This window comes from Pteronotus mesoamericanus, unplaced genomic scaffold, assembly GCF_021234165.1.
Source record: "Pteronotus mesoamericanus isolate MK-2021 breed Mesoamerican mustached bat unplaced genomic scaffold, CSHL_Meso_final contig_94, whole genome shotgun sequence".
Classification (NCBI taxonomy): Eukaryota; Metazoa; Chordata; class Mammalia; order Chiroptera; family Mormoopidae; genus Pteronotus; species Pteronotus mesoamericanus.
Genome location: NW_026555285.1, coordinates 46,306,008 through 46,427,903, shown reverse-complemented (window position 1 = coordinate 46,427,903; position 121,896 = coordinate 46,306,008). Strand labels below are relative to the sequence as shown.

At 42.1% G+C, this 121,896-nt stretch overlaps 1 protein-coding gene and 1 long non-coding RNA gene across 3 annotated transcripts; both read left to right on the top strand.

Moving 5' to 3' along the window:
- The first annotated feature begins 309 nt into the window (after positions 1-309).
- INTS6 (integrator complex subunit 6) lies at positions 310-77,103 on the top strand. 2 transcript variants are annotated; one of them, XM_054586496.1, is made up of 19 exons: positions 310-453; positions 1,404-1,518; positions 1,909-1,986; positions 2,765-2,914; positions 19,337-19,426; positions 49,473-49,656; positions 55,653-55,778; positions 57,208-57,362; positions 61,035-61,187; positions 61,312-61,444; positions 62,034-62,128; positions 63,964-64,074; positions 65,074-65,289; positions 67,421-67,547; positions 68,612-68,754; positions 68,971-69,202; positions 73,228-73,599; positions 74,561-74,654; positions 76,391-77,103. In XM_054586496.1, the coding sequence occupies exons 2-19, from the start codon at positions 1,408-1,410 to the stop codon at positions 76,482-76,484; spliced, it is 2,664 nt and encodes an 887-aa protein (XP_054442471.1). In that variant the 5' UTR covers positions 310-453; positions 1,404-1,407; the 3' UTR covers positions 76,485-77,103. The 2 variants fall into 2 exon arrangements, with proteins under 2 accessions (XP_054442471.1, XP_054442470.1); XM_054586495.1 differs by lacking the exon at positions 310-453 and having other exon boundaries at positions 902-1,518.
- Positions 77,104-104,365: 27,262 nt separating this feature from the next.
- LOC129081124 (uncharacterized) lies at positions 104,366-107,175 on the top strand. Its single transcript, XR_008530259.1, has 4 exons — positions 104,366-104,497; positions 106,409-106,740; positions 106,838-106,897; positions 107,055-107,175. It is a non-coding gene; the product is annotated as an uncharacterized LOC129081124 (long non-coding RNA).
- Positions 107,176-121,896: the final 14,721 nt, after the last annotated feature.

Below are 121,896 nucleotides of genomic sequence, written 5' to 3'. Positions count from 1 at the left end.
CTGGTTATTTCTCCCTGAGACCAACATGGGCTACAAACTCTTCATCGAGCTTCCTCCAGGCCATTTTAGGGCCGAGTTAGAAAACAGTGGTTTGTTCCCTTTTTGGGAGGTCCTCCAACGAGAAGGTTCCCTGCCGGCTCAGGGTCCGGCCTTCACCCCCGGCCGCTCCTCGAGGCCGAGGGAGACCAGCGCAACGGCGGTCAGCACCGTCCGCACTCCCCGGCGGGAGCGGTGCAACTCACGGAGATCAGTCCCCGGTCATAAACAACCTCTCACTTCCCTTCCCCCGCCCCGGGCCCGCCTACGCGGGGGCCGGCCCTCTGCGGCCCAGGCAACTCCTCCGCCGACCGCGGGCGTGCCTCCTTCCCCTAACCGGGAGTCTGATCCTTAACTGATCGCCTCCCGACTCGCCACGCGGGGAAAGGGTTTGCTACAGCGACCTCGGAAGAGAAGGTGAGGCTAGCGTCCACTTCCCTTCCCCGACCCCTGTCACCTCCAACAGCCAAGGAGAGTCCCGCGGCACTGACGCGCAGACGCACAGCCGCTGCCGACCTGCGCGCGCCTACGCGGTTACGGCCCCCACCCCGCGATCCTTCCGCGGCCCGTCCCCGCCCCTTCCCGGAGCCCGCCTCCGCGTCTGCCGACCGCCCGGCTTAACCCTCACGCTCGCTCGCGCGCGCTCCCGACGCCCCGCCTTCACGCGTGCTCACTAACAGTTCCCGGAGCCGGCCTACAAGCTTCTCCCTCCCCTGAGCTGTTTGAATATGCTAATGAGGGGCTAGGGAATAACCAATGGAATAGTGGAGCGGTGCGTCACGTGGCGCGAGGACGTGTCAGGGGGCGGTGCCTCTGCAGCCCCTGCCCGAGTTAAAACCGGAGTGTGAGAGAGAAAAGCGCTTCAGTAGCGAGAGGGGCTGAGAAAGTGGTGACACTGCCGGGGTGCGGAGGGAGTCCCTGAAACTTCTCCCAACAGCCCCAGGGCCAATCTCCCTTCAGCCCACTCCCCTCTTCGTCAGCTCCCCGGTCCCCACTCCCTGCATCGGGGGTGGGGTGGGGAGCCAGGCCCGTCTCCCGCTGGGACACACACAGGGACCGGGAGCGGGGACGGGACCCCCGAGGCGGGGGGGACAGACCGACCGACAGACGGCCGGGCGCCCGCCCCACCGGGCAGGCAGGCAGGAGGAGGCGGAGACGGGGGTACGACGGGGAGGACTGGGTCTGGGAGTTTCCTCTCAACTATCGGGGGAGAAACTCCCCGCAGCCGGAGGAAAGACCCAGACGGTGTTTTCTACTCGGGGACCGCGCTTCCCCCGCCCCGCGTAGCGGCGGTCGCCGCCACCGGCGCCTCCACCTCTACCATCTCCTTTTTCTCTGCCACCTCGGGCCCCGGTGTCCCCGGCCAGCACTATGCCCATCTTACTGTTCCTGATAGACACGTCTGCCTCTATGAACCAGCGCAGCCATCTGGGCACCACCTACCTGGACACGGCCAAAGGCGCGGTAGAGACCTTCATGAAGGTACCGACTGACCGAGCCCGGGCGGCGACCCCGGCCCGGCGGCCCGCGGGCGGCAGGGGTGGCGGGGAGCGCGGCCGGGGGCGGCGAGGCGGAGGTGTCGGGGACCTGACTGCGGGAGCTGCTGGGCTCGGGGACCCCCTCCCCCACCGCGCGGGCGGGCGGGCGCTGAGAGCCGTGCTCGGCCCGGGCCCGGGCTTCGGCCCCAGGCGTGTGTAGGAGCCGATCTGTGTGTGGGGGGCGGCGTGGAGGGGTGGCCGCTGCGTGTGCGGTACTGTAGGGGGGGGGGCTGCGGGGCCGCTGGGCGCCCCTTCTTCGCCTCGTAACCTCGCCTCTGTGCTTCCTTTTCGCTCGCCCTGTTCTTCCTCCCGTCCCCCACCCGCTCTCCCGCAGCTCCGAGCCCGGGATCCTGCCAGCAGAGGAGACAGGTATATGCTGGTCACTTTCGAAGAGCCTCCCTATGCTATCAAGGTAACAGCCCTCGCCCTCCCCCTTCCCTTCCCTGTTCCTTCCTCGCTGCCCTCCCCGCCCCCCCCCATTCACCCTTCATTATGCTCCCCTCCCCCACCCGCTGTGCTCTAGGCGCTGAGGTCCTTTCCCCCGCGGACTCCCACCCCCTCCCCCGCCCCGGAGCGTCCCGGCGCGGCGCGGAGTCGCGGGGCCACCGCCATCCCCTCCCCAGCCCGGCCCGGCGGCGGCGGCGCTGCGATCAACATGGCCGACATTTCCCCTCCGCGGCGGGAGCGGCAGCAATGAACTGTGGGGGATATTTATTCAAGTTAGCCCGAGTGACAGCGGGCCCGGCCGCCGCGAGCCGAGCCCGGGCTGGCGTTAAAGGGGAATCGGCCCGAGGCTGGCGAGCCGGCCGGCCGGGGGCTGCGGGGCTGGGGCGTCAGATTCTCCCCGAGAGGCCGTGGCTCCATGGGGCAGTCGTCGGTTAACTTCGGAAGTCCTGCTCACGTCCGTTTTCCACGAGCACTTTGCATCCCCACCTTTTGGGTATTAGGTCAGGGAGTCAGTTTCCCAGGGAAGTTATCAAGTAGTTAGGCTGTCCAAAGCTGTCGCGCAGGCAGCTTTATTCTTGGCCACCTTTGGAGGAGTTTCTTCGGAGGGGGTAAGGTATGAACACGTTAGTCACACCGTAGTGTAGAGTGAAGCAGCTCCTTGAGGAACCGCAGATTGTAGTGGTTGTCCGTGTATACATGGCTTTAAAAGATGAGAAAAAAAAATCTTACATTTTTCTTTTTAGGCCGGATGGAAAGAAAACCATGCAACGTTTATGAATGAACTGAAAAACCTTCAGGCAGAAGGACTTACGACTCTTGGCCAATCCCTAAGGACAGCTTTTGATTTATTAAATTTAAATAGATTAGTAACTGGCATAGACAACTATGGGCAGGTAGGTTGAATATTAAGGTGGAAAACAGTTGATTTTTTTTTTTTTTTTGGTGGAGAGACAACAGTCCATACCAAAAACTATATAACATGAAGTACAAGTATAAAACACTTCAGGTTAAAGTAAGACATGCACATAAAACAAAAGTGAAACTCTGACCATACTGTCTATGGTTTTATAGCCCTTTTTTCTCCTTAAAAGATACTTGTATTCAGAATTAGGAACTGAATTCTTTGCTATAATGTTGACATGAGTTTGGTTTCAATACCTTGCACTCATCACACAAAAGGGTAAAACGTCCTGCCTCACCACGCTCAGATTTCTCCTGATTCTCTACCTACAGGCAATTCGTCTGCAGTAACATGCAGACACTAGGTAAATAGTGGTTTTCAGTTCTATATTAGTAAAAATGTTCGAGGAAATCATTATTTGTTGTATCAGGGTTTAGTTTAACCTAACCATATTGTAAGGTGAGATTTTCATGGGAGTGCAATAACTGGCTGAATACATTAAGATTTTTCAGCTTTTGGAGCTTTACAATGAGCAACTATGGAGCAAGAATTCGGAATTCACTCCTGAATTAAATGGCAGGTCCAGAGTTTGTTTTCTTTATTTTTCTTCAAAACCTTGGAAAAGAGGCTGTTCCTTACTCCCTTACCTCCCACCTTACCATCTCCTTCCTCTCCTGCACTTTCATCTATTTGAAGATGAGACAAAAGCTTTAAATCACATGATGGTTCACTATGGAATAATGGAAGGTAGTGTGTTACAACTTTCTGAGAATGCAGGCCTGGAAAATAAAACACGTATGTGTAATGTTGCACATAGAAGACTATTAAACCCAAGAAGTTTAATTTTTATGCTGTAGTGCAAAGCACTGTTATCACAATGATACATTTAGGTATACATTTTGTTCTTTTTGCAAGTTTCATGAGCCACTGTTTTAATAAGTTTCACAAAGTTCAGGGGGGGAGTAATCTCCTTACTGCAACTTGTGGTTGATTCATATAGAAAGAAACAGAATTGTTCCTTTGTTCCTTTGGTTCAGAAATGTTTGTACTTTACTTCTTAGGGGAAACGTGGCCAGATAGCATTTCAAGTAGTTGCAATTCAGAGTCACTTTGTTTCTGTTTTTATCTAATTGCACTTCCATTGTTTAAGTAAGTAAACTTAGCGCATTAATCTTTTTGTCTCCCCCTCTCTGTGTTGCTTTATTTTGCAACTCAGTAATTTAGGCAGATTTGCCATGAATTTTTCAATTTGTTTCTGTAAAATAATGGACTTCTTTCCCTTTCATATTCCTTTGTCATATGTAGCGCTATACAATCTTTCATTGATTAAGGTTTTGATCTGAATTTCTTTCAGTTCAAAAACAAATTTGAAACTTGCCATTATTTGGTTAGTTATCCTTTTTTGGTTGTCACGTTGTCAGTATATAGCAGAACTAATTGATTTCCTATTTCTCAGCCTCACATTCTGTAAGTGGGAAGGGCATATAGACACATTCACTTCCTACAAGCTAATTAAAAATATTCCTTAGGAAGACTGATTATCATGGAGAGGCTGAAGACATTTGTAATTTACACCTGTATTCTCCTTTTCCCAGTTGCTATTTTCCACTGGAAGTCACTTAAGTGCTTGTTGGTAAAACTTACAGAAAGTTTGAAGTGGAAGGTGGTCCTTTGGTGTTCTTACCACTTTGACCAAGAGAAAAGCATGAAGACTAGGATGCTTTTGCATTTTAAGTTTTATTAATTCAAGAAGGGGGAGCGGTAATATTTCTTAGTTATTTTGATGAATAAGCAAGGAGGCCAGGAATAATATTAATGCTTAAACCCTGAATTGGCACATAAAAATGACACTAGCATTAAACTAATTTAGGAAGCCACAGTTTCCAAATTAAAATGATTGAGTAAAGTGTTCAGTGAGAAGACATCATTCCAGAAGAGATTTTTCATCATAAAACTCTCTCAGTAATTTAGATAGTATACATTTACAATTCAATGAATGGAGAAATTGTGAAGAATTTTAGGTGTCTCAAATGTTTAATACTAAATTTAGGTCATAGATTTTATTGTAAAAGTACATTCTATCTGCCTTTTTCCTGTGGAGTACTTTTATTCTGTAACCTCAGTGTTTTTACATGATTTTCGTAAGTACTTTGATCATGCTCTATACTGGAATCTGTGGAGCCCACAGTACTAAATACTGGTAAATAATCACAATAATTGAAGGAAATGAGAAAAGGTGAGCTAGGTGAAAGACAACATATTGATTTTATAGAGCATCTGAAAGTCTTTTAAGTTTCTAAATAATCTTTTTAAATATCTAAATGTGAGAGAGAGAGTGTGTGTGTGTGTGTGTGTGTGTGTGGATACTGCCTCACCTGCTCCCTCCACATACAAGTACCTATGTGATTTTTCCATAACCAAAAGTGTTTTTAATATCTGCATTGCACCTGTTACCTTAGTTAGCATACTTACAAATAAAACATCTTTGAGATACTAGCTAGGATACTAACAGAATTTGCAGGGCCTCTATAAGGTTAGAGTAGCTGAGAACAAAGAATGATTCTTGGTGAATGTTTTCCTCAAGCACTTCCCCCCCGCCCCCAAGCACTTTGGATATCCTACTAAAAAATACTTTGCATCTAGAAGTCCTTATAAATACTTAATTTTGATAATCAGTATTTCTACAATCATGGAACAGTGTGTAGCTTTTAGTCAATCTTTTAATTATAGTAGCACCTTATTAAATTGCTTATTGCAGCTAAATTTGACATACATATATATATTTTTCACATGTGTTCACCATAGTTTCAAAAATAATGCTGCCTTTTGAGAGCCACTGAAAATCTGAACCAGCCTAAATATCTAAAGTTAGGGCATATCTAAAGTTTTAGAAGTCTGGTTCAAGTTTTATATGTAGATGGTGATTTTTCATATTGTTTCAAATTGTTCTGTTTTCTGTCATTGTTTTCAGCATTGTCTCCCCGCCCCCTTTTTTGAAGTTAGGTAACAGTTAGGTTTAGATGCTAAATATTATTATGGCCTGTAATTCATCATTTTTGTCACTGGACTAATTGTAGGCTCCTACTACTCAGTGTACTAGTATTGAGTACATTGTTCCAGGACTTAGAGCGGTACCTGACCGACTACACTGTGTCCTGTCTTCTCTGTGAAGATAATCCTTGACCAATACCCTAAAATGAGATACAATGTGTGTTTAATTTTTTGAGGATTTTCAATGCTGAGTATTTACTCATTGACAAATGGTGGCTTTTAAACAAGATCACATAGAATGAATTTTAGGGAGAGTAATCATGAAAAAATAGTAGCTTTTAAACAAGATCAAATAGAATGAATTTTAGGGAGAATAATTTAGCCAATTTTATTCTTTAGCATGAGGACCTTTTTGTGAACTTAGCATAAAATTCAGGTAGAGTTCTAAAAGTACTTTTTTCTTCTTCTTACCCAAGCAGCTCCCATTTAGTACTCAGTACAAAATGTAGTCTTCTCTTTTAACGTTCGTAGGTCAAAAAATGAAACCTGATTCCCATTTGGGTTTTTGTTTTCCCATAGGTTATCAATAAATACATTAACCACAGATTGATATTCATTGACCTATAGACATCTTTTCAAAAGAAAGATTATACTTGAACATTCTACTGTGCTGAATATGAACTGGAAACACAGTGGTGCATTGTATTTGGTAAATTTTTAAGCCCCTGAATATTTTCCCTAAATTTAAAATTGTGGCAAAGAACACAAAACATCAAAATTTTCAGTCTTCACCAATTTTGAGGGCATAGTTCAGTAACGTTAAGTAGATTGACATTGTTGTATAACCAGCCTCCGGAACTTTTTCATCTTGCAGAACTGAAACCCTATACCCATTAAACAGTAATTCCTCGTTTTCCCTTCTCCCAGCCTCTGGCAACTTCCATTCTCCTTTTTCTATGAATTTGACTACTCAAAAGATACCTCATATAAGTAGATTCATACGGCATAATTGACCCTTGAGCAACACTGGGTTTGGGGTCACTGACCTCTGTTTTGGATTCCCCCAAAACTTCTAAAAACCTACTGTTGACTGGAAGTGTTACTGATAACAGTCAATTAATACATGTTATGTGTGTTACACGCATTACATACTGTATTATTACAATAAGGTAAGTTAAATGAAATGTTAAAGGAAAGACTAGTACTGAAGGGTACATATTTACCAAAAACAAAACCAAAGACATGTATAATTGGACTCTGCACAGTTCAATCCCACGTTCAAGGGTCAACTGTATTTGTCTTTGTGACTGGCTTATTTAGCATGATGTCTTCAAGGTTCATACATATAGCATGATGTGTCAGTATTTCATTTCTTTTAAAGGCTGAATGTTTCATTATATGTGTGAACCACATATTGCTTACCCATTCTTCTGTTGATGGACACTTGGCTGCTTCCACCTCTTCCTTGGCTGTTGTGAATAATGCTGCTATGAACATGGTGTGCAAGTGTGAAAAATCTTGCTTTCAGTTCTTTTGGATAGGTACCTTGAAGTGCAGTTGCATCATGTATTAAGTCTTTTTAAATTTTCTAGGAACTGTGATACTGCTTCCTATAGCAGTTGCACTGTTTTATATTTCCACAGTGCACAAGAATTATGATTTCTGCACATCCTCGCTAACACTTACTATTTTCTGTTTTACTGATATTAGTCATCCTAAGGGATGTGAGGTGATTGTCTCATTGGTTTATTTGCATTTACCTAATTATTTATGTTGAGCATCTCTTCATATTCTGGTTAGACATTTCTATTTTGGCTTTGGAGAAGTGTCTATTCTAAGACCTTTGCTAACAACAAAATTTTTTTTCAAGTTGTAGGAGTTTCTTAAAAATTCTGGATATTAATTTCTTATCAGATATGGCCATTTGCAAATATTTTCTCACTTTCCAGGGGTTGCCTTTTCAGCTCTACTGATTGTGCCCTTTGGTGCACAGTTTTAGTTTTTGATGTAGTCCAGTTTGTCAATATTTTCTTTCGTTGCCTGTACTCTTGGGGTCATAGCCAAGCAATCATTACCAAACCCAATGTCTTTGAAGCTTCTCCCCTAAATCTTGTTTTAGGAGTTTCAGTTTTACATCTTAACATCGAACTTTTAAATCCATTTTGATTAAAATTCTGTGTATTTATAGGGTAAATTTCCAACTTCTTTCTTTTGCATGTGGACATTTAGTATTCCCAACACCATTTGTTGAGACTGTCCTTCCACAGTCAAAGGTCCTAGCAAAAAGTCCCTGGTCTTTTAAGCCTCCTAAAGTGATTTTCAGTGATGATTATTGGCTGATGGGGGACTCTCCAGTCAAGCCTGCTTAAATGGTATTCCTCTACCTGGATTTAATGTAAAGGAAGGGGAATGGGGTGTGAGGGTTGGAACCCCGCTCCTGACCTTAATGGTTGCATCACTTCGTATCAGTGGGCACTCACTCTACCACTCTCGCCCTCTGCTACTACTTCATAGTCCAAATTTCTGTTAGTGAAGCAGTTGTACCCTTACTAAAGAGTCAATAAGACGGTTAAATGGGGTGATGTAGTACAGTGTATATTAAAAACTATGAAGTATTTGCTATGTAAGACTCAAAGCATACTTCTTTCATCAATAGGTTATTTACCTCTAAGTTTTCATTATTTTTCAGCTTCAAATTTGAAATTACAGTTTCAAAAATCTAACGATATTTAAAGCCGACTTTTAATACATGGTTTAAAATCTATTAGTGGTATATTAAGTGTACTTTTTTCTTTGGCTTTGTATTCATTTTGGAGAAGCAGTGTGAAAAGTAAATACTATAACTTGGCTCAAGTTGTCCTAATGGCAATTGATATGCATGGGATAAAGTACAAGGGGTAGTGTTCAAAAAAAAGTTCGTGAAGTGAAAGCTGGATGTAAATAGTCCAGCAGGTAAATCAGAAAGTCATTGCTTTGCAGGAATAGAAGTTAGAAAAGGAACCCTGAGGAGACAAAAGCACATGCTTTAAGAGTCTTTCAAATAGGGAGCTCCCCCTAGTGCATTTAAGATGAGATTTACACAAGTTTGTTTTGCAAGGAAGCTTTGAGGAGCACATCTGTTGGGTAAATCGGGATATTTTAATAAGGTTTGACTGAGCTCGAAGTAGCATTAAATGAATATGATTTATTTGCCATTGAGCATTAATTTTAAAGGTGATAATTTAAAAAATTTGAAGATTCTTTAAGAAAACTAGCTCTCATTTTTCTTCATAATTTTATACTCAAGTCTGTTTTTTAAAGGATCAAAAACCACTCTATCATGATCTTTCAAAATAAAATGAAAAAGAATAAGGACATTATTACATTCTTAATTAGAAATTATTAAAAAGGAAATAAGGCAAAAATAATAGGTTCTTCAAAGAAATTTTTTTTTCATGCAAGAGGATGTCAGTAATTATGTACTTAACTGTGTGCAACTGAAAATTAAAAGGCCTGGAACAAATCTAATATTTGACTTTAAAAAAATTCACTTATTCAAATATTTTGAATTAATTTAAGGTCATTTGTGATCAGAATTAGCTAAAAGGATAGTTTATCCTTGTTCATGTCATGGATTTCTTCAAAGAGATTGAACAATATTTTATAGCTTGAGGTTTCTTTAAGTATTTAAAATTATTTTTAGCCATCATAATCGTATAATTCTTCACCTAAAATAGTTTTGATGGACTTCTTATTTATTTATTTTGGTTGATAACATAAAACAACCACTTTTTTAATTAAAAAAATTCCTTTTATGAACTTAATATTTGTTTAGCCTTATTATTCTGTTTAGCTTAAACATGGTCACCAGACTATAAATAAAATACTGAATTTTTTTATTTTTATTTTTGGTTTTGTTTTAGGTTGTATTTATTTCCAGATTTCTCTTCTTCCACCAACCTTTTCTTGAGATGCAACTTAATACACAGGTCCTAAGTGTGAAGCTTAGTGAATTTTTATATACACTCTTTTTTGTTTTAATGATATATGTAATCCAGTAGAAACAAAATTTCTCATTTCCACATGTGATCATTAGATATACACTCTTGAAAAAAATTCAACTTTTGCATCTATGGACAGAACTTTTCATTGGACTTTCTATAAGTATTTTCTTATGATTATTGTTTCATATGGCTTTAGAATTCAAAGTGATGCTAGAAGTTTACTCCCTCTTTTTCATTTTATAGATGAAGAAAGTAAGGCCTAGCCAAGCTAAATGCTTAATTTATATTTCTGAAATATTTTAAAGATTACAATTAGTTATGGAATAGTTATGTTGATTTTACTAGTAATTTACATAATATTCAAGAATAAATTTTAGTTAAAGGTATACCAGTGGATCTGAGTCCGTTTTTGGGGAGTATGTCTGTAATTCTCTAATGAACTAGGTATTCTTTAGTTTCCTCTGAAAACCAGGCATTTCATTTTGTCCGTGTGTCCTATTTGGTCTTGTAACACCCTATTAAAATAGTATTAGATTCAGTTGGGTTTTCTACCCACTTGCTTGTCTGGAAAAATGTAAGAACATAAATGTGGAGGATAATTGACAGGGTTTTTTTTTATCATCATTAGTAGGCCTAGATGCTAATACATGTATATATTTAATTGTACTTTTTGATTTTTTATTTCATAGTTTATTGCCTTTCTGATATTTAGTTAAAATGGAGCTATTAACCTAGTCAGTAAATTAAAATTAATTGACTTTTTCAGTGTAGTATGCCAGCCAATATTAGTGCTATAATTATGACTTTTTGCTTAGACAGTTTTGTAATTAGTTAACTTATATTTTCATTTCATCTAAGATAATTTTGAAAATCTCTAATCATTGTGCTTTTAAGATTCAGAAAAATCTCTTTGGCCCCGTGGACTCCCACTGCACCCAGGAGTTCCCGGCAGAGTCATGTAAGCGGTCGCCTTGGCTTCCCCATTAAGAAAATGGGAGGAAAGGTTCTATCCTGCAGGATTGTGGTCAAGGTTAGGTGATGCACAACACAATTTATTATTTTAACATGTTGCCTTTTTAAAAATTTCTTTTTATTTGAATTTTAAAAATTGGGATTATGGTTACTTAGAGTATTTTATCCAGCTTGTGTTAGAACAAGCAGCGGGACTCCGAGAGAGCTGCTTGATTGTAGCTGTGTGCGCCCAACTCTGCCACCTCCTACTTATGTGGGATTGGCATGTCCCATATCCTTACAAAATGGTGATGGTACCAATCCTGAAAATTTTTATAAGAATTAGAAATAACATATTTTTACAAAAGTTTTATTTAGACTTTTTGTTGTTGGGAATCCCAAATCTAATCTCAACTGTGTAGAAATAACATTTGTTAATTATCTAGCGAAGTGTCTGCTTGGTACATGGTGGGAACTCAGATGAGAATGATGGTAATCATCCCTCATAGCATGGGAAGCACTTAACAGGGTTCAAGCTTTCTGACTGGGGATTTTGGAGGAAAAAACCGTAAAAGGTGTTTCGTAATCCATCATAAGAAGCTAGAATTAGCTATTCAGTAGTTCAAGCTAAAGTAAAATTTCTGACCATAGGGAACACAGTGGTTTTTGGTTTTGATTTGAATCTATATAGATGGCTTGAAAAATACTTTCCTGTTGGTGTTCCAGAAGTCTTTTCCCCAAAATCTGCTTCTTGTTCAAAACAGTTTAATAATAGTGAACACGTAAAGTTTTTGATTTTCAAAGCAACATAAGATTTTAAGCTTCTTTGAGGAAATTTAAATCCAAGTCCATTTCTAGGGCTTTGTAACAGTGTATCTTAGAGTTCAAGTTGCTGATGGTGAGGATGCGGTTGAAGGGAGGAGGTTCTAGTCCAGAAGACAGGTCCAGTGTAGAAGGGCGTGATCCTTTTATTGTTTGTAATGTAGATTGATTGTTGGGGAAAACAATAGGACAAGCCTGGGGAGGATTTTTGTATGTGATGACATTCTTTTTTAGGCCTGTGTGTGATTCGAAATTTGATTATTGGTATGTTGAAAGATACTTGCACATAAACTGTATTTTAACTTGTAATGAAGAGGGTTAGTTGTATCCAAAGGACAAATTTGTATCAGCCTGGTAATGTCTTAACACTAGTCTCTATGGCTGTTTGCTTTTCTAATCTGTGTCTTAAAACGGTATGACATTTTAATACTTCTTATCCATAGTTTTGCCCAGGTGACCTAGGGGACTCGTGAAGTTCTTTGGAATGACTATTTAATTTAAAATAGTTTATCGTAGAACTAAAAACAGTTTTTAGTAGTTGAGAAAAAGTAATTATAGCATTACGTGTTAAGTAATACATTTATGACCAGGATATGACAGGATTGATACTAGCATGTTAAAATGAATACTTTCCCTTTGTCTTAAACTTGGTAAACCTAATTAGATATTAGAAAACACCAAGAAAGGCTTCCAGGTATCCTGGAGTTTAAACCTTGGAAGCATCCAAACAATTACTCGGAAAGGTTCAAAACAATAGATTATTATTTTTGACAATAGATTATTTTTAATCACTGAAATTGAAGATGATTGGGTATGCAGTGTTCTGTGAAAGGCTGGCTATTAAAAACCACAGTGGCTGATCTTACAAAGGCTAGGTCTGGAAGGAAAGGACAGGGTGTAGTACTTTGGGTTATCAGGAAGAAGCAACACAATGTTTTGGCCTCTGGTAGTGCCTTAGTTATGATGGTTCCTGAATATTTATGTACTTTGGCAGGTAATAACTAATGTAAAATTATGAATTTTTTTTTGTTGTGCAGTTTTAATTATCCCATTTCTCGAATCAGTAAGTTAGAAAGAAAAATCAAGAAATTACCTCTAGAAAATTGAGCCAAAATCAGGTGGTAGAGAGAGTGATAGTCTTTATATTTAAATTATATTGTTAACCCATAATGGATAAAGTGTTAACCCCAAACAGGATTTCTCTATTGAAGGTAAATCCTAATGTAAAAAAGTTACCGCCATATTCTTAGAGCTTCCATTTTTATGAGCGATAGCAACAATCTAAAACATAGCAGATTCCTGTTACTAAAATCTGTGGTCATCCACATATGACATCTACTTTTTCATGAGGTTTGTTTCTAAGGTAAAACCTTGATGGATTTATATGTATAGTTAGGAAGGCTTATATAAATTTTTTTAACAGTAGGTCCAAATATGTGGATAATATTTTGTTTTCCCAAAATGTAATCTATTTTGAAAATTTAAAATCTGTATGCAATGGGGAATGTATTTAGCACAAGCATCACTAAATATTTGAAATGGTACCTAGCAAGAGCCAATTTCTAGAAACTTGTTACTCAAGTATGAATGTATGTGTGTATATATAGGATTTAGAGAAATTTAAATATTTCCTAAAAAAATCTTACTGAAATTAGATTATCATCCTTTCTCCTAGAAAATGAAAACTATATTTTTTACAAAACAGGGACCCTTAACATTAATCTCACATTATGATTTATTTAATTAAATTATTTTCAGGTTGGCCTTCAGCCGTAGCATATGGGAAACAATAGATTCAGTTTTCCCAAGTGCTTATCGTGAGTTTTTTCCCTTTATTAAATTGCATGCTTTATTGCTAACTTTACTGATATGCAACACTTATTAGGCAGTTTTCTCTCATTTTCAGTTGCTCTCTTGAGGATACTTATGCAGAATGTTATGGTCGACTTCCATCTTTTTTGTAGGGCAGCTGTTGTGTGTGTGAATGATTCTTTGGAGAGCATGTTCGTGTTTGTAGTGTGGGTGTTTTTAGAAGGAAGTAACCATAGTGGTTAAAGATGTGACTTAACCCGACTTTGGCAAAGGTAATATCTGTAGATTTAGTGGTAATCAACAACCCAAGTAGATGATTAATCTCGATAGAATAGGCAGATCTGTATGATTTATTGTAGTCAGATTAATTTTCAGCTTCATGTTATATAGCTTCACTTGTTTTTAAAAGTATGTCTTCATCTTGGCTTTTATTTTTCACTTTCTTTGCCATGTTTCTAAGATGTTTGTTACTACATGCATTGCTGGAATAATATTTTCCCAAAATTATATTACCCAATACAGTTAATATAATGAATATATTACCTTTTTATCCAGAGTGTTAGTATTTCGTAAGTAAAATTATATTTTTGATAACCCTTGTTACTCTTTTTATGCCAATATAAACACTATTTGGCTGCCCAAACCAGCTGTTGTTAGAGTAATCTTATTCAAACTTTACAACCCAGTTCAAATGTAGAACTCAAATTCTGTGAAATTATTACATATTTAATATTTTAAATATATTTAATTTATATTACTCCTCTTTGATGCAGTATACTTAGTTTTAGGAGTTATGAGTTTCTTTAACATTAATTTTTTCACACAATTTTCTAGTTCTTTAGTATTTCTTGCATCATTACTATGTGGTTTATTATTTAAATTAAATTCTAGGATATTGCTCCTTCATCACTATTAAAATGAATATATGAGATTCTCTACTGATTTTGCTTGCCTTAATTTTCCATCTGTTTTTAATGCCGTTAGTTTTTTGTTTTTTAAATCCTCACCTGTGGATGTGTTTAGAGAGGAAGGGAAAGAAAGAAACATCAATGTGAGAAACATTGATGGGTTCCATCCCTTATGTGCCCTGTTGGGAGATCGAACTTGCAGCCTAGGTATATGCCCTGACCAGGAATCAAACCTGCAGTCTTTTGGTTTGTGGGAGGATGTTCCAACCAGCTGAGCCACATGGCCAGGGCAGTGCTGTTTTTTAACATAAGAAATTATATGGTTAGGCAAAGCAACTGTATTGGCATACAATTGTATAGTGGAATGCTTGAAACTGAAAGTATATTTCTTTTAATATGAAATTTTAACATTTTAAAATTAGCTATACACCTTAATATATTCTAAGATACTAGGTTTTGGTATACTAGCAGGTTTTTAAAATTTTATGCTTGGATACTAATGACCTTTCGATTTGGAAGGTTGTGTTTTAAATATGTAGTAAATGCCGCGGTTAAAGGTTTCAGGCATCATGGGAAGTTGTGCAGGCGCGCGCGTCCATCCTTCAGGCCGCTGTGATTGGCCCGGTGTGCCGTGCTCCTCGGGGGTCTTCTGTGTGTGGTCAGAGGTGTTAGGTTAAAAGCACTGATTTCTTAAGATGAGTGTGTTAGAGTTTTTATATCAAAAGACTCATTGATGCCATACCACTTGAGATCTTAGCTGAATTCTTGCTGAATTCTAAAACAAACAAAATTGGTAGTTCTAGCCTTGGAGTATTGATTTAAATGTACACCTGGCAGGTCTCCATTGACTTAAACATTGTTATATTTTGTTTGGAATGTATAATTAACCTGTTGTATATTTATCCCTCTAATATAATGAACTTCCCCATTCTTTCAAAAAGTAGCTAAATACTATTAATGACAAGGAATTATTAAATAGAAAATATAATTAGGACTATGATTTCACAGATCTTGCTACTATAGTTTTAGGCTAAAATTTAAAGAATGGAACTGATTTAAAGAAAAAATATTAAATATGTAAATATTAGTACAGGTATTAACAAGCTATTGAAAAAGATTGTGATTGTGGTATGCAAATGTCAAAAGTTAGCAATACTGAACTAAAGAATGTTCATTTATTTTAGTTCTGTTGCAAAATATGTGTTAAAAGCTTATTTTCTCAGTTATATATAGTTGTAATAATGTTTATTATTATCAGTGTTGTGACTAGTCTTTGCATGTGAATTGTATCCTAAGATACTTTTCTTTTAGAAATAAGCTTAAAGTAGAAGAATATTATGTTTAATATTAATGTCTATATTTTATATTTTCTTTATGGAATCTGAATTTTGAAAAATTATAGATGGAATTACATAAAAAGTTTCTGAAAGGAATATGAGGTGGTTTGTCATCGTTACCTCTTTTATCTATGGTAATAGAGGAAAACAAGGGTAGACAATGCAGGCATCATTTCATACTTTCACTGTTTAAGTATATTCTACAAAGAGGTAAACAAAGACAACCCGAAGAACTAATCCAGCTGCTGAGCCGCTGTGAGGTCTGTACCAGCAGCCCCGTGAGGCCTTGCTGACCCAGGCCTGCCCAGGCCTGAGCACCTGCAGTGGGACCGCGCGGGTTTCGCAAGGCAGCCCTTGTCATCTTTTGTGCTTGTTGCTTCTGTTACTTACTTGAATAGGCAGTTTTAAGTAAAAAAAGCTTGAAAAAGCTTGGGCTATTTCAGAAGTTTTTGACATTCTTGCTGTGTGATATTCTTTAGCCCAGATGTATTTTGTTGATTGCTTTTGACCACGGCTTTCCTGGCATATAGCAAAATAGCTAAATAGAAACAGGTGTGGGGTAAGTGCAGTTGCTCCCACAGGGGGGCTGGAGTGCTCAGCTTTGGTGCACGTTTCCCCAGCAGAAGCCTGAGTCACGGGCAGAGTGTAGCCCACACCAGCCCTTGGCCATCCTTATGGGATTGTTCAAAGGACTGGTCACGTGGTGGAGCATGGTGACACGGAAAGACGACTCGAGCCTTCTGTCCTGAGCCTTCTGTCCTACGGCAGAACAGCAGCGAGAGGTTTTCCGAATGCTCAGAGTTGCCTGCCTTTTGCTTCAGAAGAAATAGCTAAGACCTGTTTAAGGGTATAGTAAAATGCCCCTCTCTCCAGTATGCTGACAATTTGGGGGTGAGATTAAAAATTCTGATTCTGCGAGTCCTGGCTGGGTAGCTTGGTTGGTTGGAGCATCAGCTGTACAACAAAGGGCTGTGGGTCCGATCCCCGATCAGGGCACCTGCCTAGGTTCCATCCCCAGTTGGGGTGTGTATGGGATGCGGCCAGTTGATGTTTCTCTCTTACATTGCTGTTTTTCTCTCTCTGTTTCCCTCTCTCTAAAAATCAGTAAACATACCCTCAAGTGAGGATTAAAAAAATTCTGATTCTGCAGATCAGGCTAGTTAATATTTGGAGAGAAATTAGCCTTAGTTTTACATTTTCAAAACTTTTTTTTTGCAAAATGTTTTAACATTTCAAGATCTCTCTCTCTCTCTCTTTTTTTTTTTTTTTTACAAAATGAAATAGGTTCTAGTGGGTAAGTTCTATGTACTTTAATTATATTCTTTAAATTTTCTTACTGGTATATGCCTTAACGGAATTGTGTAACACTGTGATATTTTGGAATTATTGAGAGAACTTAAGTGAAAATTTTTACTTTTATAAAAACTTTTACCTGAGCCTTTTGACCAGTATTAAACTCAAATTTTATAAATGGCAGTATTTCCATTAGCAAATAGCTCTAAAGGTAGGATGTTATACTTTGCACTCTTTTCTCATGACATACGTAGATTTCTTTGCCAAGAACCACTGCTTTCAGAGTAAAACATCTTGAGTTTTAATTCCGCTAATGGCAAAAGTCAACTTTTAGTCCCTCTGCTGGCTGCCTTTGTTGTAGCAGAGCTTATTTAATTCTTTTTTAAGGTCCTATAACTAAGCCAAAGTTTGTTTATAATTACTTTAGGACCAAGGTGAATTTTGAGGGAAATTCTAATGAAGGTGTATGGACTATATCCCAACCAACTTCCCAAACATACTAAAAATAAAAATTTTTTAAAAGTTACAATTAAAGGTAAAGATTTGAGAATGCCTCACATAAATAGGTAGAATGAAATGGTTGTATTTTTCTTTACTTTTTTTTCCTTTGATTTTTATCTGAATTTTCCAGAATGTAAAGCCATTTAAGAACTTGATATTATTTTATGTTGTATTTATGTGTTTGAATGACAAATGTGAATGTGAATGGACAGGGACGGCTGGGCAGATAGCGGAGGGGGTGGTGCATATGGAAGCATTTGCCCTTGCTGACCGTGAATGCTGTTGAGGAGGAAGGGCAGGTAAAGTCATATTTTTTTTCAGCAAGGCTTCTGTAATGTTTGAATGCTACTGTGCATTCAAAATCTTCTTGAGGTTATAGCCAACATATTTTATTTTATTTGACCAGAGGAAGCTTTCTTCATCTGGATACCAGTTTGAAAAACGTATATGCCACTTAGAAGCTGTGTAACTTGATCAAGAAATGTAATCTACCAGGTCCTCCACCCCCAGCACTTTATGATGATTAGGTTATGATCATGATTACTATATGTGAAAAGTGTTTGTAAATTCAGCAGATACTGAGTATGTATTGAGATATGCTAGTGATGAGAGTTACGTAAATATGTAAGGGAACGGTTATAGAACCATAGAATATTGCCTGCTTGTAAAACCCTTCTATGTCCTTGCAAGTCTCTAAATATGGTCTGCGCACATTGGCATCTCCTAGATTGCAATCTTGTTAGAAATGGAAAACTTTGGTCTCCATGTGGGGCCTACTGAATTAGAACCTGCATTTTATCAAGTGTTTCACATGCACATTAAAGTTTGTCATATGCTTTTTTCCATCATATCCAATAAAACTTCATTCTGTCCTCGGACTTTGTTAGTAGTTGAGAATTTGATACCTTTGATTTCAAACACCAGGTTTACCCTCTTGAAACTTCTGCCATTTGGTTATAGTTTTATACAGAATGTGCTTAATATCTCAAATGAGAGCCCTTTATATGCCAAAGATAAGCTTACATGTAAATGAGCCTCTCAGAAGATAGGTCACTACAACTGAGTGTAGTAATCAGAGAATGACTTGACCAGAGATTTGAATGGAAGTTAGTTACTGCACCTTAGGTGTAGAGCATGAGAACTTTATGCCACAGTGTTCCATTGTCGCTACTGCTGTTGTTTTTGTACTCTTTACCGAGCAACTTAAGTAAGCTCCTTTCTCAATTTTAATTTTTCATATTAGACTCACACTGATTTTGCTAAGCCCAGAGTAGCCCTAGTGTTCCCTTGGAATCAGCTCTTAGAGCCCTTCCATCCATCTACCTAATCACTTGGTGAGACATTTGATCACGTTACAGATTAAGTTACATGGTAATGTTAACCTACTATTTTGCCTTCTTTTTAAAGAATTTACTCAAAATATCTTTCTATTCTTTAATATTAAAGAATATTCTCTATATGAATTCTCTTTATTCTCTGTATTTTGTTTTATCTAAATATGTTAAATTATTAGAAGTGAACTATTAAGCCCCTTTTAAGAAATTAAATACTTTTAATTACATAAATATAAATGCTCACTGTGAATTAACAGTGTAGGAAGAAATGAAAACCCACATAATTCCACTCCTTTAAGGTTGTCTTCTGTTTGGTTTATGTTTCCTCCTAATTTTTCTTAAATGTACTAAAGCTATATACCATATGTAAAATTGAGCAAGAAAGGGGGATTTATGCACTGCTCTGAAAATTGATTTTTTTATTCAAAAAGTTTGAGCTGATGTCTAGACCTTAATATGACTGATGTGTTTTTTGCCTATAGGGAAGAAACCCCTTTTTCTTGGAACCAGCAATAATTATTACAATTACTGACGGGAGCAAGTTGACCACTACCAGCGGAGTCCAGGATGAGGTAAGTTTGTGTTTATATCAGCATGGATTGTGTAAATGAAGTTGAAAAGTCTACTTTTCTACGCACTGCAGGATGTTGAATACCTTAAGTAGGTTCTCTTTGATGATCGGATGCAGGCGAGAGCTGTCTGCCTCTTCGCACTCATGTACCGTCTCTACTGTCTGTAGCAGGGGTCTCTCAATTTTCTTGAATAGTAATCCGTTCTGTGAAAACATTTTTAGCCCACCCCACCCCAATGATATGTGTAATCTGAGTTTGTATGAGGGTGACAGTATCAGTTCATGCAGTAAATTTAGTAAAATTCTCATTTTCAGGTTAAAAAAATGGAGACAGCATTCTAATAATTTCTTCCCATATTTCAGCGGATTGCCTCACGCGGTCCATTGTGGGCACTACTAGAGTATAGCAAAGCCATGGGGAGGTTAAGACTAGGAAAAATGAAGGTCTTCGGACATTTCTATTCCAAGTGAAATATGATGTAATAACAACCTTTTCTACTCTCTACTAGCAAACATTCTGCAGAATTGGTTGTGTGTGGTGTGATAGGGTGGATACAATAGAATTATTTTAACTTTAAGCTGTTTTTATGGTAGCATTTGAACGGTTCTTGAACACTATATTTTTTGAAGTATGTTATAAAAGGGAGATGGTTTAGACTACACTCTCTGCTGTTTGCATTCACTTTAGAATCTTAACTTTAATTCTCGTATTTACAAAGGGTTTGATTAAGTAGGAGAAGTATAGCTTTTAAGGTCAGTAATTTTTAGCAGTACCTTTTATTTGTGACACTGTAGAATGCAAATTGGACTTGGAGTCAGAGTACATGGACTTCAGCCTGCCTTTGGCTGCTTTCTAGCAACGAACTTTGTACCATCTCTAAATCCCTATTTCTTGTCCTTGAAATAAAGGTGGTCGTTCTTGCCTTACCTCATAGGATTGTGGGAAGACTAAATGAAATGATGTATGTGGAAGTGCTTAGAAGGCTGTAGAGAAAAGAACTTGTTTTACCACAAAGCATGGGAACCAGAAAAGAATTGTGGTTGTCTGGTCTTGACTGGGGGGAAGAAAGCCAGAATTGTTTTGTGTGAGCAGTTGAAGTTAAAGGGAATGTAGGCTGTAATTCGTGGAGTTAGAGCTGGAACACTGAGGTAGAATGAAATTCAAAAATTCGTAATTAAATAATTTATTGTCCATGGGTAATTAGTAGGCTTGGAATGCTCCATAATCAACTTTAATGGGCTTTGGGGTTTCTTTGAACTTAGCTGACATGTGTCATGTCCTGCCATAACAGGAACAGATAGACATGGATTATATATTTACATGGACATGCAATAGAAATGTTGTTTAACTTTAAATTTGAAACTCTCAAATTGATTTTTTCCACTTTATTTTCCTTTTGAGAAATTTTGAGAATCAGGTCAGAAATACCATTCATAGAATCCATGACAGTTAACATCTTCAATTGTATTTTGTGTGATTTAGAAGTCTTTTGATGGTTTGTCTTACTTTGTTTTTATTAATGAATTTGATTTGTCATTGTGATGACTGTAAAGGTATTTCTATTTTTTATTGTGAAAGTTCCTGAGTGTGAGGTTATTCATTCAAGGTGCTCTGTCTTACTGCCTTTGTAGATACGCCCTTTAGGGTATAATATATTTTGTTTGCATACATCTGGATCTGTCTGATTTGTAATGTTTGTTTTGTAGGACGTCCTCTAGCTCTTAAAAATACCTTAAAATATACACGGATATTAGAATTGCTCATTTTCTTCTTAGGTTCTTGGGGAGGATGTTGGAGAAATGGGACTATATTTATTTATAGTAACGTAAAACTGCCGTGTGACTAGTAGGTGGGGAAGATGTTCCTATGGGCAGCGATCTCTCACTTCTCTTACCTGTTCTACAGTATTTAGCATAATATTGAGGAAAGAGCTTACATTAAAAAAAATACTGGTTATAGACATTGTTGTATTGAGTCTGGTTGCAGGCAAGATCCAAACTGATTACTACTACTTATCTGAGGTGGGAGATTCTTCGTTTATTTTAAATAGATAAAAGGTGTGAATTTAATACATTGAATATTTCTTGATTAACCCACGCACCTCTGGTCAGCCTTTTCTGCATGTAAACTCTGCCCTCGCAGGGCACCAGATGCACACACTGTATCCAGAAGTTGGGTCTTTTTTTATTATTTGTTAAAATTTCTGTTCTGTTACAGTTCCCAATTTTCCCCCCTCTGTCCTCCTCTGCCCAGCCCACCCCCCACTCCCATAGTCAGTCCCCACCTTGTTCATGGCTCTTTGTCCGTACACGTTCTTTGATTTGTCCATTTATGTTCTTGGACTCATCCCTTCTCCTTCCTTCCATCATGATCCCCGCCCCCGCCCTGTGGTCGCTGTCAGTCTGTTTCATGTTTCCATGTCTCTGGCTCTATTTTGCCTGTTCGTTTATTTTGTTCATTAGCTTCCTCTTATAAGTGAGATCATATGGTATTTGTCTTTTACCGACTGGCTTATTTCATCCATGGTGTCTGGTGTAAAAGGTAGAAGCTCCTTCTTTCTTTCTGTTGTGTAATAGTCCATTGTGTAAATGTACAATTTTTTGATTCACTCATCTACTGATGGGCACTTAGGCTGTTTCCAGCGCTTGGCAGTTGTAAATAGCGCTGCAGTGAACATTGGGGTGCCCAGTTGGTTCTGTTGAATTAGTGATTTGGGACTCTCAGCATGTAATCCCAGCAGCAGAATCGCTGGGTCAAAAGGCAGTCCCATATTTAATTTTTGGAGGAAATTCCACACTGTTTTCTACAGTGGCTGCATCAGTCTGCATTCCCACCAACAGTGCATAAGGGTTTCCCTTTTCTCCGTATCCTCGCCAGCACTTGTTTTTTGGTTTGTTAATGATGGCCATTCTGACAGGTGTGAGGTGGTATCTCATTTTGCTTTTTAATCTACATCTCTCTGATGGCTAGTGATGTTGCGTATCTTTTCATCTGTCTATGGGCCCACCTGTATGTCCTCCTTGGAGAAGTGTCTATTCAGGTCCTTTGCCCATTTTTTAATTGGATCGTGTGTCTTTCTGGTATTGAATCATATGAATTCTTTATATATTTTGGAGATTAAACCTTTGTCTGATGATGTTTTCCCATACAATTGGTTCTCTTTTCGTTTTGATGATAGTTTCTTCAGCCATGTAGAAGCTTTTTAATTTGATGTAGTCCCATTTGTTTTTTTCCTTTATTTTCCTTGTCTTACAGTGGTGTCCAACCTGTGGCCCACGGGCCACATGCAACCCAGGATGGCTGTGAATGTGGCCCAACACAAAATTGTAAATTAAAACATTATGAGATTTTTTTGTGATTACATGTCACAGTGTATTTAATGTATAACCCAAGACAGCTCTTCTCCTTCCAGTGTGTTGTAGAGATGCTAAAAGGTTGGACACTCCTTCCTTAGAGATATATTGGCAAAAATGTTCCTATGTGGGATACCTGGAATTTATTGCCTATGTTTTCCACTGGACTTTTATGGTATCATGACTTCTGTTTAAGTATTTTATCCGTTTTGAGTTTATTCTTGTGTATGGTGTTAGTTGGTGGTCTAGTTTCATGTTTTTGCATGTACCAGTCCAGTTCTCCCCACACCATTTATTGAAGAGGGTATTTTTACTCCATCGTTTGCTCGTGCCCCCTTTGTCAAATATTAATTGACCATAGGGACCTAGGTTTATTTCTGGGCGCTCTATTCTGTTCCATTGATCTGTGTATCTGTTTTTATGCCAGTACCAGGCTGTTTTGATTACAGTTGCCTTGTGCTGTAGTTTTATATCAGGTATTGTGATCCCTCCAACTTTATTCTTCTTTCTCGAGATTGCTGAGGCTACTTGGGGTCTTTTTTGGTTCCATATAAATTTTTGGAATATTTATTCTAATTAGTGAAATATGCCTTTGGTATTTTAATAGGGGTTGTGTTGAGTCTGTAGATTGCTTTGGGTATTATGGACATTTTGGTGATGTTAATTCTTCCAATCCATGAACGTGGTATATGCTTACATTTATTGGTATCTTCCTCAGTTTCTTTCTCCAGTGTTCTGTAGTATTCTGAGTATAGGTCTTTTACCACCTTGGTTAAATTTATTCCTAGGTACTTTATTTTTCTTGTTGCTGTAGTAAATGGGATATTTTTCCTAATTTCTGCTTCTGATAGTTTATTGTTGGTGTACAAAAATGCCATCGATTTCTGAATATTAACTTGGTACCCTGCTACTTTGCCAAATCACGTACTAAGTCGAGTAGTTTTTTTGGTGGAGACTGTAGGGCTTTCTATGTACACTATCCTGTTGTCTGCAAATAATGACAGTTTTACTTCCTCCTTCCCAATTTGGATGCCTCTTAGTTCTTTTTCTTGTCTGATTGCTGTGGCTAGGACCTCCAATACTTTGTTGAATGAGAGTGGTGAAAGCAGGCACTCTTGTCTTGTTCCTGATCTCAAGGGAAAAGCTTTTAGTTTTTGCCCTTTGAATATGATGGTGGCAATAGGTTTCTCATATGTGGCCTTTATTAGGTTGAGGTATGCTCCCTCTGTTCCCACTTTGCTGAGTGTTTTTGTTATAAATGGGTCCTCATTTGTTTTAAGGAAAAGTTTTATTTAGGTTATGTAGTTGAAACATAGATCTGTGAGATGATGGTTTTTGAATTTAGGAATGTCTTTGATTCTGTGCATATTTGGTTCTCCGTGTCCCAAAAAGACTTATCTTCTGGGGCAGAGAGACAATGTACCCTTGATGTGCATATTGTTGAAGCTTAATTTTTGCTAAAATGCTATGAAGTATTGGTTTGTTCTAGCCCAAATAATTAAATTATATGATTCATTTTCAGGAGCCTTTCAATTCATAAAAAGCATAAAGATGCTTCTTGTTTTTCTTCTTTGTGTCTGTGTGTGTGCGTGGGTGTGTGCATGCATGTGTGCTACATATGATCTATAGTGTTGTAATTTCTTCTAGGGAATAGCAAACAGAATTTTGCCTTCATGTCTCTTTTTCTTCATATCTCTTAACCTCTGCCTTTGGGAGAACTTGATTCTTTTTAAGATTTATTGAATGAGTGAAAATGTCAGTAATTTTCACATTAGGTATATGTGTGTATAATTTTTGATGCCTGTGGCTGCCATTGATGTGACCTGTTACTGTTTATGTAGTTGTACCTTCTACCCATATGATGATGCATTTTGCTCCAGAGTTACATTATGTCGCATGGTATGTTACATCTGTACTTTTAGTGTTGTTTTTCAGGTATAAGTGTTCCTGCTGCTTTAAAATCAACCTTTTGTCATATAAGGAACCTTAGAGCTCCCCTAATCGTACTATTTATTTTATAAATGAGAAAATTGAGATCCAGGGAGGCAAAGTGATTTGCTAAAGGATATAACATTTGTTATTGCCAAAATATGGACTAGAATTTATCTAAATTCCAAAGACATTCCAGCCCCTTCAGAGCAGTGCTTTTTTCCTGATGTATCTCCCACCTCTCTGATTCAGTTTTTGTGTGCTCTTACCATTTACCTTCTGTTTACCTTGATTTCCTTTTCGTCTGCTTCAGATTTCTCTGCACCTGTGGCAAAGTAATATCTTCCTATTCACTCAGTGTGCTTTGAGTGACTGTGATGACCAGGGCAACGAGGACAGCCGAGATAAAGAGGGTGGACTACCAGGGCTCGCGTTCACAGTCTTGCGGGGGAGGTCGCTCATTAAGTGGCTGTGTGAACGCTGACTGGGAGACGCGTGCCGGGCGGAGGCAGGGCGAGGAGAGCGAGTGCCGCCACTGTGTGTGTGTGAGAATTTCTAAGTGATGGGAATTTTTATATTCATTTAATTTTGATTAAATTCAAGGAGCTTGTGGATGATTTGATAGAGGATGTTGATAGTTTATATGTGTGAAATTTCTAAAGAAGCCTGGTATGAAGTTGTTTTAAGCCTAGAACATAGTTAATGGAAAAACTTGGTGCCATTTTGTCTCTTGACCTGGGTAAGATTATACTGGCTGGAATAACCCGATTTTTTATAACATGTTTGTCAAAATAATAGAGATACTATTCCTCTCTGACAGCTCATCTTGTAGCAGTGTGTTATAACAGGGTTTGGAAAAGTAGCAGCTTTGGAGTGCAGACAATAATCTTCAGTTGTATATGATAATTTTACTTGAATCTATGACTTTATTATTTTTTGGGCCGCATTTATTAAAGTCCAGGCCATCGTCTGAGGTGTCATGAGTGTGTTTCTAGTGTAGTGTTTTTGAAAACTCTCTAGGACTTTTGATGACTGTGTTGGGAAACTATGTGTGTATTTTTTAAGTAACTTTTTCAGTGCAGCTATTTGATAAAATTGGTTGTTTGCAATATTTTCACTCATGAGGAGTTAGGGGGGACTTTAAATTCTGACATCAGAAAAAACTATATTGTTTACCTCCATAGTAGTAATCTTTGATGTTGTTAAACATACTTGTGGTCAAATAATCATAGTACCATTTATTGATGTGTCAGATGTTTTGGTAGAATTCACTAAATTGTAATTAGAGTTGTTGAAAAACATTTTTTTATGGTCTTTGTTTCCTGCAGTAACCCTCTCTGGTACTGTTTTGCAGTGGAAAACTATCCTTATGATTCCAGAACCACGTGGCTAACTGTATTGCTCAATAAAGTGGCTGGAAGAAATCCTGCCAGTACCTTGTTGGTGATGAATGACATTCCAGAAAGTGTAGCAATTATTTTTCTCTTCCTTGAAAGTGCTAATAGTAGTATTATCTTTCAAATATGAGATTTCTATATGCTGAAGAATCTTTCTGCATTTCTATCAATGATATGATTGCTCTGGAAGCTAACATTTTAAAGAAGATATTTGCAGTAAAAAAAAAACAACTTACTGGTTTTTGACATTAAAAGTTTTTCCTTTAATGAGCTTTCCCAGCTTTTTTAAGACAGAGTAGGATAATTACTTTTATAACTTCTTGGCTGATGTTTAGAAAGGGCATGTGTTTCTAGGAAAAAAAGTATCTGAGTAATCTCAGCTCTGTGTTCAAGTGGCTGTAAATTAGGGTCTTTCAAGCTCTCAGCTCTCAAAAGTTGGCGCAGAAGCCTCATCAGACTCTGAGATGTTGATTGGTATTAGTGATTTTCCTGGATCATGCTGGGCAACGTAAATAGTTTTACCTTTTACAAGGATGATCTGTGATTAGGACCTATAATTATAGTTTGTATTTAACTCTTCATGACCTGTACTGATTAAAAGGGCAATCCTGCATTTATTGGGATCTTTTTTTAGTGTCTGAAACAGTTCAGGTATCATATCTCTCTTACCCCCACATGTTTTTATTATTACTAAAAATATGTACCAAAAGCTGTCAAAACTGTTTAAATTGTGCCCGTAAAGACTTTGAAACATGTATTTAAAATAGTTTTTTCCCCAGTATTCCTAGAATTTTGGGGTATTTTTTCTTTCTTTGTTATTTTTTAAAAAGACCGCTAAGGAATCTTGAGGGATGTCATTGCAGTTGATGGACTGTATCCAACAGACGTGTGTGAATGTGTTTCTGTGTTTTCGTGTTTCCTCTGGCGTAGTGGCGCCTCTTCACGTTGGTGTTACCGGGGGCGGGGGTTGGGGGGGGGGGCTCGGTAGCAATTCCCAGGTTAGCTCCTGTTCTGCTGGTTTGTGATTCAAATGCTCTAACCGTATGTGCAGCGTTCCTCTCTGTTAGTCTCTGTCAACACAGCTTTTTAAGAACATTTACTAAGAATTTGTTGGGTGCAGATTATCTGCACTATTTTTACCCATATTTTTTGCCCTGTTCTGTCAAACCCTGATTTATTACTTCTGTTGTACTATAGCGAAGTATATATCTGCAATTATGAGTATATTGAAAATATGTATAATAAAAATGCATGATTAAAAGAAGTCAATGAAATATTTCAATTTAATGCCTGTAGTGGATTTTCAGCAATTCACATTTGCAATACTCTTGCTTTTTTCAAGGTCATGTGTAAGGGAATGTTCTTAAGGATTACTCATGACCAACACTACAATAGAATAATTAAAAAGAAATGCTGCTCTGATTACTCTTTAATGAAACTGTATGACTACAATAACTAATCTATTATCTAGAAATCGGTGATAAGACCTATCAAAACTGTTTTTATCCAGAGCGTGAAGCTCCTTTGTCCTGCATTCATTAGCCTGTCAGAACCAATAAGCAATGAGACACTGCACATGTAAGGGAAGTTTCTAGCAGGGGCGTTTCTCTTACCCTTCTGGTTCTAGCTCCTCCATGTATCGACTGCTGTGACGTGTGTAACAGTGGTTTTCAACTGGCTGCATCGGAGTCACCTAAGATGTTTTACAAAATACACAGGCCTCAGCTCTGATTCTAGAAATTTTGGTTCATTTGGTCTGGACAGGGACCGGGGTCTCCATTTTATGAAGTGTCCCAGTTGACTCTAATGCACAGATTTGGAAGCCATAGTTTTAGAGGACAGTATAACTACAAATAAATATTTTTTAAAAATACAAGAAAATACACGTGAAAATGAATAACAAAACAAGTTAAAACTGTTTTGACTTACAAAGGCCATCAAAATTTTTAAGATGAAAATTAATTCTTGACCTTTAGAATTGTTAAATTTGGGAAACGGGTTTCCAGTGGATATGGAATAGGCCTTCTATAAATATTTCTCACTGTGTTTGGTCTGGCTGACAATCCATTATTGGGCAGCCTTGGAATATCAGCTTCCGTGCCGACTGCAGTGTGTAGTTCCCGCTCATGGTTGGCAGTGTTGGGAACGACTCCAGGACCCTGAGCATGAGATGAGGTAGAGGAGGAGAGGAATGGAGACGGGAGTAATTCATTCATAGTGTCTGTCATGTGCTTGCTATCCCTGGTTTAGGAATTTTTATCCAAAGGAATACATAGTATTCTGTTGTCCTTATTGTGCTTTAATTCCTGGTTTGGATGCCCATACATAACATTTACAATTTACGCACACACACGCACACGACCCAGGCAAGGGCAGCTTATAAAGAATTGGCGATAGTTACACTTAACTTTCGCATTCTGGAGAGTTGCTGCTAAAATACCTTTCATAACAAATTGTTCTGATTTTTGAATTCCTAAAAGTAAATTTAGATTAACTCAGCAGTGATTTTTCTTGTGATGCATAATAACTGTTTGTGTATGAGAATTGGAGCACACCCTTTATATGTACTATCACTGTCTTCTAAATACTGGGAACACAGAGATGGGATTAAGCAAGACTCTTGCCACTGGAAGACTCTGGCACGTTGTCTGAAGATAGGCAAGGAAACAAGCATGTGTGGTATTACGCAGTGAGATGAACCACGTGGCGTAAGTAAACAGAAGTCTCGGAGAGAGCTTGGAGAGAGGAGCTTAGTTTCGAGGGGCGAGAAAGCGTTGAACCATGACGTTTCGGGAAGAGGGACAGTGCAAAAGTGCGAAGGCATGAACACAGCGTCCTGGGCAACTAAACTCTATGAGTGAAGTGTAGAAATTGTAGGTAAGGAGTGAATGCTTGATATGCAGGTAGAGGCCACGTGATAGCCCCCCAAGGAGACAATATGAATCTGTTTAACATTTACTGCGGAGGTATTGAATATGTTAAGCAGGTGGGTAACATGATCAGATTTGCATTTTAATAAGCTTATGCTGCCAGCAAGGTGAGAGTAGATTGATTGAAGAACGGTAAACGGGGAAGAATCAGCAAACTACGTGTACTGATTCAGGAAATCACACGGGGCGTGCTAACACTAAGCTAGTGCTGGAAGGGAAGGCAGAAGTTTGAGAGGTTTGATGGGTGTGCCAGTCAGGTCTTTAAGGGGGGCAGTAGGAGGAGAAAGCTCTGTTTGACAGGGGTTCTGAGCCCAGGGTCTAATCTTGGGTTTCAGAGGGTTCTGTGAATTTCCTAAAATTCTATCCAGACATGTCTGGCTGTATATATGCACATTTTTCCCACGGACAATGGCTTTTAGGTTTAATCATATTCTTAAACAAGTAAAAAGACAACAACAAAAACGACAGTCTAGTAGTATTTTGAGGTTTCCAATTTGGGAATCTATGTGGATGTTGGCAGTATTAACTGAATGGGGGATATTGGATAATAGTAGAAAGGAATGTAAAATAAATGTTTGATAAAGAATCTATCTTTAGGATACAAATGTTTTAAGGGAGTTGTGAGCCAACTTTTAAAAGAATAACTTCACAGATTTTTTTTTCCTTGCCTTTTATTTAACATTATGTCTTAAGGAAAATATTTTGTATTTACAAATAGAAATAAGTGGAATCTTCTCTGATTTCCAGAAGTTAGAATTTTTATTTTGAAGCAGATTAAATAAACCTTAAGTTATTTTATTGTTTATTTATCAGATCTTTTAAGTTTTTAAATTTAAGACCATAGTGATGTGAACGTTTAGGATTGCTCGTTTCAAACAAGTGTGAACGATGAAATTCAGAATACTAGGGTCGGAGCACTGTGTGTGGGGGCGGATACCTTGTGCTAGCGTCACGTCAGTTAAAGAGGGTACATGACTAAGCCCTTTTTTGTTTATAAGTATGTCATTTAAGGAGAGATGGGGAGAGAGAGGGGAGTGCTCCCTCCTTCTCTGGAGTCCAATCCTTCCTGTCCCGTTCTGTCCCCCGGCCGGGCGCATTACCCTTACTTTTCTCTTTTCTAAGCTCCAAAGACCCCTTCTTCTGCCTCTGTAACTTGTTTCCTGAACCCATTTCTTTTACAGCTCACTTCTTCTACCTCTGTGACTTTCTTAAAAATTAAAAAAAAAAAAAAAAAGAATAGTAGTAGATTGGCTTTAACTGTATTGGCAGTTTTCTGCCAATTAAACTCAGTTAAAATCAGCCTGTTGGGCGTATTTCGTGCCTCGCTAAATCAGATCACCATTTGGGCGTGAAGAAGTTGAGTGCTTGGTCTCCCGATGAGGCCCACTCACTGAAACCTTAGGCTGCTAGTGTTTGTAAATACCTTTGTTATACTTACTTAGCTGTATTCCATAAATAGTTATTTTATGTAATTTCTACTTCCAGTTCTTTTCAGATGTAGTACAATAGATTGTAAATTTTTTATATTTGTGTATTAGGACTAAACTGCGGTGACTAGAAGATATTTTGAAAGTATGATTTTTACATCAAGGCAAGGCTACATTTTGATCTAGACAAGGCTATTTTGGTTTATTTTTCCCCACGCTCTGTCTTTTCAGGTTGAATTACTGATTTCCCCCCTCTGTTTTGTTTGTTGTGGTTTTGATGTTTTTTTTCCTTGCAGCTAAAGGAGCAGCCCAGTGGCTTTCAAGAAGTGCCAAAGTGCACTGACTGTCCCATGATGACTGGTGCCTCAGGGAGGGTCGTGGTTCCTGGGTACAGGAGCGACCTGATCCTGGATGTCACTTCAAGCAGTCAGATCGTGGGGAAAAGCCTTGTCCAATGGCTAGCCTTCCTCAAAACTCTGATGCTAGCCATCTCGGAAGGCCTCAGAGAAAGCCTTAAAGGTGAGCAGAGTAGAGTGTAGTTCTCTCTGGGGGCTGTGACTCTTTGTCGGAGAACACGATTCAACATGGAACGACATCCCTAACCTGACAAATCCAGGTTCAGTTGGTGACTACGCTTCAATTCATGAATTTGTTGATCATGATCAGACCCATCTTTTGAGTTATTAGAAACTACCCTCCTAACTTTAAGATCTATAAAGGGAGGAATTCGGTATTTCCTGGGCCCTTCAGAACCTGAGGTTAAAAAAAAAGCCATCTGTAGAGCAGTTTGGATTTACGTAGCTCACATTTTATTGCATTCAATTTGCAGAATATTGGAACGGCCTGCATCATTTAAATAACATTTTTAGCCCGATGAAAGATTTCTTTAGAGATATTTTGAGCAATTTATTTGGTTTGGAAAAAGTTTAACCGCAGGCCTCTGTCTCTGTGCTTGAAGTGCTCACAGAACCCAGTTGCTCATATCATACGGTTCATTGCTAGAATTTCAAACTTTAAAACCTGTCCTAAGGCCTACTAGTTTTGTTTTTTAAATTGAGTCATGGATATTAGAAAAAACAGTAATATGGACATGCACCATCCTCAATGTGTATGCACATTTTTACATTTAGAAATTATATATGTCACTGCTGTATTAATATTAGAAAACTTGCAAAAAAAAGTTTTAAAAGATGAGGTGAAAAAACTTAAAGGAGATTCTGATAGTTTCTTCTTCCAAACCATGCATTGTAATGTGTATGGGGTTGGCAAACATTTTTTAAAGGGCCAGAGAGTAAATATTTTAGGCTTCCAGCCCATGTGGTCTCTGTAGGAACTGCAGAATGCCATTGTAAGGCCAAAACAGCTATAGATAATATTTTGAACTGATGAGTGTGCCTGTCTTGAATAAGATTCTGTTTGCCAGAACAAGCTGTGGGCTGGATTTGGCTGGTGGGCTGTAGTTCGCAGACCACTGAAGTGTACTGTTCTGTAGGCCACTGGCCTGGACCTTGACATTGTGGTACCACTGGTGTTAAGTCCTTTTCACCGGCAGTGTTAGAGTGCGTTTGATCTCCCTTAATGAGCTGAGTGAGCAGATGAACACTAGTAGTCAGAATGTATTCAGTTTAGCGGAATAGATTCTGAGGGAACACGAGTGATTCAGATACAAAGTTAGCTGCGGAGACCGAGAGTTGGACAGGCGGGGGGCGGTGACGGGATGGTGTGAACAGTCAGATGACGCGGCACGAGCTGCTGAGAGGGCGAGGCTGGCACTGGGAAATGGGGTCTCATCTTGGACTTTGAAAGATTAATTCAAGTTTGGGATGTAGATGAATGCAGAGGCGTACAGGTACTAAGAGACCATGGGGGAAGCGTGTCTGCCTCGGTTCTGATAGTTGGCAGAGTGTTCAAGAAAGCAGCAGCAAGAAATGAGAGCGGACAGATTGGCATGGCCCGTCGGTGGTGTATATGCTCTTCCAAAGGACTTGGACTTTCCCTTATAGGCTGATGGTAACCATGGAAGAGATGTTAGTAGAGGAGAAACGGATCAGATTTAGATTTTAGAAAGATAGTGGCAGTAGTGGGGAATGTACAGTGAGTAGACGTTTTTGGCAACTCATTTTTTTTACTTTCTTGTAAAGGAGGACACAGTTGTTTGTGAGTTTTATACCAAGCACAAAAAAAGAAGCTTGGAGTACTATTTAGCAATAAAAAGGAATGAACTACTGATACAGTACAACATGGATGAACCTCGACAACATTATGCTAGATGCAAAAGCCCACGTATCATATGATGCATATCGTATGATGCCATTTTTATGGACTCTCTGTAAAGTGAGTGAGTGGTTGCCAGGGAGTGGCTGGGGACTGGCTGCAACCGGCAGGAGGGCTCACCCTAAAACTAGATGGTGATGGTTATATAGCTCAAAATTTACTAAAAATAACTGGACACTCTTTAAATGGGTAACTTTTATGGAAGGTAATTATACCTCGATAAAGTTGTTAAAAAATTAGTAAGATCTCACCTTTAAAATTTGTTGGAGAAAAACTCAAAAGAGTTATTTCCATATTACTGATTGCCAGGCAGTTGTTCTTTCCTCCAAATAAATATTAATCTTAAACTACTAGAACCCGCAAAAAGTGTTCTTTTAAAACCTAAAGGGTAATCGCTGTAACTATAAGGGATAAGGGATTCATATTATAGGAACTACCAACTAAATGAATCCGATTGTTACTAAAGTTTATAGAATTCACTTTGACTTCAATAATTTCTTAATTTTTCTTTCCTTATTAAATATCATATGAGGAAAACTAAATGTTTATATTGGATGATAATATTAAAAAGCTAGAAATAAGCTAAGGGAAATTTACTTGACATTATTTTTCAAGAAATAATTTCTAAAGAACCTGAACTTATGATGATTTTAAACTTATAAATTTGTTTCTTTGTAATCAAAACTGGCATAGAAAATGAAAAAATAATATAAAACAATTGGAAAATGGTTGATTTCACTCAATAAATATTTATTGAGGGTCTACTATATGCGAGGTGTTGTTTCTTAGAAACAGATAGTGGTAGGTTTTTACTATGTTACTTTTTTAAATTTCTGGATGCCAGAATAATTCGTGAGTTTGAGCAAAATCATTAAGAAAATATGTATAAAACTTAATTGTGTTACTTTTTATTGTTTATAAGGTAATGTCACAACTCAATTTTCAATTCTGCAAGAGTAAGGAGAATGAATCTTTAGTATAGCTGATTCCCAAGTAAAGTAAGAGGCAGAGCTCAACCATTTTTTTCTTTTTATTTCAAGTCTGTTGCTCTTTGCACTCTAGTCTGTGATTAATAAAAGTATAGTACTGCATAAGGATAGACATAGACTCATAGATCAGTGGATAAAATTGAGACTCCGGGAAGAAATCTGTACATTTATGGTTAATTGATTTTCAGCAAGGGAGCCAAGACTTCAATGGAGAAAGAATAATGAATATCCATATACAAGTTGGATATTCATTATGAAGTTAGACTCCAGCTTGACACCGTATACCAAAATGAAATAAAAATGGTTAAGCAAACTAAATGTGAGAATTAATACTCTTGAAAGAAAAAAACAGGTGGAAACCTTCATTGCCTTGGATTAGGCAGCAGTTTCTTAGACATGACATTCAAAACACAAAGAAAAATTAGATAATTTGCTTTTATCTAAATTAAAAAACATTTGTGTTTCAAGGGATATTATCAAGAAAAGACAGTAACAATAGGAGAAAACATTTGTAGATCATATATCTGATAAGGGCCTACAGGAATACAGATTATATTAAAAAAACTATTATAATACAAAAATAAAAAGATAACCCAATTAAAAAATGGGTAAAGGATTTGAAAAGATATATCTCCAAAGAAGACAAGCAAATGGCTAAAAGGTAAAAAGCAAAAGTATAGGAAAAGAACTTCATCATCATTAGTAATTAAGGAAATGCAAATCAGTGAACACATTCACACCTGTAATGACTATAATAAAGAAGATGGATAATAACAGATGTTGAGAATGTAGAGAGACTGAAACCTCAAAGACTGCTGAGGGGCGTGTAAAGCATTCTAGCTGCTGTGGAAAAGAGTTTGGCCGTTCCTCAAGATGTGAAACAGTTAACATATGATGCAAAATTCTATCCTTGGTGTATACCCCCAAAAAATGAAAGCATGCTCCATGAAAATGTCCTATCAGTATTATTTATAGTGGCCAAAAAGTAGAAACAACCCAATGTCTATCAACTGTTGGATGAACAAAATGTGGTATACCCATACAATGGATTATTATTCAGCCTTAAAAAGGAAAGGAATTCTGACACGCACAACATGATGAACCTTGAGGACATGCTAAGTGAAAGGAGCCAGCCACAAGGGCCACTTACTGGACAATTCTGTTTATATCAAGTGTTCGGAATAGGCAATTCCATGGCAGCAGAAATAGTGGTGGTTAGCGGTTGTGGGGGTGAGTAGTGATGCGGATGGGTATGAGGTTTCTTTTCTGGGTGAAGAAAATGTTCTGGTCCTACAACTTTGCCTTCCTGGTTCACCCATTCTAAGTAAATGAATAGAAAAAGTCACATTTTTACCCCCACCTACCCTGGTTTTCTCTCTAGTGACTTGACTTTCCTTATTTCCTCTCACAGGGAATTTAGAAATTGTTTCCGATGTCCCCTCGACTTCCCTACCTCCTGTCTAACCCTTAATTGCGCCCTGGCTTCCAATTCTACCCCTGTTAATGAGGCCACTAAGGGCTCCCTCATTTTCCAAATCCAATAGTTGGTTTTAAATTTTTCTGTTTCATGATGTTCATTATTGAGCAATCTTTCTTTAAGTATCTCGTGGCTCCTGGGTTTATACTTTCCTGGCTTTCCTTTGGCTTTTTGTTCCATTTTAATTCTTGATCTTAGTTTCTTTGCCCATCACTTAATGTCGGGATTAGGCGCACCAACCCTGAACCCCACGACTCCTGCTCCCTTGTGCAGTAAAAATATGTATCCTTTAAGTTTCAGAAATGTTATTTCTTTGACAAAATTTTTCCCCTTCTGAGTCTCTGTTGTTTCTTTCTGGATATCAGACTCTGGATCTATCTATCGTCATCTTTGTTTATCTTTTATCTCCTACTTCATTTTTGTTGTCTTTTCTTGGGATTTTCCTTAACTGAATTGATAAAGGACTTGGCTTTTGTTAACGTGTGCAAATTTTATTGAGGTGAAATTCACATAACATAAAATTAATCATTTTAAAGTGGACAGTTTAGTGGCATTGAATACATACCTTCCTTTTTAATGAAACTTTCACACTAGACAGAAACGTTAAGGTCCTGTAACAGAGAGCATTGCTTTTCCTCTCATCCGAAGCAGCAAATTCTGGAATAGACAGATTTCTTTCAAGTACCTTTTCTTGACCAGATAATTTCAGTTTGAGCATCCTTGGACTTTAAATTGTTCTTTTTGGAAATAATTGGAAAATAACTGAATATTATGCTTATCGAAGGGAGAGTCAGGAATTTGAGGGGCTAAATCTTGAGTCTTAGAACTAATCTTCAGTCTATTGGGAAGGAAGAAACTGAAAGAAATCTATAAGGGCCTAATACTAGAAATACGGTTTTGTTTGTTGTTATTACTTGTTACGAGTAAGAGCGAAGGCCGGGTTATACTTGAGGAATGAGATTTAAGAAATACACACTCATTTTCACTGAAAATGTTAAAATTTCATTGCAAGCTTTTTTTCCCATCTACCTTATCCCGTCAGATCTGAGCAGTTGGGTGGGGCCTGGTCCTGGAGCTGCCAGCTCTCTGTCTTTTGAATCACAAGTGCATTTATCGGTAGTTTTATTAGAACGTGTGCTGCTCTGCCTCTTAATGCGCAAACTGAGACTCTTTGAATATGTAATTTCTGCAACAAAACAAAACAAATTCTCAGGCATCTAGTTAAGCCTTTAAGGATTCTCAAAGGCAGGAATGGTAACTTTTTAGGATATTGGTTCAGCTGCTATAGTTGGGACAAAAGCAATAGTGGCTTAAAATAGGAATCTTCTTTTTCCCTCACAGCAAAGACTGAATTTGCTTTCTAAGCTATTGCCTGGGTCCGCAGGTGCCTTCTACTTTGTTGCTCTGCCTTTGCCTTTGTAGAAACAGTTGATAGTGATTTTACAACATATCCTAGTTCACCACTATAACTGCATTTCAGCTTGTGGGAAGGAGTAAGGAATGTGGAGGACAGGCAAGTAAATCATTGTTAATAAGACTTTTAAGTATCTCCAAGTATCCTCTATAATGAAGCCACTCTGGTAGGTACTTCCATTTTGCTGTGTTGTCTTAAGTGGGAGAGAGCAGGATACATAGTTAATGATCCGGGTACGATTTAAGTCTAGTACTCTCACGAGATGTGTGTGTATGTGTGTACACATGCACAGCTTTTGTGTCTCATGGACAAGACTGAGAATGAGTATTCTCACCTGGATCTTTTCAGAGTCCCTCTTCAGAAGGACACAGAGATAATAATAGTTTAAGGCATCAGACTCCAAACTAAATGGCATGTGTATTTCAGAGTCTTTTCTCTCCTCCCTTTTTTGCCACTAAATATATGGTACTTGAAATTTGCATTAGTTTATATTTCCTTTGTTGTTACTGTTCTCTTTGTTTAGCTATAATTTATATATAATAAGATATAGCAATTTCAGGTATATAAGTTGAGTTTTGACAGATGTAAACATGTGATTAACAGCACAGTAATAATATGAAATATACCTCTCATTCCAGAAAAGTTCTCTCATGCTCCTTTGGTGTATCATTGTGCCCTGGAAATCACTTAATCTGCTATTTCTCTTTCTCCTTATATGGCTTCTATTTATGGCTTAATAAAAATTTGAAAGGATCAAATAAATAATGTTATTCTTCAATTTATATCCCAGTTTTCCTACTTGTCTCACAGTTGTTTTGTTTGGATCAGGACCCAAACATGGTTCACACTTCACATCTGATCGTTATCTATTTTTAATATGAAGTCTCAGAAGTTTAAGACAAATTTGGATCCCTAAATGTTTCTTATTAGGGAATTTATTATGTTACGTTGAATTAACATTGAAACAAAAAAAAATGTGACATTAGATCACCTAATATACAGTAGGCAATGCAAATGAAGGCAGTCGAAATTGCCAGATTTTGGAGGTGAGAGGTAAAATTTTCAGGGGTATGAGATGGTATTTTGATTGTTTTACTAATTAGGAGGAACTGCTACTGAGGAATCAAACATCTACCCAAAGCCAGCCTTTTAAAGGGAAGCATCTAGTAATTTTTTTTTAAACTCTAGTAACTTATAATTGAAATAAAATATACAAGTATTCTAAAGTTAATCAAATAGAAATGCAAATGAGATACTAGTAGCCGTTGATATACCTTGAGATTACACTATTCAAACTGAAAGTGCCAAAGAGGTCAAGATTATAAGCACAGGCTACAACATATGACTCTGATGTTCTGTTTAACCTCTCATGGCCAAAAGGGACTCAGAAGAAGCTCTAGACCCAGAGTGGAGAGGACCTAGACTCAAAGTCTGTGATACTGGAATTCTCTGGAACTATGATACAGAAAGGGCTGTACAGCTGTGTGGATAATGAAGGCGCTGTTGAAAAAAATTTTGTATACATTTAATGTTAAATTTTTGGAAAGCAAAGCAATATATTATATTGTTAGACCTTAGAATCTAAGTTACAGGTAATAGGTGTGTTGGAGGATTAAATAAGATGATTCAGTGTAGGATATCCAATGGAAACCATTAAGTTTTACGTGGTTTGGGGCAATATTTGGTGTGAACAAGACATCTTAAAGCTGTTTTCTCTTTCTGCTTCTTTAAATTATCAAGAAAAGGTTATTGTTATTTTTATGGGCTGTAATCTGTTACTAGAAGATAGGGACATACACAGGGTCCAGCAGAAATAAGGCCTGCTTGAGTGTGGCTGGTAGGGTAATAATATGGGTGTAATAATTTATAGTTTTAAAGTGAACATTTCACCTAAAATGTCATGTGGACTGCTTGAGTGTGATATTATGTTACCGAATTACATGCTTATGATTTTGTAATAAAGACTGTAATATAAAGGGGGTGCTATTTGTGCTGGACCCTGTATATTAGCACATTGTAGAAAATTTGTTGATATGTTTTTGTGCTTTAAGTGCTCTCGGTTACATAGAAAATAATGGCTCTCAAAATGATTCATGAAATAATTCAAAGCTTTTACTATATTTTTATTTTTTAAGTTTTTTATCAACATGCTTTAAATTAACTTTATGACCTAGTACTTTATAATTTATTCCCGTTTAAATGTTCTGTGTTAACTTCTGAATAACTTGGGATATTATTTAAAAATTATGTGTAATTATACATTAGAATTGATAACATTTTTATACTTCTTTTAAGAAAAAATGCTCTTCTAGTATGTGTGTATTTGGAACCTAGCTTTGTAGTTGTTTTTTTTTAAATCATGCTTCATATGTTATAGTACCTTGTTATCATTTGAACATGTTAAATCATCACTAACGTTAGCGTTTTTTCCCCCTGTAATTGTCTTTGGTATCAGTCCCTTGATTTTTCCTTTTATTAATCTGTTTCTTCCTTTTCTTCCTAGTCCTTTAGCCATCAGTTGCCCTGGTGCTTTTATAAAGCTATGACATTAGCTCCCTAGCTTGTCTTAGTTTCCCTCAGTCTGCCACACCCTGGCAATAATTACTTTAAGGCATGCTGCTTGAGTATATTTTTTCTGCTGTTCACAGTGTTTCATTGCTTTCCATGGTCCGTAGTGTCGTTTACAACTCAGCCAGTCACCTTCTTTATCCATCTTTCCGTTTAGTTCCTTAGCATATTAACCGAGTTTCTCCTACGAACCAGTCACTGTACTAAGCCCTGAGATCAAATGATGAGCGAAAACAAGCAGGAGCTCTGCCTCCATGGGTCTAGTTTTGACAAGACAAACGTTAATAAAAATATCACATATATAAAAGTGAAATTGAAATTGTTATAAACCCAAGAAAGGGGAGAATCTGTGCTATGAGGGCTTACAATAAGGGCGCACTAGATACGGTCAGGGAGATCGCGGAAAGCTAAGAGCTAAAGAGGTGAGTAGGATTTACTCCACAAAGAGCGGAAGGACGGTCATACCAGGCAGACAACGTCTGAAGGCTCTTTTCCCAAAGGCAGGTTTGAGGAGGGACTGGAAGAAGGCTAAGGTGCCTTGGCGCATAGAGAAGAGAGCTCGCTCTAAGAAGTGGGAAGGAGGGTTGGTGGGGCCTGACTCCACACAGGGGCTCTGAGGTCACGCTAAGTGATGTTACTAATATAAAAGCAAGGGTTTTAACTGGAGGTGTAGGGGCAGAGGAGAAGACAACAAGTGGATATTGTAAGACCCATTAGGCATTTTTGCATTGGCCAAGGAGGTTGGTGACAGTTGAAAAGGTAGAAAGAAGCAAGTTTCAGGGGTTACTTACAAGGTTAAATCAACCAAATTTGCTGACGTACCTTGCATCCCTTGCAGTTATAAGGACAAGGAAGATGGCTTCTTGCAAAACTGGATAACTTGGGGTGCCATTCCTTGACCTAGGAAATGCTGAAAGAGCACCATTTTTGGTGGAGGAAATTTGTGAGTTCCATTTTGGACATGTTAGAGGTACCTTAGAGCCATTCAAAAGGGAATATTATTTGACACTCGGAAGATCTAGGCCAGATGTAAAAAACTTTTAATTATCTGAGTGTAGATAGTAATTGAAGCTATGAGTAGGCAGGATGAGGGTTTAGAGTTTAGAGGGTTTATAATTGGCCAAGGCTTAAGCCTGACCCTTGAGGATCTGCTGTACTTAACAGCCAGGGCTTGTAGGCTGAGGGTGGGGGTGGAAAACCGAGAGGAATCGCCAGAGAAGAGGGGAAAAACATGACAACATGTCGGCATGAAAGCCAAAGGAAGAATGTCTTTCTAAAGAGCGGCACGTAGATTTGAATGTTCTTGGGAAACCAAATTTGAAAAACCTCTACTCATTTTTATGACTCCTTTAGTTACTGATTTCTGTATACCAAATCATCCTAAATCTCAGTGGCTTAAAACAACAACAGCTTATTATTTCTCAGGATTCTGTGGGTTGGCTTCGTTCAGCGGGGGGCTTCGCCAGCGCTGGAACATCCAAGGTGGCCTTATGTGTTTGGGCATTGCTGCTCCCTGTCGCCTGGGCACCTTGCTTCTCGCCCCTGTGGCTTCCGTCTCATGTGATCTGTCATCGGTCAGCAGCCTGGTCCAAGCTCTGTTCCACGGTGGCTGGCCCTGAAAGGGGGTGGCGGCAGGGCTGCCAGGCCTGTGTTAACACATTGACCGCACTGTCATCTACCGCAATGACCAAAAGAAGATCATTATGGCTTATAAGGGAGTTATTTTAGTAGAGTGAAAAGACTAGGCAATGGCTAGCAGGTGAAGAAATACTCATTATCATTCCTCTATCTTTTCTTTAAACTTGATTCAAAAATAGGCCACTAATTTCCTGAACGGTTCCAGTGTCTCTCCTTTCATGCTCCTCTTCCCAGAACGCTATTCCTCGGTTCCCCCCATAAGAAAAGCTTACCCCTCCTTACAGGCTTTCTTAAAACCTTCAGTTTCTCTTCTTTGTGATTTACTTCCAAGCAGTCCTGCACTTTAATTTAGTTTTTCATCGCAGTGTTGTTTTTATTATTATTTCTTTCTGATCATGATTTTCATTCTGTATATTCCCTCTAATCTGCACAAGTTTCTAGATTCTCAGTAAAGTTTTCATTCTTCAAACTTACCCAGATGCTTCTTTCTCTGTGAGTCTTCCCCAAGTCATCCCCCAGATACTCACTCATCAGTCCCTCTGCACCTTTTACTGTTGTCCACACCACATAACATATTTCAGTTATTTATATGTTCTTGAAGGTAGGAAATTACAGTGTCTAATGTGTTGCCTTTTATTAAGTGATTCCTGTGTCATAGCTTGATTTATGCTCCCTGTTCTTATTTTTTAAAAAGGCCTCACATGATAACAGTTGAAAATTGAATATTAATAATGACCTCATTACTTCTTTGATACTGTGCCAAGTTCACTAGTATTAGCCAGTGCATTGAACTGTAAAGAAAAGTGATGGCCTGATGTGTGCGGTAAAAAAATTTTTTGCCAAAAATATATGGTCATGTTCTTTTTATCTCTGAGTAAGGGAAGAAAGTATGAGGCTCTAGTCTGTGTGGGCCTCAGTGGAAGCGTGTCCCTACGTAGACTATCATCATGAGCATTGTACACGGAGTTAGATGGGGAAGTTGTTGTGGGTTCCGCCTATGGAAGGTTTTGCAGCTCATGTCTCTGTGTCCTCTGTGTGTGAGCACGCACCGGGGCCGTAATGATGAGCTGCTTACACACAGGGACAGAATGCGACTTCCAGCTCTTGGAGATGAGACTGCTCGGGGCTGTGATGTTCCAGTAGGGTTTCACCAACGTTACCATGGAATCCACATCTGCACGTGTGTTGGGATGGGGAGGGTACAGTCTTGTTGGCGGTGCACAGAGCGGTGCCTGTGCTTTGATTGTAGCCCTCACTCTGTTCCTGTTACTCTTGTACTTTCTTTAGGCTGTGGGAATAGGAGGGACCTTATTTATTCTCTCATTTGACAGATACTCAAACTTTATGGCAGGACACAGAAAAGAATCTGATTCCTCTCCTTGCCCTTGTTCAAAGTGGTCTGATAGCCAGATAACAGGTCATGAAAACAACGTGGGAAGTATGATTGCTAAAAGATGTATACTTTGGCTCTGGCCAGGTAGCTCAGTTGGTTAGAGCACTGTCCCGACAGGCCAGGTTTGCGGGCTGATCCCGTTAGGGTGCATATAACAATCAACCAATGAATGCATCAGTAAGTGGAGCTACAAATCGATGTTTCTCTCTATCCCTTTTCCCCGCCCTTTCTCTTCTCTCTCTCTAAAAGCAATAATATAAAAAAATTTTTTTAAAGGATGTACAATTTGAATTTCTTCACTAATAGAACAAGTTGGCAGAGCATCCGAGTGCAAGGGGACACCTCCTAAGTGTTGGTACAGATCAGTCAGTGCTGACTCTCGCAGTGGGTCCTGGCGTGCTTGCTGTTCAGGAGCCAGTTAGGCTGCGCGCCAGGAGAGGTCTGCTGGGTGCCTGAGCTAAGATATTTGAAAAGTACATTTCTGTAATCTGCTGTTAGCTGACTTTTATTTACTTTTTACATCCTGCAAGGTGAAAAAATAAATAACAGTGTATGAGAATGCTCATTAGCTGAGGTTTTACAATAGTTTCTCTTACAGTGGACTAGCTAAAATAATTATCTCGCATCCTGTTTGGCTAGGTATAATTCTTATTAAATCCTGAAATAATGCCATGCTTACAGTGGGCTCTCAGTGAAAAACTAAATAATTAAAATTTAAGTTGATCCTTAGTCCATTCTTAGTAAAATCACAAATAAATAGGATCTGAACTATAATTGAACATAGCACAGTCAAAGGGGAGATCACTTTCACATGTACAGCAAGTGTGAGCATAACTAATGATAGATATTCACTTACCTAATCTGCCCTTTGTTTTTTATGTCTAAGGAAAAAAAAATTATTCCTTTTTAAATAAGAAGTTCAAGGAAAACTTAAAGGTGAAAGGGAAGTAAGAGAGATCTCCAAAGGAAAGAAGGCAAAATAGGACAGTCTTCCTAAATTTAAACTGGAGTTACATTTTCTTTTCTGTTAGCTGTTAAAATAATTGCTTAGGGTACCTGGACTGGTAGTATCAATAAAATTAATCATTTAAAATAATAATATTGAAAACCCCTATTGTATTCAAATGATAATAAAAATTAGTATAAACAATAATTTGCTTATTTTAGTCCATTTAGACCGAAGCTTTGTCAAGTATAGTCATATGAAAATCCTAATGAAGACCAATCATATAATGATTATGGGAAAATTATTATATCATTGAATTGCACATGATTTATCCAATTCTTAAAATTCTCAGTCTAACTTAGATGCTCTAAACTTGATTATATAACGGGAGTTATTGAACATGTATTCTCCAAACAGATGTCTCCTGGCACACCATTCTATACTACAGATCCTCTCTAAAGCAGGGATGATAATAGTACCTGCTTCATTGGTTTGTTATAAATATTACATGAAAAGATCATAGAATGGTGCTTGGCACATGGTAAGTACTCAGCATGCTGGCTATTGCTGTTCATTTCCATTGCTGTTACTGCCCATGTACCTGCGAATGGGAAGAGACCAGCAAGAGGGAGGAAAGCGTGTTCCTGCCTCTTTTTATTGGATAAAAGAATATCTGGGGAAAAGCATAGGGCCGTGCTTTATAAAGGCAAATACGCGATCTAAAGTGTTTAAATTGTATTAAAATTACTAGATTGATTCAGAAATAAATGATTTAAAAACTTTTTCTTTAAAAGTGGTCATTTTTATAATTGAGATTTCTTTCCATTTAATAGAACTAATTTCTTTTTATATTTATATCTGAACACTCGATTTTTAAAAGTGCAGACAACGGTTTCACTGATGGTTGGGCATTGTTTGAGGACACAGCCTCAGAGGCCAGGCTCCCTGGGCTCAGTTCTGTCTCCTCACCGTTGACCGTGTACCTTCCAGCAGTCACTGAACTGTCCGCGCCTCGGCCTTGTTCATTTGTAGTAGGAATTACAGCAGTGCCCGTGCAGTAGATGAGTGGGTGTGTCTAAAGCGTTTGGAACAACATCTGCCACGTAACAGTGAGTGTGTGGTTGTTGTTAATGACTAATTTTTTAGCATCACAGGGGTGCCTCGGTCCTCGAACTTAATTCATTCCAGAAGGCTGTGGGAGAAGCGGTTTGAAAACTGGATCATTTTTTCCCATTAGAAGTCATGTAAATTGAATTAATCTGTTCCAGACCCCCCAATGAGTCCCTGTTTTAAACTTACTCATATACAGTGCATGTCTAATGTACTTTTTTAATCTGTAAATAAACACTATGAAAACAAAAGGGACTGATATGTAAATTTAACAAGAAGGAAATGAAATGTACAGTAAAAAATGAAAATTTACAGACACACTAGAACTTACCTTTGTTGAGAGCAGTTGAGGGCAGAATATGGAGAGGAGGGGTGAGGGGTACCGCTTGGAGGCGGGTTCTTTCTCTCTTGTCTTTGCTCTGTGAGCACCTGTTTCAGGCTCACTCATTCAGCCTCTGTCTCACTAAAAACCTGTCCAGGGATGTTTGTTTTCTCCTGAAGCGAAACACTGCATTGTCATGAGTGAGTTTGTTGCACGGTTTGCTACTTCTTTGTCAGGGTGATATTTCTCAACAAAACTTTGCATTTCTCCCCATTTCCCAAGCATTTCCTTGATTAGAGAGGTGGGAATATCTTCCCTTCCCTTTGCCTCTGAAGAGGATCCCTCAGTGGCCGTCTGTTGCTGGGCCACCTGATGGTCTGGGAGTCCTTGGAGCTCAGCCCAGTGCTGGGGGCCTCCCCCAGACCCTCCTCTTTCTCCTCCTCACCGTCTCCCACTGCCAAGCCCAGGCACCTGCCCAGAGATACAACATCCTGCACAACAGACACAGGCTCATCCTCAAAGTCTCCAGACTCAGGCCACGGTTCTTGCAGGCTGATTGCTTGGTCCCAGAAGCCCCACCCTCCACGCTCCGCCTGTGAGCCTCAGGCGAGTGAGGATAGTCACGTGTTCCTTCCAGAACTCCCTGAGGGCTAAATTAGTTTCAGAGGTCACCTCAAGACACCTCAGTTCTGAATGCATTTGAGATTTAAATGTAAGTGATAAAATAATAAAGCTTTTAGAAGACAGTAGAACCTTTCATGATCTTTAAGGACACAATAAGTACTAAACATGAAAAATATGGTAACAAACTCTATAAAAAAATACCACTAAAATAATGAGAGAGGTCACAAAGTGGGAGAAGGTATTTGTAATACTTATATCCAACAAAGGACTCATCTGGAATATAGTAATAATCCTTCAAGCCAATGAAAAAAGACAGATAACTCAATTTTTAAAAAAGTAGGCAGAAATTAATAGGTACTTCATGAAAAAGCACAGCAGAGTGGCCAAGAAATGTATACAAGGTGCTCAGCTTCCATAGACTTCAGAGAAATTCAAATCCCATGAAGACATGACTGCATACACCCAAATTGGCTACAGTGAAGAAGCCAAACTGGGTGCTGGTGAAGGAGATGTGGAGCAACCAGCGTTCGCATCCACTGCTGGTTGGAGTATAAATTGGTACAACCACTTTGGAAAACTGGCAGTACGTAATAAACGTCAATGTATTCAGCTGCTGTGAGCCCAGCATTAATGCTTCTAGGTGCGCATCCAACAGAAATACAGAAATGCGTACCTGTTTTCCATAAAGACATGTACTATAATTTCCTAGTTTTGTTATTCATAATGTATCTAAACTAGAAACAACCCAAATGCCTATCGACAAAAAAATGGATAAATTACAGTATTTTCTCCATTCTCCCCCCCCCGCCCCCCCGCCATGCGTGCGCACACATACACATGCTGTATGGCAACGGGATTGAATAATGTACACTCCCATGCAACAGTGGGTGAATCTCAGCCCTGTCACATTGAACAAAAGAAGTCATAAACCAAGGAGACCAAGCTCTGTAATTCCAAGTTACATAAAGTTCAAAGGCAGACGTAACTATTCAATTGGAAAAGGGTGGGGACTGGAGGGGGCATAAATCAGGAAGGTTTCTTACGTGCTAGTTCCAGAGGGCATTCAACTTGTCAGAATTCATCAAGCTACACATTCATGACTTATGTTCTTTCATGTATGCGCCCATAGATTTTTTATGTTATATTATCCAAAAAACAATTGCTTTGTGATCAATCTGTGTTGGATTTTAGAAATCTAGTTTATTCATTTTAACTCTGGTATGGACAGACCACGTTTTATTTATTGATTCCCTTTTTGGACTTTCAGTTTGTTTCCCTTTCTCCTTTATTTAAAATCATGCTGTAGACAGTGCCCTTTTCTGTGACTCCTGGTGAACACATGTGAGGGTTTCTCTCTAACGAGAGGTGGCCTTGCTGCATCCTAGGTTATGCTCATCTCTGGCTAAACAGACATCAAACTGTTCTCCAAAGTGGCCGTGTGTAGGAGTGGTGGAGAGTTTCCATTGCTGTGTATGCATACGCTTGGCATCCCTTGGTATTGTCAGACTTTTAAATTGTGCTAATGTGATGATTGTTGGTATTTTGGTTTTTTTAAAATTTGCATTATCTGATGGTAGTTTATTTGAGCATCTTTCCACATACTTACAAGCCAGATCCTTGGGTATTTTTTTGCCCATTTTTCACATTTGGGAATTATCTATGTTTAATGCACATTTTTCTAATGCTTAACTTTGTATTTTTTCTTATTACTTGCAATTTGCTTGGATTCTCAGAGTCTGTATTCAGAGAGACCTTCCTTTGTGGTTTTAAGATATTGCTAGAGTTTCAGCTGTAGCCTTTAGAGTTGAGGTAACTCAACCCTTCTAAGGATATTTTTCTTCAAGCTTTTCATTTATTTCCTGTCCCTGTTTGTCTGCCACCGCTTCTTCCTATTTTACTAGCACACTTCAGCTGTAGAGGATTTTTCCCCTTCCTCTTTGATGGTTAGAGTGGTGATGTGGGAATGGGAAATAATAAAAAACAGAAAAATGAATAAAATTTGACAAGTTGATAAAATTGATACAGCTATGTGTAAAATACACCTGTGATCCTTCTTGGTTTTTTGTTTTTTTTTTTACCTGAAATACATTCTAGCTCTTGTATTATACAGCCCAAGGCTAATTATTTTATTGTATGTTGTCTCCCTTGTAGATTTCACCATTATCTGATTAGCTTTTCATGTGTGTGAGGTTTTTATCTGATTCGCTGTTCGTGTGTGTGTGTGTGTGTGTGTGTGTGTGTGTTTATAGGATGGGTTCTGTCATTTTTCTGTCCACTGCTTTTGTATGAGGTCTCTGCCATGCTCTTACCCACTGGGCCTGGAGGGGGTCCCACGTAGTCATTACTTCTCAAAGCATTAGCAGTTGGAACCCGTTTCTGCCATTGCCACCGGTGCATTGATGCTTCTGTGATCTTAACAAGAAAACGACCAAGCACTGGTGGTTGTGCCCACCTAGTACAGAGGTGGTTAGTCGGGGATAAAAAGGCTTTCTTACTTGTCTTTGGGCAGCGCATGGTAACGGCCGTGAGAGCTTGGAGTCCCTGAGCTGTTTTGCAGGTGTCCCAGAGCCTTCGAGGTTAGAGAACCTTCCTCAGAGGACACCTTGGCCCAGGTTTCTTCCAACCTTCCTTCCTTCCTTATCGCGTCTGAATTCTGCTTGGAGGAGGGTCAGTGCTAGAGGAAGAGCTCATGACTCCCGGCCATGGTCACCAAATCTTGGCTGACCTTGAGAAAGGAGTCATGGTATCTTGGCAGGAGTCTGTCAGAGGGAGGTGCCCGTTTGCAGGGCTTTGCTTGGAGCTCTCTCTTTAGGACAGAGTCTGATTTTCTTTCAGGGGTTTGATGTAAGTCAGTGAGGAAACTTGAGTCTTAGGTTGGTGTAGAATGACTCCAGTCCATAATTTATTAAGTTCAGAAATCTTTGGGGTGAGAACTAGAAAGGCTGTAAGCAATGCAAGTATCCCTTTCTGAAGAAAGGAGCGTGAACTCTGGCAATGAATTTGGAAGTGATTGTTTCAAAGTGTGTAGTTTGAGAAAACATTCCAATATTTATGTAAGTTAGTTCCCATGTATGCTGATCCTGAGCTTTATTTTTATTTTTAAAAATTTTATAAGTGATAGGATTTTAGTTTTCCTAAGCACCATATCATCACACTTAAAATATTGTTAATAATTCCAGTAACATTTATTTCAAAATTTCCCAATTGTCTCGAAAATCTTTGCTTTTTATGGTTTTGTCTTTTACTCTTATTATAAGAGTTCCATGAGCCTTGCTCTCTCCCCGCTCTGCATTTTCATGCCATCAGTGTCTCGGAGGAACCAGCCATCTGCCCCATAGAATGCCTTGCACGCTGGGTTGCACCGATCGCTCCCCAGCGGTGGTGGTGGACGTCACCATTCTGTATCCCCAGTGGTCCCTGGACACTAACAGTTAGAACTAAAGACTTGATTAGATGCAGGCTCACACATTCCTTCCTTTTCCCTTTTGCTTTCCTTTTGATGGTATACTTCCCAATGCATTACACCCTGAGAACGCATACTGTCTGCTGTCCCTGTTTAATTATGCTCATTAGGATCACTTAAAAGCTTTTGAAGATTCCTAAGAATCTTAGATTCTGATTTAGCAGGTCTGATGGGGATGTGGAAAGACATTAACAAAAACGTGCAAAAAAACCCCCAAACCCTCTAGTTTTACTCAGATGTGGCAAGACTCATTTCCTTCAACACGTTTCATATGCAATCGGAGTGCAAAATTTACTTTTATGCAAATGCTTTGGGAACTTTTTTTTGTATAAAATAAAGCATATTTAAGTTATTAACAGTGGAGGTGTTTGAGGCTGCTGACGTGTAATAGAAAAAGTACGGACTTATACCCAGGAGGCTAAAATCGTTTATTTTCCCTGAGCCCCATTTTTTAAAAATCTAGAAAATAGGAATAATAAGTGTTGTTTTAATGATTGAGTGAAATTATTTATTTGGAAGCAGTCCAGCACCTTGTGAGTTAGTAGAATTAAAATCTGGAAAGCATTACAGTAATAGATTTTTTTTTTTCAATCGAGCTCTTCAGAGAAGAGCCTAAGAAAATTGAAGTAACTATCTCATGTGCTGTTTTAGGGATGTGTGCATACACTTTCGTTGTTGAGCTTGTTTTCTGAGTGGTAAAAGAGACTCATGATGTTGTTTTAAGGCAGGTATAATTAATGTGGCCTTTTTCGTGTGTGAAAATCTTACTGTTTCTTTCTGTCCTCCTTTCAGCTGCATTTACCTCTTAATTCTCCTTTGCCTGGAAGTGAACTGACCAAGGAACCTTTTCGCTGGGATCAGAGACTCTTCGCGCTGGTGCTGCGGTTGCCGGGCACCCTGTCGGTGGAGTCGGAGCAGCTGACGGGCGTGCCTTTAGATGACTCTGCCATCACCCCCATGTGTGAGGTGACAGGCGGTAAGTTTCTGCCGGCGGCAAGTCGGTGACTTACAGCGCTTATCTGAATGTCGCGAAGACGGGCATTTCAAAAACTCCATGTTTGCTTTTGTTTAACAAGTTACATTAATGATAATTAGTAGACATATGGTTTTCAAACTACATTGATGCAGGTCTGTGATTTGATTTGAGTAGGATGTGAATATTATTGGATCTAATAACTGCAGTTTTTTTCTGCCTACATAGAAAATGCTGGTACTTGAAGTTGTTAAGCTTATTTTCTTATCTACAGAGTTTGCTAGTGATTTATAAATGTAGAATTATTTTCTTTGGAAAATGTTTTGAGAATCACCTCAATGTCCATCATGCGTGTAGTGATTGAAGTCTGGCTAAGTGCAGTCTTCCCCAGAGGCAAAGAGGAGGCTGGATGGGTCACAGGAGGCCCAGGTCACATCCCGCTGGTCCACATAGTCACTGTGCCATGTGGACGTCAGTAACACTCTTGACACAGAATGTGTCATAGACTCAGATCCTCTTTAATGGGGAATTGGCTATCAGGTGGGTTGATTTGCATAGCTATGTATTGAGTGCCTGCTGGGTGCCAAGCATTGTCCCATGTCTTCAGCGGTGAATATGACAGACACAGTGTTCTTGCTTTCACGGAGCATTCTAGTTCTTATGAAGCATTGGACACTAAACAGCCCGGGCCTGGCATACTGCTCTTTCCCTCATGCCGGGTGCCTGCGGCTTGGTCTCCGGACACAGCTGGTGCTCTCCTGAGGTTTTGTCACAGCCAGCTGTGCAAGTTAAAGGGAAGCATAAGGTCGAAGGGGTATTGTAGGTGCTTTTCTTCTAAAATCCTATGGGTTTGGAAATCTGCAAAATTCATAGACAAAAAGGTTATGTGAAGTAGATAAGTTAGGAAGTTGTTATTCTATTTTTAAATGTTCCCATTTAATAGAAGTACTTTTCGGTGAACTCTGGTAATGCCTCCACAGTTTAATCTACAAAAGGGAAAAAAAAGATGTGTGCATAAACTTTTAAAGGGAGACCTGTCATCTGGGTTTGAAGATTCACTGCTAATGATTCTCTGTGCATGGACCGTATTTTTCAGTTGCAGAAACAATTTTCTAATTGTTTCTGCAGGTGGATGCACATTCGTATTCAGGAAATTTCTAGTTTTCAGCCTTGAACTGACCCACTTGCTAAAATGCTGATTTTCTTTCTTTTTTTAACTCTAGGGTTTTCACTTAACAGATTAAAGAAGGGCCTTGAGGCTGTAATTTAAACATCCTCATGTTGGAAATCCTTACTATAAATTAGTCAGCTTGAACTAAGAATTGTGGTCAAGTTATGGGACTGCATTTTGTCTTCTAGGATCCAGAATATTCTGAGTGTGAAGGAAGGGAGGGGCATGATCAGAGAGGGTCTGGAAAGAACCTCAGGCATCGTGTCATAGTTAATGTCCTCGCCTTGGGTGGTCGTGTGCTAAAGTCGTGTTGTTTATTCTTTGAAAGGAGCATCTCCAGAGTGAAGATTCCGAAGTCATTCTTGGTCATTTCTTTTAACAGCCCAGGTACCTTGGTTGGTTAAGAAATTAGGAAGCTGTCCCCACATGCCCACCCTGAATCCCCCCTGAGGGACTCGTCCGTTTGCCTCTCCTGCCCTTGCTGTCAGCGACGGGGAGTTGCCCGAGGGCTGTCCCTCTGTGTCGAGAATGTTTTATTTGTTGGTCACTGAAGTAAGTTTTGAGGATAAAACATCAAAAAGGTAGAAAGAACAGGAAAGCTAGTATCTATTGTTACTGTACTATGTAATATGTAATCACTGCTGCTAATTCTTGTGCATTTTTTTCTTGTGTTTTTAAAACTTAATGAAAAGAGTAGTATGTATATATTTATTTTCCCATTGTAGAGTAATTTATGTTTACTGGGGAAAAATTGGAAAGAAATTTGCCTGTATTCCCAAAATAATTGATTAATATTGTGTTATATTTTTCTGTGTATGATTTTTTAAAAAAAATGTGTAATTGTCATTGTAAGCATTTTTCTTTTACTATCGGGTAATTAATGAGCACTCTTTCAATGCCAAATGACTATTCTTGAGGCTGGGAATACAGCAGGAATAATAGCCAGCTTACATTTTGGTACTGTGTGGCATAAAAGCATCTAAAATGAATAAATACTACTTTAGGGAGGGCTACTTACTGTGAAGAAAAAAGTAGTTTAAGGATATAGAGAGTAACTTGAGGCAGACTGAGTATTCTTGGGGAGTCTTCTGAGGAGGTATCCCCCCCTTTTTTTTTACCATAAACCTAAAGGATATGCTTACCCTAGTTTGAATCAATTTGAAATATTGCTTATCCTTGGAGATTGTTATGCTTGTTGTGTAAAGAAGTAAATAAAATAACAGTTTTTCTAGATAAATTACATTTGTAAATTTCTAGCCTTGACATTAATGTCACTTGTTTGAATAGGGATTAAATGAAAGGTGTGTTTTAAAAATATTAATCCCGCTAAAATCATTGTTACTGCATGTTCATCGACCCTCTCTTTCTTTTTCCAGTTGAGGTAAAATTGACATACAACATTATATTCGTTTTGGGTGTACAACGTAAGAGGTTCGCTATTTGTATTTATTGCGAAGCGATAACCACAGTAGGTCAATCACATGGGCAGAGACTGAACAGTGGCGTAACCACACGAAGACCTAGGCAGAGGAGTAGTAAGGAGAGGCGCGTGCTCCGTCCTTCGGGGAGCAGCAAGAAGGCCGATACGGCTGTCACTGACGTGGAAGGAGTGTCCGGGGACGGGTGGGGGGTAGGCGAGGGCCAAGTACTGAAGAGCCTTTTAGGTCATAAGAAATATTTTCTATTTTCCTAGTGTGATGAGAAGCCACTGGAGGCTTTTTATAGGAGGTGACATCTGATTTCTATTTCTGAGAGATCACTCAGCTGCTAGTTGAAAATATACTGTAAAGTGGCAAGAATGGAAGCAGAGACTAGCAGGAGATGACAGTACTTGGGTCTGAAGCGCTAGGTTTGGAGGGGGCGAGATCTGATGCGAAGGAGAACCAGGGATGAGGGCGGGGAGGGAAGGAGGAATCTGGGATGGCGCCTAGATTGCCCAGCTGGCCTGGGCAAGGGGCCGTGAATGGCTGTGGGGGCGGAGGGGTAGCGGGCGGCGGGGTGGGGGGGGGGCGGCGTCAAATGAAAAAATGCCCAATAGACATGGTGGTGGAAGTATTGAGGGTCAGAGCCATTTCATAAAAATAGTAAGACCGTTTTCTAGATTAAATCAACTTCCTTAGCCTCTGCAAGGACTATGGCTCAACTTAAAAATGTTCTTTTTGTCTCTTCTCTGTTACAAGAAAATGCTAATATAGTAGACTTCTGTGGGGACCTTGGGGTTTTTGTCCCACTTTACTGCCTTCGGACTCACTATATTTAGTTTGATTTTTTGTTGTGTGGACTCTATATAACCACAAGTGAGCCAGCTTCTTCACTTGAAGGTATGTGCCTTTTGCGCAAATATAAGTAACGCTCCTAGAAGCTTTATGCTTCAAACAAAAGATCACACATTCCAAGAGATGCGTTTTGACAGAGAATAAGAGAAACATTATATAGGATATGACTCTGTAAAGATGGCAAAATTTGCTATTTCTCTTTTATTTTCAAAAGAACTAATGGATTTTTATTATTTACCAGGTGACTCAAGTTTATTCACACTCAAGTTTATTCCCTTTTTCTCACATTTTTCTTAAGCATCTTTATTAGTAGTTTTATTTTATACTAACATCATAATTCATTTACTTACATTTTTCTAACTGATTAACTGATGACAACACTGGATAGGGGAGTAGAGAGAATTGCCACAATTTTACACCTAAAAACTTTTGTTTTTTAATGGCATCTTGAGAATATACTTAAGTTTCATGAAACAAGGTATGCAGCCGTTATGTAGTATGTAGTTCTTTACATGCTTCATGTGTTCCAATGGCCCACCTTTTCATGTATTGTTTTATGTACATGTTTAAGCTGACTGAGAAGGAATGTTGTGATTTACTAATTCTATGAAATAAGTGTGACTCCATATAGATGTTCTGTTTTAAATGTTGATTTCAAATTAATCCCGTGTTTTCCAGGGAACAAAGCACACCCAGATTAAAGTTTCTAATATGCCAAGGGTTTGAATCTTGCTATACTACTCTACTAACTTGGTTAAATTATTTAACTTCTACGTGCTTTAGTTTTCTTATTTGTAAAATGGAGAAAGTAACTCATACATTATTGCTGGATTAAATAAGTAAATATGATAAAGCAATAAGAATAGTGCCAGGCACATAGCCACTTGGTAATTGGTGGGTATTTTTATGATTACTATCATTATCTTACGCAGGTAAGTTGTTTGTTATATGATACTTGTTTTTCTAAGTAAAGCTGACTCTGAAGATTCGAATCACATTACTGTCTAATGTTCTCTTTTCTGAGTAGCCTTTAGCAAATCACATGTTAACTATAAATTGGTATGAGTAATTTGGTACGTCAAAGGTAATGATGCAGCCGTGTTTGGTTAAATTGCTGAATTTGTAAAATTCCACATTGAGCTCATTGCAAAATATGTTGTAAGATGTTTGATTAAAGATTGTTTCAGTTGTTAAGGTTTTCAGTAGTTAAGGTTTTCAGTATTGGTCTATATCAGCACACATAATAGAAATATGATACAAGTTAAATGTGTAATAAATTTTATAGTAGTCACATTAAAAAGAAACAAGTGAAATCATTATTTTTTTAGAGGAATATATATTTTTAGGATTTTATTTATTTATTTCTAGAGAGAGGGGAAAGGAGGGAGAAAGAGAGGGAGAGAAGAAACAGTGTGTGGTTGTCTCTTTCATGCCCCTTACTCAGGACCGGGCCTGCAACCCAGGCATTTGCCCTGACTGGAAACCGAACCGGTGATCCTTTTGTTCACTGGCCGGCACTCAATCCACTGAGCTACATCAGCCAGGGCATTTTTAATAATATCTTAATTCAATATGTATAAAATATTTCCACATGAAATCTATACTTAAAAAAATTGTTGACATTTTGAATCACGTCCATATTAAGTCTACAAAGTCAGGCGTATATTTTAGATTTACTATACACCTCAACTTGGACTAGCTGTATTTCAAGTTTTCAGTAGCCATATGTGGCCACTGACCACAGTAAGGGACCACACAGGTCCAGATATATTGAAATTCCCTGTTTAAGAGATCTTTTCATTAGTAGTATTTTTTTAATCACTAGCATTTTAATGAACTAAATGAACTTCTGAACTAAAAATCCTATAGATTATAAAATATTCAAAAGGGAAATTTACTTAAGATAGGTAATTCTCAGGTACGGAAGCCAGATGAAATTCAGAAAAAGCACATGCCACCACCTGTATATTAAAATGCAAATATTTAAAATAAGCAGTAACTGTCAGCAGACAAATTAAATAATTAAGTGTCTACTTATGTGCTTAGCATTAACCTTCCCGATAATGTGCTTTTGCTAAGCACGAGTAAGGTTTGGGGGGGGTTAGATATTAGATGTCGTGTATATATAGTATAACAGTTGGAGATAGTTTTTCATGTATATATTTTTGAAATCACATTTTATATAGTATATGATATACATATATAATGTATATTATATATAAATCACATTTTATATATAATATACATATATAAGTAAAAGATCTTTTTTATAGTGATTTGTTCAGATCAAGATTTCTATTTCCGTATACCGATAATTGGAAAGAGAAAATTTATACATTTCCATAAAGTGGAATTTTTGGTTTATTGAAAATAACTGTTTTGTTCATTCTCCCTTAAGATAATGAAATAAGTTGAACTTTACCATTGAACTTTTGTTAGTCATTACTGTTAGAAACTCCACTATTCTTTTTTGCTAAAGCTTGGAATTTCTGCAACAGACTAGTTTATTTTACTTTTTTTCTTTCTTCTTCTTTTTTTTTTTTTTATCTCAGGTCGCTCATACTCTGTATGTTCTCCAAGAATGCTTAATCAGTGTCTGGAGTCCTTGGTGCAGAAAGTGCAGAGCGGGGTGGTAATAAACTTTGAAAAAGCAGGACCAGACCCTTCCCCTGTAGAAGGTACTGTGGCACTTTCATTGTAGACATTCTAAATTTGCTGTGTCAATTATGCAGCTGGAATTGAAAAGAAAACTGTGATTTGGCCTTAAGATTGACAAGGCCAAGTTATTAAGATGACAAAACAGCTATTGGTAAAGAGGGAAGGTTAATTAGGAAAGTCAAGGTAAACTGCTAGTGGTTCAGTAGTATCACTTTTTTATATTGATTGTTCATAGCCTGAAATTTTATAAGCGCCAAAAAACTTTTTAAGTATTTACAGATGAGCAACTTCATATTTCCCTTTTAGTGTTAGAATGTTGTCTCTTTCCTGTATATATGCTTCTCCCATTTGTCTGTCTTCCCAAGAGTTTGTTTATTTCATTCCTTAGCTGTATTTTTTTCTAAGGACTAAACTAGTCAGAACCAAATGGTTTATGTGGTTCCAAAAATGAAGACCCAGCCTTTGCTGTTAAGCTTGGTTATTTAACGCTAGCTAAGCCCTGGCTAGCTTTATTCTAGTATTGTGTGGTCAAGAGCTATTCATGTTAGAGGGAATAAGGAGTTACATTAGAACCACCGGACAGCTCTTACATCTGGACCTCCTGCATGGTACATGGAGGGGGTAACGAGATGAGAAAGTGGTTACTGACACTTGGGAGAGGTGATCCACTAGAGTGGGAGGGAGAAGGGTCGTAGAGACAAACATTGGGTACCCTCAGGGTGGGGGGGGTTATAGGAAGGAGCAGAAGATGGTAGGATTGTATAAATTGTCTTGCTGTTCCTATTTTTTTGTTTAAACCACCTTTTTCTTTTAATTGAGTTGTTAGGCAGGGAATGTATTTATTTTTAGGTCATTTTATTGCTTGGCTTATAGTGTTAGGCACCAAATAAATGTTTAGTTGAAGAGAGTTGCTATTTTGCTAGAGTTATTTCATATTAAAACGAGGTACTTCAAATTTGGATTTGCTTATTATTATTATTATTATTTTAGTTATTAGGCTTTAGTTGAAATGATTACTGATTTAGCAGTACTGACCTAGTATTCACTAAGCCAAGCAGGGTGGTGAAGAAATTGAGTGTTTGCCCTTACCATCTGGTGGGGAAGCATATTATTCATCAGACAGCTATTTACCATAAAATATGTTTTACATATTCTGATTGGGCAAGCAAAGGATACTGTGGGACCTCTTTTCAGCTGTTGAACCTCATAGCTGGCATTTGCAGACTTCGCTCTCTAGTGAATTTTAATCTAGTCTAGATGTTAAGCAGTTATGATAGTAATCTACCCCGTAAGAAAAATAGGAAAATTCAGAATTAAACAAGTATTAGGACATTTTTATTAAGTTAAGTACTAACAGATATAATTGAACTCTTGATGCTTTTTCCCTGTAATCATACACACTTTCTGATTGTTCGTTTGTTCTTTGGTCTTACTTTTTCTTTGCCGTAGATGGGCAGCCAGACATATCCAGGCCTTTCGGGTCGCAGCCGTGGCATAGCTGTCACAAACTCATCTACGTCAGACCAAACCCTAAGACGGGGGTTCCTATCGGCCATTGGCCGGTTCCAGAATCTTTTTGGCCAGATCAGAATTCTCCAACACTAGTAAGTACCAGAGAGACTGTGCTTTGTAATAGTGACCATTTAGCTGCTTTTTATGCTGGTTTCACTACTTTCAGTTAAACATGCGGCTGGTATCCAGGAATTAGATGTTCAGAGCGCTGTGGTAAGCTAGCAGTTGCCTTAGGATGTGGTGTTGTTCATGCTGTAGTAATGAAACAAAGGCACCTGGTTGCTCTGGAATCTAAGACTGTGCTTACGTGGGTTTTTTGGCATCTGGGTACAGATCATTGGTGTGTCAGGAGTTCTCCATGGATTCTAAGGGTAATGTAACATGAAGTGTAGTCCTGGGGACCCAATTTAGAATATAAATAAAGGCTTACACAATAATTTTGATCATTTACTTGCAATCTTTTAGGACTTAGCCTTACCAATTTATGTTGACTTGCATGGTTTTAACAGTGTTGAGGTTTAAGATAGAAATGCTTTTCTGGTCTTGTTTATGAATTATTTTTTGGAAACGTGAATTATGGTGAAAGATTATGGTGAATTACCAGTATTCACTGTATGGTTTTCCTAATACTAATATAAAATTATACAAAATATCTATTTAATCTTGTTAATACGTTTTCTTTCACATTAGTATTTTTTCTAGTATTTGAGGACATCATGGGCTGTTTTATGGGAGACTATGGCATGCTCCTCTTAGAAGATAAGACTTGTACTTCAGATATCATTCAGCAGCCTTACATGTTTCAGATAGCTATAAATTACAAATTAAACTTAATCCTGTTTGACATCTTTTATACTCTAAACTTATAGCAGCTCTTCAGGATAATATTTACTTTTAATCTACACAACAATTATAAAGTGGTATTTCCTTTATTCATTCAGAATTTAATAAAATTAAGATTTAATAAATTTCAGTGAGGTATCTTCTTTATTCCTTTTCTTTTTTGTTCTGATTGAGCCATCATGGTTTTTTAGTCTGGCCTCATAGAGAAAATCAGTTTCTCTGTTCATTTTACTTTCTCTCCTGGAGCTCTTTTAACTCTTAAAGAACAGATACCATATTTATGAAATATTGTTTTGTTGGTATTCATTTGATTATCTTTATTTACCAGTACTACCCTCAGCAATATATATGGTACTTTATTGAATCCTAATAGAAATTCAAAATCAATATCACAGGTATTCTCTATTAATATTACTCTGGTTGTCTAGTGCAGATTGTTAGAAGCCGTAGAGGATTTTGAAGCGTGGGTAGGATTTCTGTGGGAAGAGGAAAGAGTATGAGAAAAAAAATGTGGAAGTAAAAAAGAACAAGGTGTATTTAGAAGAATGACAAGTAGCTGAGTAAAGGTGGGTCATGACACCTATGTAGAATATTGAGAGTACTATTATATGGACCAAAATTGTTCGTGACTTTAAATGGAAGGTTAAGGAATTTAAGCATTTTTGCAGTGGGGCTCAAAGAATAACAGACATTTTTACAGAATGCCGCTTTAGGAAAATTTCTTGCATTTCAGTTGCATTTTTACCTTTCTTGAAATAGTAAAGCATAATATGCCAAAATTGTTGCATATTTTCTTCCATCTTCAACATTAAAATGGCTATACAAAAATTCACCAATTTTGATACGTTTTTTGAAATGTACACTGATATGACAGCTGTCAAAATACAGTCTGACAAAAATGTTTCACATGAAGTTAAAGACAGCTAAGCACTACCAGAGTCATCTTATGGAAAAAACCAAATGAACTTTTATATTAAATTTTATGGCTATGGGATCAGAGGGGGGCTAATTAATTAGGGAGGTTAGTAAAAAAAAAATCAGCAGTTACACTAGTCTAAGAAATGAAGGCAAACATTAGAGCGATAAGAATTAGAAGACAAATTTCTAGAGAGGTGAAAATTCAGGACGCACAGGGCAGTAACTAAACCCTGAGCACCTGCCACGTTGATGAGTGCCGCTAAGTGGCTTAGGGTTTGTGGGGACAGTTTACCTAGGTCTTTGTGACCGTTGGCTACGGAGGCTGAGAGGAGGATATTACGGGTGGCATGTGGGCTTTCGGAACAGGCTTTGCGGTGTGGGGGAGAAATAGCAGCCTGGGCACTAGTGTGCCTGAGGGACCTGTGGGAGACGCAGGCTGTGCTCAGCACGCAGTTGTGTACGTGAGAGATGAGAGGCGCCTGGTCCCCACGCAGACCAGACCCAGGAGCCACCAGTATGGAGGCAGCAACCGAGGCTCTGAGAGTCCTTTATAGCTATGAAATTTCAAATCATTTCCTGATAGCTCATGTTTTCTTCACCAGTCTTTGACTGGTGAGATTTTGTTGATTTATTTTCCACTTGCAAACCAGTATTAGCAGAGTTAAGTCATAATTCAGGATCTCAGGCTGCGGATCCCCACGTTCCCAGGGCTCCCCTCACCGCCCTGGCAGGAGGACAGAGGGCCGAGGAGAGGAGGCTGGAGCCAAGTGCTGATGGTCCCAGGAAACATGGCGTCTGCCTGTGCTTGCCCCAGGCTGGCCCCCAGGACACGGGCCAGCACGAGTGCTGTTCGCACACAAAGACGTCGCCCCCGTTTGTCGTCCTTGCCTTCTCACCGCTGCAAGTCCAGGTGGCTGGCAGCTCCTGGTCCGGTTCTGGTTGAGGAAGTGGCTGTCAGAGAGGCTGGCAGATCTTGATTTTGACCCTTGATGTCTTCTGCCATGTTGCTGACTCCTAAAAGTGCCCCTAAAGCCAGCTGAGCCTCGCTGTGACCCTCAAAGACTAGTGAGGTTTTTAGGAAGGAGATTATTAAGGCGGATATAGAGTAGCATGCCCCCACCTTTTTTTCCTTTGAAGTACTGTCTGGGTGTTTTTTTTGTGTGGTTTTTTTTGTTTTTTGTTTTTGTTATCTTTAGAAGTAGGGTGTGTAAACTGCAAAGATGACCAAAACAGTCTGCCAAAATGGGGAAAGAATACATGGGAACTTCTGTTCCTGTTTATTTTATTCTTCTGTTTTTAATTTTTTTTTAATTGAGAGAGAGAAACATCAGTTTATTTTTCAGTTTATTTATGCATTCATTGGTTGGTTCTTGAATGTGCCCTGACCAGGGATCGAACCTGCAACCTTGGCGTATTGGAGCAATGCTCTAACCAACTGAGCTTCCTGGCCAAGGCATCTTCTACTGTTAATATTACTATGGTATATATTTTAATATCATATTATATGTGTATATATAATGTGTGTATAATATATTATACATATATCATGTACATATACTTAATAATTTATAAATAATTCTTAAATATATAATGTCCTAACTTGTATATTCAAGAACTTTGCTGATCAAAGTGTGTGATCAGTTTGGAAGCCACTACTCTATACAAGTAATTAAATCGCTACAAGTGAGGACTTAAAATGGAAGGTTTCTATATGTTCCTTAGATATAAATATTAATGAGTACTTAATTTCAACAATTTATATTTTAAACCTAAAAAGATTTTCCTTTTGTATAGATTTTAAAGTGTTTTGTCTTTTCCTGCTGAATAGTAAATAATTTAAGCTTTGCATTTTCAAGATTCTTTCAGCTAATGGTGCTTTGACTAGTAAATTGAATTCTCACTAGCAAAACTGAGGAACTGAGTCAGTTTTGGTAGTGAGGGATACTGAAAATGAGTTTGTTTCTGGTATTTTGCATAAATAGTAATGAGACTCTCCCCTCTAGCCACCTCGTACGTCTCATCCTGTAGTGAAGTTTTCCTGTACAGACTGTGAACCAATGGTTATTGACAAATTGCCTTTTGACAAATATGAGTTGGAACCTTCACCACTGACTCAGTTTATCCTGGAAAGGAAATCTCCCCAAACATGTTGGCAGGTGAGCTGATCACTTAATTTAGATGTTTCTTAAAACATTAAATTGGATCAGGGGTTTGTACAATATTCTGTAAAGGTTTTAACCTTCATAAAAATCAGAAGTTTTAACCACTCCTTTTTGACAGGTATATGTGAGCAATAGTGCAAAATATAGTGAGCTTGGTCATCCGTTCGGTTACTTGAAAGCCAGTACAGCACTGAACTGTGTCAACCTATTTGTGATGCCTTACAATTACCCAGTCCTCCTTCCCCTTTTAGGTGAGTTATTCCTGCCGTGTTCTCCGCGGCTCAGCGCAACTTTCTGCTTGTCGAATATTTTTTTAAATGAATTTGTCCCAAAATAATATGATACCTTAAAGTTAGTTTCTGGGCACCATCTGCTGTAATTTTCGAGTACTGTTGGAAAAGACTAATTTTCCTTTATGGATCACCTCATATTTAAAAGTTGTAGTGACAGTATTAATAGGTATATAGAAAACACTGTACATGCTTTGTTTATATCCTCAAATTTGTTTCATGTTTAGTTAGGGTATAGTTTTTCTTTGTATTTTTTATCATTAAGGGTAATACAATGATAAAAGTATCAATCAAAAAGTAACATGTAATGATACTTTTATCATTCATGTAATTCTAGAACATAATTGGCACCTTTTTATTTCTGAAATGGTATTACCAACTGAAAATTCCAGAAACCGAAATTTTACCACTTTTATTTTGTTAAAAGCTTATATCGCATGTTACTGTTCCTCTTACAAATGAGAAAGCACTTTAAAAGTTAAACTTACCTGACTTGATTTTCATCTGTGAAAATGAGTGATGATAGTTTGTTTACATTATACATTTATAGATGACTTGTTTAAAGTTCATAAAGCAAAACCAACATTGAAATGGAGACAGTCGTTTGAAAGTTATTTGAAGACAATGCCTCCCTACTATCTTGGGGTAAGAATATTATTGTTAAAAATAGAACTTGTTATAAAGGTATATTATGCTTGTAGTTTATTTTAAGTATTCCTATTTATTGCTGTTATAGATTAAATATCATGAAGATTGTGTGTACACATGACCAATATAGATGTAATTGATTCAGTTGGTTCAATGATTTGTAAAATAATGATGATGATAAGGTTGATGATTATGAATATATACAATACTCCTATGCCTATATTTCTGTTACCCTATGCCTGCTACTGTCCTCTGCATGCTACATGTTTTGACCCCATTTAATTTACATATTGATCCTAGAAGGTAGAAATGATCTTTGCCCCTATTTCCTAGATGAGGAAACTAAGGCACTAAAAGATTAATAAGTTGTCTAAGGCTACATTGCTAATATATGGGGGACGGGAATTCAGTCCCAGGCAGTCTAGCCTTAGAGTTTAGGCTTTTAATCTGCATCGTTGCTCTATCTTTTTAAATTGCAGTTTCAGAATTATTTCTCTCTAAGGTTCAAAGTTATTTTTTGTTGCATTATTTTCTAAATCTTCAGAAATATGTTTTTGGGTAAAGTGTATATTCTTATAGAACCATATATTTTTAAAACTATGAATTTTTTGATTACTTAAAATCTAGTTTATCATAATAGATAAGGCCAATACTGTATATATTATTATGTGCACTATTTTATGAAAAGTAATTTAACAGAAAGATCCACACTAAAAGCACTTTCAGATAAAAGCACTTTCTGCTTTTAATTCAAGAATATTATAGCATTTGACTGTAACTGATCTTTGTAAATGGTCCTTCGTAAGAACATTAATTTTTTAAGCTTTAAAAATCATATTTTACAGTTTTAAGAGATAAGTTGTATGAGCGTCTAGCACATAATGCCTGCCATGTAAGAGGGAAAGGAAGAAACACTTGGAATATGAAATGTTACATATGTTGACTCATTTACATTTCATAGGAGCCTGGAGGACTTAGCCAAAGCTGCATGGATATCAACTATCAGAGCTGGGATTTGATTCTAGTTTCACACAAGCGCTTATACACTTTCTAATATGTCAATCAGTTACTATCCTTTTTCTGCCTCTGTCCCTTTCACGTATGATAGACACTCCTGCTAGTGATAGTTTTCATTGTACAAAGTGGTTCTCTTGGTCTCTCCTTACAATTAAATATTATTTCATTATATCACATCCATAGTAAATATTAGACTTTTTCTCCTCCTTATAGTTCCCTCTGTTGTTTTGGCTCAGCTAATGGTAAGAGTAATGATTAACACCCACTGAATGCTCATTGCCTGCCAAATGCTTTTTAAGTGCCTTCCATGTATCAGTTTGTTAAATCTCATGACAACCCTGTGAGGTGGATACTGTTATTACTATTTTGCAAATGAGAAACCGAGGCCCAGGGAGGCTGCAGAACCTGAGGTGTCAGGAAGCACGTGCACGGCTGAGCCACAGCCCACGCCGTTGCCCAAAGCGGGGACCTTCTCTTCCCTTGGACTCCGTTTCGCTTACTCCCCTGATCCTACCAAACCTGCCCCCGCAGCGCGCCTCCTGCCCTTCCTTCCCAGCTCGCTGTCTTCGAGGAAACTAAGGAGGTCTGGGTTGTTCACCTTTCTTGGCTGAGCGTTGTTACTATAGCCTCTAATCCCTTTTTAACTCTTTCAAACTGCCTTCCATACCACTGACAAACATGTGACTGAAACACAAATATATCACTACTCTTACTGCGGAAAAGGAGAAATTTGGAGGGGGGAGAAATTTTCCAAACTGACATAATACATCGAACCTGACATTTTTGACAAGCGGTGTTTCCTTTCTTGCCCGTAGCCTTTGAAGAAAGCTGTTCGAATGATGGGAGCACCCAACCTCATAGCAGACAGTATGGAGTACGGGCTCAGTTACAGCGTCATTTCATACCTCAAAAAACTGAGTCAGCAGGTAATGTGGGCAAACAGAGGGCGCCTGTATGTATGTGGGATGGTTTTGGCTAAGATGTTAACAGGCGAGATGTCAGTTCTTGATAGCTCTAATAGAATTCCATTAAATTAGTATATTGCGTTTTAAAACCACATCTCTCGTATGTTAACACAATTCTGTCTCAAGTACATGGTATGCTATGTTTTGAAATGTTAATTTCGAATTATAATTCCTAGTTTATGAAATGGCTTCCTAGACTTCCCGTATGTGAACATTCTTTGTTTTCTTTTGAGAAATTTCTTAGAAAGTGTTTTTTTTAAGAAAAAATGCCAGTTTCTTTTGCTTTATCTTTTAAATCATGTGGTTTTTTTCTTTCAAAGGGGAGTTTCATTTGAAATATTTGTAAGAGACATTGAATTTGTCATTTTGGGCATAAATCACCTTAACAGACACTATGGTAGTTAAGCAGTATACAGTTTAACTGACTGCCAAGTTATTAATGTTGTGTAATATGCATCATTTTCCCAGTACTTCTGCCATATTTACTTTAATTGCTAATTGAAATGCAGGTGTAAAGAGTCAAAATATTTGCTGTCTGCTTTCCAGTGAAAAACTGCATCATTATTTGCCATATCTGTGAACATTTAGTTATACACTAACGTCTTTAAGTAAATATTGATGCGATGATTTTTCTAATTTTATGTCAGCTCTGAATTAGAAATGCATATTTTCATTTAGGGTGTCTTTACATTACATGGTTTAAGTGTGGTGGGTATCTACAATTAGAGTTGTGTTTGTTTGCCCTGCTCTAAAAGGTTAGAATTGTAATGATTTAAAATCATAAGGCATTGTTTAAGCTATGTTTAATTTACCAACTATTTGACATAAAGTATGTCACTTGAAATTTTAATTTCTTACGGACTTTTTAAATACGTAACTACTTATAGAAGACCAAAACTATAGTATTTAATTCACCAATTTAGATTATATCAAGACAATTCTCGTTTATTTTTACTTTAGGCCAAAATAGAGTCTGATCGAGTCATTGGATCTGTAGGCAAGAAAGTAGTACAGGAAACTGGAATTAAAGTCCGAAGCCGATCACATGGTTTATCAATGGCCTACAGGAAAGATTTTCAGCAGCTGCTGCAGGGAATTTCAGAGGATGTTCCTCACAGACTGCTGGACCTGAATATGAAAGAATACACTGGGTTCCAAGTTGCTTTGCTTAATAAGGTAAGAGTTACATGAACTTAGTTCTGCTCTAATTATATTCTGTTACATTGTTGAATAGAGATAAAATTTTCTATGAACTGAAACTCAGTTTGTCTAAACTCTCAGAGGAACTTTTATACCTCTACAGAATAATGATCATTATATTGTACTGTCATTGAATCATTGAATTTTAAAATTAAAACATTGTCCATGGTGACTGAGTGAATGGATGTATTGCTAATGAGTAAACCAACCCATTTATTTTATAAGTGAAGAAACAGAGGCTTAGAGATTGCTTAAAGTTATACAGCAAATGGTAGCGTCACTGCAATTTGATACTTAGGACCTTGGGTGTACAGTATGACCCTACAATACTTTATGAATACTCATTAAAAAGATCTTTATCCTAGCAGCTTTTTTTGTAAAAACAGACACACTGATTCTAATATCTGTATGGAAGTATAAAGGTACTAGAATAGCTAGAACAATTTTGGAAAAGAATGAAGTTGGACAGTTTGCACTATCTAATGTTGAAAGTTACTGTTAAAGCTGTAATGATCAGCACTTCATGTTGTTGGCATAAGGACAAACATATAGATCAATGGAACAGAATATAGTCTAGAAGTAGACCCTCACACAAGTAATCAATTAATTTTTAATACAGATGCCAAAATAATTCAGAGGCTCTGAATACAGTGTTTTCAACAAGTAGTACTGGAGCAATTGGATATCCATATCGAAAATAATGATCATGACCCTTAACCTAACATTACTTGAAGTGATCATGGTCTTAAATGTAAGAACTAAAACTATAAACTAAAGAAAACTGGAAAAAAATCATCATGACCTTGGGTCATGGATCATTGAAGAGTTCTAAAATACAAAACAGAGAGCACTTGATAAATGGAACTTCATTAAAATTAAAATTTCTTAATTCAAAAGAAACTTTAAAAATCGAATAGGAAGTCATAAGCCTGGGAGAAAAGCATATACTGAATAAAGAAATTAATATCGAAATACGTAAAGAACTTAATACAGCTCCATAACAAAGAGACAAACACCCCCATTTAAAAATGGGCAAATATTTGAACAGCTACTTCACCAAATAAGATACACAAACTTGAACAGGCACATGAAAAGATGGTCAGCCTAACTGGCCATTAAGGAAATGGAAATTAAAACTGTAACGAGATCCCACTCTACACCACTGGAATGGCTAAAATTTAAAAGACTGAAATTCACATCAGGTGTTGGTGAGGCTGGAAAGCAGGTGGGGCTCGCGCACACTGCTGATGGGAGAGAGTGGGCGGTTTCTTAAGAAGGTAAATATATACTTGCTATATAACCAGCAATTATATGCATCTACCCAAGAGAAACCGAAATATATGGAATAGCAGCATTATTCACAATACCCCAAAACTGAAAACAAACCAGTGTTTATCAACTGGTAAATGGAGAAAAGATAGGGTATATCCACGTAATAGAATACTACTTTACTACAATAAAAAGGAATAGACTACTGATCCATGAACAACATAGATGAATCTCAGAAATGTCATGCTAAGTGAAGGAAGCCAGGTAGACAATATCAGATGTTGAAAGATTTCATGCATAAAATGGGACGTACAGAGACAGAAAGCAGGTGAGTCGCTGCCTGGGGCTAGTAGTAAGGACCTACTACATTGGGCACAAGAAAGTTTGCGGGATGCTGGAAGCCTTCTAAAACTGCATTGTGGTGATTGTTTCACAGCTAAAAATTTACTAACACCCTTTAAACTGCATGGTTAACTAGGTGGTTTTATATGGCAGGCCTTGAAACAAAATAGGCAGTTCCGTTTCAAGGCTTGACGTGTAATTTACATACCATACCAAAAAAAGCCTTGAAAGTCTTTAAAATTTGGATATTTACTTCTTTTAGCCAGGATATATATATAATAAAACCTTGAATTAGATGCGAACTTAAGATTGTTCGGTTGAGCTCGCTACCAGTTTTTTATCTTTTGGTTCCCAAAATAGCACATTAAGATGACCTCATAACTCTGTTCTGTTTTTAAGCTAAATTAGTTAACTTGTATATCTTTTTTTCAAACCTATGCTGCAGACTAGAGATTTTAGTTTCTTACTTCTGTTCGTCTTTGAATGTTTTCAATAGGATTTAAAGCCACAGACATTCAGAAATGCGTATGACATACCAAGACGGAATCTTTTGGATCACTTAACAAGAATGAGATTCAATCTTATGAAGAGCACCCGCAGATTTCTTAAAGGGCAGGATGAAGGTTAGATCACAGTTTTCATTTTGGTGTTTCTTTTGTAATTTTTTTCTTTATATTGAAAAAACAATAGTAATACTGTAACTCTTGAAGATTTATTACAGTATTGTATTCTCATTGTAGATTCAGACAAATGAAGTAAAAAGTCACCCCTGGTTCTCTACATTTCTTTCTGCCATCACTGTTGCTCCAGATTCTGCTGCCCAGAGTAACAGCCTTTGCTAACAGCTCAGTGTCCTTTCTTGGTTTTTTATCCGTTCACACACCCAGACACACCCGGCTGTTTTCTTACGATATGCTGATATCTGATGGTTTAGCTCTGGGTGGCCAAGAACTGTCCTACCCTGATATTTCTTTTAGCCGTATCCATGGCACCTACTACAAATCAAGTCAGATGAGAATTTAACCCTTTGCCTTCTGATGTAAGCATTCCAACTATAGTGATATATAAAAAGGGTTATGTGTATGATTTCTCTTTTCTATAAATTCTGCTGTCATTAAATTTTATATATTTGGAATAAAGTAGAAACGTTCCTTTACATGGTAAGATTACACATATTGCTGATTCTGTGCACTGCAATTAGCTGCAATATTTTTGTTTAGAAGAGAAAATCAGTGATTGTAAATTTTATTTTAGAAATTCCAAAGATTCTTATATCACAATATTTATAATGGCAACAAATTAATTTAGAGTATGTGGTAAGGGAGGACTGCCTAGAATAACACCAGGTAGCATTCATATTATAGGAAGATACGTGATGCCCTGGCTGGTGTGGCTCAGTGGAGTGAGCGCCGTCCTGCGAACCAAAAGGTCGCTGGTTGGATTCCCTGTCAGGGCGCCTGCCTGGGTTGCGGGCCACATCCCCAGTTGCAGGTGTGCGAGAAGCAACTGATTGATTCATCTTTCGCACATCGATATTTCTCTCCCTTTGTATCTCCCTCCCTTCCCCCTCTCTAAAAGTAAAAGAAATAAAATATTTTTTTAAAAATCATAAAAAAGAAGATATGTGATAACCAGAACATGTGTTAGCGAGGTTAACCTTTGTTGTTGCTCTGTTTTGTTCGAAAAGATCAAGTGCACAGTGTTCCTATAGCACAAATGGGGAATTACCAGGAATACCTCAAGCAAGTACCTTCTCCACTAAGAGAACTTGATCCTGATCAGCCTCGAAGGTTGCATACATTTGGCAACCCCTTTAAGCTGGATAAAAAGGTAAATTTGAAATGTTCTGTTAAAAATTTGTTTGTGCTAGGTACTGTTGGATTTAAAAGTTTCTAACTTAATTAAAGTCAGCTAAAGCTGTTTTCCTGGTAGAGTATCTAATAAATGTCAACATGGTTAAATATAGTTGCTTCAATGAGAATTGGAATTAATTGTGCCATTTAAAAACTGTATGTAAATCCAGAGAAATTACATATTTTGTTACAGGGTATGATGATAGATGAAGCAGATGAATTTGTGGCTGGACCTCAAAATAAACATAAACGACCTGGAGAACCAAATATGCAAGGGATCCCTAAAAGACGTCGCTGCATGTCTCCCCTGCTGAGAGGCAGGCAGCAGAACCCAGTCGTGAACAATCACATTGGAGGAAAAGGACCACCTGTACCTATGACCCAAGCACAGCCGGACCTTATTAAACCCCTTCCTCTTCATAAAAGTAAGAGGTTTTTTTTTTTGAAGTCTAAGAGCAGCAGGAGAATATATGTTTATTCTAAATTTGGCATGTAATTATGTTTGTGTGTCTTTTTAATGAATGTTTGTTGAACATTTCATATGTTCATTATGCTTTATTATTAGCAGTCATCTAAAATATTTGCAAGTCTTAAGTATTTAAAGGGTATTGTCACATTCATACCAGTTTAGTGCAACAGCTAATTATTAAATGCCTGTGCTAGTTACGGTACTGGGCATTGAGGTATAGCTGTGAGCAAGACGGTGACTTTTGCTTCCGTTTATAATGTGTAAGGAAAGACAGCCATTGAACATTTCATTAGAAGTGTGGTGAATTGTACAAAAGGGAAGTCGAGTATGTTGTGGATGTGTTTGGTGTGAGGCTTCAACTTGGCCTCGGGGTCAAGGCACTTTCCTAGGAAGTTGGTTAAAGCAACCCCTGAAGGATGAATGGTAATTAGCCAACACTGTGCATTTGCCTGAGCTGGGGAGGTAGCCCAAGAAGAGCGTGTGAAGGTCTTCAGTAGGAGAAGGGCCCCGAGGGAGCCGAGAATTCTAGCAGCAAGGGTTCGGGAAGGAGGTGAGGGGAAAGCTGAAAGGCAGAAGCCGGGTCATGGAGGGCCCTGGGACGCCATTGTGAAGATTCTAGACTTTATTCTAAGGACAGTGAGAATTCACTGAACGGTTTAAGAGGTGATGGTGACCCGAGATGATTAGCCTTTTATAAAGACTATAAAGTGTGTGGAATGTTATCAGGGAAGAATAAGAATGGCTGTAGGGAGCCCTTATTGAATTGATGGATTCCTTAGTTATAGGTAGTGGTTATTCAAGGCTTATCGCATCCTTCCGGGAGGAAGAAACCAAACTGCGCACGCCTCCCGAGGGGGTGACGCGGCGCTACGGCCGGGGGGAGCCCTGCGGCCCCGCCCGGCGGGTTTTGAATGTCAGCCTGACCGTGCCTCTGGGTCTGACTACCAAGTTACAGGAAGCGTGGGGGGCAGAGCATGTAGATGACGGAACAGGGGCACAACTAGCAAAGTCCAGATCATAGGAAACTGTGGGAAAAGCAGTCTAGAGTGTGCGTGTACGTGTGTTTCCAGAAAAGTGCACAGAGAAAAGAGGTACAGAAGGACTTTATAGATTCAAAGGTAGTTAGGAAACCTTTAAACCATTTGTAATTTTGGGCCTGATTTGAACCCTGAGTTAAACAAAATTAAACTTTTCCACACACAGAAAATATATAAGGTAATTATGACTGTGGACACCGACGTTGTATTTGATGTGGGTAAGTAAGTATTTTGGGTGTACAGAACCCAGTTAGGAAGCCCAGGGAAGCGCTAATGGAGTTGCAGGAAGGGTACGTATTTGGGAAGTAGTTGGGCAAACAGCCCAGGACGTGGTGATGACGGAGAGGACACTGGAGCCAGGGGGCCGGGGGAGAGCCGAGCTTCTGTCCTGAGAGACGCTGGGTAGGTGACGGTGTCGGGGTGCAGTGGAACGGTGCCTTCAGTTTAGAAGTGGACGTTAGGTAGCCGAGGGGCACCTGAAGTTAGAGGATGGTGGTTTGAGTTTGGAACTGGGGAGAAGAGGATGGGGCTGGAGAGGTTAGCTGTGGGAGGCAGCGTACCCCCCATTGGAGCGGGTAAAATCTCACTCAAGCAAACAGTGAGAAAAGAGAGAGCGCCAAGCACAGGGCCTTGAAAATGCCAAAGCCGATAGCAGCTGTGAGGGTCAGAAAAGGGGATTGAGAAAGAATCCAAGAAAGAGGACAAACAGGGAAGGATGGAGTGTCATGGAAGCTAAAGGAGAGGAAAACTGAGTGGTTGATGGTCTGAAATGCTTCTTAAATTGATCAGTCAAGAGGAGGGTCAGAAAGATTCTGTTAGTCTTTGCTTATCTCAGCGAGAGCAATTTTGATGGAACAAGGGGGACAGAAGACTACAGAAGTCGGTGGAGGAGCGAGAGATGAGGAAATGGAGGCAGTGAGTGTGCACCGCCAGCTGGAGAGGTCCAGCTGTGACGGGTAGGTGGGGAAAGAGTGGTAGCTGGAAGAGGTCAAGGGGTTAAAAATGGTGGTTTTGCTTTGGTTCTAAGATGGTAGAGAGCTGAGCACGTTTCAGTGCAGGAGTGACAGAACCGGTAAAAAGGGCGCAGTTAAAAATGAAGGTGAGAGGAAGCGTCGCCATCAGCACCGAACCGCGGGCGCGGCTGAGGGGGACGGTCCGCACCCCAGATGACAGCGCGCTGCTTCCGCCGAGGCCTGAGGGCTGTGGGGACAAGCCTAACGGTGGGAAGCAGGGTGCGTTCCCGCAGCTTCGCTTTCCGTCCCTCTGTGAAGCCAGAGGAGCCGGGTGCTGCTGAGAGGGACGGAGAGAGCAGGACAATGGGAGAGGTGCAGAGGGTGGACGTGCGAATGACCGCTCGTGGGCGAAGGAGCCGAGGTTGCCCTGCAGCTGGGCCCGCTCCCCCAGCACGCTCGGCGTGGGGTTCTGCCTGGCGAGTGACGTGGCAGAACAGGGGAAGGAGAGCGTTTAGCACAAGCTAAAAAGTGGTGCCTTATGGGCTCTCAGCAGGCATTTGGACGTGGTCTGGGTAACAGGAGGGAGAGAGCGGAGAGGTCGCTGGGGCGTGAGCCTGGCCGAGCAAAGAGCGAGTCGCAGGCGGACTGCAAAGATAAGGGTGCTCTTCATCCGGGAACTTGTGTTTGACTCGAGAGGCGAATGAATAGGTAGGGAAGTTCTTTGGGGACAAGCTACGGAGAACTCGGGAGGCCAGGCTCTTGGCAGGTTATCTGCTTAGACGTCGAAGTCCGCACTGCAGCCCTTCTCATACTCGAACGTGTGTGAAGCCCCCGAGGCCTCGTTAAACGGCAGGCTCTCTTGGGTGGGTGGAGGCGGAGCTTTGGGTGAGCATGTCTCGCAAGCTGTCTGATGGTGCTAATGCTTCCGGTCCGCAGGCCACACACTCTGAGCAGCAAGGACCTAGAATGACGTCCTGAGGGACGTGGGTGTGGGAGGAAGTCTGCGAACTAGATCTCGGAGACATCGAGGCCACAGAGGTGTGCCCGGAGACCCATAACAATAGTGGTGAGGAGAGGGGGTGAGTGAGGAGACTCAGATGGGCCTGCAAAGAGGGAGAGTTTGCCCAAGAAAGTGTGGAAGCAGGATCTTGAGGTGGCGCTGAAGGCAAAGGAGTCAGTGAGCCCGCATCCATGGAGAGCGTTTGAGAGAGGAGTTTCTCTGTCAGGTCTGAAGAGGAGAGCAGTGTCTTTGCAGGAAGGTTGGTTTCAGTTTAAAAAAAGGAGTTGTACAAGATGCTAAAGCTTGCATATCATGGACTAGACCTGAGGAGGGAGTGAGAAGGTTGAGGACTTTTGTGAGGGTGAGTCCCTTTGGGGGACAGGAAGTGGGGAAAGTGGAGATGTGTGCAGCTATTGTCCTAGACGAGTGGCGAGCGGCCTTAAGACTCAGCTGCGCCCTGTGGGGAGCAGGGCTGCTAACCTCAGGTGAAGCGGCCGGTGGCAGCTTTTACGTCCAGTGGCCTCCCAGAAGGGTATGGAGCATTTTAAACGTTCTGCATTTACTTCTGCCTTTAAGTGACAACAGAGGTATAAGGCCACGGAAGTTTGGGATGAGCCAGGGCTGAAGAAAGGGTAACCAGGAAAATCTAGGTCATATGTATTTCCCTAAATCATTAAAACCCCCCTTGTTCAATAAAATTGCCGTAGAATAAAACAGAAGTAAAAGTTGAAGTCGACTGTTTTTTTTTTTTCCTCTTAAGGGCAGAAAAAAATAAAAATGTACAGATTTTGTAAATACTGTGATTGTTTCACATTGAATCCACCATATCTTTATGTTTAAAGCTTAAGCTTAAGAATCATCACATTATTTGTTAATTTGCATCCGTCAAGGAGATCATTTGTGGTTTTCTGTACTGATACTTCTTTGACGTTTTCATTACTCTGTGCTTTAGAATTGTCTCATAATTTTTTCCCCTTATCTCTGTTTTTAGTTCCAGAAGCTAGTAATGATTCGATAATAGATGATGTGGTTGAAAATCATGTTGCTGACCAACTTTCATCAGATATCACACCAAATGCTATGGATACTGAATTTGCAACATCTTCTCCAGCCAATTTACTGGAACGACCAACCAATCATACGGAGGCTCTTGGTCATGACCATTTAGGAACTAATGACCTCGCTGTTGGTGGATTTTTAGAAAACCATGAGGAACCAAGAAATAAAGTACAGTGTCCTGAAGAGAATATACCAGCATCTTCACTCAACAAAGGAAAGAAACTGATGCATTGCAGAAGCCATGAAGAAGTCAACACTGAACTAAAAGCACAAATAATGAAAGAGATTCGAAAGCCAGGAAGAAGTATGTATAATTAGACACAAGCCTCAGATTTGATTTCTCTGTGTGCTCAAAAAAAAAAGTCAAATTAACTAAAAACATGATTCTAGATCAGTCTTGAACAATATGTAAGCTATGTGAGATCTGATTCTTTATTCAGCTAACAAAAGCTGGCAAATACCTGCTATGTCCGAAGTACTGTGCTGGGGTGGTGAGCAGGAGGGCCTGAGTGCGCAGGAAGAACACACAGCCCCTGCCGCAACAGGAACCCCTAGCCTTGCGTGTTCTTCTAGCCAACAGCTGGAGTTTTAAGGTGGCAGCCTAGCACTCTGTATAAGATTCAAACTGCGGCAGTGACCAGGGATGTGTTTAGGTCAGAAAACTGAAGTTACGGAAGCTCTCTGTGATGTGAGCGCACTCAACTCTGTGGGATGAAGTTCCAGCGTTGCTGGCGTGTGTTCGGGAGGGGTGGGCAGACAGACCCCTGCTCCGAGGGCCCGGAAGTGGCTCCGACTCGGTCCTGGCCAGCTGGCCTCTTACAGCACATGGCAGACGTTTGTGTGAAAACTGGAAACCGAAATAGCACTCCTAATCCGCTTTTTTACTTTTCTTCCATATATCCCCACCCCCTGTTCTCCGCCATGGTAGCTGTAGTTTAGAATTTAAATTATAAGGATGGATTTTAGTAAAGGCCACTTGCTTCTTGCTTTTTAGTGGCACTACCAAAAAGCTACTTAGTCACCCTTCTAAGCTTTGATACCTTAATGGGAATTTTCACCAAAAAAGCAGTGCTTGACAAGTTATTTTTATCTTTTTGGTGTTTGATGAAATGTATGTATTAGAAAGTCTTCAGTAAGCAGTGAAAACTTTATGTAGAATGTTTTCGTTTTTTCTTAGTATATCTTGTAAACTGCAGTAGGAAAATATTGAATAAGAATGCAAAGGAAAGCCACTTAATTTTTCTTTTTGCTTCTCTTGTTTTAAGAATATGAAAGAATCTTCACTTTACTGAAGCATGTGCAAGGCAGTTTACAGACAAGACTAATATTTTTACAAAACGTCATTAAAGAAGCATCAAGGTAAATAACCTTCGAACGTTGTCTTCAGTATTTAAGAGCGCCTCTTGTGTTATACAGATGTATGGCATATGTGGCACTTCTCTCCGCTTTAAGTTATTGAAAGAAATTCTTTAGAAATCAGACCTTTTCTTCCTGCACATTACACATACTTGCATAATTCCCTTTTTTCCTACTCTGTGGCTTTTGTTGTCTTTATATTTTATAGCCTTTACTTTTTCTCCTATTTATATTTGGACTACTGTTAATATTAATGAGTGATTAGAAATAACCTTGAAAGGCAGTACTTTAGTGCAGCTCCTTTGTTTGTGGGAAAACATGGAACGAAGGGGCCAGCGTGGGGCTGGCGGCCTTGCCCTGACTGCGCTCCAGAGCGAGGGGCGTGGGCCGAGCTTGTACGAGACGACTCCATAGTGCCGCTCACTGGGACTCGTAGCTTTATGAGTTTAGTGAATATAAACATTGTTCTTCATTTTTCCTTTAAGACTTGTAGTGTTTTAAGAAAACTTAGGGTTAACTTATCTGACCTTCCAAATACACCCACTCCGTAGCCCCAGGTTCTCCTGTGCTGCCCTTCAAGTCTGTTTTAGGTTGAGCGGTTCATTCCATGGGGAGTGGCGGGGAGAGAGGCTCTAGGTTTAGGCCACTTGAAGGTGCAAGAAGATGAGGTGATAACTTTTCATATTATGTGTTTTGTACATTTAACATATTTTGCTTTTCGTGTAACACTCAGTCAGCTCGAACGCCCTCACAGACTTAGCTACCTCCCTGGCGCCTGCCTGCGGCCTACTTCTGTCACCTTTGAAAGCAGCGATTTTCGACGAGTGCGCCGCACGAATTTGTAAAATGTGCACTGCCTGACTGTTTAGTCAGGGACGCTGGCATCTCTTCCCTTAGATTGTCAGATTAAAAAAAAATGACAATAGCCAATATAGCAGTCCAGCGTGAATGAATCAAAATCATAACTCCTTTTTTTTTTTTTTTTTTTTTTTTTTGTCAGATGGCCAAAACTTTTTTTGTGTGTGCCGCAGGACTTTAACATTAATTAATTTATGTGTAAGGTGAGGTTACAAAGGTTAAAAATTACTGTTTTGGAGAGTTGTATGATGTGGTGGTTACAGGTAGAGAGGAAGTGGGCATAAAGTAGGCAGTATTTGGGGATATTTTAAAAAGCATCGGCAGTGTTAGTACTTTATGTAGATGAGTGCAGATTTAATGTACTGTATTTGTTAACGGAAAAAAAATTTTAACTTGCACCTTGAACTTGAGCCATTGGCCATATTTTGTACTAAAGCTGTCTCATTATCCTTGATTTGCTAGCTTTCAGATTGCAGCCGTCGAATACTGTGGTTTTTAAGTGCTACTGCCCAGCCTTCACGTCACCTGACATTTAGTGGGGGATTGGATTCACACCTTGTTCATGTTCCTTTTTACGTTCAGCTTTCAAAGAGCGCAAGAAGAAGCTATTGGAGTCATTGCTTTGGGAGCCCTAATTTTGCTGGAATATTAGTGATCCTTGTATATGTTAGGTTGTTTTTCCTTTTTCTTCTTGATTGTGGAAGGAATAACCTCTTTCTTCCAGCAGCTTTTACATATCGTATAATTGTTCATTTTTAATTTTCATTTCACTTTGAAAAATCCTCCCCAGGCCATTTCTCTCTTTTAAGAAAAACAATATACTGATACATAACTTCATCTGTTAACAAGAAATTGAGAGTGCTATTATTTTTTTTATACAGGTTTAAAAAAAGAATGCTAATAGAACAACTGGAGAACTTCTTGGATGAAATTCATCGAAGAGCCAATCAGATCAACCATATTAATAGCAATTAAAAGAAAACAGAATGTGGCCACTTATTTCACTATATCTTCTCCAAATACAAAGTAAATACAAGACTGTTGTGATTTTGCATTCACTTTTTGACATGCATTGTTGGCTATTTGAGATACTAAGAGCAAGTCTACAGATCCTTTTCTCATCATTTTACAGTGACCTTTTCTTCATTTTTGTTTATTTTTGTAATGTGAAAAGTATCACTCTAAAAAACATTTTTATTTAACAAACTAAAAATATTCCTCCAAATCTCTTGCTTGTCATTGACTATTGCGTGTCAATTTCCCTCAGGTTCTATTTTCTTAAACCAACCTTTAAAATTGTCACCTCTGTTAAGGTTGAACTTTGCCAAAAAAAAATAATAAAAAAGAAGTTACTTTGTAATTTTTGGGGAAAAAAAGCACATACATTAAAACTAGGTAATGTTTTGTATATACAGTTATTTTGGATATATTATTGTAAGTTGTACAAATGTATTTTGAAGAATATTTAAGAAAAGCACTTTTGTTATCCATCAATAAATGCTCTATTTTACTCTTGTGTGGTTTAGGAAATAGTCACATTTAAAGTAATCATTTAAAAACCATCTTAAGATAATGGAATTTTAAAAGCTTTGCTTTTTAGCATTGGAAAAAATACACCATTTGAAGTTCATATTTGTTAAACCTAACTGTAATTACGTGGTACATACTCTGCATTGTTTTCTTACTATATGTTCTTAGTTTTGGTTGGTCACACCAACATGCTCCCATTTCTGCCTAGATAAAGGAAACGGTCTCTGTAGCAGATAGGCAGATACTTTAGAAGCTGTTCACAAAGCAGACACCTTTGGACATTATTGGTTTCCTTACTTTTCTTCCACCCCGTTCCTGTCTCACTAGGGTTGTGGACGGCCCTGAGTTAGGGGGTCGTGAGCTTGGGGCACGTCGCACGGCCTACTCTGAAATACCGAGCCTTCAGTAAGTGTGATGTCATGCTTACCGAAGTCCCGTAACAGAGCCGGGACCCGGGGGTCTCTCTCCTGCTCTGCTGTTCTCACACTTAAGCTCTCCATTTGATTCAGAAGCTAAATGGAAAGGAAACACATTTAAGATGACTTTGCTCATTTTGCATTGCCCCCAATTTCCTGGGACCAGGAAAAGGCAACGCTGTCCCCGTCCCTCAGTAAAATGGCTTCATGTGTCCTTCCTGGGGACGAGACCCCGCACCTGACTCACTCACCGTTTGTCGTGCCACTGCTGTGCCTTGTAGTGCTTGGGGCAACCGGCAGGAAGAGGAGGTTGAAATGGGTTTAGGTTAAGTGGGCGAAATAAATTTATAAAATTATAGTAAAACTGAAGTATTTTTAGGTTCATAACATTTGAAAATGACATACCCTTATCTTTTTACACTTTAGCAGAACACTTCATATTTCAAGGGTGTAGCAAAATGAAATTGTAGCTCTTACGAAGAAAAGCACAGGTGCAAGCGGAGAATGTGCTTGTGCTCTGTCCTTTTTAGTCTAGGGGGTTCGAAACTCCCAGCACTGCAGACAAGCCCTGTCAGGAGAGAGGAGGGTATGTGTTACAGAGTATTTTCATATGCAGTTCTTTAAACCTTTTTTATCTTTACCAAATACCTTTAAGTAAAGCAGGATATCATTTAATAGATGGAAATGTTAAGGTAATTATCTACAGTCATATTGCTAAATTCAGCAAGAGCTACACAAAATCCAGAATATATTGTCTAGTCTTAAATTATATGTTTAGATTCTGAGATTAATGGAAGGGATTACATACAAGTCATTCAGATAAAAGTTCATGGTTAAGAATATTTAGGAAAGGGATTTGGTCTATTCTGATATTTAGTGGCCTTCCTTACCAAACAATTCTTACTTCCATTTCAAAGGTTCCCGAGAGGTAATAATAATCCTTTAGACCCTTGACCTTTAATCCATTTTTGGGGATGACCCCTAGACGGAGTTGGGAAGAAGCAGTTTGTTCAGTCTTTTCTGTTTGTCCTTACTCTCTCTGCCACCATACTCTACGCCCTCATCCTAAAACCTAGTCATGAGGTCTGAACCCCCATGGAAACTCAAGCCTAATATTCCATCTCTATTTTAAGAAACTGGGCATATTAGTTCACTTAGTGAAATAGTGTAGAATTCCTGTAAGCAAAGGGAATGGGGGGTATATTCGAGGGCAATACCATGTCTTTCAGGCCCTTCAGGTCACTGGATGACTAGGCTGGACAGATGATACTCTTCAGCAGTTAAATCTTGAGAGTGAGATAGTTTTTCTTAATGGTTTCACGTGTCCCAGTTGTCAATTGATTGAGCCATTATTTGCCCTTGATTAGTAAGATGGATCAATTTGGTGTACTGAAGGTTGAGACTCATTTTTAATCTCTTCAATACCCCTATCACCAAAAGAGTGTCCACTTTGTGTAACGTGGGCAAGTCCTTCCTGGAAAGGTAAATTAACTCACAGGGATTGTGTTTAGATGCGCGGCAGAAGGTGGCCCTGGTTTTGGATTAGTCTTTCATTTTCCTTCTCTGTTCACTAATGCAGTTCTGCGAACACCTGTCATTGAAATAGTGGTGTGTCCTTTACTACTTCAAAGATTTTATGGTCCTTTTTATGCAGTCGAATTCCAAAAAGGAAATTGTTCTCTTAACTACCATCAACCTTTATTGGCTATCAGCTTTTGACAGTGACCTTTCTGTTCGAACTGAGTACTGTCTCCTTCTGCAGGGAGTAGAACCTGTCATTTTGTCATCTTTCATTTTTAACATGTATTCTTTCTAAGGGCTCCTTGTGGCCTGTTCTGAGTGATGTGTGACATTTTCATCTAATATATATGGGGTTGAGATGATTTCTAGCAGGACATATTCTGTTGATGGACCTTTTCCCCCCAGATAATCCCAAAATAGATTATTTCCTAGTGAATGATCATTTTCATCCTTTTTGTCACAAAAGTGTTCCTTTGATTTCTAGCGCAAGTTACAGCAGTATGCAAATGATTCTCAGATAAAATGATGTTGACAGTATTTCCTTAAAAATTTGTGTAAAGCCTATGCGTAATTTTCATTATTCTAACTTTTGACTTTTTTTCTCTCCATAAATAAAAATAATGCCTGATGTTTAGTTAAAGTAGATCCACTTTTGCTTGATTTTATTAATCTTGTTCCATCCTATTTCTTTTTTAACACATTGTTTAAACTTGCCAACAACTCTTTACTGAGAATCTCTTTTCCTTCCTGGGTTGATAAATAATTGTCAGAGGGGGAGGGGCAACATTAAGAGGAATAATTTGAATATTTCGTTCAATGTTGTTGACACGAAAGGACTTCTGCTTCTCCTTCTGATGTGCTAAGGGTTTGCCAGTATCATACCATTTTTTTTTGGATTAAGATGAGGTCGTATAGTGGAAATTTAAATTAACAAGGGTGAACATTTGATTTTTGTGTAATTTCAGCCAAGCTTGAGAAAGATCAACAAAAAGACTGTAGAAATCCAGGTGCATTTACCAGACTGTTAGGCTTGCTGAGAGTCGGAGGACTTCTTGGACACGCTAGTGGCCCGAAGGAACTCTCTTAGCCTACCATGGCAACAAAGCTTGGCAACTGGAAAAAGTCCAGATTTACCATTTATTTTACTTGTTGTGACTTTTCTGAGTTTCCCCAGAAGTAGAAACCCGGATTTTAAACATCTACATCAACTACAAATGAGAGAGCAGGGGAGAACCTACAGAGCCTATTAGTTTCATTTTAGTTATCAAATGTCCCTCTTTCCCGGGATATACAACCCAAGACCTGGGAGGCTTCTGATGCCGCGTAGAAACTGTCCAGAAGCAGTGCTGGTCTTGGGCTGCGCGGCAGATAAGCCCTTGTTGCTAGAGAGATGCTGAGAAAGACTTAATCTATGTGAATTCTACCAAAAACCACGGATACCTGTGTTGTGTTCTCTCAGGAAAAAGGAATGGTCCATCTGCTTTAAAAATAGGAATCTGAGGCCTTTTTAGTAACAGTAGAGCTGCAGGAAAGACAAAGAAGAATCTCATTGCAGTTTCTATTCATTTGGAGAAATTCACTCTTAAAATTGGACATGAAGTCAGTTGTATCCCTTGACTTTTGACAAAGCATCCTAATATTTCACATAGTTATGATGAAGTGAAATGGGGAAATTAAAAAGATATCACTTAGTGAAACCTGCGTCTTATTTTTTAAATATTCCATGGAATATTTTACTGGAGGAAATTGTCCGTATGACCCTATTCCTTGCTTATGGGGACGATGGTACAAGTCTTTTTCAAAACGTGTATCTCTCTTCTCCCGTCATTTTTCTGAAACAGTGTTCTCTATTAACATTCTTTTGTAACTGCCAAACCAAACCTGGACTTGGGGTTTTCGGTGGAAGTTTGAGAAGTGGAAAGATTGAACTGGCTAAATGTCACACAGGTAGATACGGGCAGCGGTGGGACCACATGGGCCGCGGGGTTCCCCTGAGACCACACCTGTGGCTGCAGATGCCCCCGAGCCCCACTGACACCTGGGTCTTGGCTTTGAGGATCGCTTCAGTCACATAGCCGCCATCTTGGCCTAACCCCAGGAAATAAAAATGTGAATCGCTTATTGCATTTTTGATGCATTTGGTTTAGGGATTTGAGTACATTTGTAAAGAACACACTGTACTTCATTAAATTCTTACGTTGCTTGCTATATAGCTAGGAAGAGCTTATCGGGAAATTCTGAAGCACTATCAGGCAATTTTCCAAACCTCAAATTTAATAAATTATCTAAAAATCCCAAATTCACATTCAGAGCTGTGCCCCATTTTTCAAGACACTTTCAAAAATAATTTCTAGCTCATATTTGCATCTTTCTATCAGCCAACCTTTCTAAAACTTCGGTGGTGTAAGAATGGGTTAAAGTGCAGATTCTGGAGCCCAGGAGTGTGCATTTTCAGCAAGCTTCTCAGATGCTTTCCCTTGAGTGCCGGATTGGACTGCAGTTTAAGAGCCACTTTTAAAGGACTGCGTGGCAGGTTGGCACTTGTAGGCTTTCCAAGGCGGAGCTCAGTGTATTGAAAATGCACCCGACACTTGCAGAGCTCCATTCTGTATCCCAGGGTGTGTCCAGCTGTGCAAGCAACTGGCTTCACGGGCTAGGAATGTGCAAAGAGAACGAGAGGTCAGGGTGGGAACAGTTGTGTGCTGACAGTTTCGAAGATAAGCCTAGCAGATAGGAATGTGGTAAGTGAGGGGAATCAACAGATTTTTGTAATTTTACCATGGATCATTTTGAAACAACTCCGCAATGAAATATTACTTCACACAACAAAGTGAAAGTCAAGAATCTTTAGAACTAGAGGACCCTTTAGAAATGATTCCGTCCAGCTCTTTCGTTTGCAAGTGAGCCATTGTCACCTGCAGTCACACACTTGTCAGAGTGGGGCACTTGAGTCCCTTCACACAAACACGATCATCTTTCAGGAAGTATCCTAGTCAGCGCGAGCACGCGGCTGGAAAGGCATATCCGTGCTGAGTCTTCATCGTTCTGAGGTCCATGTATTTTGAAGAAATTTCTTTGTTTCTGTTTAGACGAAGATTTAAATTGTTTTGCATTTTTACGCACATACCAGGAGATGGCATGTGAATGTCACGAGAGAGTAAAACGAGCCCACAGTATAGAATCTGCAGCCTTCCATCCATCTTGTAAATTAGGTATACACAGGAAATTATGAGCTGGTTGAATTCTCTGTAAGGAACAGTTACTACCCATCATCGTGAAGGGGACCAGACAGGGCCAGAGAAAGGAAAAATCAATGGAAACATTCACCTGACATCACTTGTCCTAAAATCAGTGAAGAATCTGGTCATGCAAGCAGTTGGTCTCTTTCTGCAGGATCTTTTAGGAAAGAAATTTCCTATAATAATTTTGGATTTTAAAAAATGGTTCTTTGGTGGTCATGAGGTTTTACTCATCTGTGGCTTCGTTGCTATCTAGTATGGTATCTGAACATTTTAAACGAATGTTAACGAGCAGATAAAGGGTTTCATAATAAAGTTAACATAGCAAATAATTGAGTAAATAAGAAGATACAGTAAGTGTGTTTGTGTTAGAAACCAGGCGCTGTGGCACAATGTGAGATGTGAGACCACCTGGTATGAATGCGTCTTCGATTAGAAGGGCTTAGCTGTTTCCGTTTCTTGAGGCTGCCCCTGAAGAGTTTCATTTTAGTAGCTGTTCACCACCACGCTGCAGGAATGGCCCAATTGCTGACATTTCATACTTGCACAGCCGTAAGCCAAGGCTCCTAGCTCGCAGGCTCCAGCATCTGTGCCTCTTTAAGCTTTATCTCTGGTAACAGTTAACATTTCGGAGCAACAACATTTATGACCAAAGTGAGAATTCAGGCGCCATCCGTAGGTTCATGTTTTCCTTCTTCCCCGATCTTGTGTTGCAGATACCTACATGCTTTTGTTAAGTAGGTATTGAAATGGTTTGGAGCTAATGAAACTAAATGGAAGCCAAACGAAAAGGGACCCTCCCGGCTTTGGGCTCGTCCTCTCCTGCAGCGTGAGCAGCTTCTTGGTACCATTGAGGTCATACAACCTACTTTCCCAGAATTTGTTCCCAAGGTTTTTTATAGGTGCTACTCTGTGAAAGGGTTCCCTGGTTTATTAAAAAAGGGAAGTGCCGGTTGAGTCGTTTTGTGCTTTTGCTTTTAGTAGTGGACTTCTTAGGGCTGCTCACTTGCTTCTGTTCCTAGTGACTCACAACAGGAGGCCTACAATATGTAGTGTTTAACCGTGGAACCATCCACAGCATCTCCCTTCTCCAAATTCTCCAGATTGGTACTCTGGGGAACGTATTTTGGGAAACCGTAGCTCACCATAAATCCGTTGGCGCCTATATTATATTTCATTAACCAAAGCAAAGGGGTAAGACTCTTCCTTGCTCTCCCTCCTGGTATAATCTCCACTCTTCTTCCATAACATCTTCTAACATGTTTACGTGACAACCTTACTTTTCAGATTGTTAGCTCTTAGGAGACAGAAGCTGAGTACTTCCAGATACTTTGTACTTTGCTCAACTGGGGTAATGCTGCTTGTATAGAGTGAAGGTTGGATGAATGAATATTAGACACTTCACATGGCACCTTTGTTTCCTTACCCTGTAAAAGCAGCTGCCTTCCTGATCTTTAATCTGATTTCCCTCATAAGGAAATGTTGGCTGCGTCTGCAGACTCATGGGGGTCAGGACAAGAAGAGCCTTGGCTAAGTCTGATCCCAATGATTGTTCCAGCGGCCCTTCTCCTTTGTTAGTAGAGACCACCATTCTCTGTGTGTGGTTGGTCGTACTCCCAAAAGGTTGAACAGTCTTGCCCTCCCGTGTGGCTCAGTGGGTTGGGCGTCAACTCACAAGCCGGAAGGTCGCTGGTTTGGTTTCCCGTCAGGGCCCAGGCCTGGGTTGCCAGCCAGGACCTGGGTTGGGGGCCTGTGAGAGGCAGCCAATCAATGTTTCTCTCCCTCTCTCTAAAAATAAATAAATAAAATCTTTTAAAAAATTTTTATAAAAGGGTTTGAGAGTCTTTATAACATGCTGTTACAGAAACACAAGATTGCGCAGCGTACATCATCGCCTCTGCATTTGATCCACAGCTGCTCCTAAAGGAGGGTAAGCGCATCCTGCACTGTGTCATTTGTGTTTAAGTTATTATTACTCCCTATTGGCAAAGTTAGTGGCTTCTTAGAAAGTTATTGCCAGAACTTGCTTCTACTTTATTTTGCTCATCTTTTTAATTGTAAAACATTGTGAAAAGGTGGAAAGCGTGTGTCACACAGCACCCGGCCCAGGATATACGGAGTGTGGGAAAGAAGCCGAAATGGCCTCGGAATCTAGGCTGTGGTGAGCTGCTCCCTCCGTTCTTCTCTGCTCCACTCCTCACACCTTACTCTTCCCCCAGCTTTACTGAGATATAATTGACATAGAACTTGGTGTAAGTTTATGTACAATATAGAGATTTGATATATGTATATCCTGGGAAACGATCATCCCAGTAAGATGAGTTAAGACATCCATCACCTCACATAGTTAAAATTTTCTTGTGTATTAACTTTCTTTTATTATCACCCGAGGACATTTTTTTTATTGCTTTTAGAGAGAAAGGAAGGGAAAGAAAGAGAGAGACAGACACTTCGATGTGAGAGAGAAACACTGATTGGTTGTCTCCCAGGTCAGCCCCCACCGGGGGTCAGAACCACACCCTTTGGGAGGATGGACAATGCCCCAGCCAAAGGCCACCGAGCCACTCCGGCCACGGCTCTTGTGTGTGGACTTTTAAGATCTACTCTTTTAGCAACTTTCAAATATACAGTATATAGTCACCATGCTCTACAGTACATCCTCAACTTCTAACGGGAAATGTGGACCCTTCGAGCACACTCGTCCACTTCCGACCCCCTTCTCCTGCCCCTGGCAAATACCAATCCACGTTCCGTTTCTTTGAGTTTCGTTTTTCTTTTTCTTTTTAGATTCTACATGTAAGTGACATACGGTATTTGTCTTTTTCTTTCTTTCTGACTTATTTCACTCAGTTTTTTCATGTTGTAAATGGCAGGGTTTTCCTCTTTCTTATGGCCATTCATCTGCCGATGGACACTTACTGTATTTTGCCACATATACTGCGCGCTTTTTTTTTGCTCAGAATTTTGAGGGAAAAACAAGGATGTGCATTATACAGGGGTATAATGATTACATACTATGGGTATAATAATCCCCTGTGTAATATGCACAAAGCGTGGGTGCGCATTATACATGGCAAAATACAGTAGGTCTTTTTCCATGTCTTGGCTATTATAAATAACATTATTATGAAGATGGGGTTGCAATATGTTGAGGTAGTGATTTCATTTCCTTTGGGTGTATACCCAGAAGAGGAATTGCAGAATCACATGGTAGTTGTATTTTTAATTTTTAAGAAACCCCCCTCACTGTTTCCTATAGTGGCTGTACCCATGTCCACTCTCGTCAGCAGGGTACAAGTGTTGCCTCTTCTCCGCATCCTGGCCGGCATTTGTTATCTCTTGTCTTTTTGATAATAGACATCCTAACAGGTGCGGGGGGTGGGGGTGTTTCATTGTGGTTTTGATTTGCATTTCACTGATGATTAATGACGTCGAGCACCTTTTCATATACCTGTTGGCCATTTGAAGAGCTACTTTGGGAAAAATGTCTATTCTAATCCATTGCTCATCTTTAATTGGATGGTGGTTGTTAGTTGCTATTGAGTTGTATAAGCTTTTCATATATTTTGGATATTAGCCCCTTAACAGATATGAGGCTTGCAAATACTTTCTCCCATTTCATAGGTTGCCTTTTCATTTTATCAATTTTTTTTTTTTTTTTTTTGCTGTGAAGAAAATTTTAGTTTGATGTAGTCCCACTTGTTTATTTCTGTATTTGTTGCTTATGCTTTTGGTATTATATTAAAAAAATCATTGCCAAGAATAATTTCAAGGAAATTTTTCCCAATATTTTCTTCTAGGAGTTCAATGATTTCAGACATTTACATCTTTAATGCATTTTGAGCTCATTTTTATGAGTAGTGTAGGAAAGCGGTCCAGTTTCCTTTTGTATGTGTGTGAATATCTAGCTTTCCTGGCACCATTTATTGGAGACTACCTTTCCCCCTTGAGGAGTCTTGGTTCTCTTGTCAAATATTCATTGATTGTGCATGGATTTATTACAGGGGTCTTGGTTCTGTTCCATTAATCTATATGTCTGGTTTTATAATAGTACCATACTGTTTTGATTACCATAGCTTTGTAATATAGTTTGAAATCAACGCGTGTATTGCCTCCATCTTTGTTCTTTCTTAGGATTGCTTTGCTTATTCAGGGCCTTTTGTTGTTTCATACAAATTTTAGGATTAAAAAATTTCTATGAAAAGTGCTGTTGGAATTTTGATAGGAATTGTTTTAAATCTGAGGATTGATTTGGTATAGACAGTTAATAATCTTAATTCTTCCAGTTCATGAACAGGATATCCTTCCATTTATTTGTATCTTCTTTAATTTCTTTTATCAATGAATTGTAGTTTTCAGTATAGAAATCTTTCACCTTCTTGGTTAAATTTATTCCTCAGAGTTGTTTTTGATGTAATTGTAAATGGGATTTTTTAAAAAAATTTTTTTCAGATAGTTCATTGTTAGTGTATAGAAACACAACTGATATATGTATGTTGATTTTGTATCCTGCAACTTTACTGAATTTGTTGATTAGTTCTAATGATGCACACACCATTACAGTATTAGAGAATTATATTTTGACTATACATATTTACCATTAACAGTGATTTTTTTTAACACATTCATGTTTTTATAATGTTAATTAACATTTTAAAACTTCAGCTTGAAGAATGTACTTTAGCATATTTTGTAAGGCATTTCTACTGGTGATGAAATACCATAGCTCTTATTTACAAATATCTTTACTCCCTTTTTCATTTGTGACAGACAGCTTTGCTGGCTATAGTATTATTGGTAGACATTTTTTTCCTTTAAAATTTTGAATATAACACCTCACTCCCCTATTCTGTTGAAAAATTCACCAATCTTATGCGGGTTATCTTGATGTAATTTGTTTCTTCTCTTTTGCTGCTTTCAAAGTTCTTTCTTTGTCTTTGACTTTTGACAGTTTCGTTATAATGTGTCTTGGTGTGGCCCTTTTATTGGTTCAACCTATTTGGGCCTCAAGCATCTGGAAACCCATTTTCCATCCCAAATTTGAGAGGTTTTCAGCCATTATTGCTTTAAATAGACTTTCATTCTCTTTCCCTTTCTCTTCTCCTTCTGGGATTCCCATATGCATATATTGTTTCTTTTTATGGATGTCCCCAACTGCCATAGAATTTCTTCACTCTCATGTTCTTTTTGCTCCTCTGGGTAAAATAATTTCAAATGACTTCTCTTCTACTCTATTGCTTTTCTCTTCTGCTTTGTTGACTCCGCTGTTTAAACTCTCTTTTGAGGTTTTCAGTATAGGTATTGTATTCTTTAGTTTTAGAATTTCTATTCTTTTTAAAAATCTTTTTAATCCTCACCTGAGGACATTTTTTCGTTGCTTTTAGGGAGAGAGAGAAACATCGATGCAAGAGACAAGCATCGATTGATTGCCTCCCACACACACCCGGACTGGGGATGATATGCGCCCGGACTGGGGGATCGAACCCGCAACCTAGGTATGTGCCCTGACTGGGAATCAAACCGGCAGCCTTTAGGTTACGGGATGGCGTTCCAACCAACTGAGCCACACTGGCCAGGGCTGTTTTTCTTTTATATGATGGTTTCTTTTTCTTTTGTTGACTCACCTTCTTATTTTATTTATGCATTATTTTCCTAGTTTTGCTTAGTTTCTTTGTGTATTCTTGTTGTTTACTAAACTACTTTAAGAGAATTATCCCGAATTCTTTGTTAGTTCACAGATCTCTATTTCTTTAGGGGAGTTATTGGAGCTTTATTTGTTTCTTTTGGTGGTGTCGTTTTTCTGATTCCTCATGATTCTTGGATTCCTTACATTGGTATCCGTGCATTTAAGTAAGCAGTTCGCCAGGATTATTGGTCAGGGTCCCTGGTTATGCAAGGCCAGGTGCTGTGCTCAGTGGACTGGCAGGGCTGCTGGCTTGACTCTCTGCCCACATGGGGCTGGAGGATGGGCTTCTTGGCTCCCTGGGTTCCCTGGCCGAGCTTCCTGGCTGGGTGGGACGTGAGGCTACGCTCAATGGTTTGTTGCGGCCGTGAATTTGCTTCCCTGCCTCAGTGGGGTAGTAGTACGGCTCACTGACTGCGGATCCAAATCAGGCAGAACTGCCAACCGGCCTCTCTGGCCAGACTGGGCCCCTGACTCCTCTCTGCAGATGAGCACGGCTGCCGGCTGGAGTCCTTGCGGAGGTTCCCCGCCCGCAGGAACGCGCTCTGCTAAGATTCGAAGGCTGCTTACTGTAGGCCTTGCCTCCCGCCCACCCCGCCACTGCCAATCTCTATCTGGTCCCCAGCGGTCGCTGTGAGGCGAGACCCGAGTGGGCTTGTCAGGAAGCATCCTGCAACTTCAGGGGAGCTGGCTGTCAACCTTGGGCTCTCTTTCCCCCCGGAGAGGCTGTAGGCCCTGGGGGCACTGTGGATACAGTGCTGCGTCAGCCTGAAGGAGGGCGACGCAGTCAGAGGTGGTCGTTCCTTTCACCCTTCTAATGAAGTCCCCAGCCTCTGTGTTTCAGAGAGGCGCTCGGCCGCGCCCTGGGTTCTGGGATTTCTGCAGTGGGGATTTGTCTGTGGGTAGCTGCTAGCTGATTTTCTCAGGATGAGGACCGACATCGGAAAGGACCTCTGTCAGCATCCTGATGACCCGTCGCAGCTCGAGCATTCATCAGGTGTGACGGAACTTCAGTGCGCAGCCGAGCCGCTGTGGGCGGCAGGCTGCTCGCTGAAGCCACAGGAACAGGAAGCGTGTACTTCCAGCTGAGCAGCGATTGGAAACTAATGACTCCCTAATAAAAGTCACTAGTAAAGTAGTCTTTTAAGTTTCAAGTTTGTACACAAAGAGTATTTCTTGGATTAAGAAGCATGGGTTTGTATCAAGCCTGTGGATCCTATAGGAAGTGGAATTGCTCAAAAAGGAGATCTCTAGATGGTATCCCTAGTGTAAGTAAAACTGGAATTACTCTTAAAAGTCCATGGCATGTAGTGTCAAGGATGTTTGGGAAGAAAAATTACACTCTGGGCTCAGGTGGGCTTTGAAATGATATCGAGCAAGTTCTTCGGGCAGCAACAAAAGGAATCAATGACATGAAGGAAGACAAGTGACTTTTAAATGGGGAAGGAGAACGTGAATAAAATGATTTTGGGCTTTGGAACCAAACAGGAAGAAAAAGACAAATGTTCCCCTGCGGCTGGTGAGCTTCCATCAAGAGTACAACACTCTGTGGTAACCTCTCGTTTGCTGTGGAAAGGGAGGCCGGCATTTTCTGAGCACTTACTCTCTGGCAAGCTGTCTGCTGATCTCTGCCGATGTTTTGCTCTGTGGGGCAGAGTTCCATTTGCACGAGTATGCGGTGAGCCAGGTGGTAGCCACCCCGTTGTAGGAATGACGGAAGTTTTTATTCGAGAGATTTGGTGGCCGCGTCTCCAGAATTAAGTCGATAGTCCACTTGGGCACGGAAATGACTAGTCTCTTGATTATGGTTAAAGAAGGGCCATTGGGAAGCAATATTTTAGTTGGCAAACTTTACCTATAAAGGGCCAGATGTTAAATATTTTAGCCACTGCAGGCCGTATGGTGTCTGTGGCAACTGCTTGATTCTGTCCCTGTAGCAGGAAGGCCACCATAGAGGATTTGTAAAGAAATGGGAGTGACTGTGTTTCAGTAAAACATTATTTATAACAGGGGTTGGGCTGTCATTTGGTGACCCTACATGAGAGGAAGAAAGCTTAATGAGAGAAGGTGATAAGGTTGGTGTGTGGTATGAGCAAGAAACGTGAATGCAAACTTCACACTTGGCATGTGGTAGCTGCTCAAAAGTTATTTAACAAACCAGGTCCATGAGCCAGTATTTCTGCTGATTTAAACTAACACTGGTAGTCTTTATCTGCATCGTAACATAAGAGGTTAGGTATAAAAAAAAAAAAGTTCTTTTTAAACTAGGTTGTTTATTAGCTGCTGTCAGAGGAGCTTAAAGGCTTTGGAAGTCTCTATCCACAGGGGAGCTGCATGCTATGAGCTCAGCTCAGTCCAGTTTGAGGGCACAGGATTGATGGCATTTTAAGATGTACTTCTAGGACATGAAGACAGGGAGATGTTTAAGAATTACAAAGGAACAATCAGTAAGTCGTAGTGATTAACTGCGCGTAGTGGTGTGGAAGGAAAGGTCAAGAATGGCCCCAAAGATTTGAACCACAATAATCTTTAGTAAAGTGAGATTGCCATCAACAACAGGGTTGCCGTGGCTGAGCACCAGGGTTGCAAGGGGACACTGTGATTGGACTTCGCACGATATTGAAGATTGTGTGCACTCAAGTTCTTCAGGCCTCCCTCTTTCCTTGCCCTCTAGTCTTCTTCTACAATGTCAGATTATACCTGTGTCACCAGGGAGAGCTTCGGGCTTGGTCATTCAACCAAATCTGTATTTCTCGGGCATCCGCTGTGTGCCAGGCATTGTGAGGGGCCCTGCGTCCCTGCACGTGACTGTGGTTTGCTGATCTCTGTGCGTGTTTAGGAAAGGAATACGGAGTTGGTGGATGTTACACACTCTGGAATAGATTCTTCCTCCTGTGTTATATTTGGTAAGTAAATCGGCTGGTTAGTCTGCCTAGTCACATCTAGAGCCCAAGAGTTCTCTTGTAGATCAAACTCCCATATTTTCTGTGATTGCTGAAGAAGGAAGATTCTGAGCAAAGAATTAGAAAACTTCTCTGTGCCATGACGTTCTAGCATTCAAAAGAGAGATGCTCAATCTCAGCGGGAGAGGAGAATGTCAAGGCCAATGCAAATGCCTGCTGCAGAGTCATTTTTGTACAGAGAATTTACTACTATCTAGAGGAGAAATGAACCGGAGCCTTTGGCATGGGCAATAGTTTAGCTAATGATCTCCTGAGAAGATTCTGGAACATAAGGCTCTGGCATTCCACTGTCTTTTAGGGCTTGATGTAAGTCGCCTGTCAGATCATAGGCAAACACAGCCCCTCTTGCTCCGGTAGTAGTGTGTGTACTATGGGGGAAGGAATTTAACACAGACTCTGAGAAGGAGAAAACTTTAGGGCGAGATCGCAGGTATGTGTGTAATTTGACGACAGGAGGCTGATGGATGAGGGAAAGCTTCAAGGTGAGTTCATCAGAAGCGGGCGGAACAGGTGCAGGGAGGGCGGGAGAAACAAAGGGTGGCTGTGAAGCCGGCAGGCCTGCGGAGGCCACGGTGAAGAGCTGTGTCGGGGCGCCGCCGTCCCTGGCCCGCTCCTGGCCGGCACGGGCAGGGGGCGGGTGCGCCCCGCGGTTCTGTGGTCGCTGACCTTGCTCCGAACATGGTCTCTGACAACAGCACTCAGAGGTCTCAAGAAATGCCCCTCCTCCACAACGCCTAACCCAACTCTGACTGTTATAAGGCGCACGCCATCTTAGGGAATGCAGAGCACTTTCTTGATGCCTCTAAGTGACATTAACTCTGGCCGATCACCCCTGCAGGCTCTGCAGGAACAATGAGAATCCTGTAATCAAAATATGATAAAGCTTCCTACAAACACAATGCCAAAAATCGTGAACGAGCTGTTGTTCCCCGAAACTCCTTTCAAGTTAGCTTTGAGTGGATCAAAAAGATCGGTGACTCCCCAAGAATTTAAAATGTTTTTTAAGTTGAGATGATTTTGGATCCTAAAGCCAAGAAACAAAAACAAACCATCAGCTTTCCTGTAAAAGTCTCACTCGGTATACTTTTTAATGCACTACGTAACGTTCGAACTCCAGCTGGGATGGTGGGGTCCTCCAGGCTCACCTCCGGGGTCTCCCTCACAGCTCCGCCCCGCCCCCTGCTCGCTGACGCCCCAGCCCCCGGACTCCTGCCTTGGCCCCTTTGCCTCGGCTCTTCTTTCCAGGTGTCCTCCAGCTGCCTTGATTGCTTGTGAATGACTCTCCTTCCCTCTGTCAGGGGGGGTCCAACCTTGTGGCGTCTCTGGGCCACACTGGAGGAAGGAGCGCTGTCTTGGGCCACACATTGAATACACTGCAACACATAATCACACACACACCAAATCTCATAACGTTTTAAGTAAATTGACGATTTTGTGTTGGGCCGCATTCAGGGCCATCCCGGGCTGCATGCCGACCGCAGGGCGCGGGTTGGACGCCCCTGCGGTTGTCGTCTCCTCTCCAGCTGTTTCGTGACCTTTGGTTATTAAAATCCCATTCACACTTTGCTTGTTCTACCCTTCTGATGTACAGAGCACTTTGCTTCTTATTACTGTTACTGACGATATCATAAACTACTTGAGAAGGGAGGCTGTCGCTCTCAATTTTTTACTTCCCAGTAATTCATGTTACCGAGTGCTTACCACGTGCTAGGCACTGGGAGAAGTATTTTATGTGGATTATTTAATTCCATATTCACACAACTATGTTGTTATTATCCTCACTTTACAGATGAGAGAGCTGAGGCTTAAAGAGTGAAAGCGACTGGCCAGAGATGACAATGAAGCTGTGGCGGAGCTCAACTCCCTTCGCGGCTGTCTGAGAGCAGTGCTTGCCAGCCGCACGGCTACCGCCCGCCCCGTGGGGTGTCTCGTGCATAGTAGGTGCAGAAAAGTTGTTGGCTGACGATTAACAGACTGTCTCACTCAGTCTAAAAATATAAATATGTTTATAATAGATAAGACATTTTTTATGTTGGCTGTGTGCACTGTGTGCCTTCAATACACAGCAGGGGAGGAGGGTAGGTTAAAGCTTTGCTTTTCCTAGTATGTCCAGAGAGCAGGAAGAATCGGCACACCGACTTTGCAATATTTCTGCAAATGCAAGGTATTTAAAATTTTACTGTTAAAGCATCTTTAGAAGGACCACTAACGTTACTTTTGTTTGAAAATAAAAGTGTTCAAAATGGAATTACATGGTCTTTTTCTATAAACCATGCAGGACTTAGAGTAAAATTACTGGGCAAGAGGGTTTACTGTCAAAGGTCTTCATCGCCATGCAAGGCAGTGTGACCGATATTTCAAACAGAGGCATCCGATTTTGTTATAAATGGATGCTTTGGGTCTTCAGAAGAGTTTCCAAAACAGGCACATGCTTTCTCCAAGTCAATGCTGACATGTCTATAAACAAACAAACAAACAAATAAATAAATGTTTAGATCACCCCTTCTGAAATTTCTTAAATAATTAAAATGTCCTTTGAAGACCTTTAATGCTAAAAAATAGTGGTTAGGAGCATGAACTCGGGAACCCAAGGCTGGAATTTGAATCCTGGCTCAGTCTCTTACTAGTTGAGTGACCTGGGACAAGTTATTTTAGCTCTTTTGGGCTCAGTTTCCTCATTTGTGAAACAAGCATAACAGTAGTGCTTTGCTCTTAGTTTTCTGAAGATAAAGTGAAATAATGCTTGTGAAGTGCTCAGAACAACACCTGGCATAGCTCATGAACTTTATTGTTACCACTTTTATTGTCTCTCAATGATATTGAGAAAGAGCCAAGGGATGTTTGAAACCAAGTACAGTGATTATGATAGATGATAAAAGTGTGCAATCATTTTCAGTAACCTAAGATAACAGTAAAAGTGGGAAGCAAGTATGAAAGATGTATGATTTTTTTTCCTTGTATGGCTATGAAGCCCAGTCCAGAAGAAATACTACTAAAGTATCTTGAGTTTAAAAAAACCAACAACACCCTTTACCAAAACCAGTCAAGGATATCACAAGAAAACTACAGACCAATATCCCTTATGAATAGATATAAAAGCCCTCAATGATACTAGTAAATTAAATCCAGCAACATATAAATCATACCACGACCAACTGGGATTTATCCAAGGAATGCAAAGTGCATTTAATGTGTGAAAATCCATCAGTGAAAAACACTGTATTAATAGAACAAAGGACAAAGATCACATCATCATCTCAATAGATACATAAAAAGCAATGGACAAAATCTAACATCCTTTCATAAACACAGAAACAAAACACATTCAACAAATTTGGAAGAGAAGGGAACTTTTTCAACATGAAAAGGAGCATTTACCAAAAATTCACAGCTGGCATAATACTTAATGGTAAAGAACTGAATGATTTCCCGCTATGATCAGGAAGAAGACAAGAATGTTCACCACTCCTATTTTACCTTGTACTGGAGGGTATACAGGGAAATTATGAAAGAAAAAAAATAAAATGCATCCAGATTAGAAAGGAAGAAGTAAATCTATCTATCAAAGATGACTTGTTTTTGTACATAGAAAATCCTAAGGAATCCATACACACTCAGAAAAAACTAGTAGATCAAATAAGTGAGTTCATCAAGGTGACAATATAAGGTCAAGATACAAAAATCAACTCTGTGTCTTTACACTAGTAATAAACAATCTGAAATCCCATAATATAATAACATCAAAAGGAGTAATATACTTAGAAATAAATTTAGCAAAAGCAATACAAAACTTGTTCAATGAAAACTAAAAAAAATCATTGAAAAACACCAAAGAAAATGAAAGATCATGTGTTCAAGGACTGTGTTAGAAAGCAACATTCTACAAATTGATCTAAAGATTCTATAAAATCCTTACCAAAATCCCAGCTCCTCTTGGCAGAAACTACCAGTAAATTAATCCTAAAATTTATATGGAAATGCAGGGGACCCAGGATAGCCAAAATGATCTTGAAATAGAGCAAAGTTGAAGGACTCACACTTTCTGATTTCTAAACATGCTAAAAAGGCACAGTAATCAAGACTGTGTGGTACTGGCAAAAGTATAAATATTTATGCCTATAGAATAGAATTTAGAGTCCAGAAATAGACCCATAAATTTATGGTCAGTTGATTTTGCCAAGAGTACAAAAAATTCAGTGGGATCTATAGATAAATGGCACTGAGCCAAATGGATAACCGCATGTGAAGAATGAAGCTGGGCCTTTGCCTCATACCATATACAAACATTAATTCAAAATGGATCAAAGACCTAATAATAAGAGCTAAAACTTTTAGAAAAAACATAGATCTTGGTTAAGCAATGGTTTCTTAAATATTACGTTAAAAAACACACACACAAAAGAAAAAATAGATTAATCAAACTTCATCAAAATTAAAAACTGTTGTGCTTCAAAAGACACCATCAGGCCCTGGTTGGTGTGGTTCGATTTGTTGGAGCATTGCCCCATGAACTGAGGGACTGTGGGTTTGATTCCCAGTCAGGGCACATGCCTAGGCTGTCAGTTCAGTCCCTGGCTGGGATGTGTTCAAGAGACAACCGATCCATGTTTGTCTCTCACATCAATGTTTCTCGCCCTCTCTTTCTCTCTCCCTTCTCCTCTCTCTAAGGTCAGTAAGCATGCTCTTGGGTGAGGATTAAAAAAAAAAAAAGACACCCTCAAGAAAGTGAAAAGACAGCCTACAAAATGGGAGAAAATATTTACAAGTTACATATCTGATAAGGGACTAGTTATCCAGAATATATTAAGAACTATTACAACTCAACAATAAAAAGACAAACAACCAATTTAAAAACGGACAAAGGGTTGAAATAGATGCTTCTCCAAAAAAGGGTATAGAACTGCCCCCCAAGTGCATGAACAGATCCTTGACATTGGCAGTCATTAGGAAAATGCGAATGAAAGCCACCGTGAGATACCGTTCCACACCAACCAGGGTGGCTGCAGTGAAAAGAGAAGGGGCTTCCGCTTCCCCAGCGGTTGTCACGCAGCCATGAGGGCCGTGGGCTACAGTTGTCCTGCCTCCCGCCTGGAGAGGAAGCCCTCGCACAGAGGAACAATATAGTGCCCGAGGGTGAGCCTTATGATTTCCCTACTTCATATTTCTATTCATAATTTGGGAAGATAGTCTTTGTCTTCCCCCATCTCCCTTCTCTCTGTGAAGGATTTTTAAAAATTGTAGTAAAATATACACAACGTAAGTCATACCATTTTGACCATTTCAAGCGTGTGACTCGGCGGCATTAAGTGCGCTCCCCTTCTCATCCGGCTGTCACCGCCGTCCCGTTCGGCACTTTTTATCACGGCAGACGGGCACTCCACCATTAAGCCTGGAGAGGGACTTTTAAAAAAGACAGTAACAAGTGTTGGCATGGATATGGAAAAACGGGAACCCTCATACATTGTTGGTAGAAATGTAAAATAGCTCCTTAGAGAACGGCCTCGGCATTTTCAAAATGACAAGTGTAGAGCTGACACTTGACCCTGTAATTCCATTCCTAGGTGACTGGAAATATACATCCACAAAAAAAAAGTGCACGTGAATGGGTGTCGAAGCCAGAAAGGAGAAACAAGCCGAATGTGTCTTGGCACCTAAATGTCTAGACACTGATGGCGGGATAAACAAAATGTAGTATAGCCACACGATGGAATGCTATGTAAAAAGAACGAAGTGCTGATATACGCTACAGCAATGATGAACCTGGAAAACACTGTTAAGTGAAAGAAGCCAGGCACAAAAGGCCACGTACTGTGTGAGTCCATATATGGCATGTCCAGAACTGACAAATCCATAAAGACAGAAAGCCGAGGAGTTGTTGCCCAGGGCAGGGGGGACAGGGAGATGGGAGGGACTGCTACGGGGTGCGGAGGTCCCTTCTGAGCTGATGAACATTTGCCGGAATTAGGTCGCACAACTTTGACAATACGCTGAAAACCTCTGAACTGTACATTTTAAAAGAATACATTTTATGGTATGTGAGTTAGATCTCACTTTAAAAAAAAAAAAAACCTTCCTCAGTGAAGCACAAACCATGATGATCAGCAGCAGCTTGAAGAAAAGGTGAAACTCACTCTGGATCTGAGATCTGGTGGATTTTAAAACTACAGATATCACTTCTAATATTAGGAAAAATGCCCGTGCTTAGCTTCCTCCCATGTTGAACAAATAACTAAGTGCTTTAATCATGAAACAATGATATATTTGACATTATTAGTCTTTGTTATAGGGTATTACTTCATTATGGATATAAATGACCCTTGTTAACACTATTGTTGATTTTCTTGATTATTCTTTTAGTATGCTGATGTCTCTAATGAAGACTGACAGGTCTCAATATATTTCATTTTATTTTTTGAATAAATAAAAGATTACTTTGGAAGCGAAACATCGTAATTCATTGAACATTTCCCTCACCTTGCTTGGTGATGTTTAACCCAAAGTGACACCTCATGGCCACACAATTTTTGCGTTGCTGCCCACCGTGTGCAGAAGTTTTTGCTTTTGCTACATGAAAAATACAGGCCAACTATAGATTTTAGGGCAGGTCATACTAAATGGTGAATGAATGATTTGTGCAACGAGAGGTGAATTCTTGTCCCGAAACTGACTTGTGTCTACCATGGTCCAAAGGTGTGTATCCAAATCGAGACCTAAAATACTTTTAATTCTTTCTCTACTTATTTCCTAAAGGATTTAAAGCTAGTCCTTCCCTCTCTCCCTTCCTTCCCTCCTTCCCTCCTTCCTTCCTTCCTTCCTTCCTTCCTTCCTTCCTTCCTTCCCTCCTTCCCTCCTTCCTTCCTTCCCTCCATCCTTCCTCCCCTCCTTTCTTCCTTCCTTACTTCCTTCCCTCCTTCCCTCCTTCCTTCCTTCCCTCCGTCCTTCCTCCCCTCCTTCCTTCCTTCCTTCCTTCCTTCCTTCCGTCCTTCCTTCCTCCCCTCCTGCCTTCTTTTTTCTAACTTGGTAAGTTTTGCCCATGAACTAACCTCATTTTTCTAAAAACCTCTATCCATCTTGGGCAGCAGCCTTGATAATCTCAGGGAAATGAAAAAAAAAAGTTACCAGAATGAGGCCAAGCGCTAACTAGTTCCGGCATTACTTTGACCTCTGCTGCCCCACCCTTCCCGGTGTCCTCCGGTGCCTTTCAGCCTCCCCGCTGCAGGCTGGCTGACTGCGACCGTGGTGCGTTCTTGGCGGAGCTGGGCATTTCGGGGGGGCCCATTCAGCTGCTCCAGGAGCAGGTCAGCTAACAGTCTCCTCAGTCCAAAAAGACTGAGGCAAATCTCTGCACCAGGTTGCATTTTCTCTCTACTTTTTTTTTTTTTTTTTACTTCCAATGTAAGTTCTTTATTTTATTTTATCTTTTTGTGTAGCCATTTTATTTTTTTAGATTTAATCTTTATTGTATTTTTTCCCATTACCATTTAGTCCCCGTATACGCCCCCGGCAATCACCGCACTGGTATCTGGGTCCATGAGCCCTTTTTCCCTTTTGCTCCATCCCTCCCCACCCTCACTCCCCACCGCCCCACTGGCTGTCATCTGCTTTCCACCTGAGTCTGCCTCTGTTTTCCGCTCTACTTTTAACATTGAGAGCCTCTCTTCCTCCATCGAGCTCTCCTCAAACAGGACCGAAGAATGACCGTCACATCGCCTGTGTGCCCGAGAGATCGGATGAAATGTCCATCATCGTGTTTTCATTTGGGGTCCAAATATTTGGTTTGGAGAGACAGGCTGTAGCTTCGAGTGAAGTTCACCTTCTGCCTCGGCTATGCCGGGCGCTACTTTAGACCTTGACCCTTCATGTCCTGGGTCTCTCTAGGGCGTTTTTATCCCCGTGCCTGGGCTTATTGTGACCTCCTCCAGGGACCACTGCCGAGGCCTTGGTCTTGGAGGAGAGGTGAGAACGCCTCCCCTCCCCCGCTCCCCAAAACCCAGCCAACTCCTGTGTCCTCCCCGTCCACCCGTCCACGGGAGCCCGCAGGAAGGTTGAGGAAATATCACACACCTGAGAGAGCGGAGAGTTTCCACCTTCTTGGAGGGCGCTGGGTTTCTATTCATGTACCGCTTTGACAGGAGATGGCTTCTCATCCGTCGCGGACTCCTCCTTCACTCCCTCACACACGATGCGGTTTCTCTCCTCCCCGGGGCCTCGCCTGCTGCTGAGCCCGAGCTCAGCCGAGTAGCCCGCGGGGCCTGCTCCTGACCCCTGCAGCCGGCCTTTCCCAGCAGGCAGGCATCCTTCCCGGGCAGCCGGCTTGGGAACGTGGCCCTTTCCTGCCCCCCTCACCTCCCTGCCTCGCAGGCCTGTGGCTGCCCACAAACCTCCCCTGGGAGGACGGGGTCTGTGCCCTCGTCGTGCACCAGCCTGCGCGGCCGGTTCTCTCCGGACCCCTGTGGGAGTGGGTCTCTGACTTGCCTTGGGAACCCATCCCCTCCAGCTCCCCTCCTGTCACAGAGGCGGCAGCAGACTCCCAACTTGCTGGCCGAAGTCCTCTGGAGGGACGCGGGCACCCCGGACAGCCCCTGCCAGGGTCCGCGCCACCGGGCACGGAACAAGCTGCGGCCGGACTTCAGTCGTCTGTACAATTTTACTACCAAAGCGGCTCCTTAGACTCTACAACTGTAAAACAACAGACTCGATATACTGTATTTTGCTGTGTATAATGCACACTTTTTTGCACCAAATTTTTGAGGGAAAAATAAGGATGAGCATTATACGTGAGTAGTACTAATTCCGTATCTATGTAAGTGTTTTTAATTCTTTTGTGTTTATGCATTAAAAGTGTACCTCTAGAAAGCAAAAAACGATATCCATGTGCAAAATAATACCCTGAATACAACAATCGGTTTTGTTTCTAAATATAAGTAAATAAAAATTGAATTAAAAAACTCAAATAAAAGTTTGTTTTTTTCACTGAAAGTTTGGGCCACAAACGTGGGTGTACATTATATATGGCAAAACCAGTATACGATGTAATGAATTATGGCCTAACTCCAGTGCTTGCCTTTTATTTTAGTGAGAGAAGAAATGAATGTAAAAAGAGTCATCATTTGTCCTCCTGTTTCTGTGAAAGGTCGGCCATTTGCGGGGTGAATCGAGTCATTTCATTGGCTCATGCTGTAGTGCGACCTTAGGGATGGGCCAGGGGACCAGTTTTTTTGTTTTGTTTTTTTCAGCTGGACACACTAAAGCAGCAGAATAAGTTAGCTCGAGACATTTATCTCTACCTGAACCTCGTCTGTCCCTGCCCATCTGCACACAGGAAGAGTTTTCCCAGGCGCGGCGGAAACGCAGTCGCTAAAATAATAGTCATGATGGCTGAGTGTTCCCAGACTCTGGCACACGCTCTGCGTCCCTGGTCCTGTTTAATCCTGTCAACGCCCCTGGGAATTGAGCGCTGTAATGACTCCCACTTACCGATGCGGGAGCCGGGCTCAGGCAAGTCGTTGAGCTTGCTCAGGGTCACTGGGCTGAAGGAGGGGACACTTCATTGCCCTCCCGCCCTCTGGTGAAGGACAGGTGAGCCCAGAGCGCTCCGCTCCTCAGCCCGGGAGGGACTTTTCCTCTGGGAATGAACGTGGGCACAAAGCCCCGTGGAGCACGAAGCCTCCAGGGTCGTCTTATTGCCATGCATTTCCTAGGCCGCTGCCGGTGATGAGGCAGAAAGGACCAATGTGAACGATGGCCAAGTGCTCCTCTCCAACCACCCTGGAAGGAGGCCCCCGTCCCCGCTGGCTTCGCTGCTCTGGCCTCCCCTCCTAGAAAGCCATCTTTCTTGCTGGCAGGGATGAGATGGCACTACTACGACACTGAGCAGGAGGAGCCAGAGACAGGAACACTACAGGCTGCAGTAGATCAGGAATGTCCCAAAACAGGTGTGGGAGAGTTTGAGGGGAGGGTCCCGGGGTGGGAGCGGAGCAAGAGGAAAGTGATAGAGGAAGACATGGTGTTTTCGTGGGTATTGCTGCAGACCAGCCTCGGAACTTGTTTGCAAGGCAGCATGGAGAGAGCCTTCCTTCTCAGCGCATTTGCTGAACTGAGCTTCCCGAGTGTAACACTGCATCCGACAGGCCCTGACTTGGTGAGGCCAAGGTGCGCGCAATTCTCAGGCTACAAAAGCCATCTTTGATGTTTTCATTGCCTGCCAATTAAAAGAGCGTTAAGTCTAGGATGACATCCAAAGGGCTTGGTGGGCCTGAGGAGGGAAGAGGACACCTCTGGGGAAAACCAGAGAAGGCAAGGTGCTTACGGACTTAGGCAGTGGCTCATCACGGAGCTAAGGGACTGTGGAAAGAAAACAGGCGTTGGAGTCAGAGAATCTGAAACTCGCCCCACCCCCTTGCCCATTGGGTGAGCCAAGTCTTGCCAAATCACGAACCTCTTGTCTCTTTTGTAAAATGGGGATTATTAATGGGGGCCTAATGATTGCATGTGGTTTCTGTGAGGATCAAATGACGTAATGGCTGTGAAAGCGAAATCTACACACATCGTCCAACATAGAAGTCCCTCAAGGGGACCAGGTCTCCTCAGGCTCCGGGGCCTCGGTTCCTAGCCGCAGTCTCATGCTCACGAGGAAGCTGGAGTGCTTTCTTTATTAGCCTGCCTGGAAAAGCCTGGAAATCTCTAGACATCAGAGCACGGGAGAATCATGAGCTTCGTGTGGTGAAAACAAAGACTCGCTTTGGGGACATATCCCTGGCGTCTGTTCTGCGTCTCAGGTGGTGCCGGTCTGACCAGCAGGTGGGAATCCTGGCGAAGTTCCTGGTTGTCACACATTGGCTGGGTGCACAGCGAGGAGACAGTGCACATGCGCACATGTCCCGTTGCAAACTTGCATAGATCTTCCTGTTGGCTACACAAGAACAATGCCCCAAGGGGCTGGAACGTGAGTTAGTGGTGCTATTTACATGTGTCCTCTTGGTCCGTATTGACTTTGGAAAGAAAGACGGGGCCAGGGCCAGTGGCGGGCATAGGTGGGCGGTTTTAAGGGGCACGCACATGACTCCCTGAGCTACCGTGGGGCAAACCAGCTGCTCGGGAATTCTATTAATTAGAACTCTGTACGTGGAACATTCCTGTTCATAATAATTAACCGTGGCCCCATGAGATAATGCAGCAGTTTATGACCAAGAGAAAAACAAGCGGGGTTATGTTCCACAGAGTCTATTCAAATGCGTTCTTGACAGTGGTAGTTCTTGAATGGGCTCAATGGAAACCCTGCTAATGATCGTATTGGTTAACCAGGTACTACGATTGTGCCCGAACACAGAGAGCCGACGATGACGGGTCCCCTTTCTCTGCAGGATAGTTACCCTTGGGTTTCTCACTTTTCTCTTAATCCCGACTTCTCAGAGACTGTTCGAAGTTAGGCCGAAACGCCTGCTCCCCTTCCCTGTTTCTGTTTGGTCTTCATAACCCCATGCAGATATCGTCTCCTGGGAGCCTTCCTGATCTGCCAGCGGAATGAACTGTCCTCCCCTCACCCCCCAGCACTAACTGGTTTCAGATAAACACACCGCATTAGAGTGTATTTCCAGGCGCGTCGGTCCTGGGAGACCAGGCGGCCTGTGCGCAGTTCTCCTCGCAGATCCGGGTACTGAGTTCCTGGCACAGCGCCGGCCGTGCTGCAAAGCGCCCGGAGCACTTGACCAACCGCATCGCCCCGCATCTACGGTGGCGGGAGAGTAACTCCATGGGGCGTCCTCTTCCATGATAAGCTTGCTGAGGAAAAGTAAGCCCTCAGTACCTTGCGTTTGTTTTCGGTGACCCCCAGAGAGGAAACACATTGACCCAGCAGGATGCTGGGGACTGTTCCCGCGGTAGACGGGGCACAGGCGAGGGAAGCACAGCGGGTACCCCTGGCCTTGGCATCTTGCGCCCTGACCTACGCGCGCCCCCCTCAAGATTCTGGCTCAAAGGAGTTTCTCACCAAGACTGTGTGGCATTGGTTCTTGTACTTCCCCCCGAATATTAACTTACGCAGCTGTAACGCCCATCATTTTTTATTGACAATGCATTCTAAGATAGAGAAGCGAAAACGATGTGGATGAGTGTCTGCCTTCGCAAGGAGTTGGGGGTTAAACACCGAGGCCGGGCATGAAGCCAGAGGCGCTGAGAGGGGCGAGCGGGCGCGTGGGTCGGACCTGGCGCTGCCGGTGGAGCTGTTGTAAAGGGCAAAGTCACGGGCACCTGTGGGGGGAGAGGGCGCTGGCCGGAAGCGGCAGGTTCGTGAGGACAGCCGGGTCCTGAGCGTGGGCCGCGGGGGCAGGCGGCCCGGGCTTGAGCCCCCACCCGCCACTCCGCTCGCTCACGAGCTGCGTGACCTGGGGCGAGCGGCTGAAACTTTCTGCGCCTGCTTGCTCGTCTCTAAACTAGGGACGAGGAGTTAGTGACCTGCCTCGACAGGGCTGTTGTGACCATGAGCTAAGCTAGTATTTGGCAGGCGCTTCGAAAGGGCTTGTGCAATGAGGCTGGAACATGACCGTGGGACCCGAGGTTCAAAGGGAACTTAAAAATCACCACGGGCAAGTAAGCACGACGGCGAAGCAGAAATGCCTCGCGGGGCACGCCTGCCAAGGGGCCGCCCTCCTCTCGGAGCCCACCGCTGGGGGCTGGGGCTCCCCGTCCCCGGCAGCCTGAGGACGACGGCAGGAGGACAGGGGCCCGGGCCGCGGTGTCACCCAGGGCCTCCGCCAGCCGCCGCGCGGTGCCGCCGGGGCCTCCAAACTGCAGCATCTCCAGAGGGACGGACAAGCCGGCGGGAGGAACGACCACGTCGGGCGGCGGCCACGTCGGGCGGCGGCCGCGCTCTGGAAGAGGCAGAACGCAAACTCAGTTCTCTCCAAGGTCCCGTGCGCTCCCAGGCCGCTGCGCCCCGCGCGGAGGCGGGCGCGCACGGGCGGGGCCGCGCGGAGGCCAGGAGGGCTCCGCAGCCCGGGGGCAGAGAGGCAGGGGGAGGCCGGAGCCAGCCTCGTCCTACCCGGGACGGGGTCGTCCCGGCGCGGGGCTCGGGGCTGAGGACGGCTGGCGGGAGGGGTCCCTTGAGCGGCCTCGGATGCCCCCTCCCAGCCAGCCCCCGCCGCCACCGCTGCGGGGTCGCCTTCTGCTGGGTCTGCATTGGGAGCCTCGCTGTGACGCGCCGCTGCGGGTTGCAAGGCCTGGATTTCAGGCCCGCCTCTGTCCCTTCCTAGAGGTGTGACCGTGCGCCACGCCCGGGTCCGAGCAGAAGCAAAGCACGAGGTTGAAAAAGGCAAATGTCTCGTCCTCATTTCCGTGGTCCTTAGCCAGCTAGCTAATCGCGGGGCCGGGTCTGTCATTAATAATAATAATGATGCTAATAGTAAATCATATAGCATTGAAAAGCACTTTGTATTTTCTTGGTTAATCGTTACAACAATCTCACACGGTAGCTGTTGCTGTATTTCAGATACAGAGACGGGGAAGTATGGAGGGCTCAGCGAACCATTTGGGGAAACTCTGAGGAACAGAACGGGCTCATCGCTCAAGTCCTGGCGTTCTGTGAGTGGCGTACAGAATACTGAGAATATAAACGCACCTTCAAAGATTGATACACAAGGTAATCATAGCTAGAACATAATGATTTTTATGCAAAAAGCCACTTTCACAGAGAGCAGAATTACGTAAACATTACTCTGACTACCAGAAATATCGCCCCCCCCACCCCCGCCCCCTCGGCCTCCCAGGGAAGAGAGAGCTTAGCTGGAAATTAATGCAAAGCAGAGAAAGGCGAAGTGAAAAGCAGTTTCAGTGACTGCCCTGCGCATTGAGACTGCAAACATTTCCGCTCAGGTGTCTGACTTGGGGCTGGGCCAGGGCAGGTGTGAGAGAGGCCCCGCCCAAGGTCGCTTTCTCTGAGAAGTTTGCAACTAAGGCCGCCAGGCTCCTTGGTGTTTACTTCCGGTAAAGTCCCCAGGTGAGACAACACCCTCTTTCCTCCCACTCTTCCTCCCTGCAGCCCAGCACAGAGGCCGTGCTGTGGCAGCTGCCTGCTGTCCTGTCGGGGCGGGGTGTGCATGTCGTAGGTGGCTGTCCTCCTGTGTGTGTTTGGAGGGAGCACATGCTAACCCAGAGTCATCTGTGAAATGACCAAGTCCCAGCGCTCTTGCAGCTCCGCCCTCCTCCCTCCCGGCCACTCAGCTGTCAGACCCTCGTGCTCCCGGGCTCCCCGGGACCACAGCCCCGCTAGGGCTCCCCACGGACGAGCGGCTTACGCACGCATGGACTCTCGCCTTATCTTGCTCGCTTCTGTTCTTGTGGGCCTGCGGCAGTAACGTGCTCCCCTTTTTATTTAAAAAGTGGAGCAGAATCCGCTTTGAATCACAAGACGGTGCAGAGAGGAAGCTGGCAATTGCCGGTGATGTCTCTACCACTTGGTCCAAATCCCTGGGGCCTGCGGTCCTGCGGAGGCCAGGGGAGGGGGCCAGCCCAGCTGGCAAAGCCCAGATCCCTGGGGAGGGAGCCAGCCGCACCCCGCGAGCCTTCTTAGGCTTGTGGCCTGGTGTTACCCGCAAGGAACCCTCCTCTACCCCTTTGTCACTTCGAGGAATTCTACTGAGAAATCTGCGCTCTGGGCTTTCGCTGGGTACCAGGTACCTAATGCCCCTCTGCGCCTCTGTGAAGTCAGTACATCGGTCTTAGGGCGCTTGAAACCTTAAGCAAAGGAAATTTTGCAGAAGAGAAAGAAAACAATGCAACATATGGCCCAGTCAGTGTGGGACAGGGTGACTTGCCTATTATTAATAAAAGTGAATGCACTTATTTACTTACCTGTTATATGAGCACTATTAACAATCTTGTTCTTCTCAGGTGTAACAGTTAATAAACTCAATGACTTAATTTGAGAAAGAGATCATCCTGTTAATGAGTAAATGTACATTTTGGGGAAGTATAAACAGATTCTGCCCAAAGTTTGTCCTTGTGACCAACTCAGAATTACATGCATTTCTATTAAGGTTTTAGGCATTATATTAAGTTCAAGATACATGATAGGTTATGTATTGTTAGAGATTAAAAAAAAGAAGAAGAAGAAGAAGAAGAAGAAGAAGAAGAGAGCACTTGGAAATGAATGCGGTTCTTAGTAATTGTCTTCCAGGTACTTGTTAGTGTTACTGTTTGAGAATGAATGAGACTGTTTTCCACCTGACAGACACTCATGCTCCTGTAATCAGTGGTAATTCACTCTACAGCACAGTTTCATTGCTGACATTCAGCTGAGGGTAGTTTACAGCTCTTGGGATGGTTACATTTTTAAAATTGTTTCATGTAAAATCTTCTCAAAGCTTCAATTTAGATAGAAGTGCATTATTACATGCCTTGGACTCAGTATGAGGGGGGATGTATGTATAACTTATTTTATAGCAACAAGAGATGGCATTCTACCTGCCCATCCCGCCACCCATCCCTCCCTCCCTCCCTCCCTCCATCCATCCATCCCTCCCTCCGACAAACATCTCTTGCTGTCTCTTAGGTTCTAAGACACTGTGCTAGATCCTGCGGATGTGGCCCTAAACCAGCAAGCTGGGCTCAGCTGTCACAGGAACTGCAGGCCTGCCCGCTGAGTACGGATTTTGACGTTGACGCGGATGGCTTAGGGGGGAAGAGCCGAGCAGGAGGACTGCAGGAACCCGCAAGAGCTGCCCCCCAGAGCCTCGGGTTCCCAGGAGCTGTGAGTACTGGAGCAGCACCAACTCACTGCTTGCCAGGGCTTGGGCTGTGGAGATGCTTGTGACAAGGATTTTCCCAGCTGGCAAAGGTCTGGCTGGCGGACTTCTGTGAGTGTTCCTCCCTCGCGCGAAGAAGGTACTATTCTCAATTGCTTTTCAAAATCATTTTCAAGAAAAAATGGCCAGGGAAACTTAATGTACAAAAAATATTTCCTGTGAATTAAACATTTCAGTGTGGGAATGAACGAAAGACGAACTGCAGCTGACTCTCTGTGGGATCGGCTGTGACGCTGGTAGGTCGCCATGCTTTCTGTCCACTTAAACAAAGCTGATCGGCCTTGTTGCTGTCTCGCTGGGCGATTGGTTACGTTGCTGAGAGCGGCTTCCTTCTTGGAAATATTTATTCATAATTCTAACCACAAAATAATGAACATAATCATGTGCTTACAGTGTTCCAGATACTCAGACTCGGAAGCTCTGGAAGAGCAACACCCATCTATACCCCCGCAACACCCCACTTCCCTGCCAATACTTGGTACTTCTCAGCTCTCTTATTTTCCAGTGTAATAGATGCTAAATTGTACTGCATTGTGTTAATTTGCATTGGGGTGATGACCCGTGATTTTTAGCATCTTGCTATAATCTTGTCATTTTTGTGTGTTTTCTCTTCTGAAATCGCCTATTCATAACCTTTACCCATTGTTCTATGTTTTGCTTTTTTCTTGCTGATTTTCAGCCCCCATATAGTAGCATAAATTCTTTGCCAAATTTAGAAATTGCAAATATCGTCTCTTTTTCTGCCCATTATGTATTCACTACCTTCATGATCTTTTGTTGAAAAGGAAGCCTCAGTTTTGGTGTATTCAGAAGCCAGGCCCTGTGGCAGCCAGTGGGGGGATTGCTTGCCTTGTGGCTCCGAGTTGCTGGGAAGGACTGGGGGTTAGTGGTGAGGACACACATGCTCCAGGCAGAGGGGAATTCACATGTGACCAAGGACATAGACCCACACGGCGCACTTGGCTCCGACTTTCCATGCCCTGTTGGCTGCAGATGGCTGTTGGAAAGGCTATAGAGCTCCTGCCCCGCTGGACCAGCTCCGAGGGGCTGGACCCTAGTAGCCAGGTTTGGACCGTGAGACCCAGGGACCCTGGCTCAGGTATTCAGCCAGGGTGACCATGAGGCCCCCATTGGCCTATCGGCTCCTCTCTCTTGGGACTAGGACCTAGAGCCTCCAAGGCTGGGGTGGGGGCAGAGCCTATTGAGGGAGGCGCATCTCCAGTTATCCAACTCTCCTTAGAATTCCCTGAGATGAACCTTCCTCCCCAAATCCTTTTTTTTTTTCCCTAAAGTGGGTTTTGGTTTTTTATAACCAAAATAATAGTAACTAATACTCACTGATCAAGGTAAATGTACAAAGCAAATATCATGTGCTTGTCAAAGCCAGTTTCGGATGCCTTTGTGATAAACCTGCCTAAAAGTTGAATGAGACAAATTTTATCTAAATTCCCGGTCTTATAAACTACAAAGGATCTCCCGCTAACCTCAGCTTGGACATGGGGCTCGCGCTCCGCGGGGGCCAGGCTGGGACATCCCGCTCGGCCTGGGGCTGGGCGTCCTGGCTTTGGGCGCTGGGGGGCAAGGGCTGGTTATGCCCAGGGTGGGACAGGGCTCTGCCCAGCTTTTGGGAGGCCGGGTGGAGGAGACCCGGGAGAAAGAAGCCGCAAGGGGCCTGATCCTCACCAGGGGGCCGCCCCTCCCCGAGAATGACCCAGACTCTGCCAGGACCTGAACTTGAATGTGATGCAAGCTCAGGCCCAGCACAAAGATCCACACGCTTTCCGAATGCATTTTAGAAATACTTCCTGGTCAGAAGGTAATACAAACCTCTACTGTGGAACTCCACAGGGAGCCAGAACAACGTGCATTCCGGCTGCCTTACAAATTTAATTAATTTGCTCGAGACTATTTCAATTGCTTTCACCCCCGCATGAATGAAGGCCACATGATTTCCACTCTGTTTCTATGGTTTCCTTCCTCTGTTCAGATACATTAATTAGTTTGTCAGTTCATTATAAATGTTGGTGCCTTTTTTTCCTTTTGAATGTGAGCCCATATTAATTTAGTTTTGCTTCAACAGTGTTTAAAAATAGAGCAAAATTATTGTGACTGCCGTACAGGAAGGCCTGCGGGTATTTAAGGAGCTTGTTGGAGTAGCGCGATTTTCCCTGCTTTCCTCGTTCCTGGGATGAAGAGGTGGCAGTGAACGCCCGTTTTACCTTGCAGCCGGGTGACTCAGCCTCTCTTTTCTCTCTGACATTCAGCCTCATTGGAAATACCTGGCTCTTTGGCCTCCCGGACGGTTGCGTGCCCTGACGTCATCAGGGCTTGGGCAGATGTATCTTCACGAAGAGAAAGCTTAGCGATGCCTTTTTTTATTTAGTTGTTGAAAAACATGAAAACCCCAGACTCACTCATTCCTAGACACCGGGGACCCCTGTTTAATATCAGTTCAAAGCGCTGATGTCTCAGTCCAAGCTCTCCCCAGCACGAGGGTGCTGAGTGAGGGCTCCCAACGGGGAGTCTGCCTGGGCCCACCCAGCAGAGGGCCTCAGTGTCTCCGGTTCCTTGCCTGATGTTACTCCCGGGACAGAAGCGCTCAAACGCGGCCATGCTTTTGCATCAGGTGGAGGAACTTGTACAAGTACGGATGCCTGGGCCCCATTCCAGGCTTTTCGAAGCAGAATCTCGGGATGGAGTCCAGATATGGGCTCTGTTTAGTACCCAGCAGGCAGCTGGGTTTGAGGAACACCGGCAGCTTGAAGACCTGGTGAAAAGGGGTGTCATGGGTAGAATTGTGTCTGTCCCAGAAAACGTATGTTGAAGTCCTAACCTTCGGCACCTCCTGATTTGGAGATAGAATCTTTGCAAATGTAGTCAAATAAAGATAAGGTCATTAGCATGGGCCCTAATCCAATAGGACGGGTGTCCTTTAAAAAGAAGCACACACAGGGAGGAGGCCACGGGAAGATGAAGGCGGGGACTGGGGTGATGCTTCTACAAGCCAGAGAAGGCCCAGGATGGCAGGCAAACCACCGGCCGCGGGCAGGGTGTCAGGGGACAGAAGCTCTGTAACAGGCCTCAGAACAAACAGGCCCCGCCGACGCCTCGATGGCGGACGTCGGGGCTCCAGGCAGAGACAACACCTTCCTGTTGTCCTCAGCCGCTCAGTCCGCGGTATGTTGTCACGGCGGTCCTAGCAATCTAGTAAAAGGGATCATCACCCGGTGCCTGGAGGTGCCAGCCCGGCTGGGACTGCCAGGGTGGGGCATAGAGGGGCTGCCTTGGCATCACATTGAGGTGTGTCCGAACCAGGTGGCGCCCCCCACAGACCCCTCCCCGCAGCCAGTGCCGCACCTGCAGACATGAGACGTGCCATAAAAGGTCCACCCGGTGCATCGTGTCCCCTCTGGCCGTCGTTTCAGGCTCCCCTGGCCCCCTCAGACCTGTCCACCCTCTGCTGCTGATCTCCTGGAATTAGGCCCTCACCCGTCCTTGCGAGCTTAGGCTCTGAGTCTTTCCACGCTCCCTGCTCTGACTCTTGACTCCATGACCCGCCCTCCCTGCCCCCAAAGCACCCGTTCCTAGGACTTGCGCCTGGTTTCCCACACGTGAGAGGCTGGATAGGACCCCAAATGATCGGGGCTCCCCCTCTGGCCCCGAAGGCAGGGGCTGGGTCTGGCGTGTGGATGTGCAACACCCTCCAGTCCACCCTGTTGCGGTTGCCTGCTACCCGCTGGCTGAAAGCCTGTTCCAGCTTTTTCGTAGACCTGAAGAGGACAACATCCTTCCCTGGGAAAGAAACATTGCTAGTGGCCGGTATGCGGGTGTGTCCCTGGCTTGCTTCTTTCAGGTAGCACCCTTCGTGACATCTATATGGATGACGTGCTGGGTGAAACATAAGCCATTTCTACTCAGGGCTATTCATGAAGAATGATCCGAATGACGCGAGAGAAATAAGCTCATCTGTACTCTGTCAAAGCATCCAGGTAGACAGAAGAAAACTCATTTTACCACCGTAATGTTTATTTTATAAATTTAGGATAGAAGACAGGTGGGCCCTGAATTTTTCACGGATCTGTTTTTTAAAATTTTTATTTATTGATTTGAGAAAGAGAGAGACACCTCAATTTGTTGTTCCGCTTACTGATGCATTCATTTGTGGGTTCTTGTACGCACCCTGACCAGGGATCAAACCTATAACCTTGGCGTATCGGGTTTTAACCAACTGAGCCACCCAGCCAGGGCCGCCTCTTAGCTGTTTTTGCTGTTAGCCCTTACCTCTTGCCTCCCCAACCCTTCTCAGCTGCAGCAGCTGAGCCAAGCGCCTGTGAACTTGGCCCTACCTGGCTCTCAAGCCGATGCTGGCCAGACCAGTTACCCCGGGAAGGCTCTCCCTGAGTGGGTGGGGCCTGGGGTTCATCTCGCTGCTGTGAGCCTGACAGTGTTGCTGGCAGGATCCCTCATTTCCGGAAAGCTCAGGGCCTTTCCCTGTGGGTGGTGGGGTGTAGAGCTCAAGATTGGTGCCCTGGACTCGGTCTGGACAGGATTGCCGGTCTCCACTTACTGGCTGTGGGATCTCGGGCTGTTTCTGAACTTCTCCAGCCTCGGATCCCTTACCTGGAACAGGAGGGTAGTGAAGAATGACCCCTACGGTTGTCATGAGGCTCACGTGAGGTGCTATGCAAAGTACGTGGCAAAGAACAAGTCCGGGAGGCACCGTGACTACGGTGCTGTCTCACAGCCCGCCTCTTGCTGTTCTGTGCGGCTGCACCTCTGGCTTCCAGTCCAGGCCCTGCCGAGACAGGCCCCTCCGAGACAGGCCCCTCCCTGGTCTGTGGGAGGACTCCTTCCCTTGTATCGGCCTGGGGCCCTCCCTGAACTCAGACCACAGAGAACGACCACGTTACCCCTGCCTGGCTTAGATATGGCCCCTGGCCGGGCTGGACCCCCCAGAAGAATGGACGTGGTGGCCGGAGCCCAATTCCTCACCCGCGTCGGCCAGGGCGGGCAGGAGCCTTGCGCAGCCCTGCCTTCCCCGTCGCCAGGCCCTGTGACCGCGCCGCCTGCCTCCGCGCACCGGCACAGAACGAGCATTGGCACTTCAGAGAGCCCCGGACTACGTGTCTGTGCTTACTTTGTGCTTTGGATCATCATAGGCTCTCGTCTTTTCGTTTTCTGTAGGAGGGAAAATAAATAGATCACACTACATTACAGGAACCTGAAAATGAATATTAATCTCTGTGGGTCTCTTGGTGCCACTACAGGCAAAACAGTGAATTGCAAAGTGAAGTGGGAATTTCAAGACACCCTCTGGTGTGTGTGTGTGTGTGTGTGTGTGAGACACCTGGCCCGACAGACACCTCCCGAGAGTGCCTGCTGAGTCGCTGTGACAGAAGCGTGGCCCTGCTTTCCTCAGGTGCCCTCCCGCGCCAGTCTGCTTGCGGCGTGTTCACCGTCTGCTTCCAGCTGACTGGGAGCATCTTGTGACCTGGTCTTGGATTCCCAACACAGAGCTGGGTTTCTGGCCCATAGTAGGTGCTCAGGACATACTGGCTGTGAGCTTCCCCTCATTGCTGCTGCAAGTGTGGCCTGGAACTTGATTTCCTCTTTTTAAAAAGGAGCATCTACAAGGGGCTGGGTACTAGGCAGATGCTTTTTACATAGACTGTTCAGTTTCGTTCTCACGAGAACCTGGTGAAGAACGTTCTCTTACCCTCCCTGGCAAAGGAGGCCGCTGAGACTCAGAGGTTAAAGTCTTTGCTTAGGTCACACATCGGAACAGAGACATTGGAATCAGTTCTGGTCTTGGCTTAGTTACTTGGTTTTTTAATTTTTTACTTAACTTTTGAAGCTTTTAATCACATCAGTCCTGACTATACTATGGCCATTGTTCTGAGGACAGGAAGCAAGTATAATATTCCTTTGAAATTCCCACAGTGCCAGGAGTAACTGATAAATAATTGTTAATTGATCTCCATGAAAGGCCTTGATATCAGGGAGCCGACCAGTCTTGTGACAAGCCTTTCTCTTTGAGAAACTTCAGATCCACGAGTCAGCCCCAGGACCCAGGGATGAAAACAAGTATTGTGTTTGAGGACGGGATCAGGCGTCAAGTGTGTAGCCTGGGAGACCTGCTTTGCCAATAGCAATGAGCATGAGTCAAGTTCATGGTTAAGGTTCTTAACTTTTTACTCTGTGCCCTGCATACGCAGAGAGAGGCAGGCAGCACGGGTTAAAGGGGCCCCATTAGCCCCCAACTCGTCCTATTTGGTCATGGCACTGAGCTGAGCTGCCAGGTCCCCGAGGTGAACCGATCTGGATTATCTGTCTGGGGGGCGGGCCAGCTGGCCCAAGCAGGAGCAGCTGCGTGTCCTTCGGCCGAGGGAGCGAACCATGGGGCGGTCAGGGCGATGCAGAGTTCCGGGCAGGCAGAGGCCTTGAGAAAGTTCTGTACGGTGTTGCACCGTGTGAGTGTGTGAGGCTCCCAGGCTGCCGGAATGCAGTGCACAGCTGGCTGGTTCAAACGGCAGACATTTGTTTCTCTCCCAGTCCTGGCAGCCAGAAGGTCAAGACCAGGGTGTGGGCAGGTAGCTCCCTCCCCAGGCCTCCCTCCTTGTCTTGCACGCATGTAGCTGTTTTCTGCTCATGTCTTCAGCTGTTCTCCATCTGCAAGTGTCTGTGTCCTGCTCTCCTCTTCCCATAAGGACACAGGGGGAGGCTGGCTTAGGACCTGCCCTAATGACCTCACTTTAACTCCACTGCTGCTTTCAAGACCCTGTCTCCACTGCAGCCACATCCTGAGGTCCTGGGGGTCAGCCCATCAGCATATGCCTTGTGGGGGGACACAGCCCAGAACAGCAAGAGCACCGGTATAGTTACCAAAAGGGGCTTATCGGTGATGCTCCCCCTCCCCCCAGCAGGCGTCACGCACGACGCCTGGTGTTGCCAAAGGAGCTCGTTTTGTGCCATGGCTGTAAGACAGAGGCTCCTCAGTCAGCTTGGACTGGGGGGGCCTAGAATCGAAGTTATGCCCTAAGACTTGGTACGTGGGACGATTCTGACCTCACAAATCGGAACGCTTTTGAGACTGAAGAAGAGCGCTATTCGTAATTACGTGAGGTCAACAGATACAGACTACGGTGGTCGGCCACACTGGGTCGTTGGTCTTCTCAGTAGTAAATCATGTCGCCATACTTCTCTGCCCCCCAAAGTCTCCGCTGCGTTTACGTTAGTGTATCCCTTGCGTTTAAAGTGCGAGAACTTCTGCGACTGACCTCAAGGTAGGCTTAGCCCTGTTAGAGGTCCGAGGGGCAGGCGACAGAACACAGCTCTGGCTGCTTCGGCAGGAAGAGAATTTACACAAAGGACCTTAGTGCCTCACAAAGGCCGGGTGGATGATGCGCAGAGAACCAGGCCCTGGTTCAGGGCCAGGACCCACGGCAGGAACCCCTCCGCAGAGCCGCCCTGGGAGTGCCCGCGGTGCGCACAGCCGCCCCCGCGGAGGGCAGCGCTCTCCCCGGCGTCCTCGGGACCGCACAGCGGGCCACTGGGCTTCCTTCCTCGCTCCTCTCCTTCTCCCTCTCTGCAGAGCAGCCGCCCTGCTCTTTAAAAAGTGCAGACCATGCCCCATCTCTCTTCCTGTGGCCTCTCGTTCTACGCGGATGAGCGGCCTTGTGCTCTTTGCGTCCCGTGGATGCTAAGCTGTTGCCCGCTTAGTGCCTTTGCACTTGCTGCTCTTCCCCCTATGCCTGGGACCCTCTGCCCCATGGCCCTTTCGCCCTGTCAGCCAGGTTTCCGCTCAGAGGCCGCGGGCTCCGAGAAGACGCCTGTTCTGATCGTCCGGTCCACGGAAGCCTGCCCTCCAAACGCCTGCAGCCGCCGCCACGGCAGCGCGTGTTACCGCCGCGCGCTCTTGCTTGTTCACGCGCCGGGGCCTGTGTCTGGGCCCTCGACGGAGTTTCCTGTGGGCACAACCGCTGTCCCTTGCTGTCTCCTTGGCCCCCGAACGCGGCCCAACCCGGGTGAGCGCTCAGAAAGTGTCCGAGTGCTCCTTCCACAGATGTTTGCTGAATAAATGAATAAAGGGACGGTGTTTACCGGAGGGGCAGGGAGAGCACTTGGCGTGTCCCATGGCAAGGAGGGGGATCGAACACTCTGTCTTTCTCCACCCCAGGGGAGTAAGGAGGAATGAGTGACTGATTTTAAGGGCTCAGGGTGTACGTCCCCCCCCCCCCCCCCCCCCCCAACCCTCAGGGAAGGATGACTGTGCCAGGGAAGGATAGGACGGTAGAAACGGCTGGCTCTTCTGCGGCCGCTTCTCTCAGGCGGTGGCTTCGCATCCCCGCCGCGGAGTGGAGCACCGGCCTCGGGAAACAGCCCCACTGTAAGCCTTTCTGCAGAGCAAGTTCTCTTCACAGGCCTTCAGGCTCCTAAAAACCACCAATTTCTGGCCCCGCCCCAAAGGGGTGGGTTAATCGGTCTAAGGTGGGGCCTGGGCGACCCTCCTGGTGAAAGCAATTCCTCTGATGACTCACAGATGCTGAGGTCGGGCTTGAGGAACAGGGGCAAAGGTCAAGTTCCTCCATCCTCTGCAGCCTGTGAATCCCCGGGCTCTGCGGGCGGGGCAGATTCCCGTCTGCCCGGCAGTGTGGGCTCCGCTCCCGGGGAGCACGGCTGGCTCTCGGCCCCTCCGAGCGCCCAGCGTCCAGCTCTGCCCAAAGCTAGGCCCTGGGTTGGCCTCCTACATCTGGAGGACCCTGCATTTGGAAGGTACTGGGACTTGCTCAGAGATGAGTGAGATTTCCCTTCCCATTTTGCTAGCGGGATGTGTTGCGTGTGTTTTCTCTAACGGCCGAATCCCCCCAGTGAGGAGGGGCCGCAGCGTGGGGCTCCTGGGCGTAGCTCATTCCCTCCAAGAGGCGGTCCAACCCTGACAGGTTGGAGCTTCACCTCTAGCCCTTGATGCGCAGCATCTCAGGCTCCAGACCCGTTCTGCACAGGCAAAAAGCAAGCTTTTTCCTTTCCCAGGTTTGTGTACAGATCCTGGAGGCATCGGGTCCTGTGTGTACCACCTCAGCTCTGCTGGGACCGCCGTGCATACCTGGAGCCCTGAGGGACGCCAGGTAGGTCCTCTCGGTTCTGACTGCTGCTCTGGATCCAATGAGGCCTTTCCCTGCTGCCTCTCTGCCCTCCTGAGGTTTACACCTTTCAGCCTCTGCCTCCTGCAGCCTCACCTGGAAATTTTGTAGCAACTCAGCCTGAAACTGTAAGTTCCGTTCATGTCATGGATGGGTCATGTCCCATCCATCATTTTGCCCCCAGCACCCAATGCATTACCTGGCCTGGTCATCCGCTAGTGAAGAACTGAAGAGATGTACGCTCTTCTGTGCTCTGGCTCCGAGCCAGGGTCCTTCCAAGTGGCTGTTTGGAGTAAGAGATAGGTTTCTGTTTTGCCCATGATGGTGCTTTGTGGTATTAGACTTTGGTCTAATGGAGGGCACACACGGGTCTTGGAAAAACCTCAGCGGTTGCAGGTTAGACACTGTAACAGTTGCAGTTTTTGGTCGACCTTGCCAGTGGTAGGCAGCTCTGGCTGTACTTGAAAATCACGCGAGGACTGAGCCCTGTACCCGCGGGGCTCCCGCACAGAGGAGTGGAAACGTGATCTCTGGGGCTTGAACCTTGGCTGTCTTAGGGAGCCCTGCAGCCCACCGAAGGAGGCGGAATGGCTGGAGCCTGGTGCATTGCGTGCTCTGGGGCGCCTTGTAGAAAGCTTGGGAGCGGCTGGGTCCAGCAGGCCACGTGAGTGGAAGCCGCCCGATGTCGCAGAACAGTGGTTGGTAAAACGGGGTCCCAGGGCCAGGAGCCTCTGCGTTGCCTGGAACCCCGCTGGACACATCGGTCCCAGCTGCGCTCAGCCCTACGGAAGCACTCCGGGGCTGGTGCCCGCGGTCTGCATTTTAACAAGCCCTCCAGGCGATTCTGTTGCAGGCTCCAGGTCGAGAGCCACAGCTTTGGGACACAGGGCACATTCGGGGCACCCGGAGGGAGTCTGCACCGGGGTGGGGGCTGCCCCTCATCCACCTGTGCTGTGTCTTGGCGGGGTTGTTATCACACCCAAGCCCATCCATGCACCCAATGGTAATCGAGCCTTTGCCATGGCTAGTTGTTATTCCGGGCCCCGGAGACGCAAAGGTGAGCACATCGGACGAGGTCCCTGTCTTCCTGGCAGTCACAGCCTGTTGGGGAGGACAGGTGTTATTTCCAAATAATTACCTGACACATAATAAACAGTGGAGTCTGCTGTGCAGGAAAAGAATAGCTTTTGATGGGGGAGTTGACCTAATTTGAGAGGACTGCCTTCTTCAAGCACAAGTTCATGGGTAAGAGACTTCGTGGGAGAAGAGAGAGGTTCTTAGGTGGGAGGAGCCTGTGTTAAGGCTGTGCAGTGAGTGACAGCGTGATACAGTCACGGTGCCAACAGAGGCCAGAAGGGTCGGAGCAGGTCCTAAACACTGGACAGGTGGGCAGCAGCGCGGGGAGCAGCTACAGTGGTAGCTACAGTGTGTGAATGTGCACACACACGTACACCCTGCTTATAGTCCATATGCAGTGGCATATAGAGTGGCTAGAGTGCAGTGTGTATTTAAACGTGTGTATATGTTACATGTACATATAAAATATATATGATAACACATGGTCATACATACCGTGGCTTTAGTAGCGTGGCCACTGTGCGTCTGGCCACCTTCCTCTCGGATCAGACCCTGCGATTATGTCCCACACGTGATTTCCCATCGCTGCTAGTTCCACAGCCTGGTGGCCGCCTCGGAGCTTTTCCTTCACCAAGTTCGCCTCATTGTGCTGTAATGACGGCCCCCAGGAAAAGCACAGATTGGATAAGTGCAGGGTGCACTGTCACCTCGGCACCCTGGGGACGCGCAGCTGGGACTCGCAGCTGGGACCAGCTGCTGCAGCCCCGCTCGCTTTCTGTAAGTCAGCAGAGAGAGAAGCCGACCAACCCGCCACACCCAGGAGAGGGAGCCGGGGTCTGGGCTCCGAAAACGAAAGGTTCTGGACAAGAACGGAAAGGTTGTGGCTCTCAAAAGCCACAGCTGAAAGCCAGAGTTTATATGTGTCCGTGTCGCCCTTCAGAGCTCAAACGTCTCATAGAAATTGCTACGTACAATGGCCTCCCTAAGAGAATGCCACTTTATCATGAGGTTAAGTGTATGGATCTCTTCCGCATCTAATATTTTTTAGTCCAACCTCATTTTCATGCCAAGCCTTTTTTGAGCTCCTCAGAGGAGTAAGGGGTAATGTGAAATTTCTAAGGAATTCCTTTAAGGAAGCCACGGAGTAGCGAAGGAGAGGTCGCGGGCCCCCAGCAGCCCAGGAAGGAGGAGAGGCGCTGGGGCCGCTGCGTGAAGCAGGATGTAAGCAGGTGGGAGGAGGGGGTTCAATTTTATGTGTGCGGTGGCGGGGGTGTGTGTGTGTGTGTGTGTGTGTGTGTGTGTGTGTGTGTGCAGGTATCAGGGATTTCTCTGGAGAGAGCAGGGAGCTGGGTCTTCTCAGGCTTTGTTTCTTCCATGGCTTGCTGTCAGTTCCCCATGACCGAGGGATCGTGGGCCGGGGAGGGGCGGGGGCACACTAAGGGGAGACACTTTGCCTCTGTACTTGAGATTGAAATGTAGGCGAGGAGGACAAAACTGAGTGGGGCAAAGCCGCATGAAGATGTTAAGGGGAAGGGAGCTGGGGAGAAGCCAAGGCAGGGGTCACCTGTGGCTGGGTCACCGTAGGAAGGCTTCTCCGCAGAAAATCATGGCGCATGTACAGATGGGTGAGACACTTCAAAACCTGTTGTTTAAAGTAACCTGTTCACCAAAATGGTGACTGAAGTGAATTATCACTTTTTTTTTCCGATAGTGATCATTTTATTTTGCTAGAGAAACAATTCAGCAATATTTTTATGTGTTAAGCATCACGGCCCTTTTTCTAGAATATTGGAGATTTTTAATAGCTTTGGATTTTATTGTTTTTATCATATTTTTTTTTTCCATTTTACTGTTAGGCCTATTGACTCTTTTCACAGCCAGGGGGTGGAAAAAAGGCTCCTGTGTAATGAAATTCAAAGCAACACAGTAGCCTGGGAATTTGGGGTGCTGGGCAGAGGCTGGGTCAAGGCCACACTCCACAGATGAGACTGCAAAGTGAGTCACTACACGAAGATTCTCTCACTGGGGGGATTAAGCCTTCTAATTAATTCTCTGCTTTTAAGATAGGAAACGAGCAGCACACGGAAGCCCTGGGCATGCTGGGAGAGCGGTCACACTTGAGGACAAGTGGACTGAGCCAGGAGGAGATTTTGGTGCAAAGCCTATTTTTGTTTTCCGTGCCCTGAGGAGACAAAGGGTGACTAGAGAGGTGATGGGGGAGTTAGAGACCTGGGCTTTGTTGCCAGTGTCTTCACTGGTTCAGTTTACTTGCCTGGTATGGATGCTGGAGTCTTTAGTATAAAAATAGGAGTTACTCCGTGTGGCTGGTTCTAATCTTCCCATGAGAGACTGGCAAATTCAGATTTTGAATTGATCGTGCATCCCCGATATGCTTCAAGTTTTCTGGGGTCTGAAGCTTACATAATTTGGGGGACTTTCTTTAGATAAAGGATAGAAAACATTTAAAGCATAAGGTACTAAGAGCGAGGAAAGAAATCACAACAAACTACAAATTGACAAATCGCACAAATATCTGACAAATCAGACACATCGGATCTACAGCAACACATTGAACTATTCCCTCTGAAAGAAACCTAGAAGCCAGCTGAGATGTCCGTGGGAGGAGGTGAGTTTAGGTGCCTCCTGTGTTGCCATCCTGGACTTGAACCCCCGAATTCTTTTTGTTTATACTAATTTTGGTTCTCTTAGTTTCCTTCATGTGGACAATCTTATAATCTGAAAATAATTATAACTTTATCTTCTCATTCCAATTTTTATACCTCCAGTGTTTTTCTACTAGTTGATCACATGGGCTTGTACCCCCGAACAATGTTAAGTAAATGATTGAGGTGGTAGATATTGTTATCTTGTTTCTGATCTTTATGAGAATGCATGTAATATTTCCTCATTAAGCTGGCTTTTGGGCTGAGAAATAGTGAATTATTTTATCTTCTTAAAGAAGTATACATCTATTTCTTTAATTAAGATTTTATATCAGTACAAAGCATTGATGAATTGCACAGCCTGTCTGTGTATCAGATTGAGAAAGCATTTGATTAAGATGTGTTTTAAAGTGAATATGTATTTATCAGTTTTGGTGTGTCAGATCTTCCAAGTGTATAACATTTACGATACAGGTACTTCCTATCACTAGAGAACGAAAAGAATCCCTCCAAGCATTACTTGCTCTGCCCCGCCTGCGCTCTCTCATCGTGCTTGTGGGACGTATGCTCAGAAGGATTATTATCACAGGAAAGGGGGAAGAAACGGTGGAATAATGGTGTATTAGTTTCCTATTGCTGCTGTAACAAATTACCACAAATTGAATGGCTTCATAAAGACATCTATTTATTATCTTTACAGTTGTGTAATTCAGAAGTCTAACATGGGTGTCCCTGGGTTAAAATCAAGACCTTGGCAGGGCTGCATTCCTTTCTGAGGTCCTAGGGGAAAAGCTGTTTTTCTTGCCTTTCCAGCTTCTAGATACTGTCCCCATTTTTTGACTTATGGCTGCTTCACCTTCAAAGCCAGCAAGATAGCATATCTGTGAACCTCTTCTGTCATCAAATCTCTTTTTCTGCCTTTTTTTGTTCACTTGTAAGGACTATTGTGACTACATTGGGCCCGCCCCAATAAGATCATTTGATTTGCAACCTTCACTTCACCTATGACCTCCATTCCCCTCTATATGTAACATAACGTATTCAGAGAGTTGAGAGATTAGGGCATTAGTGGCGGCCACTTTTCTGCCTCCCACAGTATCATACATTTAGGGAGAGTCTGTGCGGTCTGTGTGGCGGGGACCAAACCTGAGGGAACCCTGTGCGAAGGAGAGGTGGTCAGCATAGGTGAGGGTCAGTCCTGGTGCACCGTGGACACCAGGGAGCCCTGTGGACATGATGCCTGCTCTGGCCCTGAGATCCAGGTCCCATGTGGACGTCCGTACATGGCCACCCCTTTTCTAATGGCCCAGGACACTGGTCAGGGCTCCTAAACAGAGGAAAGAATTCTTAACAGCTGGGGCGGGCAGAGGCACTGAAGAAAAATTCCCCACATCAATATTGGTGAAGATCAGTGCTATATAGGGCCCTCCTATCAACATTTATTTAAATTTTAACTTTCCAGTAATTTGTCTGAGATCAAGACAGAACACAATAAGCCTGTCCAATCATTGTACAATGGTCGAGGCTTGGAACTGTTGGTACACGCTCCAGCTGTGATTTGAAGGCCAAATTGGGCTTGGAAATGGATTTAGAAATCTCAGGGTATGGTGTGGGAGAGTTTGAGTTGGACAAAATTCAAACATATAAAAGTCGAGGGCCTGGCAGGGGATCAGCAAGCCCAGACGGCAGACTGAGGAGGCCAGGCCCACTGTTGGGTGACCTGGCCAGGGGTGGGTAGGGAACATGAAGGGGCGAGCTGGCTTCAGAGAGCCGCACAAGGCAGCTGTCTTTGAGGAGTCCCGGAAAACAGAGTGTGCAACAGTGAAGTTGAGTTTAGAGGCCAAGTGTTCTCACAGCAGACTCCAGGGTGGCTTGTAGTCTTGGTTACACCTGAACTCGACTGCATTTAATATTACTTGACATGAATGGACTGCTGGCTGGGGTGATTTTTTTTGCTGCTGGAGAAATTTATTGTAATTGGTTTTGTGCAAAAGACTGTCTATAGAAGTGCTTTGAACCTACGCTATTTTTCATCTAAATATCTCTGTCACTTCTGAGACAGTCTGGTGACAGTGTGCTTTACATGATTTATCACAAGTTTTCTAGGCTTTTTTCCCCCTTCCTTCTTCTTTTGTTTCACTGCTTTGGTGGTGGCGGAGGGGGTCCCTGGGCTGTGCATGGAAAGAAACAATAATAGTATGTTGTCAAACTTGATTACCTTCGATTGTTCTGTTTGCCTGGGATCTTCAAGACTCAACATGGTGCTGGATGCTTTAGTAATTGTTCATTTAAACTTTGGGGTAAACATAATAACTTATTAAACAGAGAAGCAGGGAAAACCTTACATTTTCTTTG

Bases quoted from the DNA above. Each gene is read 5' to 3' on its own strand.
- INTS6 (XM_054586496.1), top strand. From the start codon at position 1,408: ATGCCCATCTTACTGTTCCTGATAGACACGTCTGCCTCTATGAACCAG. The intron at 61,445-62,033 runs GTGAGTTATTCC...ATACATTTATAG, and splicing joins AGTCCTCCTTCCCCTTTTAG to ATGACTTGTTTAAAGTTCAT. The intron at 64,075-65,073 runs GTAATGTGGGCA...TTTTTACTTTAG, and splicing joins TCAAAAAACTGAGTCAGCAG to GCCAAAATAGAGTCTGATCG.